Source organism: Mus caroli, unplaced genomic scaffold (assembly GCF_978045245.1).
Source record: "Mus caroli unplaced genomic scaffold, Mus_caroli_1 scaffold_6, whole genome shotgun sequence".
Taxonomy (NCBI): domain Eukaryota; kingdom Metazoa; phylum Chordata; class Mammalia; order Rodentia; family Muridae; genus Mus; species Mus caroli.
This window is the reverse complement of record NW_028227261.1, coordinates 92,191,816-92,313,996: the sequence shown is the minus strand read 5'-3', so window position 1 is coordinate 92,313,996 and position 122,181 is coordinate 92,191,816. Positions and strand designations below refer to the sequence as shown.

The 122,181-nt window shown below is 48.7% G+C and overlaps 1 protein-coding gene across 4 annotated transcripts; it reads right to left on the bottom strand.

Annotated features, from left to right (window-relative positions):
• Window positions 1-894: 894 nt before the first annotated feature.
• Window positions 895-86,162, bottom strand: Whrn (whirlin). Of its 4 annotated transcripts, none has more exons than XM_021159520.2 (13): window positions 84,705-86,162; window positions 60,864-61,082; window positions 49,089-49,214; window positions 21,588-21,790; window positions 20,332-20,368; window positions 18,880-19,092; window positions 18,059-18,268; window positions 15,264-15,296; window positions 5,374-5,445; window positions 4,047-4,581; window positions 2,386-2,567; window positions 1,976-2,098; window positions 895-1,640 (listed from the first exon to the last, which is right to left on the bottom strand). In XM_021159520.2, the coding sequence occupies exons 1-13, from the start codon at window positions 85,359-85,361 to the stop codon at window positions 1,458-1,460; spliced, it is 2,793 nt and encodes a 930-aa protein (XP_021015179.1). In that variant the 5' UTR covers window positions 85,362-86,162; the 3' UTR covers window positions 895-1,457. The 4 variants fall into 4 exon arrangements, with proteins under 4 accessions (XP_021015179.1, XP_085695373.1, XP_021015181.1 ...); XM_085839247.1 differs by having other exon boundaries at window positions 2,386-2,564; XM_021159522.2 differs by lacking the exon at window positions 15,264-15,296.
• Between the last annotated feature and the right edge of the window lie 36,019 nt (window positions 86,163-122,181).

Below are 122,181 nucleotides of genomic sequence, written 5' to 3'. Positions count from 1 at the left end.
TGGAACAGAGGGGTCCCGTTGGGAGGGAGCGCAGGAAGAGCCCAGGACCTCACTACCTTGGCCATGGGCCTTGCTCACATAGACAGGAAGGTGTGTCCGGCTCTGGCCCTGAGTGGAAACAGCTCTCCCCGCAGCTCTTGGTCTCTCTGCACTCCCAGGACCCTGTGGGACGAGGCCGTATGGACCCTCTGGGAAGAAGCATCCTGTGCAGTGGGCCTCCTCTCCTTCATGAATGAGTCTCTTGCCTATAAACCAGGACTTCAGAGTTGGTTTCCTGGATTGAGCACAGGATGCCCATGTGTGCACGCTCATGTGGAAGCCAGAAATCAAATACAGACGCCATTCCTAAGTAGCCACTCCTTGTCTAGACAGAGTCTCTCACATCAGGCTTGCTGATGGGGCAAGGCTGGCTGGTCGGTGAGCCCCAGGGATCGACCCGCTTGTGCCTCCCCAGTGTTTGGATTACAAACCTATGCTACAGTGTCTGTCCTTTTTATACTGGTTCTGGGAATTAAATTCAGGACCTCAGGATCATATGCCGATTACTTTACTGACTAAGCCATTTCCTGGCCCAAGTGTGTGTTTTTTAAACACAATGCCCATAGCATACTCTATCTGGGAGCATGCCTGTGTGTCTCACTTTAAAAACGTTAACTTTACATTTTTATAGTAAATTTTCCCCTCACTGCTTCAGTAAGGTCCTCTAGTGGGCAGGTGAGGCCCAAGCCCTGTCTCCTCTCCTTCTGTATGTCCCCAACTGAACAGCTGATGCTCTGTATTCAGCTGAGAATGTATGAAGCTCTGGGTGTCCCACCTGTCCACCCCTCACATCTCCCCACGCAGAGCAATCTAAACCCCAGCCCACAGACAACAGCATAGAACACCAGCCCCCAACCTTGTTCAGATTTATTTATTGAAAAATTAAAGTCATAAGCTCTGTATATAAATACACTGACATTGCTGGTCGCCTGCAAGGCCTCTGGGATAGGCTGGGGGTGCAAAGGGAAGCTGGGGCCTTTGGGGGGGCTCCCCTGAAGCACAGGAAGGGAAATAAATAAATAAATACCATAGGGGCACGGAGCCAGGAGGAAGGGGGTGCGACTGGTGTGAACAGGCGTGCTGGCGGCTCATTTGTGGCACTGAAGGTCCCCCTGGCAGGAAGCAGTCTATGAACTCTCCTGTGTCCTCACAACCAAAGGCCTAGGCATCTGGGGTGGCAGCACCCCTCTCCAGCCTAGAGAAATGTACTCTGCCTTCCTTCTCTTCACCTAATGTAGTTTTATTGAGCCCCTACTGTGTTTCTGGCACACAGGTTTGAACCTGACTTTCTGCTTGCCTTGTCTGGCCCTCTTCTTCTCCTAGTCTGGGCCAGGGGACCAGGCAGGGTGTATGTGTCAGGGTGGGGTGGGGGACTCTGCCTGTGACCCCCGCTGATAGCCCTGACCTTGGCCCCACCCCTAGAGCATCACGTTGAACTCAGTGACCAGAAAGTCGATGTAGTCTCTCTCCTTGGTCTTGAAGGCCTCGGCGATGATTCGGGCGGCCTCTCTGTGCTCCTTACCCCGAAGCGTCTGCCCATTCACTTCGAGAATTACGTGGCCCACCTTGAGCTGTCCGCAGTTATGGGCAGAACCTCCTCGCTGCGCAGGGAGACACAAGCAAGGGTCATGTGGGCACCTGGTTTTCACCGCCCACTAAACAACTGGATGCCGCCAGTCTTGAGGCCACAGTCCTGGCAAAGTCGGGGCTGTGCAGAGTAAAAGGAAGCAACTTTCCAAGTTCTAGGCTAGGATGGTGTGGAGGCGGGGAAACCATTGGTGTTAGCCTGCCCGGGCAGCCCGACACATCAAGGGGCTTGTCATTCAAGAGGGTCCCTGTGTCTGTCTCCAGGTCTGTGTCACCTCAGGGAAGGCACATCTTAAGGATGCAGAGGAAGAGCGCTTTAACACAGGGAGACATACACAAGGGGACAAACCTGAATTGTGACGATCCTGGGCAGAGGCTGGCGTGTGTTGGCACCGCCCTCAATGGCGATGCCCAGTGTGGCTGCACTTTTCCTCACACGGACCAGGGTGGACGTTGGCTCCAGCAGGCCGGGCTGCAGGTGGGAGAAGGGTGGCCTTGATGCTTCTCAGAGGAGGGCAGTTGAAGCCTCAAATATGACACCTCAGACTGCCTGCGCTACCATGCTACACTAGAGTAGAGAACAGCCACCAGTGCTTGCCACCCAGGAGCAGGACAAAGTGAGGCTCTATGATTCCTAGCACAGGGACCCTTCCGGATGAGCCCTTCCCGCAACGCATCCTATGGGTCGCATGCCAAGTGTCTCCTGATTCCCATGCCCGTCCATCCTCCACCAGGGCCCTGTGTGCAGTCCCGACTCACAGGTTTGTTGGCACCCTCCGCGGTCCTCTCTGTCCGGGGCAGCTCTTTGCCATTCTTGTTCTTAGCGGATGCTGTCTGTCTGCCTCGGCCTGAGGTGCTGGCCTCCGTCTCCCCAGCATCCACGCCACTGTCCTCGCTCAGAGTCTGCCCACTGTCTGAGAGCTGAGAGAGTGTGGAGGCTGCTGGGGACACATGAGGAGACAACAGCTGTCATGGAGGGCAACATGGGGGAGGTGATGAAGCTGGGGGAGAGGTGAATGGCTGTGACAATTGACCATGCAAAGATGGAGGGAAGGATGAAGGGATACAGGGGCTGGAGGGTAGGGGATATTCCCTGCAACTTTCCCCATCTCTTGACATCCTGACCTGCCAACAGGGCTTGGCCCAATGGTCATTACTCCCAGGACTTCTGCCCAGACCCCCCAGGCACTGGCATAAATATGAAAATAGAGGTTAATGGGCCAGCTCAGCTCCCAGAAAAAAGAAAAGCATGAAAGGTCTGCCACCCTTTTTGTGACTACCCTGCTGTGAGCTGAGTGGTGGACACACAGATCCTGTTCCCCAGTCAGCAAAGCTGCTTCATTTTGTGTGTGGCCACTGGACCCTGAGCTGGGGTCTCTTGCTTAAGAATGTGCACTGTGGCCCGTGGTGTTTTGGGTAGTAACACTGTGCAAGCCTGGGTGAGGGATGAATCCTCTCAGAGCTGCCTGCCCTTGTTCTAATCCCAGAGAGTGATGCAGACGCAGGGTTGTCACAGAGACGACTGTGCAGGGAGGAGCAGTGTGGGGCTGTGCCAAGCTGTGAGAATTCACTTGGGAAATGAAGAGTAACAGAATGCTGGCCTAGGGCTGATGGCAAGACTCCATCATGAGTTAAGTACGAGCAAGGAGTCTAGTCATTACTGGCTCCCAGCATGCTCCGTCTACAGAGGTCTGCTTGGTCTTTTCACACATGCCAGCTTTTCCTTGGGGTGGGGACATAGTGTTGAGCATCTGTGAGTATGGCCTCGAGTCCCTGCTTGCCCTTTCCTGGGCTATTTAGGCTTCCTAGGCTTTTCCAGGCTACCTAACGTAAGGTACCACTTCAACCACAAGATGGCAGCAGAGCCCAGCTAACTTGCTGGACAGCCAGCACTTCCTCCTACCCTCACTGAGCATCCCTTAGAAAACAGGGGGCCCCAGCCTGGGGCTTTGTTGCACTCTGAATTCTACACACCATTCAGAGGTCCAGTGACTAGGATCACCACAGCCCTGGCATTCAGCGCCTACTCTCTGCCAGACTGGGTGGTCAGGGGCAACAATGCTCTCGCCAGGCAGTCTTCCAGAGGAGGCTGATGGATGCAGAGTGCAGGGGCAGGAGGCCCTTAACTCCATCCCCACACAAACTCCCACTCAGCGACCGACCTGGCAGTACTGCCTCTGTCTAGCCCACATGACATGGGAAGGTGCCACTCATTCAGGCAATAAATGATCGTCAGGGGCAGTGGTGAGATTCAAACTCAAGTCTTGGCTCCAGGCTATTGTCAGTCTGACCCTGAGCTAGACCTCATGTAGGCTAGCAGACCATCCTGCAGCACCCAGCCCAGGCCATCACAACAGGAAGAGTGACTCTAGAGACTGGAGACCCCTCCCTGTGTCCCAGAGCTGGACAACCATACTCACTGCGAGTCTGGGGCAGAGCCCGCACTTCATTCACATCAGGCTCACTGTCCGGACGGTGCACCTCCACCAGAACAAAGTGCTGGTTTGCACCCACGGCGTCAGGGTGTTCAGAGGGTGATGGTGGTGGAAGACAGGCCCCAGCTCCTGAGGTCTCTGCAGGAGGGCTCTTCAGGTGAGGTGGGGACTGGACTCGAGGGAAGGGGCCGATGGGGTGCTGGTTAACCAGGGCCAGGTGAGTGTCCAGCGGCTTTCTGGAACTGGGGTTGGCATGGGAGATGGAGGCGTAAATGGGGGAGGAGGGAGAGTCCTGTGCTGAGGAAGGTCCTGGAGTGGGTGCAGTCCCTGGCGGCGGGCTGCGGTTCCGTGGTGCTGAGAAGACAATGCCTGAGTGGGTAGCAGAAGACAGAGGTGCGGGGTCCTCCCTCCCTGGCTTCCGTGGCTGGCCAAGCAAGCAGTCATGACCTTGAGCCAGGGGTGGTGGGGGAGGAGGTGGCTTGATACCGGGCAGATCTTCTGAGGGGGATTTGACATCATCCTGCCAAAAGACCCAACAAGAGTAGAAGTCAGAGCCCATAGTGGATGGAGAGGGACAGCGAGTGGTGCTGGACCCGGCAAAGACTGAGTCCCTGCTCCTCAGCTCCTGGCCACACTGCTTTGAATAATGCAACGCTCAGTGGAAAACTGTTCCCTGCATCTCAGCAGCTGAGAAGCGCCAGGATCTCGGCAGGTGTCTCTGGGGACCCACTCGATTCCTTGGGGAATTGAAGTTCTTGGCATCAGCAGGGGCTCATCACAAGTGACAAGACTTAATTAGCCACGGGGTGGGACAGGAGGAGGCAGGGTGGCCATGGACATGGTGCATCTCCGAGCGTAGTGGACCCACTAGAAGGTTTAAGCAGGGATGAGAACAGCAGCGTGCATGATGTGCCAGCAGGGTGCCTGAGGTGCAGGGTGCCCTATGCGCAGAAGTGGATCACAGCCACCAGCTCCTGGGAGCTCCTTAGGCCAGTGTCCACACTTGGAAAGCTCTGACAGCCACAGAGAGACTGTCTCCATGCTTTGACTAAACCACTTGACTTCTTCTGGCCCCTACCTGTGAGCAAGGTGCAGGGTTTTCACGTTACAGATGGGAAAACACAGTCACAGAGGGTCCAAGAAGCTTGCCCAGGGCCACACAGGCAACAGAGCAGGCTATCAGCTAGGTTGGTGGGGTCTCAGCAGAGACTCTATCCTCCCACCCACCCCACATCCCCTCTCTGTGGCTATCCCCGAGAAGAGCCCAGGGGTCCATGAGCAAAGAAGAGAGTGCAGCAAAGCAGGGCCTTACCACAGACACATCCGGGAGAGCGTTGGTGCTGCCCTGGGTGGTCTCACCGGTTCCTTCCAGGTCTAATGTATTCTAGAAACAGGTGGACAAGCAACAAGCTGAGCAGGCAAGAGCAGAGCTCATCTGTTTTCCTGGACCTGGAATCTAGGACCTTATGACACCTTCCGATGGCTGAGGCAACCCTGACACACCCGTCTGTGGATATTTTTCTCACCCAGTCAAAGCGGTACAGTGACATTTTCTGTTAGTCACTTCTAAGTAAATTTTTTTTTTTTTGGTTTTTCGAGACAGGGTTTCTCTGTATAGCTCTGGCTGTCCTGGAACTCACTTTGTAGACCAGGCTGGCCTCGAACTCAGAAATCCACCTGCCTCTGCCTCCCGAGTGCTGGGATTAAAGGCGTGCGCCACCACCGCCCGGCCCGTAAATTTTTTTTTTATTATTATTTTCTTGAGACAGGATCTCATATGCTGTTCTCACTTTAAACTTGCTGTGTAGCCTAGGATGACCTCGAATTGATTCTCCTTTTGTCTACCTTACAGAGCAATGGAATTAGAGGCGTGTGCCAATTCATTCAGTGTATATGATGCTGGGAACTGAACACAAGTCTTTACATAAATCAACAACAACAACAACAACAACAACAACACTCTATTAACTGAGCTACGCTCCAAGCCAGGAAGTTGATTTTTCTTTGGGACTTCCTGATCGTTTTCAGGCCTTCATTGAGCGAGTTACCTGGAGATGCTTGGGATATCTTAGGTTTGAGCTTTAACAGACGCAGCTCTCTCAAATCTAGTGGCAGACAGAATGCTGGGGGTGGGGCACACAGAACAAAAGAGGTGTGTATAAGGGTGCTGTTCCACGTGCATCCCATCTTTAAAACTATCCATGTCTTCCTCCCTTCATCCTGTGTGTTAGACAGAGCAGTCAGGGGAGGGAGAGAGGCACGCATAGAGATTATTTAGGGCATCACATGGCTAACAGCATCTAATACACTGGGGGAGCAGCCACCAAGGAAGACTTCCTAGATTGGGCAGGGCTGGACAGGGCCTGACTGTGGGCAGGGAGCCATGTTTCTGACACTGGGAACTGTGTGTGCATAACCAGGGAAGAACACAGAGACTGCCTGAGGACTTTCTGTCAGCTCTTGATTATGCCTGGACTTGGGCCTGAGGGCAGTGGGGCTGCCTCGGAGATGAGGTCAAGTTTGCTTTCCACAAAGAAAATTCATTTTGCTCACAACATCTCCTCCTGCCAAGCACACACGCACTGTAGGCACTGGGGCCAGCCCTTCTTACTCTCGCCTTTGCTATGGTTTGATTGCAGGAAGCTCTGCTGGCTTCCAGGCTACCTCCCTGCATGGGCAGGCCTATCTGAGCAGCCCACCACTCCCCTTGATCTACTCTCCTCCCTCATTCCACCCTGCTCACCACCCAGCAGCCAAACAGTCCTTGGAAAAGAATTCAAGGAATGTTCATCCCCACCTCAGGCAAAGCCCAAACTCACATGATTGCTGGTCCTTTCTTGCTCCCATACCTGCCGCCCCAGGGCCTTTGCACTAGCTGTCCTGGCACCTGCACCATTCGGGATTCACTTCCATCTCTCCTTTAGTTCTCAGTGCCGGAGGCCTCCCAGACCAGCTCTGTCTACATAGGCACCGTACATACTATCAGCTGTCTACCCTGACCCCATTCCACTTTTCTGTACACAGGTCACAGTGTGGCTTTATTATCTCTTGTTCCTGCTGGATATAAACTCAGACAGGACTTGGACTACTGTGCCTGCTGTGCTCAGTTCCGTGGCATCTACACGGTAAATGAATGAGTCTTTATGAATGAAAGGATTGCTTGCTTTAGCTGCTGGAAGCAGAGGCTGAGCAAGCTGAACATTGATGAGGGAGGTGCCGTGTTCTTTGCAGAGGCCAGTAATGACAGCAGCAAGGGGGAAACACGAGTTGAAGGCAGGAGGCCCAGACTTTACTGCCCTGAGGCAGAGCTTCCTGTAATATGGATTCCTTTCTCAGAAGCTTGGGTAACAAGGGGCCATGTTTACAAAAGCCAGTGATGAAGCCACATGCAGCACTGAGTCTTCTTGGGCCACCCCTGAGCTTCTTGAGCTCACATCCTTGTTACTTCTCCAGGATGATGACATGCTACCTGCCTCAGGGCCTTTGCACAAGCTCTTGAGCTCTGCCTCTTATGGCTGTGTGACAACAGGCAAGTCATAGAACCTCTCTGTAAAAACGGGTAGCCCACCAGGTCATACTGCTGACCTAGTAGCCCTAGGTGGCTCTTCCTACAGGCCCTGGCACTGTACTTTGGAAGCCTAGGAAGTCTTGCAAACTGCCCTCACAGTGAAGAGACTGCAAAATGTACCTTGGCCTCTAGGTGACCAGTTTCTCAGAGGGAAAGATCATGGAGTCTTCCCATAATCCCTTGCCAACTGCCATCAGCACAGTGCTCCCTGGAAATATCCAAGATGGGTGGGCATCAGAGAGACCCTCTTCAGATGAGGTGAGGAACAAGGCCAGCTTGTCCATGCAGGTCCTTTTTAGGGTTCCTGTCAAGCTCTGGCCTCAGCAGGAAATGCAGAATCTATGTGTAGTGTCTACTCCAAGGACAAAAGAAGCTTCTGCCATAGGCAGGCATGGTCAGTGTTATCTGCTACAGGGGATGCTGGGAGTCAGGGTGAGGCTCAGACGACTGCAATTAGGTGAACCTGTCCTGTTCTGGACATCAGGAACCCGGAGCATCATTCAGCAAACACTGACCGTGATTTAGGAAGAGAGGTGAGAAGAGTTTGAGGGTCATGAAAGGCCAGGTTGAATCTAGGTGCCTGGCTCTTCTCCATCCCTTAGCGTATGCACTTTTCCCTATCATCTGTCACCTCTCCTGTGACTATAGATCGTAGAGGAGTGTGATAGGTCCAAGGTGGCATGACCATTGTTCTGGCTAATTTTCTAACAACTTAGCACAGGCTAGCATCATCTGATTAGGAGGGAATGTCAAGTGAGAAGATGCCTCCATAAAATGGGACTGTAGGCAAGCCTGTGGAGTAATGTTCTTAATTAGTGATTGATGGGGGAGGGACAGCCCACTGTTGGTGGTACCATACTTAGGCTGGTGGTCTCAGGTTCTATAAGAAAGGAGGTCAAGCCATGTGAGCAAGTCAGTAAGCAGCACCCCCCTAACACACACACACACACACACACACACACACACACACAGCTTTTGTATTAGCTCCTGCCTTCATATTCTGCCCTGTTTGAGTTCCTGTCAGTGATGGGCTATGGGTGTGGAAGCTCAAGCCAAATAAAGCCTTTCCTTCCCACCTTGCTTTTGATTATGGTGTTTCATCACAATAACAGTGACCCAAACCAAGACAGCCATTCTCTAGTAACTTGGGCAACTAAGCCAGGTCTGTGTCATAGCACCCTGGAATTGTACAGAGTCCTGGTGTTTCAGGTGGGAGAGAAGTGGAGTGTATAGGAGGCAGCTGGTCAGAGCACAGTGCAGGCTCCATCTGCCAGATCCAGACACTCTGGAGCCCCAAGTCCCCAAGTCATGTTCCTTGTACATCTGAAATAGCCAGGCCAAGAACTAGGGCAGTGCCAGCAGAACTCCAAGAGCAGGCTTCCAGGTCTGAGGCCACAGTGCATCCCAGCCCCAGCTGCCTGCTGCTTTCCCTAAGCCCCAAAAGGGCTGACACATGATGAACCCCCTTCTGTTCTACAGCCTAGCCTGAGGCTCAGAGAGGGTAGGTCACTTGTGCAAGGTCACCCTTCAGGGTTGGGTGACCCATTCAAGACAAGAGGTCTTTAAGACCCTATCCCTGTCCTCTACTCCACCCGCCTCATAACTGTGGGGGTGCAGAGCTGTCCTTCTCTTATATTTGAGATGGTCCAAAAAGGGTCCTGGATCTCATACTTGGGGTAATGGATGAGGGGGAGGGGGAGAGGAAAATGAGCATTCTTTGCCCTGTCTCCCACTCAGGTACAGGGTGGGGAGGTAATGTCGGGTTTGGATACTATCAAAGGCCAGGTGCAGCTCAGGTGCCCAGAGCCACCTCAGCAAAATAAGGTTCCTCCCCACAGCACTCTGCCCTCCCCGGTTCTGCCTCCTGCTCCTTGCTTACATAAAGGTGCTATTTTCAGCTTTGTTCTCTCAGCTTTGTTACTCCCAAGTCAGGCCACTCCCTCCCCCTCCCCCTCCCCCATCACAAAATGCACCTAAGGTTTGAGCTGGATGGCCCATTTCCCATTCTGTCTGTATATGGGGAAACTGAGGCACTGAGTTACAAAAGCTTCCAGAAGGCCACTGGTGTGTGTGTGTGTGTGTGTGTGTGTGTGTGTGTGTGTGTGTGTGTAGGCATTAGAGTTCTGCATGACAGAAGGAGAAAGGGGAAGAGAAGAGACCTTGTAGGGAGAAGTATGAATAAGATGGGAAGAGGTTCTAAACAAGAGACAGTGGGGGGAAGGCAGACAGCTCAGCAAAGGGAAAACCAGAGGCACAGAGAGAAGAAAAGCAAGACTGTAGCATGAGCAGGCGTGGTTTGAAAAGAGCTTGTCCCCTCAGGAGAGGTGGAGAATGGTGGGGTAAGTATCAAGACAGAAGACCTGGCATTGCTTGGGGCAGTGATTTCTTCACTCAAAGCTGGCAACTGGCACCTACTGTGACTGACTATTCACGAGTCCCCATCCCATCGCCCCAAGACCAGGAGAGCAAAGGGTTCTCTTGGAAGGAAGGGCGCAGTCACCTCTCAGGGCAGAGTCACATTACAACCCAGCAGGGATGCTGCCGGCCTGACCAGGCTTCCTTCTGCTGAGAGGACACCTGTCCCTCAGTCTCCCTCCCTTGTCCTAGGGAAAAGGATGTCACAGAGTGGAGAAAAAGCATGACCTACAATGGCCAGGTCAGGAGGAGCCCTTAGGATAAGGGGAACTGGGACTCTGGAGAGGGAACACTGGGGCAGAGAGCCTGGCTTGGAGCTTCCTTCTACCAGGAATGAAGGCAGCTACTGTCACCCAGGGAAGTCCCAGATCTTTCCTGTCACATGGGTCCTGCCCTAGGCCTCCACTTCCTTATCAGGAGAAAACAGCCCAGTTGCCATTGTGCTCCCATGGTTTGAGACTCATCTGCACGACATCTAACAATGTTTTGTCTGCCTCTGTATGAAATTCCTAACCAGTTAAAGCAGCTATCCTGAGAAGGGAGTCAAGACTCCACCAACCTCAAAAGGGCCCAGACAGTCAAGTACACTGCCCAATTTCCCCATTTGTCAACTACAAAGCACTTTCTTGGGACTCCAGAGCTCAGCTACACTCAGAGAGGAGCTGAGCTCATGGGTTTGGCTGCTGCTGCTTCTGCTGGAAACAGCTCCTAGCGCCCCAAGTTCTCACACAGGCAGGCAGGTGTTCTGTAAATCCTTGGATGAATACCAAGGGAAAGAAGGGACCCATTAAGGTGGGGTAACATAAGGAAATCCCTGGGGGGAGGGGTGCTAAGGCAGGAGACCTGCTAGATGAAGTGATGTTCTCTGTGGAGGACACACTCCACAGGTGGAATAGGCAGCTTCCTGGCTTGGGGCGCTGTTACAAGTTTAAATATGAGATGCCTCCCACAGTCCCATGAGGACTCTGATCACTGGATTCACTCCTTGATGTATTCAAAATAACATGGCATAATTGGGACATGGTGAAGAGAGGAAGCAGGGTTTGCTGGAGGGAGTCACTGGGGGTGTGTCCTTAGGGAGTTATGTCACTGGGGGTGTGGCCTTGGAGCTGTATCTTGTCCTAGCTTCTCCCTGTAGTCCCTTCTCTCTGATTCCTGCCCCCCTTCCCCACAAGGTAAACAGTTTCCACTTAACATGGCCTGGCCACTATGATGATCTGCCCACGGGCATGAGGTTGAACAACAGTGGGATGACCCCACTAGATCCACGAGCTAAAATAAGTCTCTTCTCCTTAAGTTACGCCAGGTAGTTTGTCACAGCACAAAAGGACAAGCTAACCTGGCATGGTGTGTCAGCTCACTGGCTCCACACACACAGGTGCCTCTTGCCCCACACCCTATCATGCCCAACAACACTCTTTATGTGACCTTCAGCTGAAGTCAAAATTCCTAAACTGTTTGCCTCATTTAGTGTCTGACCTGATGCCAAACTCCAGCTCTTAACCTGACCATCTCTCTGTGATGCCTGGGCTTTCGAGCCTAGTTCCATTCTCTCATAACTTCAGGCGGTGAATTAATAGATTATTTGCATAGGGTGCTACAGAGAGAACCTGTACAGAGAGGGCCTGGCACGTGCTAGCAATACTGAGCTACAGTCTCAGGACTGATGTAGGTTTTTTTTTTTTTTTTTAATCAAAATCTTCCTCCATTGTGCTTGTGAGCTCCAGGTGGGTGAGCCTACAATGCATGCAACGCAAGGGCAGGCTGAACAAATGAGCGAATGAATGGGGCTCCTCCTGAAGGAGTCTTTAAACCCAGCAGGTCGTTCCTGAGTAGAGGGAGCCAGCCCTGCTTCCTTGAGCCCTGTCTGAATGAGGAGCAGCTGTAACTCAATCCTGAGGGATTTGAGTCTCTCTCTTTCACTGCTGCAATGGGAAGGGAGGCTCAGGCCACAGAAGAACTGCTGCAGCAATGCTGGGAGCCCCTCTTTTGCTTCCCTGTGGGAAGGAAGAGGACAGAGTGGCCTTCAAGGTGGGGTGCCATCCTAACACCCTCAGCAGCCACAGGACCCCACTCCAGACATACGAGGGGTGTTTCAATCTAGGCAGAGAAATCTGGGGGAATAATCAGATTTTGTCCGTTGTTAAGATCAAACAAGAGCAGCCTTGACCTCTGATACTTTTCTGTCCAACCTTAGAGTCGTAACACGGTCAGCTTACAGGCTCGACCACACATGGCCACCCAGTTTCCCTGGGCAACCCACAAATACCATGTATTTCCAATCCAATGCACAGAGGTGGAAACTGAAGATCAGGAAAGCTTATCCACCTGATCAAGATGACCCCGCTGTGAGTCTGGAGAGCCAACCCAGTTGGTAGAGTGCATGGCCTGGGCCTGGGCCTGGGCCTGGGCTTGGGCCTGGGCCTGGGCCTGGGCAACAGAGCGTCAGCCCTGCTCACGCTAAAGATCAGGGATTCCTTTTATCGCCCACCCTGCAGGTCAGCGGTTTCTACAGGAAACTTGACGCTGGTCAGAGGCTGGGGGGTGGGGGGGAAAGCTCCAGGTTGAGCGTAGAAAAACTGGAAGGGGATGTTATATGCCCGTGGGTGGGATCGAATGCCGGAGTTCCCTGATTGATGGCTTCTGCTCTGAGCAGATGTTGCTCAGAGTGGGTCATGGGTAACCTAGGATGGATCACTGTGTCATGTGACCCAGGGAATCTGGGTTTCGTGGAAACTGGCTCTGTCTGGGATGTCGGGGCCTCTGGGTCACCGGCAGCCAGGCGCCAGGACAAGATGCATTGCCCTCAGACACAGAGGCAAATCTTGGAAGACAATCGGTTCTATGGGTGGTTCTAGGTGCTCCTGAAATTCTGCTGGTAGCATATCCCTGCTCCTGGTGGAGCATGCTTACAAGGGGGTCAGACCAGCGAGAAGGGTGTCTCTGAGGAGGTGGGTGTGGTTCATTTCTGTAGGAAAAGGAACTGGTTTCACTTTCTTCCATCAATTGGGGAAGCTGCACTCCAGTCCAGTGCTTGGTTGAGGTAAATTTCTCTTCCATCTCTTTCTCTCTGCTATAACCCTTGCTCAGATGCAGAGATGGGGGGCACTGCCACCTCCCCCATGACATGCCCTCCTGAATACTTTTTTAGCACCTGTGGTAGTTAGGACATGTGGCTTTGTTGGAGGAAGTGTGTCACTGAGAGTGGCTGTTGAGGCTCCAGATGCTCAAGCCAGGCCCAACGTCACTATCTCTTCCTGCTGACTATGGATCCAGATGCAGAACTCTCAGCTACCTCTCTAGCACCACGTCTGCTTGTGTGTTGTGATGCTTCCTGCCATGATGACAATGGACTGAACCTCTGAACGGTAAGCCAGCCCCAATTAAATGTTTGCCTTTGTAAGGGTTGCTGTGCAGATGGTGTCTCTTCGAAGCCATGGAACCCTAACTAAGGTACCACCTCTCAACAGAATGGATGTTTAGAATCTGAGGCGCCATGGAGGTCTGCCCTGGTCTTATAGAAGAGGAAACTAAGGTAAGAGCAGGGAAGGGACTTCCTCAAAGGCACATGGCACTGAAGGGACACAGTGGTGTCAGAACACCCTGAAAGAGATACTTCTGGGTGGGGAGGTGGGATGCCTCGCCCCTCAGCCCAGGTGGTCTAAGTGCAGGGTCTGAGGCTGCTATGTACTAGGGCGTACCAAGAGATACTAGGCCAGGGCTGATCAGGTGTAGACAGAGCTGGCATCTGCTCAGCTCATTGCTGTATCTCTTAGCAACTGGCTGCACCATCTTCACAGAGCCCATGATAATTCCTGTGTCTGTGTGCTCCTTGTTTAGTCTCAATAATCAGAGATCCAATAATCAGATAAGCCAGGCTGTATCCTCCCAGGTCAGGGGCGTCATCTTATTCCTAGTCAAACTCTTCAAACATGACCTACTGCTTTCTGTACTTGCCCTGTTCTGGCTCCACTGCCCTCCTAGACAGTGTGTAGATGCAGGAGGCATGCTCAAACCTCAGGACCTTTGCATATGCTGCTCCTGCTGTCATCCTCAAGTGTGTGTGCCTTGCCAATCTTCCCCAGCCCCCTTCTACTATTTTATTTAGCTCTTATCACTTATTGTGCCTGCCACTCATCTCGGCCCAAGGTCATCCCTGCTGGCCTCTGAATTCCAGTTGAAGAAACCATCTTCATTATTCTCTGATGCCCTGTAGTACCCGGGCTGCACACAGCACGTGACATGCACCCATAAAGATTAACAGAAAGGAAGGAAGACGAGGGAGGTGAAAGACAGATGGCATATAGACCAAAAGACAGACTGACTGCTAGGTGACGCTGGGCAAACAACTTCAGGAAGAGGCAGAGTCAGAGGACAGGGTTCACAACACCACACAGAGTAAGCGGGCCAGGGACCCCGTCCTGACTGGTCTCTCGCCAGCAAGCTGTGTGACTTGAAGTGAGCTGCTCTTCCTCTCTGAGCTTCAGTGTCCTTCTCTGGAACACGAGGGCCTTAGTGGTTATGACCACTGGGAAGGCCACAGAAGACTTGTTTAAGAAATGCTGGGACTGGGTCTTAGAGAATGCTTAGAGACTGCGCCACAAGTCACAGCTATCATTAACAATAACGGCTCCAGTATTCACACAGGCTAAATTGTGTGCTAAGTTCCTGGGATCCAGCAGTGACGAGATGCGGTCACTTCTGTAAACCACAGGTGACCAAGTAGAGGTCACTGACTATACCTCTCCTGATCATGAAAGTACAAAGAGCCAAGAACTGGAAGCCACTCCTTCCAGAGGGCTGTGGAAGGCTTCCTGTAAGATCTGCCATCCGAGCTAATGGAACAGGCTATGGGAGGTGGGAAGAGACCATTCCAGACAGGCAGAGGCCATAACATATGCAAAGGCTGATTGCATCTCTACTACAAAGCACAGTAATGATCGCCATCCCTTTATGGATCCTACATCTAAACTCAGAGAGGCACTTGACTCACTTGAGGACACACAGCAAGCGACGGGACTAAGCCAGGATTTGAAAGGAGGCCATTCTCCAGAGCCTGAGGCCACTTATAAGGTGGTGGCCAGGAGACAGACTGAGCATCAAGAACATCCAGTCCCAGCCAGAACAAGGGCAGAGGTCAGGGGCGATGGGAAGGGATCAGCCCCCCACCTCTGCCCTGCCTAAGGGACTCCCAGCCTCCCCCTGCAGAAGGACGGTACCTCCATCAGGTCTATAAGCCACAGCAGCCGCTCCTAGGGAGGGTGAATGGGCAAAAGGCAAAAAGAAAAATACATGAAATAAATGTTAGGGAATCAAGAGGCCTCACCTCAGCATAGCGCCCCCTCCCCCCTGACCCCCACACAAACACCTATTGAGGGGAACAGCAGGGTCCTCAGGAGAAACTGGGAAGCCTTGCTGCTCTGAGGAGCCAGCTTTATCCTTGGGGCTGGGGGTCTCCATAGGTCAGCAACTTGGGGCAGGTTTGGCGCCAGCATTTCCATTCACAGATGGAAAGGCAGGCTGGAAGGGAGCAGTCTGTCCAAGGTCACACCTGCTGAGGACAGAAAGGGATTTAGGGGGAATCTGCCTGGAGACTTTGTTCCAGCAGGGGAGGCCTTGGGGACCTTCTGTAGACCTAAGACTGAGCCTTAAATAGTGCTCAGGGGAGTCCCTGAGAAGGGGCAAAAGGGAGGGGCAGTCCTCAGCCCATTGATTTCCAGGGCCTCTGTGTATTTACAGGCTCAGGGAGAGCATCTCTAAGGCACATGGGGGGTGGGGATGGGGATGCCCAAGCTGGAATGGCAATGGGAAAAGGGAAAGCTTCATCTGCCCCAGGGGTGTGGCCTAATCCCAGTGACTCCGTACTCACTGGGGCCAAGAGGGCTTTCTTTTTCTGCTCTCCCTACACACTGGGGACTTGGCAAAATAATTTCCCCATAAGGCAGGAGACTGAGTTGAGGCATAGGGAAGAGGTAAGGGGATTTCCCTATCTGTCAGACTTGATTAGACTCTGTCCCAGGAGCTCCTCTCTGCCTGGGGAAGTGTGTGTTTCCTATTCTGACATTCCTGGGTACCCTGATTGGTCACAGATTCTGAGTGAGCCACTATTTAGGAACTGTAAAAAGGACTTCAGAGCACTCTCCCATCTGCCCAAAGCTGCTTACACAGAATCACTCTTGATGTGAGCTCTGCTGTGTACCCCAGGGTACAGCCCTGTGCAGTGGGCCCCGATGGCTCTGTTCTTAGTTAACCAGAGGAAAGACTTCTCTGGGATGGGAAGATCATTGCTGGAGGTCCCTGCTCTCTGCAGAGCTCCATCCAGGCACAAATAGGCTCTCGGCTCCTCTTGCCCTCCACCCTGCTCTGTCCTTTGGGTCCTTCCTTAGGTTGCTGCAGCCTGAGCTGGCAAGAGCTTGTACAGTTTATGCATGGGGACACTGAGGCACAAGGAGACCAGATTGTGTGCCTCCTAGAGCAGAGGACACTCTCACTGTGGTCCTGACTTTCCAAGAGCTGCAGTCTGTATCTAACTTTCTGGCTTTTAGAGCTGTGCTCTGTGGTTCTTGAAGCTCCACATGGACATTTTAAGGCCAAGGTCATAAGAGTCAGACTTGGAGAGAAGTAGAATGCAGACCAGGGCCCACAGCCTAAAATCACCTCATCAGGAGGTGTGACAAAGCCTGAGGTTGGAGCAAGCCCAGCAAAATGGGGGCGGGGCTTCTGCCTTGCCCTAGAAGGAGCCTGCACTTCTGGGGACCTGAAAAACAGCTGCTGGCACATACAGAGCCTCAGGGGGTGGGAGGTGGGGGTGGGAGATGGGGAGGGGACATGGCAGGCTCTGGGACCACCTCAGGTAGGGACAAGGACCTTTAAAGATGAAGGAGATGGGGTTAAGGTCCTCAAGACCCCAGAGTCCTAGTGTTAAAGGAAAGTCACAGGAGAAGCCAGAGTTTGTAGGAGGACAGCTCTCTGTAAGGTTACGACAGCCATCCGGTAGCTCATCCCTCCTGCAGCTGAGCCTGCCTCTGCACTCTTGAGTCCTGGCTTTAGAGTCTCTTCCCTCCCTTTCCAAGGGTGACCTCACCACCTGTAGGCCTCCAGCCCACCCACCCGCCTCTTCCTCCCATAGGATACCTGGCTGTCCCCTAAGATAAGAAATAAGGCATTTGCTGCCAGGCGTCGTGGCACATGTCTTTACTCTCGGCACTTAGGAGGCAGAGGCAGGTGGATCTCTGTGAGACTGAGGCCAGCCCAAGTTCCAGGCCAGCCAGAGCTGCACGTCTCAAAACAAAGGAAGAGAAAAAGAAAGTAAACAAAACCCAAGGTGTTTGCCCTTGAGAATCCTGGGAACAGAACCACATTCCAGTGTGGACTGGATGCTGTACTGGGGGCTGCTGAGTTGGCAAGAAAACCAAGCCAGGCTTGGGGCTCCACAGACAACAGGTGGCCTCTGTGTGAAACCCAGAGCCATGGTCCAAACCACCACGACTGACACCGTGTTAGTGCTGGCCCTGAGCTGAACACCATGCTTTCCCTGTTTGATCTCCCTGTGAACTGCAATTATGGAGTTCTTGTTTTGTCTAACCATCCTTTACATTTTATTACATTCTTAGCATGCATGTGCGTGCATATGTGTCTGTGTGTGTGTGTGTGTGTGTGTGTGTGTGTGAATCAGAGGACAACTTGCACTTAGTTCTCTCTTTCCACCACGTGGGTCCCAGGGACTGAACTGGGTTGGTAGTCAGCTCCCCCCCCCCCCCCCCGAGACATCTTGTTGGCTCCTAACCATCCCTTAAAGAAACAGCCCTTAGGAAACCTTTCCCCTCGATCCCCAGACTGAGAGCCCCAGAAGGCATATCTTTCTTAGATGCCCACTGTCCCCATGTCCAGCACACACTAGGTACTCCACAACAGCCAGGCTCTCACAGATGAGGAACCTGAGGCTTAGGAGGGAAAGGGAACATCTTAACCGTGCCCTGACCTTCTCACCAAGGATAGGGCAGGGGCGGCTCACCCTGGCCGAGCTGACGGTTGTAGAGGTGCCGTGGCTGCCTGTGGATGAGCCCGTGTCACTGTAGGAAACCATGGAATATGTGTCTCCAACCCCGGGGCCTGGGGGCTGCCTCGCCTTCATGGACTCGATCTCGCGCCTCAGCACCAGGTGGTCAAAGCGGTCCAGGTCTTGGGGTGAGATGATGCTTCTCACCTCAGACAGGAGTGAGAACTGCAGGGAGGGTGGGGGGGCGGGACAAGGAGGGCGACACTCAGGAGAGAACTCTGCCAGCAGGTGGGACCAGTACCTCTATTCCCAAGTGATCTGCATGCAAGCCTGCTCTGCCCTCCCGAGCTTTCTGCTGCTCTCTGGTGTCCTTGAGGAAGCATCCAAATATCTTTACTCAGGCACTAGGCCCAGCATCACCTGCCTCCTTCCTCTCTGGAACTCTTCCTTCTCAGCATGCACAGGTAACAAAGAGCCTGAACACACTATCATATTCATGCCACAACACCCACAGCCGTTCCTTTAGAGTGGTCCTCTGGGTCATGTTTGTCTGCAAACCCTATTTCCTCTTGCCTGATTGAATTCACCCTAAATTACACTAGATTTAGTTACTTCTTCCTTTCAGCAGTTTCTGACCCACAGCAGACTTCTTCTACCTGAGCAGGCCTCTCTGGTTGGCTCCTCACCCTGACCCCTGCTTGTGAAGAATAGTGTGTGATAACCACTGCACTCTGTCCCTGACTCCAGAAGTCTGTAAGTGTGGAGGATGGGGCTGCTTAGGGTTCAGCTGGGCTGAGGTCCTTGGTAACAGGGTAGGGACAGAAGGAACAAGTCACCTTGGCGTGTGTGTTGAGCAACTCAAACAGTGCCATGACCATAGCCTCCACAGAGATGGTGCCACCACGGTACTGGGCCAGGTAGTACATCATGGTGGCGCGCTCCTGCTCCGTCAGCAGGTGCCTGGCTTGGTCGTCCAGCAGTGCACGAGTCTGATTCCCCAGGCTGCTCAGGGTCACCTGGGAGCCGGCTGGGCCCTTGTAAAATCCTGGCTGAAAAACAGACAGACACAGGCCAGAGGAGTCTAGGCTGTGGGGGAGCCAGAGGACCTGGTAGAGCCAGTAGCATCCCTGCAGGGGGAGGCTATGGCTTCTAGCGTTGTGTTGATGGTCTCCACACACACAGGAACCGCTCCACCTAACCCTGGGATGATGGCACCATGTGGTCATCTCTGTGGCACTTTCATATTTGTCTCTTGTGTATCCTTTAGCCCATCCATTCACACACTGTGATTCTCTGGGTCTTGATATCTCTCTTAGTAAGCTGGTGTGATAAGAGTCCCTTCATTTCTAAATTACAATTCAGATGTGTACCCCTAACTTGTGCCAAATTATACAGGTGTCCTCACCACTGACCAGCTGATATCAAGTTGATTCATCTTGCCAAGAATATCAAAATTGTCTCGGAGACACAGACTTTCTGTTTGCTTACAAAGTGCTCGCATCTCCTACCTTTCCATGGCCCCAAAGCCTGTAAGAACAGGTCAGCCTGGCCCATCGCTCTGTTCCTAACCCTACTCCTTCTCCTCTTCCATTCCTCCACTAGCCCTGGCACATGCTCTTGCCTTGGCATGGCTCACACCTCAGCTTCTGCTCTGTGTCTCATCCAGGTTTAGTGACTAAACTCACACTCTCTCCTCCTTGATGCCACCGTGCCTCCTTGGTTTCCAGTGAGTTTTCTAATCTGATATTTGTTTGAATCCTTACACTGTCTTTATTTGTGAGTCTTCCATTGGGTGTGAGCCCCCAGGAGAGCAGAGACCTGATAAAGTCTGTTCACTGCTCTGATCTCTGAGGCCAGCACAGTGGCTGGAGGCCAGCAAGCATCTGGACAGTTGGGTAGCCTGGCTGAACCTCCTGTACAAGCTCTGCCCAGAACTGAGGGAAGAGGAAGAAGATGATGATGTCCTGTGATTGTTTCTATGTGCTTGGCCCAGGGAGTGGCACCATTAGGAAGTGTGGCCTTAGTGGAGTAGGTGTGCCACTGTGGGTGTAGGCTTTAAGACCCTCATCCTAGCTACTTGGAAGCCAGTCTTTTGCTAGCTGCCTTTGAGACAAGAGGTGGAACTCTCAGCTCCTCCAGCCCCACGTCTGCCTGGACGCTGCCATGCTCCTGCCTTGATGACCTGAACCTCTGAAACTCTAGGCCAGCGCCAATTAAATGCTGTCCTTATAAGACTTACCTTGGTCATGGTGCTAAAACCCTAACACATGTCCCACAGAGACACCTACCTTGCTTGTCCCTTCTTCTGTGTGGTCCCCCGGAAACCTATGGAGAGACACAAGCCCTCTCAGCACATGTCAGCACACAGAATGGGGCACACATGGGGAAGGCTCAGTTGGAGCAGGAAAGCCAGGCTTTATATCTGGCATGGTGGCACATGCCTGCGATCTCAGCATGTGGGAAGATCTGGAGGACAAGACTAACCTGGGCTGCTGCGTAGCAAGTTTCAAGCCAGACAGCTTAGGATAGGTGAACCTTCTCAGAAATTCTTGCCACCCCAAAGTAGAACAAAAGTGTGAGAAACCACACATCTACGTACCATGGTCACTGCTAGGGGGCTGCTAAAGGGCATGTACCCTGCCTCCCCCAGGACCTACTGATGGCTTTGAGTTTTCCCCATTAGCAACATATTCAGCACTGTCACACCATGCAAGGTAGCCTCATGAGTGCTTCCTGTACAGATGGGACCCAGAGTTCTCTGGTTGTCATGAGAGCAATGGAGAGTCAGGAATCACGGATGTGAGGAGAATAAAGGACCTCTGACAGGTGATCAGGGTCAGCCGTCCCCTAGGGCGGTAGAGGAATAGCAAACCCTAGGGGAAACTTTATAGGGACATCTTAGCTTTAGCTCATATCTTCATGAGAAAATGTAGGCTTAGGCCTCAAGAGTTTGGAATTTTAAGAAATAACCAGAAACCAAGTTTTTAACTGGGAAATCCGATTTAAAAATGTGTTGGAAATTAACCTTTTAAAACTGTGTAACACTATGCAGGAGAAAAGAAGGGAGTACATGAGAGAAGTAAGACACTGTTGGGAGTGTCTGACCAGGAGTCACCAGCCAGCAGGTGGAGATGTCTGATGGGACCACAGGTGACATAGGTCACATAACTAGCAGGCATACAGCCACCGGGCCCCTGTGCCTGGTTTGGGCTTCTGAGACTCCTTCATCCCAAGTATCTCGTGGGGTCCTCTCTGGCAGTACAGGATGGCGACAGCAGAGCCTGCATTTGGATGCTCACGGATGCACTAAACACCCAGTAACGTGATTTGCCTGATGGCAGACACGGGGGCTCTAAGTCCTGTACTTTAACTTTCCAGAGGACACTGGGGCTAAGAGAGGAGGGGAAGAGCCCACACTCGTGCCCACGAGTGGAGTGGATCTCAGGGTAGGGACACCAAACTGAGAGCCCTGTGACAGAAGAGAGGGAACAGTGGTTCTCAGAAGTCACCCGAGGATCCCAGAACCCCGTGCCTGAGGCCAGACCCTGCTGAGTTGGCGACGCTTTCCCCGATCCGGGAACTGGCGATCCACTTGGTCTGGTCCACGGTGGTACGTGCGTGGGGCAGCCTTCCGACGTCCTTCACTGTCAGGATGAGGTGCCGGGATGACTTGAGCAGCTTCACTGCCTCATCATGCAGGATGTTGAGAAAGCTCCGCCCATTCACCTCCAGAATCTGGTCTCCAACCTGCCAAGACCCAGCACTGTCACATGGGCTGACCTCATCCCAGCTCTTCTCTCTCTCTCTCTCTCTCTCTCTCTCTCTCTCTCTCTCTCTCTCTCTCTCTCTCTCTTTCTCTCTCTCTCTCTCTCTCCAGACTGAGATGAGGTCAGTGAAGTTCAGGGAGGCTGTGGATGCCCTCAGGTCACATAAGAAGGAAATGACAGCTTGCTTTCAATCCCAACCCTGAGCCCAGCTCTTGTCACTTAGAGAGTAGGTCTGCTATGACATTCCCTGAAGTCCCCCATCAGAAGCAAGCCAGCTCAGAGACTGGGACCAGATGAACCAAGTGCAGGACGGGATGAGAGGCACGAAGGGAGAGAGACATCTGCTAGTTCCACATTTGACCCCACACTGTTGAGATTTCTTACCGACCACACACTTTATTTTTATTCTATGTGCATATATGAGTGCCTGGTGCCCACAGAGGCCAGAAGATGGGGTGGGATCCCCCAGAAGAGGAATTGTAGGTGGGAACTGAACCTGGGTCCTCTGCAAGAGCAGCAAGTCCTCTTAACTACAGAGCCAGCCCTCTCTCTATCCCTAGCTCACATTCTTTTGCCACTTTAGAATGCCAGTGATACTTTAGCTTACTAAAGGAAGTTAAACAAACAAACAAACAAACAAAAAACCCACACTAATGAGACCCCCAGCCTCCCACTGAAGGAGTACACGCTGCCGGGAATCTTATGACAGCAGCTTTATTTTGTAATAGAAAACAATGGGCAAATGAGCATGTTTAAAATGAAAAGACAACGCCAGAAGAGGCGGGAGGAAGATGTTGCTGTGTAGAGAGGGGCACTGGACCACCCTGAAGAGTGAGAACTCAGTGGACTTTCTCTTCCAGCAGGTTCTCGAGCCCACGGACAGGACAACGCCATGCTTGCTTTAACCTGGAGGGCAGCTGCCTCCGCCCTGCTACCTCTTCCCAGCTGTGTGTGTTTCCCTCCGTCTGAGTCCACAGTATCAACAATGGAGGACAGACTCTCCCACGGCCCCACAGCCCCACGGACAGAGCTGGCTGTGCGGAGTGGGAGGTGTTTTTGGTGATGTTGATGCCTCAGACCTGGGCAGAAGAGATATTTGTTTATCTCTCCTCAGGAAGAGCTACACAATAGGATGCCCACCCTCAGTTTGTGATCAGAGCACTAGTGAGGGGAACTACAGTGTCAAACCTGGGTCCATCTGGCTGCTGCTAGGGGACCACCTGGCTTGGCTTCCGGTCCAGCCTTTCCCAAAGCCACCTTCCTCAGCCCTGCCTGAGACAGTCAACAGCTGGACCTTGACTCTGATACAACCATCAGCTCCACCTGCATTTATCCAGCTGCCTCTCCAGCAAATCTCATCCACCTTCCCCTTCCTCCACCCTTGGCGGCTTCTCTCCTGGGCCCCCACCTGCTCACATGGTGGTTCCTGAGTCAACACTCCATCTCTGTGGGTTCATATCCAAACAGCCACAGTCATCGTCAACATGTGGTTAAGAGCTTCAGAGACCATCCGACCTGGGTTCAAGTCCTGCCCCTGCTATTCCTATGCCATGTGACATAGCCCCACAACCCACCTCCCTCCATGCCGTGAATTGGGGCCTTGACCAAAGATTTTCCTCCTCCAAATGTCTAGCTATCAGTGCCAGTATCGCCTAACACTGGCACCACCCACGAGGACAAGCCTCTCTCCCTTTCCACTGGTCTCCCTGTTTAACATCTGAGAATGTAGTCAGCCCACTGAGCTCCAGGTAAAGAATGAGGAACAAGACCCTACGCTGCCTTAGGGCGTAGCCAGCAAGTGCTCAGTAAGTGCAGCTTTCCATGATGGCTGGAATTTTGTCAGTTCTACCTTGGCCTGCTCTGAAGCCCAGCACAGGAAGGCTACTCCAGGCACTAATATTTCTGGGCATGGAGGGGAAAATCCACTTCCCTCCAGGGTCACTTGCCCGGAGCCCATCAGTCAGCACCTCCAGGTGTCATGGCCCTGTTCTATAATCTCTGCTGCGGAAGCCACAGCCAAGGAGGCTGCACCTCTCATATTCCAGTGTTTTGTTTCCATAAGTGTCCCTCTGCAGCTGCAACTTTTAACCTTCCTTTCCGCGCACTTTATTTCAGTGTGCAGTTTAATTAGAGGCGCTTGCATCTGGGAGAGCAGCTGTGTCCAGACATGCTTCTGAGAGCCAGGCTCTGGATCCCGCTGGGGACAGCCTGCAAAGAATAAGCCCATTCACAGGCTTGGAGGCTGAACTGGAAGCCAGATACAACATAGGTCAACTTGTTAAATGGGAACTTCAGATCGGGGCACATACTTCGAATGATGGATGCAGGTCCTGATATCCAGGGCCACTGTACAAACCCTCTCAGTGGCACGGCTTGCTTATGTGAAACTCCCATAGCCACGGGCTTCCTGATGCTTACTGCTTAGGCCTAGCAGGTCTAATAGAGGCTTCAAATAACCTGTAGGGACCAAGCTGATGGGCTACTGTGGTTCTCAATGTCACTCTTCCTCTCAGCTTAGATTCAGGGCCTACACTGTGAATGGTCCGGCACAGGGCAGGCTTTGGCTACACCCTGGGTATCTACGTGTTGGAATCTCAGGTTGACTGGCTAAGTAAGTACTGCTCCCTCTGGCCTGATGAATAAGCCTATCCCCATGGGAGGAGGCAGAGGTGGCAGGGCTTCCCTGCCATCCAGCTGGAGAACTGGAGGGCATGGGAGCAGGACACAAGTCATCCAGACAGACTGGCACCTATGAGCCCGATTCCCTCATCCCTTTTTTGGCCTCTTCTTCCAGAGCTCAGCTGAAAACTACCATGTTTGAGAGTTGGGATGGGGCCCTCCATGATGCCCACCCCCACATCTGACCCGGTCCAAGTCACTCCACTATCTACAGGTTCGTTTTCTTCCTTCTGCCCTCTCCTTGTAGGAAGGTGTGGTAGTTTGAACGAGAAGGGGCCCTATAGGCTCATTTTGGAATGCTTGGTTTGCAGTGAGTGGAACTACTTGGGAAGGAATAGGGAGTGTGGAGTAGGTGTGGCTTTGTTGAAGGAGATATGTCACTAGAGGTGGCCTTTTAGGTTTAAAAGCTCACACCAGACCTAGTCTCTCTCTGCCTACAACTAATGCATCAGATGTGAGCTCTTGGCTACTGTTCCTGTGCCATGCCTGCCTGCTACCACACTCTCAGCCGTGATGATCATGGATTAACCCTGTGAAACTGCAAGCAAGCCCCCAGTTAGATGCTTTCTTTTAAAAGCTGCCTTGGTCATGATGTCTCTTCATAGCAGGACAGTATCTGAGACCAAAGGCTTCCGACACCTCAGCAGCTGTCAGGACGGGCACTGATGCTCACTATGACATTGGCAAACCACTCTTGAGAAAAGCCAGTGTGTCTCACTCAGTGTGTTCCATGGGGTGGGGAATTGTGTCTCCACACTGTAGCCCTTCCTTAGAGGGCAGAAAACTATGACACAGTAGCTCAGTGGCCTGCATCACTCCTTCAAGTTATGCCCCAAGTCTCAGTGTTCCTCTCTGTGGTATTGGTATGGTGTTCTAGCCAGTCCCAGGTCACCGTGGGAACCAACAGAAATACCCAGCACCAAGACACGGACACAAGGCTCTCCATCTGCTTCCTTCCAAACAGAAGAGACAAGTTCAAGGACACCAGAGTCACATAGGAAACGAATGACTAAGCCGAGCCAACTCCATGCTCTCAGGGGCCCTACCCAGCCCTTGCCACCTTCACCCCAGTGCAGGAAGCCAGGGAGGGTTAGCCAGTGATGGGCAGATGGGCAGTCCATCTTTCCGTTGCTTCCTCTTGCCCTTGGCTTGTCATGAAGTTGAAGGAGACTGACCTCATCCTCTCAAAGAAAAGCCAGGAGCTCTGTTCGCAGAGATGTGACTTTTCTTCCCAGCCCAGAGTGAGATGCTGTGTGTATAGACAAGGTGAGAAATAAAGGGGCTAAGATACTATTATGTCCATCAGACCTTCCCTGGGGCCTCTTACACAATGGGGGAAACTGAGGCTCTGCAAAGACATGTGGCAGCAACGGCAAAGCCCAGCCCTGGAGCCGATGCAAGGGAGCTTTTAGCCCTGGTCTACAGGCAATGTGATGGACCATATAATAATTTATTGCTCATCTTGCTGTGGGCACTGATGGGAGCACAGGGAAGGATGAATGAGAGAAGGCAGTTTACTTTATTGGTCTCCATAGTCAGTCACTGTTTTTGGCGCTGGTGATAGAGAAGAACTGGACTGTGGGGATGCCCTTCATTTTAAGGCAGAACAAAACCTGCTCCATCAACCCCAGGCCACCCAGGGTTCATGTCCTAGCGCTCTGAGAAAGTGAGACACACAGGCACAGATGGAACATTGCTTTCCATTGAACTTGGTCCCCACAAGGTGCGGCCCACACATGAAGAACATCAAGGAGATGGCCCTCAGAGGCAGTAGGGTGGCTCATGCAGCCTCCAAGAAACCCAAGAAAAACATTTCCATGGTTCTACACATGGAACAACACCCTGATGAGTGGGTCGCCTGGACTGCTGCGTGACAGGCCATCGGGAACCTGGTTCTCTGAAGGGGACCTCAGAGTCTGGGCCCAATTTCAGATTCTGCTACATATGTGCTGTATATATGTATAACCTTATTTTCCAGTTACTTCCTGAGAAAACTCAGAAAATATCATTTGCTAGCCACGAGTGGGTTAGCATGCCCTCCACTGTGTCTCCCACACTTCAGACAGTACATATGAGAGGCTCAACAGACTTCCAGGATGAACACAGAAAGAACACAGGACACTGTGTGCATGCACTGGTGCTCAGGATGTATTGGCTGCCTTCTGAAAACTCCTGCTTATGCAGACATACTCATCACTCACACAGCAACTCAATCCTGCCATTCCATCCTCTGAGTCCCTTCCGCCAGACCTGCCTCTCCTCCTGCTTCCAGCATCAGCTGACCACCTCCCCACACAGACCACCCTGAAGCTCCCACTGCCGGCTCAGCTATTGCCGGCTCAGCTTACTGACATCTGGGCTTCTGCCCAGAACTGAATGTGACAAGACCGAGTGTGTGGCCTTGTCCCCTAGCCTGCACAGTCCTGCGATGGAGTGCTGACCCCTCCTTTAAGACACACTATGAGGGGTTGCTCACAAAAAAAAAAAAAAAAAGTTTCTTCATCTATCTACACACACAAAAAGCTGCCTTTACGGATTTGCCAGAAGCTACAATGGAGGTTTCTTGTGTGTCTGTGAAGGGACAGGTTCCAACAGAGGAAGAACTGTCATCAGCAATAATCTGAATTTCTTTCAGACAGTGAAAATGTTCATTGATGTAAACAGTATTCTCATAGGTCTTCTAAATGATGATCATCTATCTGATAAAGCTTTTTACCTGAAATTCAAAAATGGAAGAGGAGGAGGAGGAAAGGAAAAGACATGCTAGGTGCAGTGAAGCACACCTATAATCCCAGTGCCTGGGAGCTGAGGCAGGAGCATTACAACTTTTAGGCTGGTCTGGGCTACCAGCAAAGCTACCCTCACAAGGAAACAAACAAACCAGCCTGCCTTCCCTAACCTTGTACCCTGGTGTCCCTAGACTTTACAACGTGCACATAGTAGGAATGCTATTCACACCAGTGAGAGTGCTTGAAAAAAGAGGAACCCGGGGTGGGGTGGCTGTGGTGGCTCTCAGATCCCTCAGCAGAGGATGTTGGGAAAGAAGTTTGCCAAGAACTCCATCCCTGTGCTGGACAGAGAGAGATGGGATCATTCTCTTGGATCGTGCAAGGAAAGAACCCAAGGCATTCCTGCTTCCGGCCCTCCATCCTTCCCAGGGCTCCACAGGACTGAAAGGTTTCATGGAACCCTCTAGGGCTCTACCGAACCCCAAGGACCCACTGAAGTGGACATTGGGGTCCCAAGTGAGGGCCTGCTGATTACTGTGTCACCTCAGCTCGCATCCCCGTTCTATTAAGGAGTTTTATTGCAATTATGAATCTTTAATAGTTTTCCATGTCAGGTATAAAAGTTTAATGGGCCTCCACCCCCACCCCTTTCACTACAAGCGAACAATGCAGTTTTAATGAGACAACATGAGTTTTTCCCAACAGTTCAGAAGCCGGCAAACCTTGCCCGTACTTAAAGAAGCAACAATGAAAGATGGAGGTCAGTGCGAAGCTGCGGTGGGAGTCAGGACTGGGTTGAAAGCGTCTGGCCACACACCGCAGTTCCACGAGCCTGGATCCTGCCCAGGCAGAACCGATCCAGAAGGCAGAGGACAGAATGGCACAGCCCGCTCAGGCTGAATTCCAGCATGTGGCACCTGCCTGCTCCTCTTGGATCCTTGGCAGAGCTGCAATCTCCATGGAGGCCTAATCTAAGGCTTCAGATCAACAGTGGGAAACCTGAGGTCAGACAGGGGGAAGGACCCACCCAAGGTCAGACTGGGGTGAAGACACCTGGGTACTTTCCAGGGGGAAGTCACTAAGAGTTAAATGCAGGCAGAAGAAGCCATGTGGACCCTCCGAGTGCCTAGCTTAGGCCAGCCACCCATGTTGTTTAACTCTGACCTTGATCCTACCCCCAAGGCAGATAAACTAAGGTTTCCTGTTTTACAGAAGAGAGCAGTGAAGCTCAGAGAGGTAACACTGTTTGCCCAAGGATGCCCAGCATGCCAGGGGCAGAGTAGGATGACCCCAGATGACTTGAAGGAATCTAACCCCAACACACTGGAAGGGAATATCACAGTGGAATATTCTAAAAGCAACTGCTACATTTACAATTCTCTACATTAAAAAAAAAATCCCCTCTATTAAACATAGATTCTCTTCTCATACAATATAGTCTTATAACCTCATAAATATGAACAGGTAGGTTCCCCTCCCTCTACCCATCCAAGTTTATCCCAGTATTACATTTAAATTAATTAAAATGAAGTAAAATGAAAGCCAATTCCCCAGCACAGAATCTCTGTTTCTTTGACCACGTGTTGTTATGGCTACCTCAATAAACCAAGTTCCTCTAATCCAAGACCTTCCCCTGTACCTCCTGTAAGCCTGTTCCTCCACCAGGCTCCCCAGTTTCCAAGCCCTCTCCAGACTCCCTGGCTGCAGCATCAGCGTCCATTTCCCCCACAGGACGCTGGAGCCCTCGTGCCCCAGCTTCACTCTGGACGAGTCAGTGTCTCCAAAGCAGTCCTGCTATGCTCCATCCTCAGCCACCTCCAATGCTGTCTTCAAGTGGCAGAAAGAAACTGAAAACTATCACCTCACTCCCTGTCCCCCTTAGCATCGTCCCTTCCAGTAGATTCTATGTGTCAACCTTTCCTGACTCCAAAGGGACCTTCGTGGCATGCCACACCCACTCCAGTGGAGTCTGCATGACAAGTCCAAAGCTTGGCCACAGTCCTGAGGCACAAAGTTTCATGGAAACTGGTCTCTGGGAAGTTCTTGGAGTCCCATAACACGGATGTGGTACAGGTTTATTGTTTTATTATAGGTGCCCCCAAGGAATAATTTGACTTATTCAGACAAAATGCCTCCAGTGTTGATAGAGAGATAGTGAAAGAAATCAGGCATTGTCGTTTACTGGATAGAGTTAGAAATTTCAAGGCAAGTTCAACAAAGTAAACTTAGAATTCTCATTACAGTCATGTAAGGCAGACTACATTACATATTAGAAGAAAGTTGGTGGGCTCCTCTGTTAAATGGAGGTTCCATACGGATACTTAGAGTAACAGCACGGAATTTACAATGGTCTGGGAAGAAGGTGGGTTGTGGTTTAAGGAGGAACTAGAGTAGGAGTATTGCATTATTCATGAAAAGGTTAGCAAGAGAAGAACCCCCTGGTGCAAGCTTTCACAAGGCTCAGAGGAATAGCATAGTTAGGTGCTAATGGACTCCTGGTGGTGGGTTATACTATTGACTAGAATTGTGACTAGGGTGTGAAATCCTCACCTGGCTCCAAGAATAGCTGACTTTAGATAGGGCTGCTTTTATCTCAGTTGTAACCACTGCCTGGTTCCTTCCAGTCTTTATGTATGCATTTCTGTTTTGTGTCATTATGCATGGGATGACCTCAATGTATCTTGGCTGATGGGTCACCTAACTTCCTTGCTTTCTTCTGTAATATAAGTCTGATGCTCTCTTTGAGAAATTACACTCAGAGTCAACACTCTCTTGTCTTCGTGTCTGTTTGTCACTCGCCGACTCCTTGCCCACCTGAGTACTGGAACTCTGGTTCTCCCCCGGGTTGAGGGACTCCGGCTGGGTTCAGCCAGTGGCAGTGGTATTCCATGCCACGATTCCCTACCACTTTTTTTTTTTCAGTGCATCCCTATTTGCCATCTCTCTATTCATCAGCACACAGACCTTCGCCTCCTCCAGACTACACATACTATTCTTCTGTCCCAAACACTCCTCCCTCTATTCTTCACCTGGAGGCCACCTGCTCAAATAGCACTGTCCCCAAGGCAGGAGTCACTGACATCCTCCTAGTGCCCTGTCACTGCCTGATCGTGCTGAATGCCAGAATCCAAAGCCAGTGTCCTGTACCTCTGGAATGGCACCACCCAGAAGATGCTCAACATTAGTTGCCCTGGGGTGAGCAAATGAGTTAAGTGAACTGATGAATGAGCCATTGAGCCAGATCCTGGCCTTGGGTTTCTGCACACAAGCATGGGGCAGGATGTCTCCCTGTTGTGTAAATGCTGGGTTCGACAAGGCCTGGACTTGTGGGAGGTAAAGCCTTGCAGCCCAGCTCCACAGAGTGAAGCAGTGATACATCATAAGTTTATTTTTGCTGAAAGCAGAGAGTCCTGGGAAATTGAAGGGGTTATGAATGCCCTTATTAGACAAGAAGGGAAACTGGAGGGCTAGGGAGATGGCTCAGTGGGTAAAGTGCTAGCTGTCCAAGCCTGTCAACTTGAGTTCAACCCCTAGAACCCATGTAAAAAGCTGGACATTGCTACCAGGAGATGAAGGTGGAGAGACAAGAATGCCTTGGAAGCTCTCTGGCCAGGTAGCTTTAAAGTACACAGCACAGTGGCAGAAAAGAGAGCCCCTGACTCAAAACAGAGCGGAAGACCCCTAAAAGTTGTTCTCTGACCTTCAGTTATCCTCTGGACTCCACACAGGGAGGCATGTGTAGGCCTGTATTCATACACATGAGTAGAATGAGGGAAGGAGGGAAGGAGGAGGGAGGCAAAGGGGAGGGAGGAAAGGAGAGGGGAAGGAGGGAGGGAAAGACAGACAAAATCTGGAGTAAGAAGTGGGAGGACCTTGAACTTCTTTTTTTTTTTTTTTTTGGTTTTTCAAGACAGGGTTTCTCTGTGTAGCCCTGGCTGTCCTGGAACTCACTCTGTAGATCAGGGTGGCCTCGAACTCAGAAATCCGCCTGCCTCTGCTGGGATTAAGGGCGTGTACCACCACGCCCAGCTGACCTTGAACTTCCAGTCTACTGCAGCAACTGGCCAGATGTGGTCTACAGACTCACTTTGAGATTCTTAATGGACCTCTCAGTTCTCAAGTTCAAGCCCACAGCTTTCATATACAGTGACCAGCCTGAAAATACAATACGATCACCATTTGTGATCGTAACAGAGACAAATCCTTGGGAATAGACAAAAAGTGTACAGTACCATATGAACTAGATTTGAAGGCATTCCGTATCACAAGAAACGGATTCAGAGGGCAGAGGCAGAGTCAACCTGTATGCTGGAGGGTTGCGCACTGCCTGTTGCAGTTCTTTGCTCACTCTTTGCAAAGGCAGCCTAGTAAAAACTGCAGCCAGAATTTGTGAAGCATTAGCATAGAAGTTCATGTGGAAAATAAAACTGTATGTGAATGGCCTCCAATGTTTACTGTAGAGTAACTATTGCTAACAGCAGTCCTTGGTCCATTCAGTAACAGCACAGGGAACCAACCACTGCCAAGGTCCCCAGCACAGCTGCGCAGATGGAAGTGTTATTCCCCCAGGCTGGTCATGGCAGGTGGTAATGCATGTAATGCCCTCACAGCGATGGTGATGCTGTGTCTCAATAAATAGGTCAGAAGATAATTTGGCAAAGGAAAAGGCCTATGTGGAAAGGCCCAGACGAGTGTGCATACAACTCTGGGATGCTGTGGGCAGAGAGGAACACGGAGACAGACAGAAACATAGAAACGGTGAGATGATCAGAGGGGCTTGGGAGCTGGGAAACAGAGAGGCTAATGGGGAGGGAGGCTAAGTGGGGTATGGGGGTCTTTAGGGAGGCGAAGCTACGTGGGAGGGCACGTCATGTTACTCATCTAAGAAAACCCACAGAACTGTGACCTTGGATGTGAATTACAGGCTCCAGTGAATACTGCAAACCTCACTGGGTCATTGACTAGAACACGTGTCTCTTATGTTCTAATCTGTGGCTTGCTAATAAAGATGGAGGGAGGCTCAGTGGCAAAGCACATGCCCTGGCCACAGTTCCAGTGTCACAGAAATAAAATGAAACAAATACAATAGACTAAAAAGTAACAACAGGAGGGGAAACTCCAGGAATAGGCAGGGAAGGGGCACTGTGTGAGAAGCCTGTACTGGAGGCTTGGTTTGTCCCTAAATCTTAGATACCCCTCAAAATAAATGTATTAGTTTTTTTTTTTTAATAAAATAACTGTATTAGTCAGAAACCACTTAAAAGTATAAAATGAAATTAACTTCATTACTTAATTGTACCCCAGCTTTTTTTAAAGTACTGAGCATTGAACCCAGGCCCTCCCTCACACCTGTTCAGCAACTGTCCCACCCCCTACCACTGGGCACAGTCTCACTAAGTGGCCCAGGCCCTCCCTCACACCTGTTCAGCAACTGTCCCACCCCCTACCACTGGGCACAGTCTCACTAAGTGGCCCAGGCCCTCCCTCACACCTGTTCAGCAAGTGGCCCAGGCAGGCGTTGAATTCACTATGTAGGCCAGGCTTCACTTGAATTTGAGATCCTTCTGCCTCTGCCTCCAGAGTAGCTGAAATTACAAGTCCATGCCTCCAAGCCAGGCAGTTCTTATCTTTGGATTTTAAAAAAGTAAATAAAAATGATGGAAAAATTAAGATGCAAGCATGGTCTTAAAGATCCTGCTGCAGGAATGAAAGAGCAGCCAGGGACAAAGTCTCTCTGTGGTTGCAGCAGGGTGGCCCTGGTTGGGAGGAGACTGGCAGCGGACATAGACCAGAAACACCTGGACCCACAGATGTGACTCGGTTGTGTTACAGATCACTGTGGCAAAGGCAGACTTTATATAACATGCAGTACTGAAAAGATGGTAGCTATCTAACAAACGTTTTTACACTATTTCACACCAAGGAACATATAACAGATGAGTGAGAAATACAAAGGGAAAAAAGTGTAAATATTTCAGTAGCTGAGGCGGCAGCGTAGGGGAAACCTGCACACATGACCTTCTGGGTTGAGTAATCTGCATTGTAAAACAAAACAAGAAAGTATTTCAGGGGTAAATGGTAAATTACTCTGTATCCTGGGCATAAAGAAGCATTGTCTAACTACAACTTGGAATCAACAAAAGAAAGGGCTGAGGTCAAACAGTTTAAAAATACAACTTATGCATTGGGAAAGACCCCATAAAGTCACAAGAAAATGACCACAGCACACCACAGACTGACTGTACCACCACCTACATCCAATTCATACCGGCCTAAGTGACTTTTCTCATCACTGTAACCAAATACCTGACCAGAAGCCAAAAAGGATGGTTTGTTTTGACTCACAGTTTGTCTTTTCTATTGCTGTGATAAGACACCATGACCAAAGAAACTTATAGCACAGTTTATTTGGGCTTACAGTTTCAGAGGTTTAGAGTCCGTGATCATCGCGGCAGGGAGCACAGCAGGCAGGCAGGTATGGTGCTGGAGCAGTAACTGAGAGCTTACATCCTGATTCATGAGTTAGAGAAAGATAGCTGAACATGTCATGGGCTTTTGAAACCTCAAAGCTTGCTCCTTCCCAGTGATGCACTTTCTCCCACAAGGCCACACCCTAATCCTTCCCAAACAGTTCCACCAACTGGGGGACAATTATTTAAACATATGAGTCTATGAGAACTATTCTCATTCAAACCACCTTACAATCTGAGGGGGTACAGTCTGCCTTGGAGGAGAAGGCACGGGAGCAGACAGCTACACATGGCAGAAGTGTGCATCCAGGACACCCCCTTCTCATATCTCAGCAGAACAGAAAGAAAGCTGAGATGGGATAGAAAGGAGGGCTGGACATTTCACATTCAAACCATGAAGAAAATCTAGCCTTTGAAAAAGAGATTATGTTAGGAAGGTCATAGGGTGGGGCCCTAATCCAAAAGGACCCTTCTAGAAAGATGAAGAGACAACAGAATCTTCACTTAGTCAATAGAGTCCCCACTTAGTGGGGACCTGGGGAGAAGCCAGCCATGAGGAACCAGATCAGTCAACTGTACTAACCTGGCACTTACCAGCCTCCAACTGGAGGAAATAAATGTCAATTGTTTAGGCCACTCTGTTTACAGTGTGTCAATCAGCCTGAGTTAGCTCAGACATGGCAGGAGCATGAGCAGTATATATCATAGGTAAGGGCCAATTATTCCCAGGGCTAAAGAATGCTTTCTCTCTCTCTCTCTCTCTCTCTCTCTCTCTCTCTCTCTCTCTCTCTCTCTCTCTCTCTCTCTCTCTCTGTGTGTGTGTGTGTGTGTGTGTGTGTGTGTATCCAAAACTCTAACAGCAAGATATAAACAACTCACAAAATGACAAAATGGCCCCTAAGTGTATGAAAACACAAACAAATAATAATAAGATTGCACAGGAAAACAATAACAAGACATAATTTCTCACCCATCAGACTGGAAAAATCATTGAACAGGTGACAGTACTTGTCAGAGCTGGAGAAACAGGCAGATTCTTACACAAGTGATTGGGAATTTAGGATAGAATATTTTAGACGCTCTTTTCTAGAAGTTTCTCAGGACAACATACTCCCAAAAGAAAATACACAAATACACAGCCATTCATAGTGGCAGCACTTGCACTTGAAAAAATAATGAAAATAAACTAAGTATTCATAGAGAAGAATAGCAGAATCAACTAGAACAGAAGTAAATAGCTGTAAAATAAACGAAAAATGACCAAGGTCACTGTGCATGCATGTGTGTGCAAATGTGTCTGGACACAAATTATGTCCTGAAAGCACACAGCCCCAAGTATGAAGCTATGCCTATAGCACACACCTTTCCCATAAGAAGAAAAGTGGGTCTTCGAGAAGGTGCAGCAGGTGAGGTCACTCGCTCTCAAACCCATAAGCGCCAGTTCAACCCTTAGGACCCACATGCTGACAACAGAGAACTGACTCCCACACGTTTATCTTCTGAGTCGTATCTGCACCATGCAGCACATGGACATGTGCAGACACATTTGCACACACATGCATGCATGATCACACACAACTGTAAGGTGAAAATCTTACAATTTTCATTTCACCCTGGGTTCTGGGGATTACACTCAGGTCATCAGTCCTGGCTGCAAATGCCTTTTAACCTGCTAAGTCATCTTGTTGGACCTTTCCGGGGAGGAGGAGCAATGGAGGAGAGCCCTATCTCTTGTAGCCCAGTCTGGCCTCAAACTCTCCAGGTAACTGAGAATGACCGTGAAATGCGGGATTTTCAGGTGGGTGCCACCATGCCCAATGTAAGTGGTACTGGGAGCCAAAGTGAGGGCTGACTTAAGTATGTTAGGCAACCACGATTCCACTGAACTACAACCATGCATGCTTAGAGGTCAGAAATCTGACACATATCCCACTACTCTAAAAGCAAGACACCAGAAGGGCCAAGTTCCTTTCTGCAGAGTTGAGACAGTCCATTTTTTGGCTTTTTCTGAGCTTCTAGAGGCCACTCACAGCTCTGGGCTGTTGGGAGATTCATCCACCCACAGAACAAGCATCATCAAGTTGAGTCCTCCTCACTTCACGGCCTCTTCCTGGCTCCCACCCCACTTCTATGACCTGTGACTCTGAGCCTAGAAGGCTAATCTGGGATCATCCCACCTCAAGGGCAGATGGGTGGCAGCTGAATTCCACCTGGACCTTAATTCTCTCTGCGACATAGACCTAAACATTAATGGGCTCAGGGCACTAGAGCTCGGATGTTCTCAGGGTCCACTCTTGTTTAAGACAGGTCTATTTTAGTTTGAGGGCTGATAATAAGACCCACTTATATCAAAATTATTAATATTCTAATATTTCTATCAATGTAAAACAAGCCTAATACCTGCCTCAAAAGCTACAAGATGACTTTTTTAAAAGGATCTATTAGTCCTTGTATTTGTAAGCCTGTGCCCATGTGTGGGTAAGTGTACGGAGTGCGGTGCCCACGGGATCAGGTAGCTTCCCTGAAGCCAGAGTTACAGGTGGTTGTGAGCCAACCAAAGTGGGTGCTGGAAACACAAGTTGATCCTCTGGGAGAGCAGGAAGCATTCTTAGCTGCTGAGCCGGCTCTCCAGTTCCAAGGATCCACTATTTTATGTGCCATATGAATGATTCAAGAACCATGCTCAGAACGCACACTGGTGAACTGGACCTGAGTGGAGAGTCCTCCACCATGGCTTAGTGAGGAAGACTGAACAGGCGCTTTGCAGATGGAATCTTACTAAGACAGAATGGTATAAAACACATCACACCGTGCCTTCCGGGAAGTCTCCCCAAGCAAGCCATCACGGTGTAAAATTCAAACTTGCAAAAGGAACTCAGTACCTCCTAAATGCCTACAAACTCGTGATTGGTCAAAGACAGCCTCATGTTTCCATCTAGTGCTTATTGCAGAGTCACTAAAGGTGAGATGATAAAGTACTGGTTGGTCACTTGTGCATGGCTATGACAAAACCCTTGATGAAACCAGCATAAGCGAAGAAAGGTTAACTTGGCTCATGGTTTCAGAGATGTCAACCCATCACGGCAGGCAAGCAAGGGTAGCGCTGCTCCAGTTGCAGAGCTCAGAGGCAGGAGCTACTGATATCAGCAATGGTTCCACAGCCCTTCAGAATTCTCACGCCCTCTATCCAGTGAGAATTCAAGATATGAGTCTGTAGGAAGCATTTCAGATTAAAATCATAGCACCATATAATGATTTCCTCCCATAAACTTAAGATAAATAATTGTGGCAGAACCTTCCCCTAATGAATAAAGATTTCAAGGAACCAATCACTGGGTGAGTAGGCGGGCCTTCTGGGTCTGAGGGAGGAAGAGGGGAGGCAGGAGAAGAAAGGTTTCCTTTTGGATGGGAGAGATCATGGAGGACACGATGGGGGCGGCGGCTGGGTTTAGGTGGCAGATCTGCCTGGATGCGCTACCAGAGGATTTATAACTTCGAATGGTTTACAAATTAGGATGCTAGTTGCTGTGCCAAACGATTGTGTTACCTGTAGATTCTAAATGAGGATTTGGTGTTTTCCCTCATACAATGACTCAGCTGGGGTCTAGAGAAAAGTATGCTGGCAGGGCACCCCAGCCAGCCACAGGAATTTGGAAGGGAGGGGTCTGGGTGGGGCCCTCCAGCCTCTTGGGCCACAGCTGCCATGCCAGTGGTAGCGTGGATTGCCATTTAATATTTCACGCTACAAATAAGAAATAAATAAACAAATAAAACAAAGTCCTAGCTACAGCTTTATTATTGCGATAAGACACCATGACCTGGGGCTGGTGAGATGGCTCAGTGGGTAAGAGCACCTGACTGCTCTTCCGAAGGTCCAGAGTTCAAATCCCAGCAACCACATGGTGGCTCACAACCATCAGTAATGAGATCTGGCACCCTCTTCTGGAGTGTCTGAAGACAGCTACAGTGTACTTACATATAATAAATAAATAAATGAAAAAAAAAAAGACACCATGACCAAGGCAACTTATAAAAGAAAGCATTTAATACGGAGCTCATGGTTCCAGGGGGTCTGAGTCCTGGACCATCGAGGTGGGGGTGGGGGGCATGGCAGGAGGAAGACAGGCCTGGTGCTGGAGCAGTAGCTGGGTGCTTACACATTTATCTGCAAGAAGGAGGTAGAAAGAAGTATCTGGGTCTACCAGATATAGCTGTCTCTTGTGAGACTATGCCAGGGCCTAGCAAACACAGAAGTGGATGCTCACAGTCAGCTATTGGATGGATCACAGGGCCCCCAATGGAGGAGCTAGAGAAAGTACCCAAGGAGCTGAAGGGATCTGCAACCCTACAGGTGGAACAACATTATGAACTAACCAATACCCCCCGGAGCTCATGTCTCTAGATGCATATGTATCAAAAGATGACCTAGTCGGCCATCAGTGGAAAGAGAGGACCATTGGTTGTGCAAACTTTATATGCCTCAGTACAGGGGAATGACAGGGCCAAGAAGTGGGAGTGGGTGGGTGGGGGAGTGGGTGGGGGAGCGTGTGGGGGACTTTTGGGATAGCATTGGAAATGTAAAGCCCACCCCAGTAACACAGTTCCTATAACCTTTCAATCTTCCCTAAACAGTTCTACTAAATGGGGACCAAGTATTTGAACACAGGAGCCTGTGAGAGCGGTGTTGGTTTGAAGGAGAATAGCCCCTCCCCAACATAGGCTCCTAGATTAGAATGCTTGGTCAATGGGGAGTGGTGCTACTTGACAGAGATTAGGAGGGGTGGCCATGCTGATTGGAGATGTGCCTGGTTGGAATAAGTGTGTCACTGTGGGTGGGCTGTGGGGTTTCAAATGCTGACGCCTGGCCCAGCACCTGTCTCTGCCTGCCGCCTGCAGACTCAGATGGAGAATGCTCAGCTACTTCTCCCTTGCCAGGTCAGTCTGTGTGCCACTGCTTCCTGCTGTGGTGACAGTGGACTAAACCTCTGAACTGTAACAAGTCCCAATTAACTGCTTTCCTTTACAAGACTTGTGAAGGTCATGGTGTCTCATGGTGGCAACAGAACAATGACTAACACCGGGGGTGTGGGGGGTGTGGGGGGTGTGGGGGGTGTGGGGGTGTGGGGTTGGGGAGGGGGTGGGGACACACACACACACACACTCTCTCCTTCAAACCACATTTACTTTTGAACTTGGATTTTAGTGCTGTTCACATTTCCTTATCTAATGTGATCTTCAATGACATTAAACAAACTGGGAAGAAACATGCTCACCTATTCTCAGGTGTGAGTCCTGAGTTGTAAATTCCAGAAATTTCAAGTTCATTTTCTAATACCGGTGTTTGTCAGGTCCAAAGAAAAACCCAGCTCCCTAACTTCTGGCAGCTCCACAAAAGCCAGCATCCGCAGAAACTGACTCAGTTCCCTTCTACCAAAGGAGCTGTTTCCTTTTCCATAGGCAGAAGGGACGAGTGGCGACCTGTGGTGCCTATGAGCATATCAAAGTACATGCTGGCCTCCAGGCTCACCCAGAATCACCTTACCTAAACTTAAACTTGTCCAGCTCATGGGATTCCTCAAGCTCCTTATAACCCTGCTATTTTGGCCACGCACTCCCTTATACCTTCTTCTCTTAGTCCTCTCTCTGTGCCCTCTCTTGGTGCTTGCCCTTGGGTGTCTGCACCCCTCCCCTCTCTCTGTTTTCATCCCTACCCCTCTTCTGGCTACATCCAGTCTACTATCTTCTCTCCCTGCTCTGGACTCTTCCAGGCGCTTCTGGCTGTGTTTCCCTCATATCTACAATGTGAGTTTGTTTACTATACCTTGAAGTAGTCATGTTAATTTATACATCTGGTGCTGAAACCTTCAGTTTCTACTGTGCATGATGACCTTGTAACCAAGAATGATTGATGCTCTCGTTTGAGTAAGAGTGGCTCCCATAGGCTCCCATATTTGAAAGCTTGGTCACTAGGGAGTAGTGCTATTTGCAAAGATTAGGATGTGTGGTTCTGTCGGAGGAAATGTGTCACTGGGGGTGGGTAGGCTTTGAGGTCTCAAAAGCCCCGTGCCAAGCTCAGAGTCTCTCTTCCTGCTGCCCATGGATCTGGACGTAGCTAATTCTCCTGCACAATGCCTGCCTGTGTGCAGCCATGCTCTCCAACATGACAATGGACTAAACCTCTGAAACTGTAAGCCAGTCCCAGTGAAATGTTTTCCTATAGAGGATGCCGTGGTCATGGTGTCTCTTCACAGCAACCAAGACATGAGAAGAAAAAAAAATGTAAAGAAAAAGTATAAGATCTGGGGGTCACGGCTTAGCTTAGTTGCCATTTTCTCTTCTTTCCAAACATTTTCCTCTGCTTTGAGGGTCTGGTAAAGAGGCCCTAAGACAGAACTGCTCTGCCTCCTCCCTAGCAAGAAACTCGTCCTCATTTTGACCAGAAAGAGCCTTTTAGCAATTTGGGATAAATCACTTCTGCCCCCCACTAGGCTTTGCAGCCTGCAGGCACAGATAGGCTGAAGAGGTGGCTTAAGCTTCTCTGCAAAGTTTCTCTAAGGTTTCTCTCATTTTGTTGCTCTTTTGAAAAGCCCTATTTCAATTAGAAACAGCTAAATGCTTGATTTCAAGGGAGCGGTCAGGTTAATTATTATAATGCAGCCATGGGATGGAATGTTATTATGTAACTCTTACAGAATATACTTAGGGATTTTTAATCACCGCACATGGGAGAAACCAGTGGAAAAACGCAGAACTCAATGCAGTTTACACAGCTTAGTAACCACTCGCCTAAAAACGTAGATAGAGAAAGAGTAGAAGATGCTAACACATGACAACCCAATAGGCCACCAGCTAATGAATGAACAGCATGGTGCCAGAACATGATAGCCAAAAAAAAAAAAAGGAACTCACTCACACAGGCTGCATTATGCTAAGTGGAAGGAGGCAGTCCAAAAACCACATTCTGGGTGATTCATACACATTTAGTACCACAGGGGGAGGGAGGGAACAAAGATGGAGACAGAAGGATATCAGAGCTCCCAGGAAGGTAGAAGCCACAGTTCTGTGGGTGCAGGGATTGGGGGGAGGCAGCATTGTTGAGAATGTTCTGAAATTTGACTGTGGGAGTGGCTACAGACATTAGAATATGCTAGCAAGAACAACGGAGTAGAAGGGGCTTATGGTATATGAATCATACTTCAAAAGAGGCCTATTAGGGCATTGGGAAGATGGCTCGCTGGGGCGGGGGGGGGGGGTGGACAAAGCACCTGCCACGTTAGCTTGAGGATGGAAGTTCAGATCCCTAGTACCCACATAAATGCCAAGCAGGTGTGGACGGCACCGACAAACTGGCTAGCTGTGCTAACCAAATTGGTCTGCTTTAGCTTAAAGTGAGAGACCCTGCCTCAATATACATGATATTTGATGTCAACCTCAGCCTCTACACATGTGCACACAACATGCACGTGTATCTGCATACACTTGTGTGCCTGCATGTTTCTCACAGCACCCCGAACTCTGACAGTCTGGCTGCCTTCTACCTACCAGCTTCAACTAACAGCTCCTGGGCTTATAAATTGTGCAAGCCCAGGTGTGTCCAGCAGCTGCTAACAGCCCTGAAACCACTGTTGGAGCCGGTGTCTCCAACCCCGTGCTCTTCCCTGCCTCCCCTGCTGCCCAAACTGCTCAACACCCTGTGTACACCTTGCCCCCAAAGCTCCTCCATTAATCTCTTCCTCCACCTCTCTGCTTTGTGAATCTCAACTCCACATACTGGGAAAGGCTCAGTTCTGCGGCCCCTGTCTAGGCACCAGGCATGCAGATAGCTGGCAAGTTATTTGCTTAAAGAGTGATCATTCTACAGGGCCCAGCCACACAGATACTTCCGGTGTGTGGCACAGTGGGCCAGGGGCACTGAAGGGCTCTCCTGATAATGACAAAATCAGTCACTCTGACTGTGTTCAAGCCTGGTTTTGACACTTTTTAGAAGTGAAGAAAGGAATGTTAGAAGTTCAAGGTCATTCATAACTACATGGTGAGACAGAGGCCTGCTTGGCCAGCACAAGAGTCTGTCCTTACAATCAGGAACAAAAACCAAAGCACAACACTTGAGACAGGCCCTGTCCTTGGAGACACAGCAGGCACATGACCATCTCTGCCTCTGGTCCCCATTCTGCCCAGGGCTAGCACTGCACAGAAGCTAAGTGGCAATTCAGCCTTCTTCCTTGCAGGGCCACTTGATACAGGGCAGGACAGCTACACTGATGACAAATGTCAGTGTGCTGACAGGTGCCCCGCTGTCATTGGGAGTGGGTCTGGATTCAGAGAAGCAGGCCAACACCATGCTCGAGGTAATAAAATGTGACCTGGAGCCTGCCCCAGCTAGCCCAGTCACTGGTTTGAAATAAGCTCAGGGCAAGCTGCTAGATCTTATAAAATGAGGCCAGGGCCATCATGTCCTCCTCCTAGAACTGCCTGAGGTCGGCTGAGATGACTCAGAAGAGGCACCTGGAGGGGTGTGGCTAGCGAGGGTCACTTTAGACTGAGCAGACATCCCACACAGGGAAGCTTGAGGTAGAGACACCACAAACACCCTGAGTGCTTGTGGATAAATGAACTCAGCCCTCTGCAATGGAAGGACCTGTCTCCTGTTCTTCCTTGCTCACTGAGAACCACCTCACAAAGGCACATAGTAAGAGCTGTTGGAACTACCTGGAAGGGCAAGGGAAGGAAGGGATGGGAACAAGACTGTCAGGACTGGATGGCATCCCTTCCAGTCCCGGCTCCTACACCTATTAGCTGTGTGACCTTGGGCAAGTAAGTCCGTGCCTCGTTCCTCACAGGGCTAAAGGGCTCACTACAGGTAGATTAGTACTGAGCCCTGTGCCTGGCACAGAGTAGCCCTCTCCACATGCTGGTGGTTGTAATGCATCTGAAAAAGTCAAGACTGTTCTGTCCTCACACTGCTGGCCTGTCTGCCTTCTCCACCAGGCTTTAACTGGCCTTAGTCAGAACTACTAGGAGCCACCAGGTCCAACACTGTAAGCAAGACATGCAGGAATCGGGACTGCAGGTGTGTTGGAGGCGGGGACAGAGCAGAAGAGGAGAGCTGAGTGTCGGGAGCTTTATGCTTACGTCACATGTGTCATTACTTATGTCACACATATGTAGGGCTCTAGGCTGGCTTGGTAGTTCCCAGCCAGATGGACAGATATCATGGTACCACCGCGGCTCTCCTGTTGTGTGACTTTGGGCCAACATTGACCTCTCTGGGCCTCAGCTTGCTGACCTCATGAAGGCTGGTGGGCTATCTACCACTGACATTGTGCAGGACTCAGCAGGGCCCTGATCTGCCTCTCAGGGAACTTGGGCTGCTGTCTCATATTGGGGTAGGAAGTAGCTAGGTAGGAAAGGAAGGAGTCTTCTGCAGCCCTGGCTGGGACATGTTTTCTCTTCTCTACAGCTAGCAAGGCTATTTTTGCAACTGGAAAGTACAGCCATGCTCTGACAGTGTTACACCCAGCTCAGAGGGATGTCTGTGGTCAGCACGTATATTTTTCCTCCACCTTCCATCTTTCCCTTCATTGACCCCCCTCCCCCCTCCAACACACTGGTGGGGATGATGTGGAGAAACACAGCCAGGCATCTGAACTTTTAGGTCCTGTTGGTGCCTCCTCCCAGAGTAGTGATGTCTTAACTGCGATGCTCTGGTGTGATTTTCCACTTCAAGTCCCTAAGCTAGAATGCTGTCATGTCCAAAGCCTGTGAAATGGTGGTGCTGATGACACTGTCCTAAACAGAAGGACTCTGGCCAGGTAAACAGAGGGCTGTTATCAGGCAAACAAGCCTGAAGGTTTCTGTTTGGTAGACACACAGATCTCTTTTTAACCTTCCTCCTCCAGGAACCTCCCTTAACCTTCCCCCAAAGGTCAAGGGGGCAGTCTGTACAGCCTGTTTGAGCCCAGATCTTCACCCTGCAGACTGTCCCATGAAGCTGCTTGCTCTTCCATCAGTTAGCTCTTCACTCTGTACCCGCCCCACCCCATGGCCTTGGAGGTCTGCCCACAGAGTGGTCTAGTTCAGTAGTTTCTCTGTACCATGGTAAATGTCCTTCTGCCCTCCTGGGTTTGTTTACTCAGTCATTTCTATAATCACATCAGTATAGGGCCAGACTCATTCTCCTTTGGCTCCTGGGAACTCTCCCAGGTGCCCCTGTGCACACGATCTGTATTTCATTTATTTACCTTTAAAAAAAATAGAATAAAATATCCTATTTTAGCATGCCTCTGCCTTCTGGCACCTGAAATTATAAACTAGGGATGGAGTTCAGTTGGTAGAGTGCTTAAGTAGCGGTCAGAAAACCCCGGGCTGGATCTCCAGCACTGCCTAAAGTGGGTGCGGCACAGGCCTGCGTCCCGGCACTGAGGATTATAAGAGGGCCAGACGTTAAAGACCATCCTCCCTATATAGCGGTCTGAGGTCAACGTGGGCTACATGAGAACATCCACCACCAGCACCCTACACACACACACACACACACACACACACACACACACGTTTTGGTACACAGCCAAGGCTGGCTTCAAATCAGTACTTTATTCCTGATTCAGCCTCTAAAGTAACTGGGATAAAAGGCATGTGCCAGCATGAGCCAACATGCCTAAAATAAAATCATAAAAAGAAAATTAGAAACCCATCTTAGACCTTCCCCACTGTTAACTTTCAAACTGTGGAGGTATGGGGGTGGGGTGGGGACATGGGACCCACCCGCTGAGGCGGCTATTTAACATATCAAAGCAGACATGGCCTCCAGGTTTCCCCTCAGCCCCAGAGTGCTTACAGGGTCTGCTCTACTCTGACCTCTCCAGCCCAGGGGTTGTGCTGCGGTTCCCTCACAGACTCTTCCTATTTAATTCTGATTACCCCCTTTTTGTACCCTTGGCCTTCTGGCTGCTACACCTGGTTCCACCCCCCTCTCCCTCACATGGCTCAGGGTCCTGACCGCTGTGGACTCTCCCATTGTATGAAGCATCTCTGCCTCCAGCCTCTCTCTGAGCACAGCTTGAGGCACTGTGCCATGCACAGAATGTGTGTGTTCTCGGTGTGGTTCCACTCCTCTCTGTGTGGGGTGGCCACACAGATGTGGCTAGTCCAGCTTAGCCAGGTTGTTCTGGGGACCTCTGTCTCTGAGGGCTGAGATTATAGGTGGCCTCCACACCTGCGGCATTTATGGCATTTATGTGTGTGCTGGGAATCCCAGCTCCCATCCTCACAGTCATACCGAAAGCCCTTTACCCACCGAACCCTCTTTCCAGCCCTTGTTCCTTCAAATAATGGTGAGTCTGCTGCCCTTAGGGGTGTTTGTACATACAGTCATGAAGGACCATGCTCTGTCATCTTCTTTCCTGGTACTAAGTTTGTTTGGTACAAAGCAATGGCTTCATAATGAGTTGGGACATATTTCCCTCATTTATTTTCAGGAAGAGACTACACGGTACTTCTTGCTCAACCTTTTGCTATCTGTTATTTATGAAAGTGCCTTGGCTTACATTTTCTTTTTTTTCCGATGGGTTTTGACCACAGATTTAATTTCTTTGACGTCTATCTTGGGTATAGACATTATCCATTTTAATTTCCTAAGTTTGAACACTTTGTGTCATTCAAGAAATCGGTCCATTCATTTGAAGCTGTGGAATGAAAGGGAGACCACTGTGTGCAAAATGCTCTTTTGCAAAGAGAGACTCTCAAGAGTTATATAAATATTAGGCGATTATTTCTGTCATCTTAATTACAACCACCACAAAACCAGCTATAATTCCTTAGCGCCGCCAAGGAATTCATCACAGTACGATCTTTTGAGCTGAAGGCTCTTTTTTATTTTTTTCCAATCAGGAATTATATAAACGTGAAGACTGTGTTTGTGTTATTTTCTCTCTGCTCACAATACAGTGAACACTGCTCACTACAGTGTTTCTGAGGTACCACGATGTCCTCTGCTGCATCTTTCTTTAACACCTGGCCACGTTGGGTCCCCAGGAAGAGGTGGTACAAAGCCCATCTGAAGGATTTTCATTTAACGACCATCTTATAATTACACCCTTCTCTTACCAAGGGGGGAGAGACAGTAACCATGGGGTCTGTCAGATTCCTCTGCTCCAGTATGCTTCCCCCCCGCCCCCGTGGGGGGTTGTTAAGGGACATGGTCAGCAGGCAATGTCAAGGTGAATGGTAGGTAGGGTCTTTCGGGAGCCCAGACAGACCTCAGGACTCTCCTCAAGCTTGTTTGTCCCTTTCTCTTTCCTCAGGTGTGAGTGAGCGAGTGAGTGATCTGAGCATGGACTGACTAGTCTTTTCCTCCTGCCTTCTACTGCAAAACCAAAGAGTGGCTCTGGAGCTACCCAGAGCACCTGCAATGACCAGCCTCACTGTGGGCAGTGGTGCTATGCAGCCAGGAGCCACTGCCTGAGCGCCTACTGTGTGCAGCTGCTCTGTTGTGGGTAGGGCACCAGGGAGAACTACAACCCAGATTCTACTTCTCACAGCTGGGAACCAGGACACTTTATCAGACACACACTTCTGACATGCATGGGACCGAAGGTTCCACCACCCGCGCAGAGCTGAGTAAAGGTCTGAGTGAATGACATAAAAAGTTTTCCTGCCACCTGGTGGGTACTCAGCCTAGGGTGTCGCTCTGAGGAAGCTCGATCCAGAAAGAGCAGGTGGGCAAAGCTTAGCCCAACAGAAGCTATAGTCTGTAGAGGGCTCAGCCTGACCCCATGAAGGCAACACAGCCCAAGCTCCTGGAGAGACCTGCAAAGAATAGGCCATCCCCTGTCACTGAGATAGGGTTTCTACCCCAGATGTATGACAGGCCTGCTCCAGAGCCACAAGCTGCAGAGCAGTGGCCCCACACATGGGACATTCCTAGAAGCAAAGGTCCTCCTCCAAGGAGCCTAGCTAGGACAGTAGCCTGGTCCCCATGGTGGGAAAGCAACAGCTGCCAGCCTGGACAGACTCAGCAGAGGCCATGGAGTTGGGTCAACCTCAAGGGGCTCTGGAGGTACAGCAATTCCTGGCAGACATCAGGACCTTTATGTCTCCTCACTTCCTTCCTTTTCTTTGTTCCTTTCCTCCCTCCCTCCCTCCCTCTCTTCCTTCCTTCCATACTTGGTCCAGTTAGAATCATAAGACCACAGTAGCTATGAGGGTCAGCAGGGACAGTGCTGGGATTCCTGTGAGATCTTGAGCAAGTTCCAGCTTTTCTCTGAGCCTCAGTTGCTCATCTGTTAAACTGTGCCATGAATGTTCCCCATCCCCACCCCCATGGGGCTACAGGGAGGATTAAATATAAGCAGATGTATCTAAATGTTAGCACCATGTCTCACTCATAATAGCCATTAATGAGTGGCAACCGCTATTGCGATTGCTTCTGAATGCCATTCAATATAGGCTGTCCCTAAGGGAACAAAAGAGGCCTAGCAGTTGGCTCTTTGGAAGGACTGGAGACTGGCTGGGTATGGGAGGGTAGTGCAAAGAAATAAGAGGAATCCAAAGATAAACTGTACAGGGGGAGGGGCTGTCTCTGCTGGGAAGGTAGGCAAGCTCCAAGCTGCAAGGACCACCCCTGCGGTAGATGCTGGGGACCTGGCTGACCTCCCAAGTGTTTTTCCACTCAGGGCCCAGGCTGTCCTGCCCCCCTCTGGATTCACACTGGGCCCTGGAAGCTAAGTGGGTTGAACAGCTGGAAGCCCCGTGGAAGGTGGCGTTTCCGCCCCAGGAAAGCGCTGCACCGCAGCATGGAGCGCTATTTACAAATAAAGACTGTTCTGGCTCCACCACCCACACAAGCAGGCTCTTTATTCCATTTCAATATGCCTAATTCCACGGAAAGTGCACTGCAATAAACAGAATTAATCAGTGCTGGATGCCTAGGCGAGTGTGGGCAGGTGTCGGCACAGGCAAGGGGCCTGTGAGGCAAAAGGAAAGAGGTGGCCATCATCAAGCGCCTCACGGCTGAGGACACAGCCAAAGGACTTAGCTGAAGGTGGGCAGTTTGCAAGCAAATTACTCCAGAGTGCCTGCAACCATCTGACAAACTCAGGCAATGGGAAAGTTTTACAAAATCCATCTTCTTTGCCTTCTTTCTAACTAAATGAACATTAGTTTGCTGCCCATCTTCCCAATTGAACATAACTCCTGGAGGTCAGTGTTCACTAGCCCCGTGTGTGTGTGTGTGTGTGTGTGTGTGTGTGTGTGTGTGTGTGAGAGAGAGAGAGAGAGAGAGACACCCAGTGAGTTTCATTACACGAGTGCAGGAGTAAAGATTTATTTACATATACAATTTAGACAGTAGTTGCATCAAAACATTAGCTGCCTATAAATCCTTGGGGAGGGCTGGGGCGGAGTCTTGTGACCCCTTCTCCTGACAGATGAAGTCCCACAGACAGGAGGATGGCTTATGTACAGGTTATTGCTGACAGTTCTAGAGCTGGGCAACTCAAAAGCAAAACGCCAGTGGGTTCTGTGCCTGTGAGACCTTCTTGTTGGGTCACAGAGAGCATCTTCTTATTCTGTTGGCTTTCTGGGGCCTCCTTACAAGGTCACTGATAGCACAGATGTTCTACCCTCCAGATCTAGTCACTTTCCAAGGGCCCCACCTCCCAACCCCAACAATGAGGTGAGGATTTGCAGGCGTGAATTTTAGAGAGAGACACACACAGACTCTACCTGTGTTTACCACAATAACTAACGATGCTGTTAGTTTTCTTTTTCTTTTTGTTTGTTTGTTTATTTTTGGGTTTTTTGAGACAGGGTTTCTATGAATAGCTCTGGCTGTCCTGGAACTCACTGTAGACCAGGCTCAGTACCACAGATTACTACCTGGGCACTGGAATTTATTTAAGACTCTACGGGCACGAACCTTGTTCTGAGACCCACCTTACATCACCTCACCCCACCAGGTAGCATTACATGTGATCTGACTCTCAAGTGCGGGGCACACCGCTCTGCTGAGAATTAATTATGCCATTTCAGTAGCTTCTGGTCTGTATAGAATGCTATCCCGAAGCTGCCTCCTATACCCACAGCCCTGTTCATAGCTGGCTTCCTCTCTCCTGCCCTCTGTATGTGTCATAAAAAGCCCTGGGGTCAGGGCCATCACAGGCATCAGCAGTGTTTGCAAAACATTAGTCTCAAAAGAGCTGGGCTGGCCCACTGCCTAGCACAGTGTGGGAGGCCACCCTGCTGTTTCTGGGAGCATTAGAGACCCAGCAGCCAGTGCGGGATCCCCAGCAGATCCAGACCTCAGCTGGGGCACCACCTGCTTTGCTGAAGTAAATCAGCTATAAAGATCTTTCCCACCCACATCCCCATACATGGCAGCCCACAGCCCAGCACCCATCACCTTGAGGCCGCTGCTCTCTGCTTCAGAGCCTGGGTCCACACCAGTGATGTAAATGCCAAGGCCGTACTCGGCTCCACCTCGGATGGTGAGGCCCAAGGACCGGCCGTCCCCCAACACCAGGTTCACCTATAAGAAGAAGAGGCAAGTACATTAACCTGGAGGAAGCCAAGCCCTGGGTGGGGATGGGCAGTCCACTACAAAACTCCTTCTAAGCCCGGCAGAGCACTGGATCCTAAGTAACAAAGCAGTGCAGGGCAAGGCCCTAGGGAAATCCCCAGTGCCTGCCTGCTTCAGTCCTGCCCTGCCCTGCCCTGCCCTGTCTCTCTGTTCACCACACAAAGGCAGGCAGAGCAAGGCTCCAAAGGCTCCTTAGCATTCACACCCCCAAGTGCATTCAGTGATGAAGACTGCTGGCCCATCTTGGGCTGCAGTGTGCAGTGGGCATCCACCTTATGCTGCAGCCAAAGGTGACTTCCTGTTTCAGGGCTCAGCCCACATACTTACTCCTTTCTTTCCTCCATAAGATCAAGGTTGGTTTCAGCTTGGGGCCACTACCATTGGAACCCAGAGGGACTCTATCTCCCTGGGGAGTCCCCCACCTCTCCAGGGTCTTCACCACAACCACTGTTCTGATAGGCCACAGGGCTTGCTACACTTCACTGTACTCGGCACACTCAGGGCATACGGGCCCAGTATGTCCCTGTGCTGACGGGGTGAGGGAGATGGGGTGTTGTAGGGGAGATGCCTGGACACTACTCTGCTCAGGAGGGGGATCACAGTGAGGTGGAATGGGTCAGAGACCTTCAAGTTGCAGCAGGACCACAAGGAGGGACCACACAGCCACAGAGAGACATAGGCCCAGACAGGGAACCAGGCAGGTGTGAACTTTCTGGAGAAAGTGCTGTCTCTGAGAAGCTGGAGGCTGAACACATCAGAAACACAAGCCTTGGAGGTGAGTCAGAGGGAACTCTTAGGGGAGGAAGTGCATAGGAGAACAAGCAGCTCAGGCATGCAAGGATTTATGGGGACGGGGGGGGGGGGAGGCTAGGATAGCTCAAACCTAGCCCAGAGAGACGCCCCCCATCAAGACAATACTCATGAAAATGTAAGGGACCCAAGAGAGGAGAGCATAAATACCTATGGTGGAAAGCGGTGGACATGACCTTCAGGGGTCAAGGGGGCAAACTTCACTTAGCTCTTTTTAATGACTTGTTTTTGTTTTATGTGCATTGGTGTTTCTAGATCCCCTGGAACTAGAGTTATAGATGGATGTGAGCTGCCATGTGGGTGCTGGGAATTGAACCCTGGTCCTCTGGAAGAGCAGCCAGTGCTCTTGACTACTGAGCTAGCCCTCCAGTCCCAACTAGAAGCTGTCCCATTCCTCAAGTTCACTCAGCTAAGAGTTACAGTGTGTTCTGTCCCCAGCCACCAGGAAGAGCCTTTTCCCCCACTCCAGCACCTCATTTAATTCAGCTTCTACCTGGGCAGAGGTGGCAAAGGGACAGGGTAGGGCACAGAGTGTTCATCCCAGCACCATGTGTGCCCTCACTGTGACTGAACATGAGGACAAAGCTGGTATCTACTTACTTAAATGTCACAGGAAGCGTTCAATAAATACAATCTGCAGCCAGTTGGTTCTATTTTCCATGTGGCAAAGCTCATGTAGGAAAAAAACCAACTGCTGACATCAGGCAATTATATCTGGCTGTGGCCACGCCTGGTCCAGATGCTGCCACTGGAAATTGGCACTCTCCCTGCACCGTGTACCCTTATTGCTCAGCAAGAGGGGTGGGAAAGGACTCAACAGTGACCCCATGAGTGTCGCAGCTGCTCAGGATAGCCTTCCTCAAGCTAGAGAGGGATGCATGGGGCCATAAGGGATCAGAAAAACAGACATGCTGTCCTGGACCCATGGCTCTGGAGACTCCCAGGTCAGACCCAGGAGCTGAGGTTCATGCTTTAGGGTCTGCACCACCACCCTGCTACAGGACCCACCTGAAGCTTGTACGGACTTGAGTTAACCTAGGTCTGATGGCCACTCTGGTCCCAAGTCACATACAGGCTTGTGAATGTGTGAGGTGACATGTGCTGGCTCCAGAGCCAGTCTACTGAAGTTGATAATACTCAGTAGGCATGTGAGCTTCACCCCCTGTGCCTCAGTTTCTTCATTGAGAAGGGGGATGGGAAGAGCTGCACTGAGAGCAACAAGGCAACATGGACTGTTGTTATCTGCGGGAGGGCATCATAAGGCAAGCCACTGGCTAAGCTTCGGGAACAATCAGGAATGATTTTTCTGGAGAGGTGGTGACTGTGGCTGCCTCATGTCATTCCTGGCACTGTCCTTCCACTCAGGCATGTACCCTGAGTACCCTGTGTCTGCCCAAGGTCTTAGCCAGACATAGCCAGAGAACAGCATGGCAGGGTCCCTGGAGATGCTCCTGATGGCAGAGGCAATTAAACAGAGGAGGAAGTGTGAGTTCTATGAGCCACCTGCAAAGGTGCATGAGATCGCCTGGGATAAAGGCTGGGGCGCTCATCACTGAGGCCTCACCATGAGTCCCTTCCTGGGAACTACCCTACCCAAAGCCACTTTCCCTGGGAACTGTTCCCACCTAGAGACTAGTAGGGCCTGCTGTGAGAGCCATGCAGTCCCCTCCTTCCTTGCCAGGCCTGTGTCCTCTCACAATCACTGGTGTCTTGGCACTGTGAAACAAATTGTCAAAGTCAGAAGCTTGGGAAAAAGCAGTTCTGGAAGAGGACAGTGTGGACCAGGTAGGAAGGCTACCCTCCTTCTGAGGCTCCAGGGACCAGGACCTTAGCTCAGCACCTTCCCATGGGCCCCCCTGCTTCCAGCACGATATTGCTTTCCCTCTAACCCATACCTCCCTGTGCCACCTCTGAGGACATTGGTGACACTGGGCTGCCCATGTAACCCAGGACAGCTCCCTATCTCAACAGCCTTCACTGAGTCACCTCTGCAAAGTCTGTCTGCCATGCAAGGCCTGTAGGTTCCAGGAAGGACTAGAAAACAAAACAAAAGGAAACAAAACAACTTTACATGTCCTTAGACTGGGGCAGTATCCTATTACCCTAGTACCCTCTTATCAGGAATCCTCTTTCCACAGACCCTGGGCTGGGCTTCGGAGCTCAGCCTCAGCTGTGCCCTGGGAGACACACCTGACAGCCTTGTGCACTGCAGGGCAGAAGGGAAGTGACCACTGGGTCATATAAAGACTCCATATGGCTGGAGTATGGTAGGGAGCAGCAGAAGGCTGGGTTAGCCTGTGACGACATGGTGCAAACAAGAAGCCAGAGGGGGTGACAGGCTTGGGCTAGTATTTAGAGTGGATGGCTGGAGAGAAGCCAGGTCAATTTCTAGAAATCCTCATGAGATGGGATGGAGTTTTGAGATGGGCTTCAGGCACTTATAAGAGTGAGGCTGGCTGGGCAGTGGTCGCACATGCCTTTAATCCCAGCATTTGGGAGGCAGAGGCAGGCAGATTTCTGAGTTCAAGGCCAGCCTGGCTGGCTGGAGCCAGCAGGTAGCCTCAGCCTCAAGACTGCCCCTTGACAGGAAAGGACCAGCCCGTGTAATGCCCTCAGGTGAGGCACAGAGCCCTGACTCTGTCCAGAGAACAAGGGTAGCGCCCCCTGAAGTCAGCATCCTTCCCTCTGGCAGTTCCAAAGCTCTTTGTTTCCCCTGTCAGGGAACCTAAGTGGTCCTGAGTCAGTTTTAGCTAATAAATGGTTGCCTGGTAGTGATTCTCAGAAAAAGGATTTCACTCTAAAATCAGAGAAGTAGAGGCAGAGAGAGCTATGATGGCAGGGGCAATGGCTGCAGGCTTGCAGCCATGAAGCAACATGCCTGAGATAAAAGCTAACTGCAAGAGGGAAAAAATGCTCACCTGCTGGCTAAGCTGCCTACTAGACTACCTGGCCAGCCCTGCAGAGTTGAGCAATGAGTACCCTCATGTGTAAGTTCCAGTCATCCAGCGCGTCTGTTACCTGCAGCCCAAAGCATGCCTGACTCAGTCCATCCTTTAAAGCTGTGGTGAGGACTAGGATTCTAAGCCCCTCCACCCCTGTAGTCTATCCTCTCAGCAGACAGGAGGCATCTGGCATGCATTCAGCCCTCTTCTGCTTTAAGCTCCACTATGGCTCTCTTCTCCTTAAAGAAGAATCCGCAGGCTCTGCAGACTGCCCATGGCTTTGGCCTCCATCCTCTTTAACTTTAAAAAGGCCCCTTAGGAACCCTTTCCCCATAGGATGGCAACACCCACTGGCACTATCCTATTACCTCTTAACGAGGCCTCTTTTGCCTGCCTCTAAAGCCACCCTACTGTGTGTTGAGCCCTTCTTGGGTTAACCCACCCCCTTATAATATGCCACACACCATTTGTTCCAGTACCTTGACAGGATGCCCGCACAATGGAGGGTCACCCTCCTGGATACGGGCCATCTTTGTTATTCACAGTGGTATCCCCAGTACCCAGGTTAGTTTGGGGCCCAACAGAGCTATTTGATCAACATTTTTTTTTCTTTTTTTTTTTTTAGTTAGGTATTTTCCTAGTTTACATTTCCAATGCTATCCCAAAAGTCCCCCATACCCACCCCCCCAATCCCCTACCCACCCACTCCCCCTTTTTGGCCCTGGCGTTCCCCTGTACTGGGGCATATAAAGTTTGCAAGTCCAAAGGGCCTCTCTTTCCAGTGATGGCAAACTAGGCCATCTTTTGATACATATGCAGTTAGAGACAAGAGCTCCGGGGTACTGGTTAGTTCATATTGTTGTTCCACCTATAGGGTTGCAGTTCCCTTTAGCTCCTTGGGTACTTTCTCTAGCTCCTCCATTGGGGGCTGTGTGACCCATTCAATAGCTGACCGGGCGGTGGTGGCGCACCTTTAATCCCAGCACTTGGGAAGCAGAAGCAGGCAGATTTCTGAGTTAGAGGCCAGCCTGGTCTACAGAGTTCCAGGACAGCCAGGGCTATACAGAGAAACCCTGTCTCAAAACAAACAAACAAACAAACAAACAAGAACAAGATAAAGGGTACTTCGTTCCTCCTTGGCCTTTGACAGCTTGTTGTTAAAACTAACTGCCATGTCCCCTGCGCTGTGCTCTGAGCTTATGTGCATGGGTATTCTGGATACAGGCTGGTGGGACGGTCCTCGGTTCATGTACAAGGACACTTGGGTGGCCCACTTAGGTTAAAATGGCTTGTTCAAAGTCAGTGATAGAAAGTCCTTGAAGCAAGCTTCAACCAGGTGCTGCTGCACCGGAAGCTGCTGCACCTTTGGGACCAGGCTGGTGCATCTTGCTTCTGTGTCTGTGAAGAGCTGTGAGCGGCTGCAGGCTCTACCTGCTCATCTCAGAGGGAGGCTGTAGTGTGTGACCACAGTGGAGTGCCACAGATGCTGACCAAGACACTTGATGTCAGCCCAGTGCCTATAGCTATGCAGAAGTCAGCTCTGAGGGCCAGAGCGAGGAGATACGGAATGGTTAGAGACAAGTCTGAGAGCGGAATTGAGGTGGCTCAGCCGTTTACCAGCAGCAGTCCTAGGGTGATGCACTCAACCCCTGCATGCCTCAGTGCACTCATCAATACTCAGGACACAGTCCACAAGGACTGCACAGCTCTGGCCTTTGAGCCAAGTGATTCCACTACATTCCACTGAAATCCTGAAGCTGCAGCCGTAGGATAAGCAGCCACTCAGCAGGCTGGTGTCCATCAGCGGAACAACCTTTCTCAAATAAAAACTGAGACAGAAATACGGCATGTGTGGAGAACCCCAATCCCTGGATCTGCTACAGATGAGCCAAGGCTAAACATCACACTTTTACATACAGAACACAAGAACAGAGAGACCCCAAGTCAGTAGAGGGATACCTAGGCCAGAAAGGGTATGCAAGTCTCCTGTTCATTCCCTTTACTCTAGAGAGCCCCAGCAACGCTCGCTGTCCCTCCCACCCAGATGCCTTTCTGCTTTGCTCCCCACCCCTATCCCACCCCCTACCCCGACCCCCTGACCCTCTCTCCCCTGTCCAGTCGCATTCCAGGCAAGGGCAACCCATGACTGCAAGCTGCTTCCGAAATGCAGTCATGCACAGTGCACGGACTCTACAAGTCTGTTTCCAGCTCACCTTGACTACAGCCAGCCACATCCTCCCTGGCTCCAGGACTCGTCTTGAGCCAATTCCTTTCCTTCCTTTAAAAGGGGAAGTGCTTTATCCATTAAGCCATATCTGTAGCCTGGTCCAGGCTACACTTCCAGGACCTTGCCAAGGGTCTCTAAAAACTTGGAATCCATTTATCTTATCCATATGGTCTGTGGGTCTGTGTCCTGCATAAAAGCACGCTCACACATAAAAGATACTCCCAGCCTGTATCTCAGGACATCGCTGTACAGCCAGACCACAGCACCTAGGACCTGTCCTATTCTCTCAGACTTCACCTGCCACCATCATCTGTCCCTTCCGCCTGCTGTTGCCTCCCAAGGCCAGCCAGCCCCATGTGGTCTCCTCTAAGAATCCTCACAACCCCTCTAGCAGGAGGGGAGTACACCCTTCCTTATCCCTTTACGCACCTCTTGGAATGTGTCAGACGAGCCCTTCTCTGGACCCAGGTTCTCCAGAGGCGTCCTGAGTGTGCCACCTCAGAGTGGGGTGGCGGAACTGGGTGCCAACTAGACTTGGAAAGAGACAGACTGGCCTTGCTTAAACTCTGCCGTGTCCCAGCTGTGACCTCCAGCACTGTCATCACTCTGCTAAGGTGTCACATAAAGGTCCATGGTGGAGACAGATGAGGGAAAGGCTGACCTATGTTAGGGTGACTGATTGCTCGAAAACAGAGAAGAGACACTGTGTGCTGTGAAGGGAATAAAACAGCACAGCTGCTGTGGAAAATGGTGGAGCAGTTCGTTTAAGAGAGAGAAAGGGGAAAAAGGAGGAGGAGGACGAGGAGGAGGACGAGGAGGAGGACGAGGAGGAGTTGTTGACCAGGCATATGGCCTACACCCACAGTCCCAAATCACAGCCAGCCTGGGCTACAGGAGACCCCATCCAACTCAGAGGCTGCAGGGATAGCTCAGTGGATAAAGCATTTTCTGTGCAAGCATGAGGGCCTGAGAGCTGGTACCCAGCACCCACATAAAAAGCTGGGTGTGCTGGTGTGTGCCTATGACCCCAGAGCTGGAGAGCGGCAGGGACCGAAGGATGGGGGGGTAGGGGGTGGGGCTTGCTGGCCAGTTAGCCTAACACTGAGCTGAAATAGCGAACTCCAGATCTAGCGAGAGACACTGTTAGAGGTTACATACTGATGTAAGCCTAGGGCCTCCATGGGGGCATGCATGCATGCGTGGGGCTAGTTGGGAAAAGAGACTAGTAAAAGTGGGAGGGGCACAAGAGAGGGCAAGAGAGGTAAATATCATGTACACGTGTATATATGAAAATGTCACACTGTCTTAGGGTTTCTCTTGCTGTGATGAAACACCACAAAGAAAAAGCAAGTCGGGGAGGAAAGGGTTTATTTCATTTGGCTTATACTTCCACAGTACTGTTTATTATCAAAAGGAACCATGACAGAAACTCAAACAGGGCAGGAACTTGGAGGCAGGAACTGATGCAGAGGCCATAGAGAGGTGTCGCTTACTGGCCGCCTGCCCAGGGATGGCCCTGCCCACAATGGGCTGGACCTTTCTCTGTCTATCACTAATTAGGAAAATGACTTACAACTGGATCTTACAGTGGCATTTTCTCAATTAACGTTTCCCTCCTTTCAGTAACTCTAGCTCGTGTGTCAAGTTGACTAAGACTAGCCAGCACAAAAGTGAAACCCATTATTATTAACATTATTATTAACTCTAGCTCGTATGTCAAGTTGACTAAGACTAGCCTGCACAAAAGTGAAACCCATTATTGTGTAGAATTAATATACGCTAATATAACATTTTTTAAACCTTATAACAGAAACAAAGATCAAGAACACCTATAATTCTAGCATTTAAGAAGTAAAGGTGGAGGGGCTGGAGGTGACTGAGCACGTGAGAACACGTGATGCACTTGCAGAGGACCTGGGTTTGGTTCCTAGCACCCACAAGGTGGCTCACAACCATCCATAACTCCAACTCTAGGGGATCCAATGCCTTTTTCTGACCTCCACAGGCATCGGGGGTGTGTACCACGCACATACGCACATGCAAGCACAACACTCAGTGTTTGCTCCCTATCTAATCTGAATGTGGTTGGAGCAGCCTCACGGGCATGCTGTTCTGTGAGCCACTTGGAGGAGAGCTGCTGGCATCTTTAGTGGTGGCCTTTGAGATATAGCTCTTGTGGTCCCCCTTGTAGGCAAAGTCACGTCACTTGCACTCAAGTCATCCCTGTCACGAACTGTCCTAGACACTGAGAATGAATCAGGGCTCAAACCAGAACCTCACTACCACGCAGCTTCCCCAAGAGGAAGAACCCCTGTCCAAGGTTACACAGCTCACAAGCAGCAGAACTAAGATTTGAATCACTCCTGCCACACTGGTGTGGTCCCATTTAGCCCCCATGACAGTTGTAGAGTCTGTGAAGACTCGTCTGGAACGTCATGGGGATAGATCTTGCCTCCTGTGGTATTTGTATTCTCCCTAGTCTTCCAGATGCACCTTCTATATTCTTATGAAAGCTACCCTATGATGCCTGGGGGGTGGGGTGGGGGGACGACTTTATCTGATTCCCCCACCTCTATCCTCTTGCCAATACCTCAAAGATACTTGGCTCAGTCCTATCTTAGGACCTTTCTACATGTTGTCCTGATTTCTTGGGGTTTCGGGTTTCAAAATGGTACTTGGTGGCTCCTTAGTCATTTTTTTCAGAGAGGTCCCCACTTCCTGTCACTCCCTAGCCCTTCTTGGAATTTCGTTTTTCTTCACTGGCTTTTGACGTGCCCATAGAATGAATAACTATGTCCTCCAAATTGCCCTGTATAGAAAACTAACCTCCAAATTCATATGCCAATGGTATTTGGAAAGCAGGCCTTGGGAGGTTATCTAGGAATAGATAAGGCTGGGTGGGTCTTCTATGAGTCTTCGGTGGCTTTAAGGGATGAGGAAGAGAGACCTAAGTTGACAATCTGTTACCAAGCATTGGTTCAATACCAAGGCTCCCATCAAGTGCAGGTGTGACACTCTGGAACTTCCTGCTTTCCAGCCTCCAGCCAAACAAATCTTATCAACTACCCAGCCAGTGGCACTTGCATGGCCAAAGCAGAAAGGGGAACAAGGATGCAGATTTTCCTTATCTTGCTATCTGGGATCTTACCTAGATACTGTCTACCCTCTCAGGCTCAGATTCTGGTGGTACTTTCCCTCTTGGGGGAGGAGGGGGCTCAAGGACTCAGGAAATACTCTATACAACACTCAAGCCATGGAACTTCAGGACCAGCCAAAATTACAGCCATTTCAGCTCTGAATTCAGGTTCTACCCAGGACAGCGGCTTCCTGTCACAGAACAAACAAACAGCAGAGAACAAAGCAAGTTCTCTGTCTGATACTGCAAAGCCGACCTTGACTGTAACCCAGGTGGATGATAACACCCCTCAAGGGGGCCTAAAGTGGGCATCCTTGGTGGGGAGGCAGGAGGACCTGCCTGCTGGCTACTATCCTGTGCACACCAAGCAGCCTCCTAGACACCACCACCTTCCCACAAGCCACTGGAATCTCCCTGAATCCTTCATATTGATGTTTGAGCAAAGAACACAAACCACATTAAGTAAATGTTATGGGTCTTATCGACAGAAAAAGAGAGAACTGAGAGAGTCTCTGGAGGATGGAGCTTGGCCCCGAGCCCGAAGGTATGTGGTCTCCTAGCTGTAAGAATCAAGATCCTAAAACAGCAGAGAGATGTTGGCAGGACAGGAGTGACAGTTATTCTTTGTCCCAGAAGCACCCATGTGCACAATGCAAACAAAACCATGCAAGCAGAACCCAGAGAGGTTAAGGCTTCAGGGGCCCTCCATCATTTTTTTTCATCCTTTCCAATAGGAAGCAGCCCACTTTCTGACAGGAGGAGGAGGAAGAGGAGGACGGTGGCTCTGTAGGGGACATTTAATGATACCTGGCCTCCTTTAGGTTACAGAACCCCATAATGCCTTGAGCAACTATCCTCCCCCCACCAGCTACAGTGCTAGTGGTCCTATCAGCTAAGGTTTAAGGCATACTGTTAGCCAAAAAGGTACTTCCTTCCCTGAAAAAGAAGTCTGGAGACAAGGACATAGGGTCACTGTGGTGGGAATTCTGCAGATGCACCCTGAGTTTCTTGCTCCACTTTTGGGACTGTGCAGGGCCTTTTAATACATTCTCAAATTACAGAGTCAGTCAGGTTGGTCTCTGCTGTTTCCAGTCCAAGACCCCCATCATCCAAGGGTCTTCCAGGATCATGATCTGTGCATAGTCTATGCCTGGAACTGGACCCCTGCAGAATTTAATATGTACAGAGTTCACAGGTAAAGGCACACCCTGTGTTTCCTTTCTTCCCCTGTTCTGGGTGCTTAAGCAGGGGCCTACTATGGCTCAGGTTCAATTACCGGAAGGATTACATGCTAGGGGCTGGTGGATATTCGCAATCTACAGCCCAGAGTGAGTCCTTGGGTAGAGCTGTATACCAGAAAAAAAGGTCCCCTCCATTCTGCTGTGGGAGAAAGACTCATATTAGTTAAATCAGTCGTCATACTAGCCTGTGACAGCAGCTTACCCTAGAAGGCAACACACACCTTACAGTGTTGGACCGTGAAAGGCAGTCTGTGTTCTGGTCGAGTGAGGCTTACTCGGGAGACCAAGTAGAAAAATCTACAAGGGACCAAACCGTAAGCTATGCTCCCAGACACAAGCGCCTGACACTACATCAACTCCTCAACTCCATAATCCTGTGTCTATCAGTCATGTAGACAATGTCCCAAGCTCCTGGTATTCTGGCTACAGCCAGGTAAGCTCCTCCCCACAATTACCTGGCAACAGCAATGTAGCCGGGCCCACTCTCGCTCTCTCCTTGTCTCTTCTCTTACCTCTCCCTTTCCTTCTCCCCTTCCTCCTCTCTCTATGTGGCCCTCTACTTTTCTTCCCTTCTCTCTCTCTCTCTCTCTCTCTCTCTCTCTCTCTCTCTCTCTCTCTCTGCCTTTCTACAATAAATGCCTTCAAACCATGAACTGTCTCTGTTCATCAAGATCCACCATGTTAGAGCAATGGAGCAGGTCTCCCTCTAAGGAGCTGCGAGTCTAACCTTCCTGTGTTCCAGCCAACACCAGCCAACCCAAGCTGCCTGCTGAGCTACAGACTCTCTCGTCCCTGCTAGAGCTCTCCCCCTACCTTCCCCTTTGGCCACCGGGCCAGAGTACATCTGAGGGGCTGTTCTCAGCTCTTCCATGACATACAGCAGTCTGTAGTGCCCAAGAGTTGGAGCTGAGACTCCCGAGAAGCAGGGTTGTGTGGCCTGTGAGGCCCGACGCCCATCCTGGGCTGTTCCGTGGGGTCCCAAGGCAGTCTATCCTCGCTCTGGTGGGATGAGGGTTGCCCCCCAGCCACCTTTATTTCCCCACATGCAGTGCCCAACATTATAGGTCACAGGAGGAAGCCAGGAAGACCAAACTTGGGAGACTCAAAAGAAGTAACAGAGAGTCATCACAGAGCTCCACCCTTCCTTCTAGCCTTGAGGGAGCTCCTCGGTGTACAAGGAGTTTGGAAATCTAAGGCACCCCCCAAATCCCCATGTCTTTACCCATTTAGTGTCAATCTCACCTTTTTCTCATCTCCACTCTGCAGGAGGTGGAGGGTACTCCTTCGGTCATCTTCATGCTGTCTCAGGGTGCTGCCATGGGGCTGGGGCAGGCTGGAGGGAGGGGATGTGCTTCGACCCTGTGGGTCCACCCAGGTGTAGATGTGGTTGGTGACATAGCCCCCCGGGATACGCCCAGCTGAGTATACAGACAGCACCAGCTTCTTGGAGCCCTTGAGAGCCTGAAGAGAGGGGAACACACGGTTAGAGGGGAGAAGAATCCACACACGGGAGAGAACCTTACGCTTAGTGTCACCATCCCTCACCCCCAACTCTTGGTGTTCACATGTACAAATGCAGCACCTGTCCCCCCCTATCTCAAGTGATCCAAATACAAAGTACATCATCTCTCAAGATACCTCCCAGACGGAAGCGAACAGAGCAGGCTGCTATCCTTGCTAGGTTTCAGTGCAGCGCTGGCCCTACTGTAGTGTTGAAGACCGTGGCTTTGAAGTGTATCACGTGCAGTTCACTCTTTTACACTCCTCATGCATACAGTGTGCTTATGCTGAACGCCTGCTCCTCTTCTGCAGTCTGGAATGTGGGGATCACAGAGTTCCTATGTGACTGGCCCCCAATAAACCAGGGAGTACCAAGCATGGCACAGTTGGACTCTGGGAGAATGGAGTGTGCCCTAGGTGACTCTCTGTGGACTCCTAGAAGCTTGGGCCTCCTTTGAACTTCCCTAGTAACATTCATACCTAACTAAATATGAGCCAAGGAGTTCAAGGACAGTTGACCCTCTATACCCATAGTTTCTACAGATTCAACCTATGTGTGTGTGCGCAGGCGCATGTGTACACATATCTAGGGAGGGACTGAGGTATGGCTCAGTAATTAAAAGTATTTATCATGAAATTAAATCCAAGAGATTATCATGAGATTAAATCCAAGAACCCTGAAGTCAGACTGACACAGCAGTCTCCCCGTAATCCTAGCAGCTGGAATTACAAGAACAGGATCCCTGGGGTGAGCTGGCTAACTAAACTAGCTAATCCACAAGCTCTAGAAGAGTTGAGAGAATGTCTCGACAATGAGAATGGAAGGTCACCGAGGGTGACATCAAACACCAAGTTTGAGCATTCATATACATGAATGCATATATATGTGTACACACACACTTAAGGACTTTTTAAAGTCTGCATCTGCCCTGAACATACACAGACTGTTTCCTGTCAGTATTCCCTAAATATTATAGCTTAGCAGCTACTTGCATAGCACTTACACTGCATCGGGTAGAAGTCCTCTGCAGATGACCTAAAAGGCTAGGATATGCTACGCCACTTTAACGCTTTATCGCATTTACTTATTGTGTTTATGTGCATACATGAGTGTGCCATGGCACATGTGTGGGGGTCAGACAACAACTTGTATGAGTTGGTTTTCTAGGTCCACCATGTGGGTCCTGGGGAATCAGGCTCAGGCTGCCAGGCTCCTTCACCCACTGAGCCATCTCACTGACTATTTTACAAGAGGGTCACGAGCATCAACGTGTTCTGGTGACAAGTTGCATGTTCTGATTCTAAGGGACAGGAATATATGCTGAATATATGTGAGACTTTCTAGCTAAACACTGAACCTGCATGACAGTGTGGTCTTAGGACCCCAGGGAACTACTAGAGACAAGTCAAAACCTGAAACACTGAGAATAACAGCTTAGCATTTACAAAGGGCCTGTATGTGGCAAACATTCTGCCCCAAACCTGCCATGTACAATCTCAAAGAATCCCCATGGAGTCATAGCACTGATAAACAACCACCCCCCCTCAAAAAAAAACAAAAACAAAAACAAAAACAAAGCCCTAAACTGAGCTCAGAGGAAGCCAGGCATTTGGAGATTGCATGAGAGAAGCAGCTGTCCCCACTGCAGACACCAGGTGGTTGTAAAAGAGACATCAGACCCTGTAGTTTCAGAAACAGCTTGTTTAAGAAAAAAAGCTGACTTCCCCTGTCTGCCCCTAATGCACCTCCCCCACCCCCTTCCCTATTCCTTAACTACAGAACCCCCAGCATGAAGCATGTATCTATTGCCCTCTCCAGCTCTGGCCATTGCTGGTGGGTCCTGGACCCTGATGACAGTACAAGCAGATCTTGAGACACCACCTCTTAGATACGATACAGCTGTTCTAGCTGTCACGGTTTCTGAATGCTCATCCTTCGTTTCTTGCTACAAACTTAACTCTTACAGTGGTCAGTAGAGAGGGGTCTGCCACATCAGTAAAGACGGGCAGGGACTCACTGCTTGCTCAGACTGTAAGGGGCTCCTTTTACATAGCTGCTAATGTCAAATGTAGATACCATGTTTATCGTACAATTTTCCAGGGTAAGGATGGAGAAACACGAGGAATAGTAAGCCAAAGACTGTGCCCTAGGGTAGAAGCTGAGGTCAGTCGGATGCTTTCCCACAAGGCACCTGTAATGGAGATGAAGGTATGGATTCTGGAAGACAGTCACTTTGTACTGGATTAACAGCAGATGTACCTCTGTTAGGGGTCCCAGTATACAGTTCCCCCCTTTTTTAGTGAATGTGATGGGGCCTCTGGGGATGAGGCCATGAAGACGGGGCTTTCATGATGAGATCAGGAGCTCTGCATGAAGGGTGGGTACACACACCAGAGCTTGCTCATTTCCTTTCCTCTGCACAGGACACAAAAAGAAAAGTGGTCCTTTGCAAGCCTGGCAGGTCACCTGATTACACTGTCATGCTGGCTCCAGCTTCAGGAAATGCAAGCAAATCAATTCCTGTGACGTAAGCCACCCACTGTGTGATAGTCTTCTATGGCAGCCCTAGCTGACACTGCACCCCACAGTCGGGGCTGGTCTGACTCAGTTAAGGTTTCTTTAAGCACCAGACCTGTGTACTGCCAGAAGATCACACTGACAGAGGCTTCTGCAACACCTTGCACATGACATATTCTAGTGTTAAGTGGGGTCGACAGGTTACAAATCATGGCTTCTAGAACAATCTTAGTTATGTTGGAAGAAAAATCTGGTAGGAAAACCAAACACTACAGTGTGCTGATGGCCAGTGCCTGCCTCTGGGTGGGATTGCAGGTGGCTGGTATTTTGCTTTTCCTGGTTTGTAATGTTTTCCAAATGTTGTGTGATGAAAGCATACTGCTTTTAGTATACAAAAATAAGTACCTAGCACCTGAACTGGGGACACTAGCCTGTCACCCTCATCTGCTGCTCTGGGCTCTAAGAATGCCGCAATCCTCAAGGAACAACGGGGATGAGGGCTGGCTGAGGTTCCTTCAGACAGCTTGGGGCCCTGGCTCCCCCAGGAGAGCCCAGCCTGTAACCTCTCCCAGGGGAGGAAGGGCAAGGAGAGGGGCCTAGCTACCGACTCCACAGCAAATGCCAGGCCCTGGTGGAGGGAGAATGAGACTAAAGCTCTCGTTTTACAAAGGATTCTCCAGATGGGAGCAGGGCAAGATTTGCAGTGTTCTTGAGTATTCCCTGAGGCTCTCTTGATGAACAGTGGAGAAAAATCAAACCTTTGTTAAGTTGAAGGTGCTGGAGGAAGGGGCCTGAGATCTACCTGGTGTGTTTCTGCCCTAGCAAAACAGAGAGTGGATGTCAGGGGGCAGGTGAGATGGGAAGAAGCCAAGGCTGCCAACATCTCCTGTGCTGGAAGCTACCTGAGCCCTCTCTCTTGCCTGCTGCTCTCTGTTCCAAAAGGACAAGCTCCCCTGTCCAATATGTTCCAACCAGCAAGAGTCTTCCATTCCCGGGCTGGTGAGATGGCTCAGTGGGTAAGAGTATCAACTGCTCTTCCGAAGGTCCTGAGTTCAAATCCCAGCAACCACCAAATCCCAGTTACAGATGGTGGCTCACAACCATCTGTAACAAGATCTGACACCCTCTTCTGGAGTGTCTGAAGACAGCTACAGTGTACTTACATAAAATAAATAAATTAATTAAAAAAAAACAAAAGAGTCTTCCATCCCATCCTAGGCACAGGATGAGATAAGCCTATAAGTCAATCACCTTGCAAGGCCCAACCAAGAATCTACTGAGCACCAGGTCTGGCCAGGGACACATTACCACCTGGTGTACAGCAGGCTCTGAAGATACTTATGTTAGGAAAGATGAAGTATTGCCAAGTGCACAGTAGGTCCGCACAACAACACCTGGGTCAGATAAGTGACAGGCTGTGCCTGTGGAGACCTAGCAGTTCCTGGTGTACAGTAGGTCCTCAAGACTGTTCTAGTCAATATTGTTGTAAAAGATAAGATATGACAGCCCATACAACAGGTCACAATATTTGTGCTTCCTGAAGAACAAGGCATCATCAGGTAACACGGTGGGCCTCAATGACACTGTCTGCTTACCCAGCACACAGTAGGACTTCATGTCACCTGTGCCTGATGAGGTAAGGCATTGTCTCTGATATAAAATATATGCCAATGACACTTGTAGACTGATGAGAGACAAAGCTCGAGCTGTGGCACAGTAGGTCCAAAGAAATGATTGCCTGGCCTGACTGGGTGATACAGTCAACAGTACCCCAAGGGAAATCACAGCCACCATAATTATGGTCATACGGCCAGGGGCTGATAATGGGAGGAGGGCATAGACTGCCCAGGCTAGCAGAAAGGGTCAAGCTGCACTTACCTATCCAGAGGCACTGGGCTGGTAGCTCGCCCTCTCAAAGCGATGCATATAAATGGAGAGACAGAGAGCACACCCTGTTGGGGTGGTGTGGGTCAAATGGGATGGTGCATTTAAAATCCAAGGCCTCTGTACACAGTAGGTGCTCAGCAGAGAGCAGAGCCTCTTCCCACCTCCCCATGGTACTCTTCATAGAGAGGGTACCCCAGAAAAGCATTGTCTGAGAAGTCCGGGAGGAAAGTGAGGGAAGCAGCAGACACTGCAGTGAGCATCAGCATCATTTGTATTCCTTCTCGCGGGCAACTGGTCGACTCCTCTTGGTCAGTTCTATAAATAGGCGGGCAGCAACCTTGAGAAAGAGGAGGTTAATGCCTTTGCTGAGAACACCATTGTTGGTGCTGCTGAGGAGTAGCCCGGAGGGCCAGAGTCCCCATGATGCCTGCTCCTGTGCTATATAGAAGGGCTGCCTAAAAATCTAGGGGAAGGGACAGAGGGGTGAGTGTACCAGAAACTGCTCGGGACACAGGGCTAGACCTGAGCAAGTCCCAGTCCCTGGAAACTTCAGCTTCCTCATTACAAGGCTGTGGGGCTGCCAGTCACATCCCTCAGACCATTCCGGAGCCCTCGAAGCTTAGTCGAGAATAAATGTGGCTTTCAGTGGGTCGTGGAGGGCAAGAACATCGGCATCCTCTGTGGTTGCTGTATTTTTCTGCACAAACAGAGAAACAAGATTCCTGAGCCAGAACTTTCAGTGTCCAGGCATGCTTTAAACACCGCCTTGGCCCACATGCCTGCCACTCTATCTCATCTTCAATCAACTGAAAGTGCATGTCCGGTGGGAAGGCTCTACAAAGTTGGTTAATGACTGGCCTCCACCCTGACTCATCTCAGAGGGTGACATTCTGAAGAACGGCTGGGGACAGCCACTCTGGCCTTCCACACTGACTCAAGATTGCTAGCCTTGGCTCCTGTGCTCTTGGCCATCTGGGGACAGGAAGGTCCCACTCACAGTCAGGAATGCTAGGGCAGTCACTGCACCTCAATTAGCAGAGCGCACCTGGTAGCCTGTGGTCCCAGGTGTCAGGGAAAACCAAACATCTCAGGCTGGTGAGAGAGAGTCACGTGTCAGGCTTGTCTCTGCCACATGTGGTCTTTCTAGGGGAAATAAGGTTTCTTCTTGCCCTTGCTGGGCCTCCATTTTGCCACCTGGCAATAAACAGATTTTGTGACTGGTAAGATACTACCCAAATGGAAATTCTAAATCTGTCTGATTCAGGGCCATATAGTAGTCATCCAGGAGAGCAGAGTGGTGAGGGCCTTGGGGACATGTGGGGATAAACACCAGGCAGGGTTGTGGACAGGGCCTGGGAAACTGTCTTCAGCTTCCTAGATTCTGGGGGTGAACACTCGGAATTGCTAGCTGCTATTCCTACCATGTCCCTGACCCATATCCTCGAACCGGTGTAAACTTGGGACTCTGGCAGAGGAAAAAGGGGTTCAGAAAACCAAAACCAAGGCATACAGAGGAAACATTACAGGCATGTCAAGAGGTAGAAACCAATTTGGGTTTAACAAAGACACCTGAAGGCCAGGGACCTTTCCATTGGAACAGTGTCCTTGCTCCACAGCCACATTTGCATGGTCAAAAGCACAAACACTTCCATAAAAGTACCAGGCATTGCCTGTGTGTGCTGCTGACCTCTGTCATCAATATTCCAGTAACCCTGGGATCAGCCAGTCTGCCTCAATCAACTGCCTATCGGCCCTCTGCATTGAGCGACTCGACAAGCTACTCGGCCCATCTGTTTCCGTGGTACAAGCTGGAGATCAACACTCCACTCCCTTGTAGGTAGAGAAAGCCACTGCAGGCCAGGGCTGCCACTAATGTCACCACCCACAACTGAAAAACTGGACCCAGGGCCTTTCCTGTACTCTTCCAGTGCAAATCAGAGCAGTCCCAATCTGACCTGGCAGATGGCGTGAGGCAGATGCTCTCCACCACCAGACCCATGCCATGATAATTGAAATATGAATTATGCTTGCATGTCTCCACACATGGTGCTCTCAGGAGGCAAATCACCTCTCTCTGCTCTTTGGAGAGAACTCTGATGCTCAACATCATAGGCCAGAATGACACAATTCCCAGTAGAGGACAAAGGAGTAACCTGGAAAGGCCCCCGTGACCGTGCGGGATTAGAGGCATGTTAACAAAATGATGGGTTGTGCTCAAATACATGCCCAGACACAAACATGGAACAGGCCACAAGGTCACAAGACTCTCAGGTGACAACTCATGTACAAAAGAAGCTTTCCCACATCCAAGGAATGAGAAGACGTTCAGGGTTCAGACCTCAAGGCTCTTCTCTGTGTCTAACCTTGAAAAAGAACTACTCTAAGGCCTGGGTTGTTGGTCTAGAAAGGAGAGGCTGGAGCACAACCTGACCACACCTTGCCCAGGGTCAGACACACTGGAAAGGGACCCTAGCTCTGCTGAGAACTTGCTGTGGAATACAAGCAAATCACCTAACTTCCCTGTGCCTCTTTCCACAGTAAGAAGGACTTGTAGAAGTGGGTCAGTAAGATAACGCACACTGCCTAAACTGGCAGTAGCTGGCATGCAGTAGGCCTTACTTCCCTACCTTACTGTTTCTGAATCCCATCACCTCTGGAAGTGTTCCTAGGTTGTGACAAACTCTTTCTTCCAAGGGCACCCAGCGTGCTTCTGTGCTTCTGTTGCAGCTACACTCCAGGTGCTAAGTCAAGTTCAACCTGTCTTTAAGGAAAGTCCCTTAAGGCACATGACATGTTCCGCTTTCTCTACGATCTTGCCTTGCTTATCTCCAGCACACACATAAGAGCTGAGTGTGTCTGTAGTCCCAGCACCAGGCAGGGTGGAGGGTAGGTAGTCAGGGAGCAGAGACAGGCAGATGGAGGAACAGCTTGCTGAATTAAGGAGTTCCAAGTACAGTGAGAGACTCAAAAAATATGTAGACAGACATTGAGGGAGAACCCGACAGATCTACATGTGTATGCCTACAACACACATATCCATTCAGCCACTCTTCCATCAATCCATCCACCCACTTATCCATCCTTTCATCTATCTAGCGATCAATCATGATTGATTGATCGATTTATCCGTCCACCCACCCATCCACCTATCCTATTTGTCCTTCCATCCATCCATCCATTTTTCTATCTGCCTATCTATCTACCTACTTATCCATCCATCCATCCCTCCATCCATTCTTCTGTCCATCTATCTATCCAGCCATCTAGCCATCCAGTCGTCCACTCATCCATCATGATATTTAGTTAACAAGTCTACATTATCAGGAGCTCACAGGAACCTATTCAATAGGACACAGACAAAACAATATATTAGACTTGAAGTCATAGACTGAGATTATCAGCTCATTGATCTCTACATCAATGAAAGCACAAACCCCTAGGAAGCTTGTGAAGCCCAGACACACCACCGGAGGGCCACACCTACAGAAACTCTGCTACTTGTAGCCTGAGGCAGGTCACCAATTCACACTCAACTTCCCAGGCGTGACACTGAGCAACAGTGGTTCTGTATCACAGACAGTTCAGTGAGCCAATACATACCTGGGGGGATGTCTCAGTAGATAAAGTACTTGCTATAAAAGACTGAGGACCTAAGTCTGACTCTCTAGCTCCCACATAAAGCCCAGAGTGTATCTGCAGTCTCAGCACCAGGCCGGGTGGAAGGCAGGTAGTCAGGGAGCAGAGACAGGCAGATGGAGGAAACAGCTTGCTGAATCAAAAAACTCCAAGCATAGAGACTGTCTCAAAACTTAAAGTAGACCCCATCAGTGCTGACCTCTGCATGTGCGCATATGGGTGAGTGTACCTATTACACACATGTAAATCCCACACACATACACACACACACACACACACACTATAACAAAATAAAGTAAAACAAAATTATTTGGTGCCTATAACAGATGCTAGGAGCTCAGGGGGTCAAGCATTGTTCTTAGAAGGAACTAGAGTTCCACTTGGTCTTCTGTCCCTTTTGACTCAGCCTGGCACCTTGCAAAACCATCTATGGATACCAACACAGCTGTCTTCTGTGCCTTAGAAGAGGGCTCAGTGTCAGAGGGCTTGTCTAGCATTCTGTGAAGGCCCTGACTTTAACCCCCAGCACTGAAAAAGAACAACACCAACAAAACCACCTTCTTGCTCATAAATGAACTCATAATGGAAATTTTATGTTCATTCATTCACCCACTCATTCAATCCTTATTGCTATTGGTGTTTTGGGACAGGGTCTCTTTTAACTCAAAGTTGGCCTCAAAGTTCTGATCCTCTTGCCTCGACCTGTCAGGGGCTACAACTATAGTTATGCACAATCATGCCAAAGCTCCACTTTGTTTTAGAAGAAAATCATTTAGGGGGCTATCTCATGACCGGTTCAGTGCAGTAAGCTCGTGGGTTTCCACACTGAGACTACTCAGCCAGCATGGAGTTCTTACTCCTCGAATACTGGACATTTAGGCTTTAGCTTCTTCCCAGTGGAGGTATGTGTGACTAACATCCTTTTAGTTACAGCCTTGAGTACATATGCATCTATTTTCCTAGATTGGGCATCTTCATTTTTTGTACAACCAGTCTCTGGGAAGATATCCCCAGGAGCAGGCTTTCTGCCTGTTGTGATTCCTATGGCCACCTGCAGGGGGCAGCAACAGCAAAATCACAATGTCAGCCACAGTCTTCCCATTGCACAAATGAGTAAAGGTGTGTGTTACTCAAGGTCACAAAGAGAGTAAGAGGCAGGGCCTGGATATGAATCTAGGGGTCTCCAAACACAGCCCCACACCCTCGCTGGGGATTCAGGAACCACAAGGCCAGCAAGCCAACTCTATACCTTGTCCCAAATAAAGGAAAGTTTTCAAAGGGAGACATGGGATTTGTAGGCTGCAAGGCCCCCAGCTGTCTGTCCTCACGGCCTGAAAAGGACTCCCACTCAGCTTGCTTCGAGAGCAAGCAGAACTGGCAGTGTGGACTCTGCCCCAGCCAGCATACTTCAATGACATGAGAAATGAAACTCTAACGTGCACTGTTTCCTTCTGTGTTAAGGACCTGTAACTGCATGGACCTCCAGCCTCCTTTCAGGCCCCCCAGACCAGCACTGCAGAGTAGCCAGATCCTTTTAGAATGAAAACAGCCTGCCTCCCTTCCCTGTGGCCTCTGAGCAGCCAAGCAAGCTTCCTTTTCCGTGGTCAGGCGGCGCCAGCCCTGGCCCCTGGCAGCTGCAGCTCCTGCAGGCCACCTGAGCTTTCTCTCGGTGTCGGGTGCTTCTTTTCCACTTCGGGCCTCTCTGCACGTGGGGCTCCTGGCCCGGCGAGTTCACCTCGCTACATTCTCACTACAGGCGATCATTTCCTCTATGGTTCTTCCCGTGCACCCAGGGGTAGACACGGGAGGCGGCGAGCAAGGAGTCCCACATAAAGTGAACAGGCAGTAACGCAGGCAAGAAAGCCTTCCTGTCAGGGCTGGCCACAGCTGGGATGCTACATCTTGAGCACCATGACTTTTCTAGTAAAACAAAATTCATTTCACATTTCACTTTTCTTTTCTAACTTGTGCTAAACATCCCAGGCTGGAATCTAAATCATGGTCTTCCTGCCTTCAGCGCTCCTTGGATGCGAGAACTGTAGAGACTCAGCTACGGATCTCGCTTTTCGTTTTGATTCTAGAAACCTCAGAATTCAATGTAAAGGTGAAACACACAAACATACACACACCTTTGTTTTTTGTTGTTGTTGTTGTTGTTGTTTTTTCGAGACAGGGTTTCTCTGTGTAGCCCTCGCTGTCCTGGAACTCACTTTGTAGACCAGGCTGGCCTCGAACTCAGAAATCCACCTGCCTCTGCCTCCCGAGTGCTGGGATTAAAGGCATGCGCCACCACGCCCGGCTTCACACCTTTGTTTTATTTTGTGTGTGTGACTTAAGTGTGTATGATATAATTGTATTCATGAAGAGTGCTGGTTCCCAGGTGCCACCTTGTGCGTTAGAGAATTAAAGGACAACCTTGGACACCCGTCCTCACCCTCCACCTTGTTTAAGAAGGGCTCTCTTTTGAGACTCTGGAAATGATGGTTCAATGCTTATGAGCACTTGTTGCTCTTGCAGAGCCCCCAGTTTGGTTCCCAGCACCCACACAATGACTTACAATTGCTTATAATACCAGCGCAAGGTGGTCCCAAGCCCCTTTTTTGGGTATTGCGCGCACGTGGTACACATACGGACAAGGCTCACTTCTGACCCTCCGTGGGCACCAAGCAAGCACATGAGGCACGTAGACACAAATACTCAAAGCACCCCTACACGTGAAAGTAAACCTTTTAAAAACAAACAAATAAATAAAAGCTCCCCTGCCGCCATTCTCAGCATCACATACCAGGCAAGCTTCTGGGGAATTCTCCTGTCTACACCCCCATCTTGCCAAAGGAGTTCTGGGACTACAGCTACTACTATACTGCCCCCTTTTACCCCCATTCTGGGGATTAAGCTCAGGTCCTCACAGCTGGGTAGCAAACACTTTTCCCCACCAGCATTCCCTGGCTCTCTCACTAATCATTACAGTCTAATAAAATCTTTGAACCCCTGCCTTTTTTGTAAAAGACAGGATCTGTCTGTATAGCCCTGGCTACTCTATCAGGATGCCTTGAACTCCCAAAGCTCCACCTGCCTCTGCTTCCTGAGCGCTAGGATCAAAGGTGTGCGCCACCTTGCCCAGCTCCCTCTGCTTTTTCAACAATGCACTTTTAAAGTTTACATCACTTATCACTTTTTTTTTAAAAAAACCTATGTAGGAATATTATTAAAACGTATATAAAAAGTAAGTAAATTAATCAGGTTGAGTGTGGAGAGGATGTTAACCTCACCACTGTGGTTGGTGCTCCTCACCACTGTGGTTGGTGCTCCCCGACACAGATGATGGGGAATGAACACGTGACCCTGAAGTCCCTGCACAGGTCTAAGACTGAAAACTTCTGGAGTCAGAGGCAGAACACTTCCCACAATAACTCTGATGTCTCCCTCCTCTCCCGGATTTGGTCTAAGAATACACATGAGTTATATACATCCCCTTACACAGAAGTCGTGCACTGTTATTTCTGTATTGTCTTGGGATGACGGCAGACTTGCTCTGTGGTCTGGTAAGAATATACAATCAGTCACCCACAGCTTCATGACAGCATCGCCAACATCTGCATGCCACCTTGGGGACCACACGCAGTGTGGTCTGCTCCAGACCTGTATGCTTGAGCTGTTCCAAACATGGAGAGAACCCCTTCCTCTTGGGGAATCTGTGGGAGTCCTCCAGGACCCATCCCTGAATGAGGCTCAACTTAAACATCCTGGAAGAACATGCCATATGCAGGAAGGGGCCATGCACAGGAAGTGGGCTCTTGGAAATGGGAAGTGTGGCGGCCCCAGGAAGAAGGCCAGAAGATGATGAACAAGAGGGAGTTTCTTTAATGTTATGAAATTTGCCTTTCAAGGGGCTCCTGGAGCCCCATCCCTCCTTGGGGAAGTGCAGGTAACAGTTGCTGGGGGAGGGAGCGTGCATCTTCATAGAGGTCGCCCTGGAAAGTTGCCCATGGTCTTGTAATAACCCATCAACCAAGCTCCTGTTATCAGCTCTCTGGAACCCACCGAGTCACACAGACACAGAGACCATGGAAGAAGGAGTGCTAACTGGGCAGAGGTCAGGGGGAATGAGAAGGGAATGACAGGTAAATGTATACTACTATGGTCGTGAGGAATGAAACCCACTGCTATGTATAATGTATCCTAACAAAGCAGAAAAGAGCTTCGTCTTTCAGGAGAGCCTCGCTGGGTTTGATCCCTTCCTCCTTCCGTTGAGTCTTTCACCTTCCCCGCTCTTTTGGAGAGCATCGATGGGTTCCCAATAGAGTGTCTTATGGCCTGGGGTCCTTAGCACAGGTCTGTGCTTTGTGAAAGAAGAAACCTTCACTTTCGTCCTGGGAACATAGATCCCAGGATACAGATTAGACATCTAGAAGGCCCTGCTCTTCGCCGTCATCACCCCTAATAACTTAGTCCGTTGCAGCTTGCTGTTTAAAAGTAATTAAAAGCTTTCAGCCAGAAAAAAAGAAAGTGCTGGGGGAGGTGACTCCCTGACCTTGGGAGGAATCTGTAAGAAAGTGCAAGGGAGTCCTGGGTAACAGTGACCACAACTCCCAAAATGAAGGCAGAGATGCTTCTAGATAGACATCGATTGCTTTCCATGTGAGTCTTTAACTGCTCACAGGGCAGCCTTTTAGTGCCTTATAATGGAAATAAATTGCTTTTCAAATGTTCTTTTAATTTTTGTCTTCTTATTCTCTCTCTCTCCCTCTCCCTCCCCCCCACCCCCGCCCCCACACACAATGCTCCAGCAATCATAAATACAATTGCCCAAGCTGAGTCTCGATGGGTTTGCAATGGAGTGTTTTATGGCCTGGGATCAATGTGCAGAGCACACCACGTCTGTTTCTATCAATGTCAATGTCTTGGCTGAGGAGCAGACATGCGGAGGGGTTGATTTTCCCCTCAGACTTGTCCTAGCCTCGGCCCTCCAGCCCTCACTACTTGCTGACCTTTTTCGGCTGAAAAGGCTGCGGGCTTCCAACTTAATTCAACTTCCGCCTGAAGAATCTGAGTGCAGGGTGGAGGACCAGCCGTCTTTTAAAAGCCAACCCAGCAGATGTTAGAAAGAAAAAGATTGATAAAGTTGATGACATCCAATACTAAACTTGTGATTAAATAGACATACATAGAATACCAATAAGAAGTTGCATACCAAAAAGCATAAATACATCCACAAACCACAGACATAGCGTGTGGTCTATCAGCTTGGAAAAAAGAAAAGAAATACAACATCCAGTGTGGGCACGGATGCTTAGAAATAAGGGCTCTCACAGGGGTGGAAAGGACTATCAGAAACCAATTTCCTTCCTAAGAGCAATTTGGCCAAAGACCTTTTTACCAAAGGTCTGAAAATTATGCCTCTCCCCTGAGCCAACACCACCCCCTAGAGAGACAGCCCAAGGAATTATTACCAATACCCTTAAAGATTAATGTGCCACGATGTGGAACTCGGCAATATGGATAACATTGAAAATGCAAGCTGCCCAACAAGAAGAAATTAGTTAGATAAATCACACATCTTCCTTTCAACATATTATGTGATCATTAAAAATCACACACTAGAAACATTTGTCAAGGTGGGAGGACTGTCTTGATTCATTACTGAGTAAAAGCAGTGGACAGGCAACTGTACAACTACAGCCAGACAGGCAGGTGTGTGGAGACTCCTCCCAAAATGGTTCTCATAGGGAACTGAAAATACACATGTCAAATTATAAACAGAAAACACTTTCTGGTAGATGGATTATCATTAATCTGAGATCTCTCTGCTTTTCTCTCTTTTTTTTTTTTTTAGATTTATGAATCTGAGTGTTTTACTTGCATGCACATGTGTGCACACCACATCCAAGCTTAGTAGGTGTAGAGGTCAGAGAAGGGCATTGATCCCCCGAAACTATAGTTAGGTATTGGTTATGAGCTGCCCTGTTGGTGCTGGGAACAGAGGCCAGGTCTTCTGCAAGAGCAACCGAGCTCTTAACCTCTCTCCGGGTTCCTCTTTTTTTTTTTTTTTTTCTTATGTATGTGCTTTTCTGAACCTGAGAAATGACTTCATTTATTATTGTGTGTCTGTATGGCTTGTGTGTAAGGTACGTGTGGGTATGTACATGGGGATAAGAAAACAAAATTATGGTCTCTTATCTTTTTCCACCTTTATGTGGGTCTTAGGAATTGAACCTGGTTGCCAGGCTCCATATTAGCCCTTCTATTAGCTGAGGTATCTTGCCAGCCTACCATTTTTCAACTGAACCATTATGTTGCAGGTCATTCAAATAAATAAAGAGGAACACACACACACACACACACACACACACACACACACCTATACAAGCATTTTACTTTAAAGACTCAGGCAGACTTTTCCAAAGAACACAGCAAATTGGACCATAGTTTTGTTCAATCAAATGAATGGTGGGTGACCAGCAGCCTTGTAGAGGGGGTGAGCCCCAAGTCTGCTGATCCTGCTTTGATGTGTGCATGGATAAAGTCAGGGGATGCACCATACAAGATGATTCAGCAGACACTGGACTATGCTTATTGAGGTGGGAAGAGCAGGGGATTGAGCTGAGCTGATCATCATCTAGCAGAGAATTTTCATGGACAGTGCACAAAAATAACGCCCTGACAAAGCCAGGTATAGTGGCACACACCTTTAATACCAGCACTGAGGCAAAGGCAGGAAGATCTTTGTGAGTTCGAAGCCAGCCAGGTCTAAGTAGAGAACTCCAGCCCAGTGAGGGGTACATAAAGAGACCTGAAATCAAACAAAGCAAAGCCAAGCAAAACAAACAAACAAACAAACAAACAAACAAAAAATTAAACAAACAAACACAACCCAAAAATCCAATACTGACAAAGGTCACCAGTGAGGAAGAACAGAAAGTTAAAAGGACAGTTAAAGAGTCAGTGTGACTCTTCTCCCTAAAGTCTACCATGAAATACAACCACCTAGGAAAGGCAGGGTGGCCAGAACCTTTTCTGCCTCCTTGTGAGCTTCCTCATCAAATGGCTGCACAGAGATGGATAAGGTAGACGGAAATGATGACAGGGAGCAGACAGGCGGGGGATAGGTGCACTGAGGCTTGGTGTGTATGAGTTACACTTCAGGACCAGTTGCTGTTTGCAGGTAAAAGCAGATGAGACTAAGCACCAAGGGGACTGAGTTAAAGAGTATGTCCCTTGCCTTGAGATCTTCTAACTCAAGAGCAGGGTTCGAGAGAAGGCAAGCCCCAAACAGAATGGAAGACAGAGCAGAGGGGCACACTTCCAGGAGGGCAGCAGTGATGAGGAGGAGGAAGAAGAAGAGGAGGATGTTCTGAGATTCTGTACTGGGCTGGAACCATCATCCCCATAGGAGATAGGCAAAGAAAGGCACGGCAATGCTACTGATGGGGAGCGTCAGCTTACGGAGTCAAAAGAAGGACATCAGAGACAGGTGAGGAAGGAGAATAAAGAATCCGTATGTATTGACCATAGGTAAGCCTGGGAGAAGTCTTGGGACAAGAATTGGGGGGACAGCGGGACTCCAGGAAGAGAAGTTATGAAAGTGCTGGTATTTGCAGAGAGGAGGAGAGGAAGGAAGGCAAGGAGAATAAGCTGAGTTCACACACTACGAAGGAGCCCCGCCTACCCCCCATCTGAGCCAGAAGATTGAAGGGCAGAAGGAAAGCCCCTATCCTAATGTCTGAGAGAGAGCACTCTTGCATGGCTACATGGGAGATGAACTTCTAAAAACTGGACCATACTTCTTAATCAGAAATCTCTTAAAGTGGCCTTGCGCACCATTTCAGATGTGGTTTAAATCAATTACAAGGTTTTCTTCTTCTTCTTCAGTACAAAAAGCCTGTGCTATCAAATCAAACTCTCACCTGCGTTAATTGCTTTAATGGGCTCTGGAAATAGCAGCCTCCTCTCCTCAGGCATGGGGACCCCTGGGGAGCCCATCAAGGAAGGATGCTGAGAAGACCACGGACAAACAAGGCTGGCCTCTCTGGGCTGCTAGGCCATGCAACTGTCCCATCGGCCTCTCATTATTTAAGGCCTCACAGGAAAATAATCAGAAGGCAGGTGGGAACACCCAGTTCCATTTATCCACCGAGCTTTCCTCTGGCTATAAAGCAAAACTGTAGTTACCAGAAGCCAGATAGGAGTCATTGCATTTTAAGAGAAACGTGGAGCCGCCAACCACACTGTGCACATGACTCTGCAATTCAAGCAGCTACAGGCGACAGCACAGGCCCCAAGTCCCGCTATGTTTCTTCCAGTAATACTTAAAAGCAAAGCAAAACAAACAAGCAACAGAACCCAAGTAATTAAGCCGGCACACTAAAAGGTTTTCAAAACAACATTAGAGCCACTGATATTTTCCATTGTGGTGCTTGCAAGTGGGATCCATGGCCAGATTTTTCCAACCTTGACTAGGCAATGAGATAATGAACAATGGGGTGCTTGTGAGGATCGTGAGTTATATTCAGCAGTGGGGATGTCTGAGTCACAGAGAGATGAGGAGGCCTGCCCAAGATCACAGCTAAGAGGTGAATCCAGACCCATCTCCAAACTCCATCTACAGACCACTTTCTCTTAGGCTTAACCATGTATCAGCCGACCTTACACTCGAGGATGATACTCAAAGGGTGGATGGGGTTGCGTGGGGTTTATGAGGGTGGCCGGGTGGGCCCAACTTGTTATTCTATTTTGAGATAGGGTCTCCTATAGCCCAGAAATTAGAGAACTCCACATGTAGCCAAGGTGACCTTGAATTTCTGATTCTCCTGCCTCAAATTTCTCCAGTGCTGGACCTATAGTTTTGTACCCCACCACGCACAGTTTATATGGTCCTACAGATTGAAGCCAGGACTTCATGTATATGGGGCAAGCCCTCTACGAATCCATCCCCAACACCTCTGGGTAAGTATGTGTGTAGATAAATGTTGTTAGAGGTGGGGATCCTGACACAAAGCACAACTTCCCAAACTTCAGTATGGGTGGGACTTGAGCTTGACTGGAGGAGGGGTTAACAGTTATAACTTTGGCTTAAAGCTTAACATGTGTGAATTAACAACTTGGCAGTACACTCTAGATAATTATAAATACCCCTGTTTCCTACTAGTTAGTTTGCTTATTTATTTATCTATTATTTGTTTATTTAGAATCTTTCTACAATACAGTCCAGGCTGGCCTGGCTCTACCTGTGAAACTTAGGTTGGCCTCAAATACATGGTCCTGCCTTGCCCTCTTGGAGAATTGGTTCTAGGCATGTGCCATCATACCTGGCTGCAAATGCCCTTTCTAGCCTCACTTTTCTATGTCCCTTCTTGCAGCCTGCAGCTTGAGAACCCAGGAACAAGGCCATCTTGGGACTACTACTTGGGTAAGGCTGATACATTCGTTTTGCATTCTGAGTCAAGAGGATGCTGATATTAGCAAAGTCAGGTGGGGAGGGAAGAAGAACCACGAAGCTGGCTGCCAGCTGAAGCCTGGCCACAGCCAACTTAGCAGAAGGAAGAGGAATTCTCAGCGGAGGAGAGGCAAAGGTGCTGGGACTGGGAAAGAAAAGAAACGGATTCACTTCTACAGTCCTGAAGGATGCTGCGTTTGAAGGGCAGGTGTGGTTACCGGAGGCCTAGCCTGGTGCATGCTGGGGCTTCCTGAAGCTTAAATTGCTTTAATAAGAGCCCCAAAGCCAGATGAACCTCACCCCAAATTGGCTCATTGATTGCATGGGAATGCATAAACAATTCTATTTTGGAACCACAGACACAATCACACTGCTGAAATAACTCACTTCTGGGAACGTGGCTTCAAAATGAAGAGCAAAGTGATAAATTTACTTGCCAACAGGGTCTCACAGAGTGGATGTAGGCCACAGAAGGTGAGAAAAGCTGTTGCCTTCCCAGACATATACTATGGCTTTTTAAAGTCTTTAAATAAAATAGATGTAGAGAGTTTCAAATGCATTTTCACTGGTCCTTCACCAGCTAGCCAGAACCATCTCGGAAGGAGGCAGGTGGCAGTTCTATGCCCATTTCACCGTTCCATGACTGAGGTTCAGTCAACAGTGTGCAAAGCACACACAAGAGCTTAGGACTGCCCTTGGGTTTCCATTCAGTGTGTACACATGGACTTCCTTAGATATCATACTCAGGAATGAAGGAACCCTTACTAGCTAGGGTCAGGACATCATTTATTGAAGTGCCTACAGGGAGCCCCCGGAGGCATGGTGGGCCTAGAGAAACAAACAAGGCTGTCAGTATTGGCTTTATGTGGTAAGGAGGTGGATGGTTGGCAAACATAAGGCACTGCCCATCTGTGGTGAAAGATGTGATGAAAGGAACCAAAAGAGGATCAAGGGTTACAAAGATGGCACAGGGTGAGGGTACTGCTTTCAAGATGGAGAGGCAAAGATGCAAAGGCACCAGGATGCCACAAACTTGAAATGCTTGGTGACCTGTGGATGCCACTGGAACTGTGCCCTGCTACTTGACACACTAGGAGCAAGGGTTGTGTCCTACTCCTCTGTGACTTCCAAAGCCACACAGGTACGTGGCTCAGAGAATGGACGGACAAATGTCTCTAGTGGACAATGAGATGAGCAGAAACATGTAACTTTGCTTTGAGGTAAGAGTCTCTGAGTAACTCTCAAATGGCCCCCACTGCCAGGCTCAAGTTAAGACATCTGCCTGCCTCTCAGAGGGATAAGGAAATTGAAGCAAGGCGCATGTTCTCTGACCCTAGGCCCTGCTGCCTGCAGCTGGTAGCTGGAACTCAGGGAGAGCAGTGGAAAGCCTGCTTCCCGCTCTGCACCTGCCCGCCTGTGAAAGTAAAAGGAAATGTCGCAGCCCAGAAACTTTCAGAAAGCACCCCCACCCCGTGGCACAATTAGACATCTGTGTGAGCTTAGATTCCAGCTTGCATTCTCGCTTGGGGGTTTAAAGAGAAAAGAAGAAGAAAAAGAAAACAGAAAAAAAAAAAAAAAGAAAGAAGAACGGGCGTGCGAAGATTGGTATTTCAGCCTCCAGCTCCTTCTAGCCATTTAATGTCATTTCTTCTAATCAGATTCTTTGGTCCTGGCTGGGGACTGAAGTGATGTGCCTAAGCAATGGGGACCAAAAGCCATAAAAGAGCTTGCTAGAAAGCCAGTTGGAGCCCTAATCCCCTCCAAATGCCAGCTTCTATGCAAAGCCCTTTGCAGGACGGAGGGGAGATTAAAAATCCAAGAAGACATGCATGAGCAGACAGGAGAGCATAGGATGACTGGCCTGCACTTGACAGGTGCACGTGGGGCTGTGTTCCTGTGTGTGGCTGGAAGCAGGCAGAGGTGCACACACAAGAGCTGGGGGTATGGGAGTGGGGGACCCACACACTTCTCTCCGCAGCTCCATCAAATGAGCACCTGAGGCTAGTCGTAAACAGCCCTGGGGTTGTCAGCAGATGGGGATGACAGAAGTACCAAAGCTGATTCTCTACCTCTTTCATGTCCAGCTTCAAGTCAGAAGACAAGAAATCTACCAGACCGGCAATGCTTCAATACAAGGGCAGTACTAAAAAAAACGTTGCTTTGATTTAACAGCAAATAGCCGGCTGCAAGAGGATTTGCCTGCCACGAGCATCCTTTTCTAAAGCCTCAAGTGTCAGCCTGAGCCAAATAAATATACAAGACTGCATTAAAGACAGAGACCCTCTTCCTGGGCCTGCACTATGGGTAGGAGACAATCAAGGGCTCTCTGACTCTGCAAGTCATGGCTGACAGGATTCATGAGAACCAAGAATGGTTGCAGGGCCAGAGAAGAGAAAATGTATACCCATAGTTTCCAACTGGAGCCCAGGAAGAGACCAGGTGCAAGAAAGTAGGCTTCAGATTCAAATCTGGAAGTGATAAGAGTATATATAGTGGCTTCACTAACCAAGACAATGTAAAATGACAACTGTGTCATTTTTTTTGAACCTGCTGAACCAAATATAATGACTTGTATTCATTTTGACAGATTCTTCCTGGGTCATTATGCAAAGGGAGGGGCAAAGTGATCGTTCTAATTAATTGGAAGGGCCCACAAACACTTCTTAATGTCTGGAACATTTCAAATGCTAATTTGCTACTCACTCAGATTTACCTGTGGGGATGCTGGGGCTGCAATGAAGGCTGTTTAATTTTTATGAAGCATGCACGTGCACGCACGCACACACACACACACACACACACACACACACACACTACCTGTATTAACAAGGGACTAAAACATCCAGTGGGTGAGTGGACTTGATCTCCGGTGGTCCCAAGATGCTCCTGTTTGTGTCCCAGTCCTACTGGCAATTCACACTCCCTTTGGACACTCCCTTTGGACTCACACCAGGGCTGGTGTTCTTGGGTCGAGAGATGGGGGTGAGAGACGACAGCCGGGCCCATCAGTACAGTGTGTAACACATGGATTTCCTGATTTAGCACAAAGTTACCCAGGAGTGCCAAGCTTCTCTTCTCCCAAACCTTAGCCAATTCTCTTGTCTTAATTGAAGGCAATTCCAAAAGAACAAGAACGCAGCAGATCAGATGGTCTACATGCCTTCTGGGTAGCACATTTCAAGCAAATCACAGACTTCCAGAGCTGGGAAGGACCTTGGACAGCCCCAGACTCATCCAGCCTAGAGCAGATGATATCAGAGACTCTTCCAAGGTCACACATAGCAAGCTTTCAGCAGAACTTAATGCAGCAAGCAGTCTATGAACTTCCTGGCTGGAGACCTTTGCAAGGTATACTTTTTTCTTTTAAATTCCTAGTTTGAATCTTATTCACTCCAAATACACCCCCCCCCCTCTCAAAAATCAAACATTTCAACATAATTCTACATAGTAAGTGACTTGCTTAATCAGGACCTGGCGCTGCTGTTTTGATAGCTGGACTTTAAGAGAGGAATGGGAACCCTGTGGGGCTTTTGAGGATAAAATCCTCAGCAAATCGCTTGCATGTCAACAGATGTAAGATCTACCAGGGAAAGAAGCTGAGTAAACTTTACTTGACCCTTTTCTTAAAAGCTGTGTTCCTCTTTGAAGCCCAGGTGCTCCAACACTTTTATTCTTAGACTTTATTTTAATTGGATTCTCGTTCTGTCGTATATGTATACATAGAATTAATCTCTCTTCTGGGAGACTTCTGAGGTTTACTTCCTTTCTGCATCATAAACGAAAATTACAGATTTTTAAAACTGAAAAGTGTCTTCTACTAAATAGAACAGGGGGATCCTGGGACAGAAGCAAGACACTTGTGAATATTCGGGGACACTGAAAGAAGCCTGGAGCCCAGCTAGGACCATTTGGAGCCCTCTGAGCCCCACAGCTTGTGGCTGACCCCACATACAGAATTCCCAGGTGATGGCAACTTGTGTCTCCTGGATCTCAGAGAAGGGACTTTCTACATTTTGTACAACTATGTCAACAGTTCTCCAGGTGTTTATATGCACATGACACAGCCCTGCAGAGGTGTCCGCTGTTCTATGTTATCACTGTAATTCCTGTCCTCTTTATTACCTGGGTTTTGGATGAAACAACACCCATTTTGCCTGATGCTTCTGAAGGGCCCTAAGACCATGTGTCTGACACTGGTTACAAGAGGGGCTCCACTGGGCCAGAAGCACACTGCACTTAGTAGTCAGCAGGAGGAAGACAGACACGCGAGTCAGCTCTGCTCACACAGGCTCCTGGGTTGCTGATGTCACAGTTCAAGGATGTTCCTGTTCCTATCCCATTCAACCTCAGGGTAAGTGTTCCATTGCAGGCTTCCTAAACTATGCTAGGAGAGAGGAGGTGTCCCTCTGCAAGCAGGAAGCAGGAGCTGGTGCTAGGTGCTCCCTTGAGCACACAGCACAGCAGCACCCTGGAGCAGCTCAGGGAAATTGAGGCACACAGTCCTGACAGTGTCCTCTTTGAGGCCAGAAACTGAATGTTACTGTCAGATCTGAGGTGTAAACTGAAGAACGAGCCTGTGTTACTCATGTCCAGGTGGCCTTTTCAAAGTCTCTCACCTAGCTATGATTAAGTGACTGCAGGCTCTGTAAATTGCCACTAAGCTTGAATCTGTGTTTATAAATGACATTTGAATCAAGTCTCTTTAGAGTATAAATTTATCATTTGGGAACTTGGACCTCTTAGGAGAACACTAATGGAATATTTCTTCTTAGATATATGGGATGTAAGAGAAAGAGGAGAAGATGTTTGGAGAGGGGTATGGGAGAATGCGAAGCCCACAAAGAGCTTTTCTCTGCTGGCCCCCAGAATAATCAAAGTCCATTAGGCTTTCTCCAGAAACAGGAGAGAATTTTTCAGAAACCTCAGGGACCTCCCAAAAGGGGTCTCTGAGTAGAGAAGCAAACTAGACAGGTCAGTGTCAGAGACAGATGGTGGTATCCAAGGCACACACACAAGCACTCAGCCCAACTCGCCTGGCCACGAGCCACCGAACACCACAGCAAGCAGCCCAGGACTTTTGCTGCCTAGGAGTTTCCCAGCAGCCAGTGCACCCTGTTTGGTACATCTGGGTGAGGTGGACCAGGAGACCAGAGAATGGGGTGAGAGGGGCTCACACCACAGGTCAAACCAAACCTGGGGGAAGCATTTCTCCATGCAGGATGGATAATGAGCTGCCGTTCCTTTCCTTCAAACTCCTCACTTCTTGTTTAATAAGCAGTAGGGCTCAGGCTAAATACTTATGAGAGAAAGCTCCTTGGATCCACCCACAGACCAAACACTGTAGCTCATACTCCAACTGGCTGGCATTCACTCACCCTGGGTGATAAGATTCGCAAGCATGAATGCTCCTCCAGACAGATGGATTAAATTCCTACTAGCTGGTTGTGGTGAGGTTATTTTTCTCAATTGACAGATCCATGAAAAAACGTGCTCAGTTTCATGGGACTTTGGGTTCATGTTCGGGGAGAAGCCAAGTTTGCAACAAAGTTAGGAGCCGGTTCTCTGGTCTGGCTTGTTCCAGCATACACCAGTTAGTCTACAAATAGAAGGATCAGCCTCAGCTCTGTGGTTACCCAGCCTTCTCCTGGGTTACTAGCAGTGGGGCAGAACTAACTTTCAGCGGCAAAAGCCTACAGGATCCAGAAAACAGCACAGCAGCAATAAAGATGGGGGGACGGGGGCTGGAGGGGGGAGAGCATCAATTACCCAATGTCAAGCAGGGGCTCTTTTCTAACACTTCTAAGGATCCACAGCCCTTTTCACATTTTATGTCCAGGCATTTGCTTATGTGATACTGTGTACGTGCCTTAGCCTTTAGGTCACCTAAGGCAAGAATAACCATTTTCTCCGTGCTCAGAACGCCGATCTGTGCCACAAATTAAATATTCCTCTTTTAAAATCCGGTCAGGGAGGCAAAAATAAACCAACAACAAAGACCAGAAAGGTCAGGCGATTTGGTATAAAAGATAGCAGCACAGGACAACCGAAGAGGGAGCACTAAACTGCCTGTACTGTCCTCTAACACTCCCATAAACCACAGCCCTACCTTGACAGCCTCCGCGTGGGTCACCCGGGCTAGAGATTTATCGTTGACGCGCAGAATCTGGTCCCCGACCCGCAACCCTTCCTTCTCTGCCAGGGAGCCCGGCTCCACTAGAGACACGTAGATGCCCACGCCGTGTTCCGAGCCCCCGCGGATGCTGAAGCCCAAGCCCTCGTGGGCCTTGGCGCGCCGCAGGCTCACGAGTCGCACCTCCCCGGGCCCCGCGCCGTCGGGAGCGGCCCAGGCGGGCTGCCTGTAGGGGGTGGTGGCAGGCAGGTAGAGGCCCTCGGCCGTGTACTGGTCGAAGAGCAGCTGGTCGGAGCGCGGGATGACCAGACGCAGCATGGGCAGCAGACGCCGCTTGACCGGGCTGTCCAGCAGGACGCGCAGGGTGCGCACCAGGTCGAAGACGTTGCGGCGCGCGTGGTACGCGTTGAGGCAGTGAGTGAACTGCTCCCGCTCGGGCTCGCTCAGCAGCGCCGTGAGCGCCTGGTGCAGCTGGCGCACGTTGGCAGACAGCAGCCGCAACCCCGCGCCCCCGCCGCCGCCCGCCGCCGCCGCCGCCGCCGCCGCCGCCGAGCCCAGCGAGCCGGTGGAGGACGAGCTCACCGACAGGCCGTCCAGCTGTGCGTTCATCTCCCCGCCGAGGCCCGGCCGCATTCGGGGCGCGCGGCGCGGGGCGGCTGCTGCACCTGCGGCCAGAGGCGCGACAGCTGGATTCCCCGGGCGCGGAGGTCACGGCTGGAGTCTGGGTTTGGGGTAGACGCGGAGTCGCCGGCTGCAGTCTAGACTGGCCCGGAGAGCGGAGACGACGGCTGCAGGGTGGGTTGGGGAGGTGCAGGTGAGCTAAAGCGCTGGCTGGCTCCTGGGGAGGTGGCAGGGACAGCGGCTGGTGTCCCAGGGGCGCGAAGGCAGGTGAAACTGGAATTCGGAGGACGAAGAGACGGCGGCTGCAATCCTGAGGACCGCGGCGGGATCCTGGGGAGGTACAAAGAGTTGGCGCCTGGAGGCCGGAGGTCGCGGAGACTGCGGCTGGAGGCCGCGGGGGAGCGCGAACAGCAGCTACATGCCGGAAGGCGCGGGGACCGTGCGTGGCCGCAGTGGGGGGCGCAGCCACGCCGCCCGCCCCGTCACACCATGTCCGGGGCTCCCCCAGCCGAGATGCCCGTTCCTCTAGGGCTGGGGGACCCCAAAGTCAGAAAGAAGTTAGGGCGCCGGTCAATCTAGGCTCAGAGTCCGGAGCAGTCGCAGCCAGAGGAGCCACGCGGGCGTCCGGCGGGGGGTGCGGGGCATGTCCCGGGCCGCCCACCATGCAGCAGCCCGGGCTCCCCGCGCCCCAACGCCGCCCGGGTGCACACGGAGCCACGCGGCCGGGAGCCCCGACTTTGCGAACTGTTGAGCAGCTCTGGGAAGAGTCTTCCAGCGAGTTCCGACGCCGCCGCCGTCGCCAGCTGGGACTTGGCCCCGCCCCCTCGCCCCTCCCCCTCCCCGCCCCGTCCCCCCGCGGGCTCTTCAGGAAATGACGTCCGGCCTGGCGCGCCTGGCTGTTGCCTGGAGACGGGGTGAAACAGTCGGGCCCCAAGGAAGAAAGGGGTGAAAGTGGGGGTGAAAGAAAGCAGGAGGAGCCCTGGGCTCCTGCGAAGCCTTCCCACTTCCCCAGCCCAGGGGTGAAAGATGGGGCCCTAAAAACTGCGCTTTCCGGCGATCACAGCTCGATTCCAGGGTCGCTTTGGAGCAATTAGCCGGTTTGCCAAATCACAATTGGGGAAAATGGCCAACTTTTGGCCTCTAAAATAATAGATGCTTCATGCTCTGCTTTTCTGCCTTAAAATGTTGTTCCTGCAGCTTGCACACGTGCTGACTGCAAGTTTGAGTATGTGGACGATAATCGGTCACCTGCTCTGCACATAAGAAGAATATAAGCCACACAGGTGCCAACAGGAGCCAAGTCCTGTGCTGGGATAGATCAGCCTAGGCCCCATCCTCTGGTGCTCTCCGGAGTTGGGGGAAAGCAAGGAGCTGTTATCAGAACTGTATAAAGTATGCAAACACATACACCTGCATTTAAAACTAAGCCTGGAGTAGGAATGTCACTTTAGGTCCTGGTTGTGATCTTTTCCACACTGAGGGGACAGGGTGAAGGTTACATGGCAACTCTTTATACAGGAAAAACTCAGGGCTTCTAGTCAAAGAAGTGTTCTAAGAAGATCTATAGTGCTTGACCTAGTCACCACTACATGCCATGTGTATCTCTTTAAACCTGAATTGCTTCTCCAGAGGTGTTCTGTGAAAAGCTGGGTTTTTTTTCCCCCTAAGACTGTCCTGGGTTGCCATCACAGGAATGAAACGGCTGACTCTTATATGGGAGAAATAGAAAAAGAGGAGGATTATCTGGAGTGGCTTTGAGCTGGCTGCAGAAGGGTGTTTTGTTCCCTGGTTAGTTATTTACCTGTGTACTTGGTCATTCTTCATTAACATTTGCCAAGCACCCGTTCTGCTGCTTGACTAATCGGCATATGGTTGATGCTGGAGACCCAGGATAAAGAGTTGAAATCTTTGACCTCAAAGAGTCATAGTCTGGCAAAGGAAAGACCGTGTAGGTCAAGGTTAAAAACAAACAAACATAAAAAAGATAAGCGTTAGAAGTGTCAAGATAGGCCACAGTGAGGAGAGGAGACTAACAGGAATGGACTTTCTGGGCTGCAGAGATGTTTCCTCCGGTAAAGATATTTGCCACCAAGCCTGACCACCTGACTTTCATGCCTGGAACCGGCATGGTGGAAGGGCAACGCCTGCAAGCTGTCCTCTAATCTTCATGGTGCCTGTGGCACGTGTAGCAACCCTGTAGCACATAATAATCGAATAAGTAAATAAAATATTTTAAAAGAAGAATCTTTCTGAGTAATGGGAAGCCACAGGGAGATTTCTAACACTGTAGTTTAATGCATTCCCAAAATGGAGGCAAAGAATTAAAGTTCTCCTTTCCCCAAAGCTCTCCCCTTCTCTTCACACAGACCTGAGTTGAATTGATGCCCAGTGAACATATTTCACAGGGCGTCACAAAGTGATGTCTTAAGTAGCCAATTGAGTGACCCTTTGACATCTGTCTTACAGCTCTGCGTGTAGCAGTTCGTGCTAGGCATCCTTATTTCTTCTTGTCAACCCTAGTTGAAGTCTTTAATGCAACCAGAACAAGTTATTTAAGGAGAGAATCTGTTCCAACCCCTCCCCTCATGTATTAATGACATACCTCGAAATGCCACCACACGGGGCTTAATTGCATGCATTTCGGGTTTTCTGCAAATGTATTTCATGCTTAGTGTTCAGTTAGTTTGTGTTCTAATTATAATTGCTGTGATTGGTTTGATAAATGCAGCCCAGGAGCTAAGATACCCCACTCCCAATATTTCCTTTCTGTGCAAAGGATGTTTTCGAGAATATTTTGCTTCAGGCAGCAGAAGCCTCTGTGCTAAGAGTCTTAGGGAAAAAGGAAACACTTTTTTTTTCTGCAAACGTCGGGCACCATCTGGGAAGGCTGTGCTATTGTTTAGCCTCATAGAGGTTGATCTGAGCGAGCAGAGCGAGAACACAGGGAAGGACAAATGGGAACTTTCCCATCCATCTTGCATAACCACCTTCGTATCAGTTTGCAATGTGTCCCTCAGAGAGGCAGCGTGTAACTGTGCTCAAACCTCAAGAATCCTATTTCATGAGTGAAGATGTGTTTGTCTTTCAAGAAATAAGCTCTCAGAAATTCAAGCTGCCTGGACTCCTGGGGGCTGTACTGCCTTCAGGCCCTTGAATGAAACAGGAATCAAGAGTTCCTGTTTGGCCTTGGCTGTATACTGCCCTCTTCAGAGCTAAAATAGTATTTTCCTGCAAGTGCAGACATCGCCCCCCCCACCCCCCGCCCCTTTTCTAAAGCTAACTTTCACCCCAGTGCTGGAAACTGACCCCACTAGGTACACACGCTAAATAAGACCTCAGACAACTGATCAATACCTTAAGCCAGGGTTCTCCGAGACAAGATCTCACTGTGTAGCTCAGACTCTCCTGGAACTTGATATGTAGCTCAGGCTAACCTTGAACTCACGATCCACCCGCTTCAACCTTCGAAGCAACACCGCATCCAGAACCAAGGCCACTTTTAATTGTTCACTGTTGTTAACCAACTTGAGCCAACCCTTCTAGTCCAGATGTTTCTGGAAATCTGGACTTGGGCAACCGGAAAGACAGAGCAGGAGGAAGAATGAATGGTGTTGCCTTTTGTGCTTAGCACAACTTACAAGTCCTGAGATATGCTCATTGCTGAGCTGGACTTTTGTTTGTTATTTGACTCTTAGTGACTTCTGCATTACTGTGATCAAAATATCTGACAAAAACAAGTTTGTGTGTGTGTGTGTGTGTCTATGTGTGTGCTCATGATTCCAGAAAGTTCAGTCCATCGTGGTGATGACACCATAGCCCAGGAATTCACGTCATGACTGGCTAGGAAATAAAGTAGGACAAGAAGTAACCAGGGACCCTATGATTACCAGAGGCTGTCTCCAGTGGCCCGCCTCCTGCAACCTGGCCCCGCCTCCCAAGTCTCTCAAACCTCCCAATATAGTGTCATCGGCTTGGAGCTAGCTATTCAAACCATAAGCCCGTGGAATTCCTTTTCAGGTTCAGGACGCAACGGTTTTAAATGCAAGCTACACGTTTCATGTCCTATGCGTCACATGAAGCATGTGACACACAGGAGGACAGGACATTACTGGTGACTTCCTTCTCCCTCTTTTTATTGCAATCTTTAAAAGCCCTTTTCCATTCATTCCATAGTTATTGGGAGCCTCTCTCCTTCCCTCTAATTCACTGAAATGTCTCCTCAGAAGGTGATAGAGATTAATTTAACTTGAGATGCATTTCCCCTGGGACATATAGGATTATCTTTAGCTGATGGGTTTTTTTTTTTTTTTGAACAGCTCTGTTTTAAGCAGTTATATGTTTTATCCACTCGCTCCTACCAGCAAGTACAAGAGATGTCATCACCACTGTCGTCCTTTTCCTGGTAGAACAGAGAGGATGTTGAGATGCCAGGAGGCAACTATCCTGAGGATGAGAGGGCTACCCACATGGAGAGTTGGGCTTTTGGACCCAGAGGGTCTCATTCCAGAGCTTTGATTATCAATCTCTGTAGTGTAGAGTCTCCCAGACACGTGGTTCAGAGATGTCAAGTTGGGCCATCCTTCCTGCTGGGATCAGTCAAGGACCACATTTCTTCCACGAATGTGAATATTTTCTTTAGAGAATTTGAGATGAGAACTCACAGGTTAATAACTCACAGTCTAAGCTGACAGTTTGTGCTATAAAGACAGAGTAGAGGCTTAGAAAAGAAAATATCATTGAGAGAGATCCTCCATGGGGAGGATTTGGGGACCTTCAGATTTCTCAGCTCAGATACGGGGGCTCAAAGCTATCCGAGGCTGGATGCCATGAGGAACTCATCCCAGCATGAAGACTCCTGGCAGCAAGGACGTTAACAACCAGAGCTATCGCTGGTGCTGCAGGACCACAGCCTGTCTCTTCTGCAAATGTCAGTGGGGATGGGTGATATCAGCAGAGAAATGGGAAACAGTTTCCTCTTCGACCGGTAGATAGCACCGACAATATTGATGGAAGCACAGGGAGATAAGAGAGAGGAGAGAAAAGAGAAAGCACCAAAAAACCAGCGAACGACAGGAGAGAGATGGGTATTTATCTTGCCTTGGGTATAATCTACAAAGAGTCTGATTCATGGTCACAGAGATTCATGTGACTTGCTTGTAAGAAAGCTGTCAGAGCAGCGAGTTGATCTCCAACCTAACAATTCTGTTCTTTATTACCTTTGTGACCTTGAGCAAACCAGGGAGAACTTCCTCACTTGAATTTCCTTATCTGTAATGTTGGGTGGACGACGCTGATGCTGATTGTGCTGATGTATGCAAAGTCAGCTCCTACAACGCCTGGAATCCATCTCAGTTAACGCTTTTTCCACATGGGAACACAACTCCTTTATCAGCCTGGAGACGAGCACAGGGGAGGTGCTCCTCCGTGTGAGTAATCCCTTACTTTCCTCCCTCTGGCCTCGGTCTTACAGACACAACCACGGGGCTGAGATGGCTGCTGTCTTGCCCACCATCCCCCCCCCCCAGCCAGCGGTGCCCGTTCAAGCTCTTTAATTAGCAGGTAAATGGGCAAGATCTTGGATGGGTGCAGAAGGCTCTGTGCCACCTGAGCATCATTCTTTATTCTTCCCCGTCATTACGACTCTGACTCTAAGGATGAGCTTCTGGGCTGAGACAGAGCCATTTCTCTGAGGTCTGCCGACTTACTTTCTGTGCTTTGTAGTAGCATGGCAGATGGAACTGGTGCCGGTTCCTCTCACACAGCTTTGGGGGAAATAGCACACTATCATGATAGCAAAAATAAACCCCAGGGAGCCAATTTGTGAGCTGGAAGTGGGCAGTGCAGGGTAAGTGACCTTATCAGGCATGCTGTTCTATAATCCCACTGCCACGAGGTCTGTACAGCTCCCTTAATCAGGGGATTATGAATTGGTTACACTGGGACACTTACTCTCACCCGGCAAGGTTCAGATTAAGGAAACTCTGAGCTCCAATATCCTCACTTTGTTCATGATCTTAACTGGACTAATGGGGGTGACCATCCCTGCATTCCCTCCATGGACTTCAGTACCTCTCTACTCTACTGATAGTGTTCTGAGAATTTAATAGATGTCACACCACTGTGGTCCCTATCTTCCTGGAACTGACTAAAGTCAGGGTGTGTTGAATTGTGGACATTAGACGTGACTGTAGGAACATCAGGACTTATAAAGTGAGGGTTCCCAGCCAGAATCCTCTTCTCTGAGCCTCAGCTCCACCACTCGTGTCAGCACCACAGAACCACAAACAGCACTGTAGCCAGAGTTAGTAAAGTGGCTCCTGGTTATATAACCATGGAGAAACCACATCTCTCCCAGCCTAGGCTTCTTTACCTATAAAAAAAAGAGAGAGAGCTAAAACAGGGATATGAAAAGGAGAGTCAGGCTGAGGATGCAGCTCCGTTGGTAGAATGCTTGCCTAGTATGCACAAAGCCCTAGGCTTGATCCCCAGCACCATACAAACCAGGTATGGTAGCAATAAGCCTATAATCCCAGGCTTCAGGCATAAATTTGAGGTCATCCTTAGCTACATTATGGGTTCAAGGCCAGCCTGGGATTTGTGAGATCCTGTATTAAAAACAAAACTTATGAGATACCTGACTTTTTGTGTAATTGTCTCCTTCCTTCACTAATGCTTTGGGAAACTTTGTTTCTGAAAGAGATTGCAATTGTAAATGCTGTGTGTGGTGACAAACCTGTGCTGTTGGGCAATTCCTCCATTCCTCCGTGCCTCAGTCTCCCCATTTATGGTGTAAGGGTCTTGGAGGTGGTGATCTGTGAGCCTTCTTGGCTCCAAGAATTGATTTTTTTTTTCAGTGTGTGTGTGTGTGTGTGTGTGTGTGTGTGTGTGTGTGTAGGTCAGAGCTGAAATTAGTTCTCTTCTCATACCATGAGGGTACTGAGGACCCAGCCCAGGTTGTCATCGTTGGTGGCAAAGGCCTTTACTTCACTGAGCCATCTCCACAGCCCAAGAACTATATTTTGTTTTGATGATAGAGAAAGGAAGGGGTAGGGAAGAGAGAAGGATGAGGAATGAGGGGGCAGGAGGTATATTCCAGGGGTTCTCAGCGTCTGTGGATTTGGAATGCTGTCCTTGCTTCCATGGCTGACTGATAGCTTTCTCTGACTGGTTCCAGGCTCTTAATATCTCTTCCCCTCTGGCTTTCAAATAGCAGCTAATGATCCTAACTGCCTCTTTGCTGGTCCTGTGATTTCTGTCTTTGCCTTTGACCGTCTTCAAAGGCACTCAGAAGACACTGTTATTACATTTACGGGGCCCAGTGTGCTCCCCCACCCAAGTACTTGGCAAATTGTGTCAAAGACTCTCTCGCTGTTACAGAAGAATGCTTGCTCCCTTGCACTTCTTTATTCCTTAGAAATTTGATATTCTCATTGACTTACCGTGAAGGTCACAAGAAATGGAGTTTCAGCATTCTAAAACTGCAGTCTTTTTTTAACCTTAAAAAAAATCATATTTCTTTTTCATTCACTAAATATTTAGTGCTTACTATGTATCAGAAACTACGTGAGGCTAAAGGAGCAGAACTACAGCCCTTCTTCCTATGACTCCCATTTAGTTGACTGACACATAGGGAGTAATCACGGGGCCTATGGAGATGGCTCATTGGGTAAAATGCTTACCCCACAGGTCTGACGACCCGAGTTCAAATCTCCCGAATACATGTAAAAGCAGTAAAAGTCAGATACGATAGCTCAAGCATGTTTGATCCTAGAACATACCATTAGGGAGATGGAGGCAGAGAGAGGAGATACTTAAGAAGCTTTGGGGGGTAACTAGTCTGGCTTACACAGTGGTAACAGTGTGGAGGTGATCACTGAAGGCTGTCCTCCGATGCGTGAGAGCACACATTAAACTCACCCCACGGGTAACCTTTGAGAAGGACACACTCCGTTCTCACTCCGTAAATAATAACAGCCCCGACCACCCCTGCACTGTCGAAAGGTGCCTAATGGCTGAATAACCTTTCTTTACTGTAATGCAATGGCAGTGATTTTTCTGAAACACACCATTACAGGAGAACAGTCTGATCTCTGGGGCTTCAGGATGGCTAATTAAAAAGCACTGTAGAAGGAAGCAGAATGCCGTTATATACCTCAGAATCACATTGTTCCTATTTCAGAGTTCAGAAGAAACAAGGTGTTGTTTTGTTTTGTTTTGTTTTATTTTGTTTTGTTGCATTGCTTTGCATCAAGTTCCTCCCCCCCCCCCCCCCCGACCCTGAACTGTGTGAGGATGCTGGAAAGGATAGCCCATGGAAACAGTGGAAGTCCTTGCTGGTTAATAGGAGAAGACTTTGGGCCATTGTTTCTATTTCAACAAAAGCCAAGGTCACTTAGCTGGCTGTGAATCCACTTTCCTTGAAGGTGATGGGCTGGGTAGGTTTGACCTGTGGTCTGAGATGGCCTTTCTCTGAGGGCTCTGGGGAAAATCTGACTCATTTCAAAAGTATCTCCTTCAGCAGTATCCTCCTGGATTGCAGACCTAGGTCCCAGGTTCCCTTCTGTTGCTGTGATAAGACGCTGACCAAAGTAACTTAGAGGAGAAAGCTGGATTTCCAGGTCACAGTCCATCGCGGAGGGAAGGCAAAACAGGAACTGGAAGGCGTGCCCGCCAGCTATTCCACAGAGAGTTTCCTCTGACCAAGGAGCTGGACCGCACTTCACAAAGAGATGCAGCAGGAACATGAAGGATGCTGCGTGCTAGCTGACTCAAAGGATGGCTTATACTCCATCTGTGGTGGTAAATATTATTCTGGGGATTTTTACTCCACTTAGACCATGTACTTCCCAAACCTTCATATTTATAATAAGCTTCAAAGCAATCAGCCTTCTGTGTTATTTTGTCTACTTCCCTGTCAGTAACTGGGAGATACCACTTGCCATGCCCTGCCTGGGCTGCTCCTACTCCAACAGACTGACCCTCATGGTCATGCATTCAGGATCTGCCTATACAATGATGGTGGCTTCCTTCTTTTCCCTCTCCTCTTCCTGTGACCTCCAGGCAAGTAACTGAAAACTCACCTACCTGTATCTACTGCCCAATCACAGGCTTTTGCCTTGTATTGACCAAATAATTTGAGGAGCAAGGTTTGCACAACAAAAGCTGGGTATATATAAGAATTCATTCATCTTGAGGCAACCAGGTCTCGGTGAATTCAAGCAGCAGCAGACCAACCCCCTACAATACTCAGCTTATACTCAAAGGCTGTCTGTATTAGTTTTTTATACAGGTAGGACCACACAACTAGAAACGACCCTTAGTGAGCTGAGCCCTCCTACACAGACAAACCAGGTCAATCCGTTACAGACTTTCCCACAGGCCAATTTGATCCAGGCAATTTCCTAATTGTGGGTTTCTTCTAAAATGACTCTAGCTGTGTCAAGTTGACATTAAAGCTGGCCAGGACAGTGTATCAATAAAAATATAAGTTGTAGGTTCTTACAGGGAGCTATGACCAAAGAGTCTCTGTAAAGTTTCAATAAAACTTAGGCACAATATTTTGTGCATGTGTGAATTTTTTGGGTTTTTTTTTTTTTTTGGAAACAGGGTTTCTCTGTATAGCCCTGGCTGTCCTGGAACTCACTTTGTAGACCAGGCTGGCCTCAAACTCAGCAATCCACCTGCCTCTGCCTCCCGAGTGCTGGGATTAAATAGATTTATTTATTTATTTTATGTATATGAGTATACTGTAGCTATACAGATGGTTGTGAGCCATCATGTGGTTGCTGGGAATTGAATTCAGGACCTCTGCTTGCTCCAGCCCTGCTTGCTCTGGCCAAAGATTTATTTATTTATTTATTTATTTATTTATTTATTTATTTATATTTATTTATTTATTTATTATATGTAAGTTCACTGTAGCTGTCTTCAGACATACCAGAAGAGGGCGTCAGATCTCATTACGGATGGTTGTGAGCCACCATGTGGTTGATCAGATTTGAACTCAGGACCTTCAGAAGAGCAGTCAGTGCCATCTCTCCAGCCCCCAGCATGCATGCATTTTTATTTTTCTGAATTTCATAGTCCATGACACAAAAAGATTAAGCCCTGCTATTTTCTCCCCCGGATTCAAATGGGTTTTTATTTTTTCTAATATATTTCTATTGATAATTTCATAATGATACAATATATTTTGATTACATTCATTCTCTATTCCTTCCAGTAACTCTACCCACTAAGTTCCCACCCCTCCCAACTTGGCATTCTTTTTTATTTTTCCTTACGACTCACCAAGTCCAATTTGTGCTTCTCTTAATCACTCATGGCTTCAGGGCTACTCACTAGAGCATGGTTGACCATCTATGAGCCAGACCCTTAAAAAAATAGACCCTCCCTCCCCCAGAAGCCAACTGTCAATAGCTCCTCAGACAGGGCTGGGGTCTCAAGAGCCCCCCCCCCCACCATGCTAAACTGCTGACTGACTTGGTCTTACATAGATCTCACGCAGGCAATGACAGTTGTTAATGAGTAGTTGACTACAATGGCCCTGACATGCCTGGAAGAAGACGTTGTTGCCTCAGTCCTCCCCCACTTCTGGATCTTGCAGACTTTTTGTTCCCTCTTCCACATCTCGTGAGGAAGGAATTTGATATAGATGTCTCACTTGTATCTGAGCATTCCACAGATACTTACTGTGGTGGTTTTGCTTGGCCCAGGGAGTGGCACTATTAGGATGTGTGGCCTTGTCGGAGTAAGTGTGGTATTGTTGGAGAAAGTGTGTCACTGTGGGAGTGGGCAATGAGACCCTCCTCCTAACCACTTGGGGGTCAGTATTCTAGCAGCCTTCAGATGAAGATATAGAACTCTCAGCTACTCCTGTACCAGGCCTGCCTGGACACTGCCATACTCCACCTTGATGATAATGGACTGAACCTCTGAACCTGTAAGCCAACCCCAATTACATGTTATCCTTATAAGAGTTGCCTTGGTCATGGTGTCTATTCACAGCAGTAAAACCCCAACTAAGACTCTATCTGTACTTTGACCAGTTGTGAGTTTCTGCATCACCTGCCACCCACTTACCAAGGAAACTTCTCTGATGAGGTCTGAGAGCTTGACTATCTTTGGCTTGAGAGATACAAATTTAGAAGGCAGTCGGAAACTGTCCATTCAGCAAATTAAGGACAGTAAGTTCAACCTTGGGGCCTAGGAACTCTCCTGCCATGGGTTCTTGGTCAGATTTATACTACCAGGCATGCCTTTCCTCCTATAGAAGGACCTCCAATCCAATCATAAGCACTTGGATACTGCAGACAGTCATGGCACTATTGCACCTGTGGGCCTATCTTGCCACACCAAAGTTTCCTTATTCTAAGTGCATGGGTGTATTGGGTGCTTTGACTCTTTATCAGGTACAGTACATTCTTTTCATCATTTAACACTTGTAGCAGCTCTCAAGACTTCTGTTCTGTTTTCACTTCACAGACAAGGGAACTGAGGCTGGAAAGCTGAATCTCAAGAGGCACAGCATGAGTCTCATCCTTCTGAACATCCAACACTTAGGACTTTTCATTCTCTAAGGAGAGTTAGAAGATTAGGATATAATGGGGTGGATATTCCCAGAGAGCCTAGAGTCAGAAACATCTTCCTGGAGGAAAGTTGTTTAATCTTTCTCTGTCTCTGTCTCTCTGTCTCTGTTTAATCTCTCTCTCTCTCTCTCTCTCTCTCTCTCTCTCTCTCTCTCTCTCTGTGTGTGTGCCTATGCATGCATGTTCATGTTCTTATGTGTGGGTGCACATGTAAGCATGCATGTGGATTCCCAAAGTCAACCTCAGATGCCTCCTGAGTTTAGTATGAGCCATATTCCCATCTCCTAACTCACACATTTTGAAGAACCCATGGGAGTCGGCCAGCTCAAGAAGTGGTAAAGCACACATCTGACATAGGTCACCTCTTTCAAAATCAATATATTCAGAACCTCACCTATCAGCAGGGAATTTCAAGTTAAAACAACGAGATGCCATTTCACACATAACAGATTGGCAAAATCAAAATATCTGACATTACCAGATTTTGGCAAGATTGTGATGCGGGAAAGAACTTACAGGGCTAGTAGGAGTTTAAATTGGCACAGCCACGCTACTTGGCAACATCTAGTAGACTTGACAACACTCCAGCTTGACACCCAGCAGCCCCGTATCCTGGTATGTTTCCTGGAGGCACGTTAAGATGCTTGATCTTCAGCGTGTCAGGTAGCTTCCTCCGCATAACCAACATCCACAGAGTTCAGTGTATTAAACATCAGTGACTGAGCTCACACTTCTGTAGCCAGCTGGGCACTTCTTCCTGTCCCCGTATGTCTGCGGCACTCATGTCTGGATCTACATGAACAATGGTGGTATCACTGTCCCCTGCCCCCATCTCTATACTGTAAGTAACAATCTCACTTGGGTGTAAGGCAGACTGTCTTGTCAGGACACCTGTCATATTGGATTAGAGGCTTACTCTACTTTCCATATGATACCATCTTGGTCATGCTGTGTGCGACTCTTTAATACAGTTCCTTATGTGATTGTGACTCCAGACCATAAAATTACTTTTGTTGCTACTTCATAACTGTAATGTTGCTATTGCTATGAATGGTAATATAAATATCTTTGGAGATAGAGGCTTGGCAAACAGGCTGCTACCCATGGGTTGAGAACCACTGCACTAGAGGCTGGGAAACCCAGAGAGAACAGCGAGGTAGCAGAGGTCAACTACAGGGAGCAAAGATCCCTCTGAGAGGGGTTGGGGAAATGGCCTTGCTGCTCTTCCAGAGGACTACAGTTTGAGTCACAGAACCCCTGTGGCGGCCAACAACCACTGAAAAGCCACTACCACCACCAGGGGGAGCTGCTGCTCTCTCTGGTCTCTATGGGCACTACGTGCATAGCACAGGCATACATGCAGGCACAACACACATACAGATTTAAAAGAAAGAAAGAGAGAGGGGGGGAAGGAAGGAAGGAAGGAAGGAAGGAAGGAAGGAAGGAAGGAAGGAAGGAAGGAAGGAAGGAAGGAAGGAAGGAAGGAAGATCACCCGAGGCTTCAAAAAGCAAAGGGAAGAATCTGGGTTCTCATAGCCTAGTGTCCCAAAAGCTAACAGCCACACAGAACTGTAGCCATTGCTCATCAGGAGCAGGTACTTCATAGGAGGTACAGTGTGGCTGAATCTGGAGGACTGAAGGACTTGACAGTTAGAATGGGTACCAGGATGAAAGGCTACTGCTGTAGCCATGCTGATCTGGCCGGTGGGAAAGTAGGCTTGATTAAGAGTCTTCCTTCTCCCGGACCTGCAGCCCTGACCAACGTTAACTCATGACCACACCAAGGAAAACAGTTGGCTAAGGAGCCGCTGCAACTCCTTGTCTCTAGCTTGCTTGGTCCCTGACTTGATATAGCCTTTCAAGGCCTTTCTATAGCCCTTGTAAGAAGCATGGACTTGAATGGAGACATAGCTGAGTGGTGGAGCCCTGCCCTGTATGCACAAGGCCTTGGCTCTGTCCTAAGCACTGCAGAAAGCAGAAGAGTCAAGGTGTTCACCTGGTTTGTCCTAACAAACATTTACAAACTCTGTGACTTACAATACAAATATATTCTCTTGCATTCTCAGTGGCTGAATGTCCACAATCCTGGTGTCGTTAGGGGACACTTCCTCTGAAGGATCTGGAAGAATACTTCCTGACCACTCCTATCTCTGGTGGCTGGTGGAAATGTTTGTCTTTTCTTGGGGTCCCACATCACTGCCTCAACTTCATGTGGCCTTCTTCCCTCTGGCTCTGTGTCTTCTCTCTTCCTACAAAGAGAACAGTCTCGCCTTAAACCTAGGTCAAGTTCATCTGTTGATTTTTTGACTAATATTTGCAAAGACGGCCTTGTTTTCAAAAAGGGTCACTTTCTGCATTTCTGAGTGTTCGTGAGGAGACATTATTCAACTCACTATAGGTAAACAGTGGTTTTATATATTAAAATGGGAATATTCTGTAACTTACTACGAGTCCAAAATCACTTTGTTGGCTCATGGCTCTTCCATGAGATACCATGAATACTCTGGCTTCTTATCCTAAATCTATGTCATGGCATGCTGGTGATATGGGGCCAGTGGCTCCATGCTCTGGGCTTGCAATACACTTCAAATCCCAATAACAAAAAAGAAGTTAGTTAAGAGTAAGTCTCTTTGACTTGCAGTTTTCAAATCCACAACTCTGCATCTATGACTGTAGAGAAACATTTTTTTAAAAAATTTATTTTATGTGAGTACACTTGTCTTAGTCAGGGTTTCTATTCCTGCACAAACATCATGACCAAGAAGCAAGTTGGGGAGGAAAGGGTTTATTCGGCTTACACTTCCATGCTGCTGTTCATCACCAAAGGAAGTCAGGACTGGAACTCAGACAGGTCAGGGAGCAGGAGCTGATACAGAGGCCATGGAGGGATGTTCTTTACTGGCTTGCCTCCCCTGGCTTGCTCAGCCTACTCTCTTATAGAACCCAAGACTACCAGCCCAGGGATGGTCCCACCCACAAGGGGCCTTCCCCCCTTGATCACTAATTGAGAAAATGCCTTACAGTTGGATCTCATGGAGGCATTTCCTCAACTGAAGCTCCTTTCTCTGTGATAACTCCAGCTGTGTCAAGTTGACACAAAAATAGCCAGTACAATTGACCCCTTGTCAACTTGACACACAAACACATCACTAGTAAGCCTCAACCCTTACATTCTTATTCATCTCCAAGATCTAAATAACTTTAAAAGTCCCACAGTCTTTACATATTCTTAAAATTTCAATCTCTTTAAAATATCCATCTCTTTTAAAATCCAAAGTCTTTTTACAATTAAAAGTCTCTTAACTGTGGGCTCCACTAAAACAGTTTCTTCCTTCAAGAGGGAAAATATCAGGGCACAGTCACAATCAAAGCAAAAATCAATCTCCAACCGTCCAACGTCTGGGATCCAACTCACGATCTTCTGGACTCCTCCAAGGGCTTGGGTCACTTCTCCAGCCATGCCCTTTGTAGCACACACGTCGTCCTCTGGGCTCCAGATGCCTGTACGCCACTGCTGCTGCTGCTCTTGGTGGTCATCTCGTGGTACTGGCATCTCCAAAACACTGCGTGACCCCTTCAGTCCTGGGCCTTCAAAACTAGTACCACCTGGGTGACCCTTACACATTACCAAGTCCCACTGCAGAAGGAGTACAACCTTGCCTATCTCTGGAACACAGCCTCTTTGTGCTTTCAGAAAACACTTCCCAGAAGATGTCACCTCAACGATGCTGGTCTCTTCTTAATCACTGCTAATTTCTTAGCTCCAGCTAACCAGCATCAATAGTCCCAGTAATGCAAAGTTTTTGCTTTAGTAGTTCTGGTATCTTGTTAATCACAGCTGATTCTTCAGCCCCAGATAACCAGAACTACAAAATCTTCACAATAAAAACAGCAATGGCCCTGAAGAGAGTCTTTAATTTTCCCTCTGAAATTTCACAAACCAGGCCTCCATCTTCTGCACTGTTCTCAGCATTATCTTCCAAGCTCCTACACAACATCTGACAGAGCTCTTAACAACGAATGGATCTTCAAGCCCAAAGTTCCAAAGTCCTTCCACAGTCCTCCCCAAAACATGGTCAGGTTATCACAGGAATACCCCACTCTGCTGGTACCAATTTGTCTTAGTCAGGGTTTCTATTCCTGCACAAACATCATGACCAAGAAGCAAGTTGGGGAGGAAAGGGTTTATTCGGCTTACACTTCCATGCTGCTGTTCATCACCAAAGGAAGTCAGGACTGGAACTCAGACAGGTCAGGGAGCAGGAGCTGATACAGAGGCCATGGAGGGATGTTCTTTACTGGCTTGCCTCCCCTGGCTTGCTCAGCCTACTCTCTTATAGAACCCAAGACTACCAGCCCAGGGATGGTCCCACCCACAAGGGGCCTTCCCCCCTTGATCACTAATTGAGAAAATGCCTTACAGTTGGATCTCATGGAGGCATTTCCTCAACTGAAGCTCCTTTCTCTGTGATAACTCCAGCTGTGTCAAGTTGACACAAAAATAGCCAGTACAACACTGTTGCTTTCTCCAGACACAGCAGAAGAGGGCATCAGATTCCATTACAGATGGTTGTGAGCCACTATATAGTTGCTGGGAATTGAACTCAGGACCTCTGGAAGAGCAGTCAGTGCTTTTAACCTCTGAGCCATCTCTCCAGGTCCTATTGAAAGTGATTTTAACATTTCATATGCTGTGGATTCCCCCTTCAAGCAGTAGCCTTGGACCACCCTAGGTAGCAAGGCAGCTGGGACTGGTCATTTGAGCATTAAGACCATTTGCCTTTACCTCAGAGATGCACCTAGAAGATCACAGTCATCTGCCTACAGAGGACTCAGGACAGGGTTCTGTTGGTATTTGGCAAAGATTACATATCTCCCTTTTTATACATGTAGAAGTTTCCAGAATCCAGAAACTACCCAGTCACCTTTGGTCAGATTTCTCTAAATGGGACCTGAAATGAAGATTTTGGGTCACATGGCTATTCATAGAAATGTTGCTGAGGAGAGAAACACAGACAGGGAAGAGAATGAAGGCCACCAAGCAGGTCTAGTGCCTGGTGATTAAGATGGTGTTACTATTTCCTAAACTTTGGGGTTTATTCTCTTGTACTAAAAAAAGAAAAAAAAACTATTCTTTTTATTGTATGTGTATGAGTGTTAGGACATATCTATATCTCTCTCTATCTATCTATCTATTCATATCTGTGCACTACATGTGTGCATTGTCCTTGAAGGCCAGAAGTAGGTGCCAGATCTCCAGGAACTGGACTTACAGATGGTTGTGAGCTACCATGTAGGCTCTGGGAACCCGATCCTGGTCCTCTTTAAGTGTTCTTAAGTGACATGTCATCCCTCCAACTTTCATCCTCTCTTAATCCAGACCTTTTCATCTGGGAAAGGACATAATTTCAGACAAATCCCTCAAAGGCACTGGAGTGGAAATTACACCTGAGTATCCTAGTAGAGCACAGGGACTTCAGGTTGTCTGACTCCTCTACTGTTCAGTCCTTGAGGTGGTAGCGAGGTTAATTCCCCAAGAATTATTCTCTTAAAAGGAGCCCCAGGTACTGGATGTGGGGGCACACACGTGCATTCCTGGTACCTAGAAAGCCAAGGCAGGAGAATCTTGAGTTCCATCCATAATATATAAAGATCTAGTGGCCCATGCAAAAAGTCCTAGCTTCTGGATGTTGCAAGAAAAGCACCCCTAAGGAGGGGACTGTGGAGCTAAGAATATGTAAGGAGGGGTCAGGATGGAATAGCGATGGTTTCACATTCCACAAATGTCCATGTGAGTGACTCTCATCCCTAAATCCATGTGTTTTGTCCCCAGTGCAATGTTATTCAAAGCTCACTGGATCATAAGGATGCTTAGCTCATCCATGGATAAATCCATTCACTGACAGATGTGTGGATGAAGAGTCTATGGGAGCTGGTAAAACTGCTGGAGGTGGGATCTCATTGGAAGTAGCTCACTGGGCAGGCTCCCTTGTAGGGGGTCTTTCTTCTTCCCTGCTCTCTAAGTGCCTCGAGGTAAGCAGTGTGCAGCCTCCTTGGCCATATGCTCCCACCACTGAGATAGTCTGTCTTGCCTTGGGTTCAAAGCAATGGGGGTCAGAGATCTCTAAAAACCATACCCAAATAAATCCTCCTCCCTTTAATTGGACTTCTCTAAGGTTTTAATCACAGTGACAGAAAGCACCATGAGAATGCTTATGGAAATCCCGATCAATATGAGCCCCTGCTGCACTCAGCTGGCTTGTGTTTACTTATTGCCAGGCAGCTATCCCAGAATATACCCTTATAACACAACCCATTTCTTCCTGCCAGGAGACGTCCCATTACTGGTGGATGCACAGAATGCCCAAGCATACAGTCTAAACATGACTAACCACAGCTAACAGGGGAACAGGGCAGGATGCCTTTCTGCTCCTGTAGAATCCCTCCTACACAGGAAGAACAGAGGGATGAAGTCATGGTTTTCTTAGACCTTGGCTGATGAGCTCTTGCCCTCCTCATCCTTCCATCCTGCCCTTTAATGAGGGTTTCTAAAAGCAGCCTGGTACATGGTGTGACCATTTAAGTTCCCTCTCCCTGATGACTCTCATTACCTTCCAAAATATTTATTCACTCAATAGCTTAGAATAATTATTTCCTTTCCAACCTCTGAAGCTGGAAATGCAGAGCGAATAAAATTCTCATCCTTGCTTGGCTACCTTGATGGCATCAGAGATGAAGCAGGATCACCTGCCATAGGGCAACAGGAGCATTCGAGCACCTTGCTTAAGAAGGACTCTCATAGCCTAGAGACTCCACCCCTGTCCACAGTTTGTCTTTATATTGGAGGTATCACCATTGATCTAATGACCCATGTAACAGCTCACAATCTATTAATTTATTCAACATATTCTATGTATCTATGTTGGGTCAGGCTTTGTGATAAGATCTGATGGTGCTTTTTAGCTGTTTGATAGATGATCTGTTGAGTATTTGGGTGCTTTTCAGTGCCTGGCATAGAAAATTCTCCAAAGAAATACTCATTAGATAGACAATGATTAAATCTATCCATGAATGGGTAGATGGGTGGGTGAGTTGGGGGTGGATGAATGGATAGACAGGATTTGCTCTTTCTGTTTATTCAATACCTGTTGTGATTAAGATGAGAAATGCCTTGGACATATAAACATGCCGGGAAACAATGCCCAGCTAGTGGCATTGCTTGGGAAGATTCTGGAGACATTAAGGAAGTGAAGCCCTGCTAGAGGGAATGGGTCCCTTTATAGCCAAGCCTCACTTCCTTGACTGTTCTTCTCTGCTTCCTGGTGGATGCACTATGACTACCTAGCCTCCTGATCCTGCCTTTCCTGCCTTCTTCCGTGTCCTCTCTGCCACGATGGGTTGATTCCCTCTGTTACTATAAGCCAAAATAAAGCCTCTCTCCCTTACATTGCAATTGGCAGGACATTTTATCATAGCAGCAGGAAGCTAAGATAGTCACTTCCCTCCATCTTCTAGGAGCAGGATTCTCTTTTGTAAGGGACACATGTTTCTTACATAGGTTGGTCTACACTTAATTGAACCCTTATGCTCTCCGCCCACAGCATATGCTCCAGGTGCAGTAAATTTGACTATCCCAAACTTCTGGCCACTAAAACTGGTGTTGGCTAGAGGACATGAAGCATAAGGCAGATGAGAGTCCTCCCTTGGTCTTTCTAGCTGATATGATTAGTAGACATCAACTCTTCCCTGGTTTGCTGAGCTCCTAGAAGTTTTGTTTAAAGCTACTGGGTACTCCTTTACATGCCATAAGGAGAGCCTGGCCAAAGACGGGAAGATGCAGGGAGGAAAGGAAGGGAGGGAGGGAGGGAGGGAGGGAGGGAGGAAGGAAGGAAGGAAGGAAGGAAGGAAGGAAGGAAGGAAGGAAGGACTAGAAACAAAGGAAGAAAGAAAGAAACAAAGAAAGAAAGGAAGAAAGAAAGAAACAAAGAAAGGAAGGAAGGAAGGAAAGAAGAAAGAGAAGAAGAGAAAGAGGAAGAGGGTGGGGGATGGGGAAGAAAACAAAAAGGAGGGAAGAAGAGGAGAGTCACTGAGGATAGAGAGCAAGCCCCAGGTGCAGGACACCAGTTGACCTTCAATTTTCCAACTACACAAACCAGCAACTCCCTTTCCTCTGACTTATCTCACCTCTTTCCCCCTGAGCTCTGTTTCTTTTACATGAAACAGTGAGGCTCTTGTCAGTCTAGAGTGAGGGAGTGAATAATTGAATGACTGCAAGATCTAGTGAATGTTTTCTTCCTAGAGCGCCAGGGCAGCACATTAAACGACTCAATGAGATGATCCTGGTTCCAGCTGGGGCCCCTCTAGTGGCTTCTCTTAGGCCCAGAGTTGACTCTTATCCCTGGAATGTAAATGAGAAGCAAAAAGCAGAAAACAGCCCACTAAAAATAACAATCTTCTGGGGCAGACATTTAAATCTGGCTACAGATTGCAGAGTCCAGGAGTTATAATTAAAAGAGAACTGAAATGAGACCAATTAAAACTTAAAGTTTCCCTAAAGACCGCTGCCTACCTTCCCCACCTGGTTTATATCAAAATGAGCAGGGGGCATACAAATACGAGCATATACACACGTCCTCGTCCTCATCTTCAAGAGCCTTGCAAGGGCTCCTCAGTGATTGACAAGTCTGGAAGACTTCCCAGGTGAGGTGATACTTGAGCTGAATCTGGCAGGACCCAGGTACAGCAAAGGGCAAGGGATTTCTTTCTTTCTTTTTTTTTTCTTAAGATTTATTTATTATTATATTTAAGTACACTGTAGCTCTCTTCAGACACACCAGAAAAGAGCATCAGATCTCATTATGAATCCTTGTGAGCCACCATGAAGTTGCTGGGATTTGAACTCAGGACCTTCTGAAGAGCAGTCAGTACTCTTAACCACTGAACCATCTCTCTAGTCCAGTAAGGGACTTCTAATCACAGAAACAGTTACTCAGAAAGGCAGGAAGGCCAAGGTAAATCAGGTGGTGGAAGTGGCCAGTGACAAGGCTGAAGGTGATATAGTGGCCACTTAGAAAATCCCTTCTGAGTCATGAATATTCACTGTAATTATTGTCTAAATGTGGTTTGCAGAGCTCAGAGTTCATCTCTTTATCCTCTGTGGAACGTTTGTGCTCTCCTTGGGAGCTTTACACACCGTCAAGCACAGCACCTACTGCAGGATCACTTAGGAGGGGATGTGTTTGTAGGATGAAGGCTCTGGGTTTATGTCAGATGCTCCAGGGATTTGTGTGCCTGCTGAGGTATATGAGTTGCTCTGTGGGAGATGGGAGAGTCTATCCATTGAGAGTGAAGTCTGACCTCAGTGGTAGAAATAAGGATGTGGTTACTGCATCGAATTAAGATTTCTTTTCTTCACACAACAAGAAATTTGGAGCTGGTGGTCTTGAGTTGCAGTGACTGTCCCAGGAAGTCATCAGGGGCACCTGGCAGCTTCCTGCTCCATCTACCCCATGAAGGACTTTCTGTTTTCTGGTTGTCAGGATGACATTCCTTCCTCTAGGTACAGATCTATGCATCAGGCAGAAAGAGGGGTCAGTTGCAAAAGTTGCTTTATGTCAGTTGAATCTGTTTTGTCATCGTCAGGAAACCACGGCTTCTCAAGAAGCCCTGTTCACAGGCTTCTGCCTCTGCCCACTGATCTGAATCTGGTCACAAAGCTGTCAGGGATTCTGGGAAGAGAGATGTGTGATTTTGCAAGGTTTGGATTCTATGAAAACAGGAAGAGACTGGATGTAAGGTTAATGTAGGGAACCGTGGTAAGCTTTGAGCAGAGTGAATCCGGGAGTAGAATCTAACCATTCTCAACACAGGCAGGGAAGAAACAGAAGGCCATGGGATCACTATCACTGCCACCTGAGAGATCACAGTGAAGCCTGGGTGGTGCACAGTGTAAACTGGGACTTGGAAAGTGACATCAGGAAGATCAGAAGTTCAAGATTGTACTTGCCTGCATATGGAGTTCAAGGCCAACCTGTGCTACAGGTTTTGAGACCCTGACTCAAAATAACAACAAAAGGAAAAGGAAAGGAAAACAGGCCACCAGTGCCCAGCACAGAGAAGTGACATCAGAAAAGAGGAATGGGATATGTAGGATAGAGGAGAGAAGGCAGGCACCAAGATGCCCCTGAGGTCTGTCTTCAGTCCTTGGAATGAGGGAGAATTTGTAGCTACAGCACTTAGGATAAGCTGTCCGTGAGTGTGAAAGCTGAGCACGTCAGGAAGGGTGGCTGTGATTGTCACAGATCAGGAAAGCTCCTTGCTCCATTTGTCTGCAGAGCTCTGTGTGGGCCACACGGAGGCTGCTCAAGCCTCTAGAGGGATGGATGGATTTGAGTACTTTTCAATTGTCTTGAAGTTTGATATGAAGAGAGCTCACAAGGTACTCCAGGTTCCCAAAAGCCACCCTCGTTCTGGCCCGTGCAGCCACCAAGTGCTTTTCTACTCACTCAGCTTTCCTGAAGATCATCTTCGATCACCTCCTTCTTAAAGTGAAGAAGCAGCCAACCCTGAGGTGTCAACTCAGAGGCATGTCTGAGTGCCTTCCAGATCTCTGCTTTCCTTTCTCACTTTACCAACGAGACGAACCAGACTCAGGGAACATGAACAAGAACTTGTAGCTCATCAAGGTCAAAGTCAACAAGCGAAGCTAGGTTGTCAGCCTTAGAAGTCCTAAATGTTAACTACTGTGAGATGCTACTTCCTAGCCGGAAGCATGTTGCCTGAATCCCAATGATAGACATCATTGTGTTATAGCCCTGTTGAACTACAGTTCTTTGAAAATGAATTATCTTAGACATTTTCTTATTAAGTCTTAAATAAAAGAGTTAATGCAGGCCTAAGTCATAACCCCATGTCCAACTGCAGAAACACTCCCAGTTAAGTTAGGGTTTTGTTGTTTTTTGTTTTTGTTTTTGTTTGTTTGTTTTTTTCTTATGCTACTAAGCCTACCACACACTTCAGGACCAGACTTTGTTCTTTTAAGAATATAGGTATTTGAGAGAATTCTGGTTTTGGTTGTCTTGATTTCAGAGATGAAGAAGAGCAGATTTCAGTGTGATGATGAACTGCAGGCCCCTTTATGAGAAACCAGAGCATTGAGTTTTTGCTGTTCATCTGAGCATAGCAATTTTAGTTCTCCATGACCACAAAACTGCTTTTCTTAAACAAGAAAAAACAGAGGCATAATGAGAGTGTCTGGAGGCATCAACAGGGTGCTGAGATGCAGGACTACACTACCTGTCTGAGTAGAGATGGACCTCAGGGAAATGGTTCTGTGTGTTGACAGAAGCAGCAGGCAGAGAGGTCTTGAGGCTGAGCTGCAGGCCTTGTCTAACACTGGGGAAGCACATTCCACTTGTTAAGGTGACACTTGGTGACCCGATGTGTTGGTTAGAGTTGTCAAGTTGACAGAATCTAGAATCATCCATGGCCCGGGCCTCTTGGCATGTCTGTAGGAGATTAACAGACACATCAATTAATCATCTTAAAACCTTCATACATATATACAACAAAATATGATAATGTAAACCCTCCCCACCCCCATCTGCTGCCCTCTTTCCTCAATCCCTCAACACCTCCCCCCCCCCTTTCAGGAAACATTTGAAAGGAGGAAGTAAGAGCTGGAGGATGGGAGGAAGGCTGTAAAATGCCACCTCTGAATGGATGGGGTCTCTTTCACTCATGAACCCAGAGCAGCTGTGGTTACCAACAGAAGACCTAGACAAGATCAGTCCAGCCAACCCTCCCCCCCAAAGATAACGGAAATCATCTCCAGGCCCTGCCCCTCCTGAGGGGCTATTGGCAGTGGATAACTGCCTGGGAATGGAAAAAATCATTCTTCTTCGAGAACATGGCTCCTAGTAGATTTCCCGTGTTCCAGGTGATGTCTCTATCTGTGCATGCATGGGCAGTACTAGTTGGAATGAGTGGTTATTCAAAAGGGGTGGAGTGGAGGAGACCCCTCCCAACTGTGACTGGACTCATTCCCTGAGTGGGGGAATCTTAGACTTTATAAAATGAAGAAAGTGAAAGTGAATTGAACACTAGTATACATCCCCCCCTTGTGGATGCAATGGGACCAGGTGCTTCAAATGCCTGCTGCATCCCTGTCTCTGTGAGATGACTCCACCCTCCAACTGTAAGCCAGAGTAAAACTCTTCCCTTCAGCAGCGTTCACCAGACTATTTTATTACAGCATCGGGAGAAGAAGCTAAGACACCTGCCTTGAACTTCTGGCTCTGCCCTAGACCTCCAAGAAGGTCCTGTCAGAGGCCCAGAGGACAAAGGATTGTCAGTGTGGAACCTGAAACAAACCACATCAACCCAAGCAAGTTTGTCTGAAAGCAGGAGGAATCTATGAAGAGATTTAAGAACCCAGGGTTGTTATTTCCTTCTTCTCAACTGCATATGTTTCCAACTGCGTATCTCTACATAGTCCCTTTCTTCTAAGAGCAGGGTTCCCTGAACCCTTTGGCTGAGATAGGGCTGGGATCAGCTCTTCCTTTTCTGCCTTGCATCCCTCCAGTTGATCTATAGAGTAATCTCTGGACTCAGGACTTCTGCTCAGCCTTGCTCTTCAGGATACCCTTGATGTACTAATTTAAGGAGCTTAATAAATCTGGAGTGAAATATGTTTGCTGCAAATGCTAATTAGCTAGATGAGAATATCAATTAGGTCTCCGGGGCACAGAAATCAGAGCTGTTAAAGATCTCAAAGGTCATCCTAACCCTGTTCTAAAGTAAGAGGCCAGTGATTATGACACACAGGAGGGAGAGATAGAGGTGACTAAATGATAATGGCAATGTGATACCAGGCGACGTGAAGGAGTCTGCATCGAGGGTTTTCCAGAAATGTGGCCACCTATAGATCTCCAGTTATCACTGACAATGCCAAGAATAGCTTTTGCTTGTGGAGAAGATAAGGTACTATGTTATACTAAGACTTCAGCTAGTAGTAACTCATTTAACCTCTGGAACAGCTCTGGGGTGTCATAGGGACGATTATTGTTCTTATTCTGTAGGTAAGAAAGCTGGGTCTATCACAGAGGATTCACATAGCCTTCCAGGTTCCAGAAGGCTAACCTGAAGTAACAGTGACGACTTAGCACTTGCTCCTGGGGCCACAGTTCTCAGGACTCAGGCATGCATCTACAGGAGCTCTGGAAAGATGGGAACAAGCTAAAGGAGCTTGATGGCAGCAAGAATTGCTGCCCAAGGAGAGTGTCTGGTCTATCTGTGGACAGGAGAGGCCAGGAAGTGCATATGCTGAAATCAGAGATGCCGGAGTTAGTAGGGATGAGCACAGAGAGATGAGCTGAACAGAGTGGGAACTCTGGACCCTGCAGAAGGTCTCCCACAAGTGCTTGCTGATCAGTTATAAGTGGGAAGAGACCAAGGAAGCACCCCTATGAAGGATTCAGAGGGAATGTGAAATAGGGGTCATATAAGACTGGGAAAAATAACTGTTCTTAACAGCCACAGTGGGAAACTCCTAATCTACGAGAGATCAACTGGAGGTTAAGAAGGCATTGTTTGACTGAGGATGAAAAAAAATCAATACTAGATTAAACATTGCTTTGAAATTGGTGTAGTGACAAGCATCCATGATCCTAGCACTCTAGAGGCTAAGGCAGGGGGATCATAAGTTCAAAGCTAGCCTAGGCTAGGTAGGAAAACCCTGTCTCAAAGGGGGAAAAAATCACTGCTGTAGTCATGCCTAGTAAAACTCAAAGACAGAATTGAAAGGATCAAAGAGCTCCCAGGTAACTTAAGCATACTCTCTTGACCCCAAACAGCTCAAAACATATTATAAATATCCCACGGCCAGGTAGATACAGTGTTTATTTGAATGAAATAAATGTATACAAAGAAAGCTATACATTTTATCATTCCTGGGTCTGAGTGTATTTTCCTCAGGCTAAGGTCATCTTAAAATACCATGAAGGCATCTCTCATAGTTACAGGGGCTGATGAGGTTAAGGCATCCACACTGTCAGTGTTTAATAAGGCCCCATTTCTTGTTTTGTAGATGGCACCTACCTCCTGTATCCTCATATGACCCGGGAGGAGGGAGATTCCTGTGTGTGGTGATTTGAATGTGAATGGTCCTCAAAGCTCACAGTTTTGGATAGTTGGTCCCTAGTTGGTAGCACTGTTTGGGAAGGGTTAGAAGACGTGGCCTTGTTCGAAGAGGTGTGTCACCAGGGCTAACTTTCCAGACTTGAAAAGCACACCCCAGTGCTGGTCAGCTCTCTTTGCCTGCGGCTCGTGGATCAGGACGGATGCTCTCAGTGACAGCCTCAGTGCCATGTCCCCTTGCCTGATTCCACAATGATGATCCTAGACTCTAACCTTCTGAAACTGAACTTCAATGAACTCTTTCCTTTCTAAGTCGCCGGCTTAGGATGTCTCTTCATAGCAATAGAAAATCAAGTAACCCTGGGCTTCTTTTCCTAAGGGCTCTATGATAGTTCTTATGTTCAGTGTGAGCTTCTGAAGTAACGCAGCCTGAACAATGTAGGGAGAAGCCCAGTCTTAAAGCAGACAATAAGCCCAGGTGGTGAATGTGCGCATTAAAGGCCAATAAGGCACCGTTACACGTCTATCACAGTGTCTAAATGTGAAGTAATGACCACACTGCTGTGGTCTGATGCTGTGGTCTGATGTCTGCATCTCGGAAAACCCACCTAATCACCAAGGTGTGGTCTTAGGATTAGGTGATTAGGTCATGAAAGCAGAATCCTCAGGAGTAGAGTTCTTGCTCTTAGGAAGGACACCCCAGAGAGCTGTCATGCTCCCTTTGCATGTGAGGACACAGTTAGAAGGTGTGGGTGTGGGCTATGAGGTAAGGGAGATGCCATAGATGTTACATCTGCGGATGCCTTGATCATCCTACGCTTTTCCAGCCCCTAGCACTTTGAGACATAAAGGTCTGGTGGTTTGTTTATTTTTTCAATCTTTTAAAATTGTGTTTATGTGTAAACATTTTTTAGAAATTATATTAGTTCTTTGAGAATTATAACATGTTTGATCATATTCAGTCTCTCATCATCTCCCATATTGACCATCCCAACTTCTTACCCACCCAACTTTGCGTTTGCTGTTGTTATTGTTTTGTTGTGTTTTGTATTGCACTTATACCCATGAAATCTAATTTGTGCTAGCCATATATGCTCGGATGTGCAGCTTTTCACTGGAGCATAACTGACTTATGGGGGCTACACTTTTAAAGAAAACTGCCTCTCCCATTGGCTAGCAGTTGCCAGCACCTCCTCAGATAGGGGCTAGACGGTGCACACTTCCTCTTCCCACGTTGGCATTTGTGCATAGGTATTGTGCATGCTGTTACAACTGTTGTGAATTCACATGTGCAGCTCCCTGTTGTGTCTGGAATTCACGATCTCCTTGGATTCATCTAGCACCTCTGGCTCTTACATTCTTCTGCCACCTCTTCCACAATGATCCCCGAGCCTTGGGAGGAGGTCGTGCCCCATATAGATGTTTCATCTATGGCTGAGTGTCAGTCTCTTTTTCTTTCTGGTTGTAAGTCTCTGTGTCTCCATCTACTGCAAATAGAAGCTTTTTTTTTTTTTTTTCCCAATGAGGGAGGATTAAGAGATGCATTGATCTATGGATTGATTGTTGGCAGTCAGCTTAATACTATGTCCATTTAACAGAATTATAGTTGTAGGTTTCTCCCATACAGCTCCTGACCTGTCTAGTCACAGACTCCTGGCCAACGATAGTACATAATTTCATTTTATGGAATGGGACAAATCCAATTAGAAAATGGTTGGATACTCCGATGTTCATGCCGCTATTGCACAATTGTCTTGTTTCTAAATCATAATTATAGCATTATTCTATTTCAACAGCCCAGTGTAAGGCATCAGTCCTGTGGCTGTGATGATAGAGTGCATCCTGACCTTTCATAAGCTGGTTGTATGAGGTAAAAATGGCCAGTTTGGAAAATACTTTGATAGACATCTTTTCAGCACTTGATTGAACCCAGGGCCTTATACACAGCACTAAGCAAGCTCTGTCTCTGAACTGACCTTGTAGGTCTTAGACAATATAGCAAACACAGATTATATGAACCAACCATTCTTAGTCTAGACATCTATGCAAAAGAAATGGAAAGGTGTCTCTGTGTACCCACTTAAACAAAATTACTCATTGAAACATTACTTGTAGTAGCTCAGGCTAGACATAGCCCAAGTGCTGAGTTGTGGAGAGCCAGACTAATGTAAGGCTTTCCCAGAGGCCCTTGTAAAAGGTCAAAGGAACGTTTAGTTCAGTGTCCTTGTTCAGGAATGGCTGGTCTAAAGCTGCAGTCAGTGTCCCAGGGGAGTCAAAGTTGTGGTTTCTTGGTACCCAACTCTTCCCTTGGGATATGGTTATCAACCTTTTAAGCAGCTACACCCTGTGTTCTCTTTGCCATTATTGTCTGATTCATCTCTCTGCTGACTTTGACCACATCCTCTCTCTTACAAAGAGTATATACGATGTGCTATTTCATAATCCATTTGCTTGGTATAAGTCATCAGCGTATGCAAGACGTCCGGTGCCAGTTATTGCTGTATTGTCTTCTTTATTTCTCATCCCCAGTCTTTCCATGTGACACCTAACCTCAGGACTCCTATTCCTGTGGGTTTGCATCACTGAGTAATAAATGATTAGATAGCTGAAGCTCAGGATGTTTCCACACAGAGAAATGTTATTCAGCAGTGAAAAGGAATGAACTGACCAGACATGCTGTCACCACCCAGGAGGTAGAAGCTGGAGGACTGTGGGTTCAAAACTAGCCTGGGCTATATAGAAACACCTTGTGCCATAAACAACAAACAATATAGATGAATGAAGGAGAATGAAAGGGCTGGTGGGGGCTTTTCCAGGCTGCAGACTGGAGGCTGAAGATGGTGGGGCTGAAGTTTACAGCCTTGTCCAGAGCATTTACAAGCGGTAACATACCCTGCTTCTGCCTCTTGTCTGAAGCCGCTGCCTCAGCTCTCTAAGGAGATCTGTATCTCTTCTGCTTGCTGAAGCTCTCCTTCCTGCTACACACCTGTCCCTCCATTCAGAACTCCACCCTGGACTCATAACTGCCACCCGTGTGTTGCCACTCAGCTGCCTTCCTTCTGTACCTGCAGACAGGAACGAATCAATTTGTAAATGTCTCCAAGAGAACAGGACTCTGAGTGATTGCCAAGGTTTCTCTGTGAAAGCAGGAACTTGCTGAGCTCTTGGAACACAGCCTCCGCCTGTTCTTTAAAAGAAGAGAAAATGAGGCGCTCCAAGTGGAGACAAGGGGACCAACACTTGCCCTGATCTTCCTGGTTTCTGAGCCCTTCCTTTCTCTCACCCCGTTCCAACTCAATACAACTGGGTATTTTCACCATCTCTTATATTTTATCAGGAATGGCAACCAGAGCTGATGATGAGGCTTGAAAAACTCAAGAGCTGAGCCTTCAAGTGAGCTCTCTTCCCAATGAGAGGACCAAACGGGAGCCAGGTGGCTAGAGTAAGGAATTATTTGTCTAGGTGAGGTGGCACACACCTGTAATCCCAGCACTTGGGAGGCAGAGGCAGGAGCATCACTGGAAGTTTGAGGCCAGCCTTGGCATGTACGACAAGTTCCAGGCCAGTCTGGACTAAGTCTAAAAAGAAAACCAAACCAAACCAAACCAAATCAAACCAAACCAAACCAAACCAAACCAAACCAAACCAAACCAAAACAAAACAAAACAAAACAAAACGGAGGGTTATGCCAGAAGCTGTGGTGATTGAGCAAGGAAGCCTATATATCCTAGCATTTGATATGCAGAGAACAAGATTGTGAGTTCAAGATGTTGTTTCAGAAGTGGGAAAAATGGCAAAGGAGACCAGACTTGGTGTTTATCACAGCACTCATGATATGGAGGCCTGAGAATTGTGAGTCCAAATTATGCAAAGAGGACCCCCACAAGATCTCCAGGTAGGATGAAGACTACAGCTGACAACTTGAGACCCTTCCCCACCCAGCAGCTTCTGGTGAACAGGCCACCGAGCTCACTCCGAGAACACTGGGCTATTATATGAGAAGTTGGAGGGGAAATGGGATTTCTGTCTTGTCTTCTTGTCCTGGAAAATCCAGCCACTCAGCACTGAGGTCTTGATACTTGTCAGGCAAAAGCTTGAACAGCTGTGGCAAATGGTCGTCACGGTTCAGGAGACCTGCTGCTCTCTATCACACATGAGATGCGCTGCACTGAGTGGCGAAGTTAGCAAACGCAGGGCAAGGCAGGGTTGCAAGTCTGAACTGTATGAGCTATAAATGCTGTCATATAAAGCTATACTTCAAAGGATTTATTTTTATTTTAATCTTTGCTGGTGTTTTGCCTGAATGAATGCATGTGCACTGTGAGCTCTCAGTACACAGTGGAGTCCATGGAGGGATATGGGATCTTCTGGAACTGGCAACAGCAAGCTGCCATGTGGGTGCTGTAGATCGAACCCTGGTCCTCTGGAAGAGCAGCCATTGCTCTTAACCTCTGAGCTATCTCTCTGGGCTCTCATATAAAGGTTTTAAGCTTTTATTGTATATAAAAACACTTGAATTACTAAAGTCTCCTAAATTGATGATGCATTGTGAAGTAATTATTTTAATTTTGAAAGAGGTGGGAAAGCTGTGGACTTGGTTTATGCTGGTGACTTGTGTCTGTGCCTTTTTTTTTCTGTGAAATGAAGTACTGAATTTCGTGGATAGAGGGCTGGGGTTCTAGTGTGTCCCCCAAGGTTTCCTGTATTAAAATTTAGTTCTCATTGAGAGATAGTAAGAGAGCGGCAAGTTCTTTGTGTGGAGTGATGAGCCTTTTGAAAGTGATTAGGATGAGATAAAGTCATCAGAGTGGAGCCCCAGGAGAATTAGGAGGAGAAAGCTGGGCACTGCGGTTCATGCTTGTACTTGGGAAGCTGAAACAGGAGGTTCCCAAGTTCAAGACAAGCTTGGACTACATAGAAAACTGAAGGCCAGTCTGGACTATGTAGAGACAAACAAAAAATCAAGCAGACAAACAAACTGGGCGAGGTATGTGGATCAGTGAGGGAGATGATTGCTGACCAAGCGTTCAGACCCCTGTACCTACATAAAGTCTGCGTGTGGCATGGGGAGCTGGCAAAGTCAGCCCCAGGAGTCGAGGTGGGCATGGAGACACGTGGATCCCTGGGGCTGGATAGCCAGCCTGTAGAGCCAAAATGACAAGCTAACATCTTGCTAATATCTTGACAAGACCCTGCTCACAAACTAAGATGGAGAATGGTAGAGGAAGCCATGACACACACACATCCCTATTACTCCCCCCCAAACCTCCACACTCTGTACATAAAAATAATACAACAACAACAAAAAAAAAACCACCAACAGATAAGCAGAAGAACGGGAGGGAATACAGAGAAGGAGAGGGCGAGGCAGAAGAGACTCCGTATGTATACTCACCATCACTTGCCATCAGTCCTCCCCTCCCTTTCCTTGAAACACACAGGCAAGGAGGCTTGTGTGTTTATTTTACATAATGCACAACAGGGGATCATTCAAGGTGAACTTCTAAGCTTCTAGGACAGTGCAGTCTGTCCTCAGCCAGGCATCACGTGCCCAGGTTCCCTGAATGAGGATTTGCTTAAAGGACATTGCCCTGAGCAAGGGCCCTTGCAGCAGCCTGTTCCACACTGCCTTGTGTGGAAGCGGCAGGTTTTTTTTTTCCCCTTCTTGTTTGAATGATGGGTTATTATTATGTACCTGGAGAAAGATCTGAGGCTAGCGAACGTGGGTGTCATACAACCTTCCACTCAAAGCCGTTTAATGACGAGCAAGCCGAACAGCCATATGAAATCTCTTTTGATTAAACAGCCAACGCCACGTTGGCGTGCTGAGCTGTTCAGAACCTTCTATGTGCTGCAGTCAAAATTTTCATGGGTCGTTGTCCCAAGGCAGACCTACTTGTGTTCCATGTTGTTTTTTTCCCTGTTAAATCTTAGTGTTTCTATCAGTGAAACACAGCTACTGCGGCTGCTTGGTAAGAGAGAAAAGTAGATCTTGTAACTTCTTGGCATATAGAAAATGCTCACTGGGGTGGGGGGCAACGGGGGTGCATGCCTTTAATACCAGCACTGGAAAATGCTCTCCCTTCCGAGCCCAGGCTGAACTTTAAGTAATCGCTGCTTTGTTGTTGTTGTTGTTGTTGTTGTTGTTGTTTTGTCCAAATGGGACAACAGATGATGAACTTGTGACTAAAAATCACAAGCACTTTTATTCATGAGTGGTGCTTCCATAAGCCAATGGCCGACCGTCGAGCCACCATCAGACTAGCTGGTTTTGTGCTCTTGCCCCGGTGAAGGTGGTAAGACGCCAATAGTACCTGTGGCTGTGATGTTATTCTGTTCTCAGAGGCAGAGAGATCAATCAGAAAACAACGAGGATATAATGGGAGTTGTGTGTGATGTGTGTGCATTGCTGATTAACTCTTGGGAATTAAAAATTCTAGAAATAGTACAGCTGGCTAGCAGAGCTGGCCCACTGAGAAGGTTTTGGAACACCCTGTGCCAGGGAGCAGGGCCGTGCCACCCACAGCATGAGAATGTCCCCTCACAGCCTCATTAAAGCCCAGCAATACCATTTTTCTTTGTTATTGCTAAAATGAAGCCTGAAATTGCATAATGTCTAATTTTCCATGTTTCCATTTTTCCCCCCAAATTCATCAACAAACTGAACTTATTCTTCTTTGTTTTCTGCTTGTGTGTTGGTCTTCTCTCGAGGTGCAATTTTTACTTACGGATCTATAAAACATCTTTGTGGTATAAGTGTATATTAACTCTTGTTCATACATATAATAGAAAGGTATTCAATGGCTAAGGCTTACCATTCTGTTATTCAAAATAATCTAAAAAGTTAGCAGCACCCAGCTATTCATCTGACGAACATTTACAGATGACTTGTTGGAACTATAAGCCAGGCTCTGTGCCTGGCACTGGTGTCAGAAGCGGACAAAGCCCAAGCCTCTGTCCTCTAAGAGAAAGCAGTGCCACTCACAAGCCTCCCTCACACAGTAGAGACGTTCTGAAATCCGCAGCATTCTGAACCCTGACAGGCAACACTGAAGAGGCAGTAGCTGGGAAAGACCTTATGGTCTGATATGGCTACACGGTCAATTTGGAGCATCACCTGTTTTATAAATAAAGTTTTATTGGAACGTGATGATGCCCATCCACTCATGCAGCCTTGCTGCTTCTGTGCTGCACGACAGAGCAGAGTATCTGAGACAAAGCCCGCAGACGAAGAAATATTGGCTAGTCTTCTTGTGTGTGCATGTGTGTGTGTGTGTGGGGGGGGGAGCCAGATGTCAATATGGGTTATCTGCCTCAATCACTCTCCACTTTATTTTATTTTCTGTGTGTTGTATGTATCTTTGTGCATAAAAGCCAAAGGCAGACACGGGGTGTCTACCCCTATCACTGTCCACTTTATTTCCTTGAAACAGGATCTGTCACTGAAACAGAAAGCCCCATCTTTTGGCTAGGCTGGCTACACAATGCATTCCCATGATCTACCTATCTCTGCCCTCCGATGCCGGGGCTTCAGGCACACACAGCCAAGCACGGGGTTTTGTTTTTTTAACATGGGTGCTGGGGATCAAACTCAGATCCTCACAGCCTCACAGCAAATGCTCTTACCCACTGAGCCATCTCCCCAACCCAGCAACCTTATCTTTTGAGGCATGGTCTCTCACTGTACCTGGAGCCTCTAGGCTGGCCAGCAAGCTCCCAGGATGTTGCAGTCTCTCCAGCTCTTGGATGATAGGCATGTGTGTTACCGTACCAGGCTTTTATATGGGTCCTGATCAAACTCAAGTTGTTAGACTTGTGCAGGCAACGCTTTATCAACGGAGTCATCTTTACAGCCTGTTTGAAAGTGGTCTGAGCCAGGGAAAATAATCAAAACTGTACGAAAGTTTGGAACAGAATCCAGACCGAACTTCAGGATTCTTGAACTTAGATCTCTGCTTCCCGTGTCCTTCTATTAAGACTGACTAAATACCCACTGCAACATAGGCCTACAGCAGCAAGTTTGAAGATGACAGGGCTTGCAGGGGTGCCCTGAGGGCCCATATACAGACATCAAAGACAGAGGGAAAAGAAACAACCATCTAGGAAAAAAAAAAAAAACCTCTATCATTGGGATGAGCACGGGAGAGAACAAGCATTGTTCCTCCCTCTGCTAAGGTGGAAAGAGGTCCACATCCCTACCTCTTGACATTTACCACCATTTCTTCTCCTTAAATTTGGATTCTCCCACTGACAGCCACCTTCATCACAGCAACTTCAAGGCTGGAGTCAGACCAAGCTCAGAGTTCAGCTCCAGGCATGGCCAGCATATCTGTCCTGGGACACCCAGGAGGAGAGTTTTGCAGGATCTGCCAGGACAGAGTAGAATTCTGTCCCTGGATTGGTTAAGCCAGTGGGTCATCAGCCTATCATGTATCTCTGATTAAACAGAACCAATCACCTGGAGTGGCAAACTGTGACTAAATGGCTACATTTGGGTCATTGCCTATTTTATAATTGGTGGGTCAAAGAGATTGCTCAGCTGTTTAGGGCTAGGCTCTCAACCAAAAATTATAATTGATTGTGATGTGAGTCTGGGCTAGAATCCCCACCCCCGTGAAGCAAACAGGACTAGAACCTGGGAGATTCTTTTGATTATAAGTCAGATACAAATTTGGGTTCTTCCATGGCTCTAGTAAATTTCTTTTCTGCTTTGAATCTTCTAGCACAGGGATTCCCATTGTCAGCAGACAACTCCAGCCAATATGCTTGTTTTTCCAGGCAACTACTGCCCCGCCCTCATCTGAACACTTGCCTCCCCCATATTCTCTCTGCCTGCTGGTGACACCGGCCTTCTCCATCTAGGAATGTAAATTTCAGAAAGCTGGAGTGCTAACAGCATGTCAGAGTAGAGCTGGCCAAGTCTGATAGTGAATCCATATGACAGTGTGAGCCGATCTGTGCTTATTCAAGCCCCCATCCAGTGCTTCCCACAACAATGATGAGCGCTGCTCTTGGTATTGTCTGTCTCCAGCTTAATGATGCGATGTTTCCACTTAGGATCTTGATAGGCTCCTGACTGCAGAAATGTCTTTCAGAGGAGGCTGGCAACATGTTGTGAGCCCAATGCATCAAAAAACATCTGGGAGTAGGAGAGACACTGAGAGGGCCGGTCTGTACCTCATGTTTTCCAGAGACTTCTCATTTTGGAAAGCAGTTTTTCACTCCCATTTAAATCTGCCTCCAGAATTGGCATCTTACTGTGGCTGGGGCCTGCTGGAAAAGAGGAAATCAAGGGCTTACTGGTTTGGCTCCAACTTGGATCTCCAAGATCTGCGTCTTTGGACTTCCCTATGGAGTTTCCTGGATGTCCATACTCCAGTCTTCGTCCTTTGTAAGACTCAGTCAGTAGGTCTGGGAAAGGCAGTTTTGGGTTTTACAGAGGTCTATAGTTCTGAAGGGCAGCCATGTTGCAGAATTACTAGCATGAAATGTCCAGAAGCCAGAGTCCTTCTTTCTCTTCAGGGTCTTTCTGTTTGTTTCCCACGGCTTCTCTCTATTAAGCCTCTAAGATCCCTTGCTGGACCCAGTTTTTGCAGTGTCTTATATGAGACCACTTTTCTTGGCAACCCTTGGAGGCTGAATGCTGGAGACTCTCCTGGGCTAGATCTCTCCCACCTTCTGGATTATAGGCAGGGGTGCTGTCTTGTGGGTAGCTCCTCAGCCTTCCACCACTGCCAGTGAGTTTTCTGTTACTAGCCTTCAATGGGAAGATAAGTAGGAATTTGCTGCCTACAGAGGAGTGATATATATATATAAATATATATATAAATGCACTTCTATGCATTTGTGTGTCTCTACATGCACATTCATATGGAGGCTAGAGATTGTGTGTCTTTCTTTATTGCTCCTCTCCTAACTTTTTTGAGACAGGGTCTATCACTGACCCCGAAGTACACCTACTGGCTAGACTAGGTGACCAACAAGTCTTCAGTGCTCAGGGCTTTCCCCCACCCATGAATACCCAGTGTGAATTTTGTCAGGGGTTTATAGGCGTCAGGAGTTATAGATGCACACTAGGTTGGGAATTTTAATACTGATTGATTGCTCATTGATCCCAATCTTTATCAATAAGCTATCTTTCCTTCCCCTTGGGTGAGTAAGGTGAATCCAGTTCGTGGGCACCTGTTCTTCTCCCCCAACCCTTTCATCACCTGTACCTACTATAGGGTTCCATTTCATTTCCTTACTCAGCCGCTGGCTCAGGCCCAACTATGTCCAGTCTGATGTATTGGCAGGAGTGAGTGATGGAGCCCGCAGACCATTACTCAGGGGAGGGTGACGGTGAGTCACGTTGAGAGGCTCCTTGCCAAGTCTGGCCACTCTGCCCCAGGATGTGCTTTGAGACAGAGACTAATAACACCCCTTGGACTTGTCTCTTAAAAATAGAGTCAGTGGAGCCTGTGGCTGTGGGAAGAGAGGTCCTGGAGTCACGAGCTCAGTCCAGCTGGATGCAGTTCATTATAGGGCACTGGCTCCTGCTTTGCATGGCTGTCGCTGGTGAGTGTTATCCTAGGCAAACTGTATATTTAGAGGAAGGTTCTAGTCTTTTCAAGCTTACAGAACCCTTCAGGATGTGATCTACAGCAAGGATACACCAAATTCATGTATACACCAGTGCAAAATATTCCACTTAATTTCAGAGGGTCGTGAAAACCTGTATCAAAAGCCATGAGCTGCTAACAAAGAATTTCTCATCTAGAGGCTCTATTTGTTATATATATATATTTTTTTTTCTGCCTTTTGTTCTCTAAAATCCAAAACTTCCATGTTGTTGCTTTTAGTCCTTGTGGAATGTACTTCTTGGAGAGAGAAATCCCAAAGGTTTTTCTCCATTTAGGCTGTCTGCAAGAAAGGTCTGGGTATCAGAAGGCACATACATACTGTAAAGCCCACCAGCAAAAGAAGATGGATGGTAAATCGTGGCCAACCCCATAGCCACAATAGTTATTAAACAGCCATCCATCCTTGCTGTGGGGGCTACATCCCTCCCTTAACGCTACTTGTTTTATGCCTTAAACATGAGTCATCGGGGGTCTAAAACAAACCTT

What these genes read in the sequence shown, in the direction of transcription:
- Whrn (XM_021159520.2), bottom strand. Translation starts at nt 85,361, where the DNA reads ATGCGGCCGGGCCTCGGCGGGGAGATGAACGCACAGCTGGACGGCCTG. An exon ending in TGCTCAACACACACGCCAAG is followed by an intron (nt 18,269 to 18,879) that starts GTGACTTGTTCC and finishes CCCTCCCTGCAG; the next exon opens with TTCTCACTCCTGTCTGAGGT. An exon ending in GGCTTATAGACCTGATGGAG is followed by an intron (nt 5,446 to 15,263) that starts GTACCGTCCTTC and finishes ACCTGTTTCTAG; the next exon opens with AATACATTAGACCTGGAAGG.